The following is a 144,179-nucleotide window of genomic DNA, read 5'->3' on the forward strand; positions in this document are numbered from 1 at the left end:
CTGCTCTCTGGACTTTGTGCTGGCTTCCCGGTGCCTAGAACATTCTGCCTCTAGATACCCACATGGCTTACTCCCTCACCACTCTCATTTTTGCTCAACCATCACCCTCTCAAAGAGACCCACACTGTCTACCCTCCATAAAATTGCAAGCCACTCCCACCTTCCCATATCCCCTAACTCTGCCTTTGTAACTCTTACCCTGCACTGCTATTCTCTTAGCACATACTTTAATATGTTCATGGTTTTTGTTTGCCTCCCATCCCCATGCCCTTGCTAGACAATAAGCATCAGAAAGTCAAAGATGTTTATTCTTGGGACTTCCCTGGAGGTTCAGTGGTTAAGACTCTTCCATTGCAGGGGGCATGGGTTTGATCCCTGGGGGTGGGGTGGGGGGGGCGGCGCGGGAATCTCAACATGCTGTGTGGCACAGCCAAAACATTTTTTTAAAATTGTTTGTTTATTCCAAACATATAGACTTACATCCACCACAAATAAACCACAATCGACAGACTTTATTTTCTTGGGCTTCAAAATCACTGCAGACAGTGACTGCAGCCATGAAATTAAGACGCTTGCTCCTTGGAAGAAAAGCTATGACAAACCTAGAGAACGTATTAAAAAGCAGAGACATTACATTGCCAACAAAGGTCTCTATAGTCAAAGCTATGTTTTTTCCAGGAGTCATGTATGGATGTGAGAGTTGGACCATAAAGAAGGCTGAATGCTGAAGAATTGATGCTTTCCAACTGTGGTGATGGAAAAGACTCTTGAGAGTTCCTTGGACAGCAAGGAAGTCAATTCTAAAGGAAATCAACCCTGAATATTCATTAGAAGGGCTGATGCTGAAGCTGAAGCTCTAATACTTTGGCCACATGATGCAGAGAGCCAACTCATTGGAAAAGACCCTGATGTTGGGAAAGACTGAGAGCAGGAGAAGGGGATGACAGAGGATGAGATGGTTGGATGCCATCACCGACTCAACGGACATGAGTTTGAGCAAGCTCCAGGAGATGGTGAAGGACAGGGAAGCCTGGAGTGCTGCAGTCCATGGGGTTGCAAAGAGTTGGGCACGACTGAGAGACTGAACAACGCCACAGTATTGTACTATGTCCACTGGGATACATGACAGTTTTATAGTTTTGATCTAAGATCAGATGCTACCCATTTACTTTCTTACTCCAGAAAGAAATAGGATGGAAGTCAGCCAATGGGACTGGTTTTCATTCATGTATCCACTCACTGATTCAATGTATATTTATTGAGCACCAACATTCTGAGACTATACTGAGTGAGGACTGTTTATTTGGATGCAGCCAGTAAGCCAAATTTCCTACTTGAACCCTAAGGAAAAAAAAAATGCCCCCATCACTTTTGGAACTAAGCTCACAGAATAAAAGATGATCTTTTCCTTAATAGCACCAGAACTAAAGCGCCCCCCCACCCCCCCTCAGCATAGGAAAAGACTCCTCCTGTCTTAGCCCCTGACCTGGGGCCTCTATTCCAAGGGAAGTGAAAAGGCTAGTCTGCGGGGCCCAGGCTGAGTTATATGGCTGATGCCTTGCTTGTTCTGAATAGCCTGGGCTGGAATCTGGAAGAAATGTGTGTAGTGCTCAATATGAAGCTGAGTTTGGCTTCAGGGACCATTTTAATTAATTTAATTATCTCTAGAAGAAACACTCGAGCTGTTTAAGCCTCAACAATAGCTACTTGTTCTCGTTACTAATAGGCGCTGAATTGCATAGAGTTCTCTTAGTGAGCTGAGAACAATACACTACCAGATATCTAAGGCTGGCCCTGCCCTCTTGCTTCTTCTCCCCGTTCTCTTTTGCTCTCTCCTCACAATGTGCAGAGGCTTTCAGAGAAGAGGGATGCAGACCCTGCAACGAGTACAGGTCCGGAATCTACATAAATGCATTCCAGTGCTTCACCGCCTTCCCTGGCTCATCTTTGTCTTGCTTGTCAGTTGTGGATGAGTCATACTGCCTACTCCATAGGGTCCGTATTTCCAGGAAAACCAGTGCCATTCTTAGTGGCCCTTGTTGCTCCCCTAAAAGGAATAGGCGTCACCATTTTTCTATTACATTCTCCCCTGCCGCATTTTCTCGGACTGGTTCCTTGTTTGCAGGAACTCAAGGCCAATTTTTTTTTTTAATAATGTATACCCTGACTAATTGAAAAAAAAGTTTATCTGGCTCATTTGTTCTATTCCATTCTTTTAAAACTTGCAGTGCAAGGAAGTAAAGTAAATCAATAACCCCTCTACTTCATTCTCTAACAGCCAGCCATGCCCTACAAGCTTGTCACTAGAAAAGGATGTGGCAAGTTGGTGGGGGAGGTCCCTGTATCTTCCACATTCACTCTTCAGAGCTGTGTATTATCTTTCAACGTGCATCACTTCTTTGTAGAAAAGCCTTGATACTGTGACCTTTTTTTCTTATTCCAATCAGAAGTGAGAATGTTTAAGGCCTTTCTGTGCTGTACTAATAAGCCCTCCTTCCTGAGCTTTGAGAGCTGATTCACCCTCAGCAGAGCCCTATACGGCCTCTGCTTTAGTGTCCCCCAGAACCCAGTGAACACTGGACACAGCACATTGCAGGAGCCTTAAAGGCAGTCACTACTGTAGACTGACTGACAACTGCAGTAGTAAGTGCCACAGGGGCTGGATTTGCTAGAATAAAAGCAAAATTATGACCAGAGTACGCCAAATTAGTATCACATAATAGTAGGCAACCAGTGTTGGAAGAGATGGCTAAAACCCAGGCCACAGCCTAAACAGGTCCCATTCAGCTTTCTCCATCTTCAGCAAGTAGGACTTGGTCAGCAGTATTAACTTCACTATTCTTGAACTAAAGTGATAAGTAATATATTACTCAAGATTATTTTTAAAAAAATTTTGTATACTCTAATTCATGGGGAAATATCAGGAGCTGGATAAAAGTCTTATCTTCCACTGATACTTCAAGGAATAAAAATTTTTTTATTGTAATTAAAATTTCACAACTAATTGTTAGAATGTTTTTGTCTTTTTCCTTTTGAGATGACCCGTTCCCAACCTATTTGGCAAAAACTACCGCACTGTTTTGAATACATGGTAAAATTTAAAATCCTTTCAAAATCATTTGTTTGCAGACAACAGTCAAGTAGGTAGATCAAAAGCAAATGACCAATTTTTAAGGTGTCCCTAAAGTACCCTGGTACCATTTGTTTTGTACCCTAACAATACTGACTGGGAATGAAAACTGCCCTTTTCCAGTCCTGTGGCCACTGCTGAGTTTTCCAAATTTGCTGACATATTGAGTGTAGTTTTCATTCCAATCCCAAAGAAGGGCAGTACCAAAAGAATGTTCAACGTTCCCGACAACTGCACTCATTTCACACGCTAGCAATGTATTGCTCAAAATCCTTCAGGCCAGGCTTCAGCAATACCTGAATCAAGAACTTCCAGATGTACAAGCTGGGTTTAGAAAAGGCAGAGGAAACAGATCAAATTGCCAACATCCATTGAATCATAGAGAAAGCAAGGGAATTCCAGAAAAACATTTACTTCTGCTTCAGTAGATGTACGCTGAAGTCTTTGATGGTGTAGATCACAACAAACTGTGGAAAATTCTGAAAGAGATGGGAATACCAGACCACCTGACCTGCCTCCTGAGAAATCTGCATGCAGGTCAAGAAGCAACAGTTAGAACCGGACATGGAACAATGGATTGGTTCCAGATAGGGAAAGGAGTACATCAAGACTGTATATTGTCACCCTGCTTATTTAAATTCTCTGCAGAGTACATCATATGAAATGCCAGCCTGGATGAAGCACAACTGGAAATCAAGACTGCGAGAGAAATACCAACAATATAGATATCCAGATGATACCATCCTAATGGCAGAAAGCGAATAGGAACTAAACAGCCTTTTGAGGGTGAAAGATGAAAGTGAAAAAGCTGGCTTAAAACTCATTCAAAAAACTAAGATCATGGCAACTGGTCCCATCACTTCATGGCAAATAAGAGGGGAAAAAATGGAAGCAGTGACAGATTTTATTTTCTTGGGCTTCAAAACCACTCCAGACAGTAACTGCAGCCATGAAATTAAAACATGCTTGCTCCTCAGAAGGAAAGCTATGACATAGACAGCATTTTAAAAAGCAAAGACATCACTTTGCAGACCAAGGTCTGTATAGTCAAAGCTATGGTTTTTCCAGCAGTCATGTATGGATATGAGAGTTGGACCATAAAGAAGGCTGAGTGCTGAAGAACTAATGCTTTCCAACTGTGGTGATGGAAAAGACTCTTGCGAGTTCCTTGGACAGCAAGATCAAATCAGTCAATTCTAAAGGAAATCAACCCTGACTATTCATTAGAGTAGTCATTCATTGGAAGGGCTGATGCTGAAGCTGAAGCTCTAATACTTTGGCCACCTGATTCGAAGAGCTGACTCAGTGGAAAAGACCCTGATGGTGGGAAAGACTGAGGGCAGGAGGAGATGGGGATGACAGAGGACTAGACGGTTAGATGGAATCACCAACTCAATGGACATGAGTTTGAGCAAACTCTGGGTAATGGTCAAAGACAGGAAAGCCTGGAGTGCTGCAGTCCATGGGGCTGCAGAGTCAGACACAACTGAGTGACTGAACAATATGGATAATTTACTGATGATCTTCTTCACTGATTTTTATTCAAAGATACTATGGTCCTTCTTTTCAGTGGTTGGTGTAGGTGAAAAAGAGTGACAAAGCTTCTCAAATTAAGAAATGAGGTAACGAAGCCATGAATACACAGAGCCATGGGAGAAACGAGGCATATTTTCCTAGGGTCAATGTTGTGAGGCTGAAATTGGCTTTATATTAAAACAAACATGGTTATATATTTATTTATTCAACAAATATATTGAGTACTTTTGTGTCAGGCAATGCTCTTAACACTGGGAATATAGTGGTAAGAACCCAATTTATAGGGCTGATACCCTAATAAAAGGAATACCAAATGACAAAAATATGAATAAGATCAATGCAGACAGTGAAAAGCAGTCAAAATGATACATACAGTAGGATACTGACTGGGTGGAGATGGTAATTCAGATTGGGTGGCTGGGAAAGATTTCAACTGATGAAAGGATATTTGTGCTGAAACCTGAATGACAGTAGTTCATCATTCCAGGCAGAGGCAACAATGAACCAGAGCCCAAAGGAGAACTACATTTTGTCTTTTCGAATAAGACCACTCAGCTGGATTGCAGTGGGTGAGACTGGCTGCTGAGTGGTAGCAAATGTCAAAAGGTAAGGCAGGAGCCAGATTAGGAAGGAAACTAAATAGTTAAGAGTCCTCATAATTCAGATAAGAACTGACATAAGATAATGAAAGCTGAGACACAAGTGAAAGCAAGGGATACAGAGAGAAATGTACTGAGGATGTATTTTTAAGGTAGAGTATGGGAAGTTGGGGAGATGAAGGAGAAAGGACAACTCCTGGGTTCTTGTCTTGAATATCTCTGTGAAAGGAGGTACCATATACTAAGGTTAAGAAGAATGAACAGTTTTCACAAGGGAGAAAACCCAGAAGTATGAAATGCCCACTTGCTATTCAAAGAGAGAAATGTTAAGTTGGCATCTAGATATCTAAATTTATAGCTCAGTGGAAAGGCCAGAGCTGGTATTATAAATTTGCATGCATTAATAGATGGATTACATGAGATCGGGTAGAAAAAGAGAAGAGCTGAAATCAAGTCCTAGACTTGAGCCCTGGAGCACTCCAACATTTAACGATGAAGAGCAGGAGCTGGAACCAATGGATGGAACAAGGAGCAAGAAACTGAGAAAACATGCTCTCAGGGAAGCCAAGAGGTTTGTGAAGAGGATGCAGTGATCAACGGAGTAAATGTTTCAGAGTACTGATCTGCAAAGTAGAGGTGTTTGGTAATCTTGACAAAAGCAACTTTACGGGAGTGGATAATCAAAACCTAGTTAGCATCAGTATAGGTAAGCTGAAATGTGAGGAAGCTTTTGAGAAGCCTTCTGTGAGGTCTGAGAAACATGGCAGGAGATACGAGGTCCAGGGAGGGTTTTATTTATTAAAGTCATGTCTGACTCTTTGTGACCCTATGGACTGTAACCTACTAGGCTCCTCTGTCCATGGGATTCTCCAGGCAAGAATACTGGAGTGGGTTGCCATTTCTTCCTCCAGGGGACCTTCCTGACCCAGGGATCGAACCTGGGTCTCCTGCATTACAGGGAGATTCTCCACTGCTGAGCCACTAAGGAAGCTTTATTTATTAAAAAGAGAAGACAAAGAGAATGTTAATATGCTAATGAAAAGATCCAGTAGTAAGTGAAGGTTGGTGTTGAACATTTGAAGTAGGAAGTGGCTGTTTGACATTTGTGGTAATAAACTGAAAATGAAATTAGCACTGGTTATAGGTTTTTCTCCAGCCCCATTCAGTTCCTATATGCAAGCACAGAGTAGCAAGATAGCTGTGTTTAAAACAAGTTGAGACTCCCAGCTGACTATTACAGAGGGACAGTAGCTGAAGGAGTTGATGTAATTACAAAGCAGCAATTGCTAATGATAGGCTTTGATAAATTCAATCCCCAGTGCAATACAAGATAAGTGTTTATTAAATGTTTGATGCATGACACAGGTCTGGAATCAAGATTTATCATTTCCTAGAACAAGTTACTTATCTTTAGCTTAAGTCAAAGTTTCCTTTGCAGAACAAAAATTAACCTTTATGTCCAGAATTTCCTTATAACTTTTATAATGCGCCTAACAGTACCTGGCACTGAGTAACCGCTCAGTGTATTTTAGTTTCAGTTCTGCTTCCCAAAGAGAAGTTTTCTCTTCCTCCTTTAGTTATTTAACAACCATTTCTTCAACACTTACTGTGTGCCAGGCACTGCACTTAGTGCTAGCGATAAAACAAGACTAATAGGTATCATGGTATGTAACAGAACACAAATATTATACAAATAACTATACTTAGTAAATATTTAAGTTCAGTCTGAGAAACAGTATAAAGGTTGACCAGTGCCAACTTATATAAAATGGAGACATTGGAATGGTTATATTTAAAAAATTTCAAACCTTTACGAAAATGTTCAAAGAATCTGTTGTTTGAGGTTTAACATTCTATCCTTTCTGCATATCAAAAATACTAGCTCAAAGTAAAAATCTCAAACATAAGAAAAATCTACTCACATAGAAAAGGAATAAGATGCAGGCCAATAGAATAGGCCAAAAATGGACCAAACTATTTGAGAGGTGGCTTCAATATTATAATTATTTAGGGAATATTTTTTAAGCTTTAAATTTATAATAGGCATTATGCTAAGTGATGATTAGGGAAAAGCAGCCTCTGGCATCTGGGAACTGACTTGTTACTATTATCTACGTCTTAGTGTTCTCTAGTTGAACATAAAATCTAGTCTCATAGAATATCAACATCAGACAAGGTCACTCTGACCATGATGAAGACAGACAAGGCTTTTTCATAATTTTGTATACGCATAATTTTGTATATGCAAGTCACAGTGCAAAGCAAAAATACTAAGCATCCCCTTGCCCACTTAATACTAGGTGTCTGTGGCTTCTTTACCAATTACAGTTTTAACTTCCCTTCCTTCTTCCCCCCTTCTAAACAAGATCCATTAAGATACCCAGTCATAAAATTATCCCACTTCCTGAGAGAATGCAATCCAGAGCAAACCCTTGCTTCCTTGGCCTCTTTCAAATCACTTAATATGAGCCTATATATTAAAAGGCCTTTTCAGCACCCTCTGATTGAAACAGCTCCATGGAACCCCACCGTGTGTGCTCTACTTTCAACAGACAATAAACTCAATTCTGTTCAACTCCTCGTGTGTTCCTGGTAATCTTTGATTGGGTGGCATTGCCAACAGAATATATGTATTACATTATTTAATCCTCACAGCTATTTCTTAAAACAGGTGCTATTATAAACCTATTTTACAAATGAGAAAACAGGAACAAAACTGTTGATTAACATTTCCAAGGTCACACAGCCCAAAAGTGGCAGAGCTGTAATTAGAGACCAGGTTTGACTCCAGAGATGCCTTTGTAATGTCCCAGATAATATTATATAATTATATATAGATAATAATTATCCAGAATTATTAGAAGGCTAGTCTTTCTGTTAAACAAATATCAAAACTGTTTTTCTACATCTCTGTTCTTCCCTCTTACCTATCATTTGGTCTTACTGCTAAAACAGTGAGTTCTTAAAAACCCTCCAATAGCTTCAGGTTAAAATTTCAGCATGAAACACATGAACTTTCACCCTTTGCTGACCGTCTCTCTTGATGTTTCCCCATAATTCATTAATTTAAAAGATGATTACTATATACCAGATAATCTTTCTCTATTTTCCAGTCATGCAGAACCCATCTTTGAATGCAACATATTTATAACCCTCTTTGCCTTTGCACCTGTCCATTTTCAACCGATCCTTCAAAATCACCCTAACTGTCTCCTCTGAGGACTTCATTGACCTTCTCACCCAACACAAAATTTACTGCTTCTTTGTAGCCCCACCATACCAACTAATTCCCTTGATTACTGGCACTTATACCACATTATGTTTATTCCTCCAGCCTCAACTCTTCAGTAGAGTGATGTGATTTCCCTTGATATCCTTTGCACTTGGCACAATGCCTGGGAATAGGCCAAGCTTAACACACATTCTCTAAATCCTTTCCTCACCAAACCAATTTAGAATATGGCTCTATTAAGAACAAGTCAAATGTCTCCAGTTTTGTTAGTAAAGTATTTTTAGCTCTTTTACCTGGTACTCAAAATTCACATTACTGATTTAGTAATCTGTGCATTGAGCTTTTCTGGTGGCTCAGATGGTAAAGAATCTGCCTGAAATGCAGGAGTCCTGGGTTCGATCCCCAGGTTGGAAAGATCCCCTGGAGAAGAGAATGGCAACCCACTACAGTATTCTTGCCTGGAAAATTCCATGGACAGAGGAGCCTGGAGGGCAACAGTCCATGGGATCACAGAGTTGGACATGACTGAGGATCTAACACTTACTTGCACTTTCATCTGTGCATTAGCCATGATGGTAGACAACTGGTGTTCAGACTATTTTCCTAAGATCTATTATGGAAAATATTAATGGGGCTATTTTTCTCACCCAGGAACAGCAGTGTTCTCTCTTGGAAATAAACTTACTAATATACTTTTAAAGGAAGTTTTCATCTGCTGTTCCAGGCCACAGACTGTTAACACGATTTGAGGACATAGTTTGGTAACAAATCTCTTTCAAAACAATGGAAAATAAATACTAATAACAAAAATAAAACTAAATTCACAATAGAATGACTAATTTGTGAAAACAAACTAAAGAGAATAGAAACTAGCCACTACTCGCTTTTTTACCTTCTTTTTTATCTTCCGAATTTTGAATTGATGCAAAGAAAACTGATAAAACTATTCTTTAAAGCTAAAGTTGTAACTATTAGAGGTAATGAAATAAAGTCATATAGACAGTGTAAAACAATTAAGAGGCAACTTATTTATCCACTCAAATGTGATGGATAATCCCATTAAGAAAAGTGTGTTAACAGTGTAGCTTTTAAAAGCAGATTTTAAAAGTTGAGCTGGATTCCTTTTTGTTTCAGGAAAAAAATATTACCATCATCAATTTTAAAATTATTAACAACAAAATGGGTCAAAAACATGCTTAAGTTAAGTAAAAGTCACTCAGTCGTGTCTGACTCTTTGCAACCCCATGGACCATACAGTCCATGAAATTCTCCAGGGAAGAACATTGGAGTGGGTAGCCTTTCCCTTCTCCAGGGAATCTCCCAACCCAGGGATCAAATCCAGGTCTCTCGCATTGCAGGCAGATTCTTTACCAGCTGAACCACCACACCAAGGAAGCCCAAACATGCTTTAAGTGGCACCAAAATGACAATAAATTTAAAAAATTTAAATTTTTCCCTTTTGTTTTTTGAGATATCTTTGAAAAGCAATTCTGTAAGTAAATAGATTTGCTCTAAGTTTGTTTGAAATATATTTGACATTCTCTTTATTTCTACAGGATTTGTTTTAAAAAAATTACATCTAGCAGTTTCAAAAAGTTCAATCTTAAACACTCTCTTGTTGAAGGAAGCAAAGTACCCTTTTTGTAAGAATAAATAAATAAAAATAAAAGTCTAATTTTGAAAGCTAAGCATTATTCCAAAGTAGGATCACCACTGACTTTCTATCTCTGGCCAATACTTAGAATTATTTAAAAACAAAAATCATTTTTCTTGTATTCTTTTTGTTTTAAGCTATGCAAACTTATCCCAAAAACATACTTTAACAAATTTTAACACACTATTTAAGAATCTAGGCTTCAACATTGCCAATTCCAGTACTTCATCTTCTTAATTAAAAACATTTTCCAGTTGATTTTGAATGGTTTAATAAATTTCATTTGTGATCTTGATATAAATTATTCCAAGAATGCAATTTTGATGAGTAAATCAGGGTAGTTCAATACGGGAAAAAAGGAGATAACCAAGAAATTGTTCATGTTTACCCTTTCATGGATGTATGGCATTTAGGAATCACAGCACATTTGAAGCATAGTTATAAGGATTCCATACTGCTAGAAGACAGTGTAAAAAAGACAAATGTCAGAGTTCACTAAGCCTGCAATACCAATATTCTTGACTAATGGCTGCTTCCTTGAGAACTCCAAAACTAGGTATATTTCTGAGTGCTCCAAATATTTAAAAAGTGAAACAACACATTCATGAAAATATTAAACATTTTGTGATTTTAAAAGTACATTTTATAAAAAATATATCTAAAGCTGATTTTTCTTTAAGCTGCTAAGATTTTAAACTGCACATGAATAAGTTCTTAAATGAATGATTCTGGTTGAAGGGCTTTCAGTTACTAAAATTTTTTAGACATTGAAACTTTCTGCAGTTGAACAGTTAATACACTTTCAATTCAAGATACACTACGCTCAGAAAATATCTTCTTCAATCATGGCCTAGAGCCATAATGTCATTATTGATGCCAATAACTAAAAATAGGACCTTTCCTGCGGTTTCTTCAGGCACCTGCTTGTCAATTACCCTCAACTGGCAGCCTGCTGGACAGCCAGCTCCCTTGAGCAGAGTTCTTAGTTCCAACATTTCAACTCATTACAGAGTTAGTCACCATTTCCTCTATAACCCTTTCGAATACTTTGTAATTTCACAAAATTTCCCAAAGTATAACATATTTGAAAGAATAACAAACTCAATTGAATTCTATCCTAGTCTAGTGAATTTCATCATCAAATATTGTATTTTCCTATTGTCATTCACTATCAAGACAGTTTATTGATTTCTCTCCATGTGGATGCAGAACTAGAATGGCAAGTCTGTGGAGAACTGGTGTACTACATAGCGGAGCAGTGATGCTCAGAGTACCCTTCATTATCCCTAAGCATTTATTACATAAGGGAACATTACATAGAGCTTATATGGATAGATCCATAAAGTACGATTCACTGAAATGAGTGTTACTAGTTACTACACATTACAATTAGCTTAAACTTTAAAATAAAAAGGGAAATTAATGGTAAGGGAACAGAATATAGTTAGCATTACATTATTCACCATTTGCTTAGAAAATGCAATGAGAACACACAAGCACACAAATGAGTATTTGTAGACCTGCCTTTGTAATTTAAAATGTTAATGAAATGTAAATTTTTTCTGTACAAAATTCATGAATGTTCATCTCTAAGCTGCATTGTGTCCAACCTTGTTGGAGTCCTTTTCATATTTTATTAGTACCCAAAGTCCCTCATTGTCCATTTCTCCTCCATCTCACCACCACCAAAGAAAATACTTTTGACAATCACAAATAGAATGGTGGCAGGAAAACATAAAATAATTTTAATTTCGAAAACAACACACCCCTTGCGTTTTCTTGTAACAAAATCAAGTTCTTAGGTTCCAACCTATTCATCATGAAGAGAATGTGTTTAATCTGATGTGAAGTTGGCTACCCAGCAAATCTAGTCAGGCTGTAGAATGTTTAACTCGGGGCCTGGTAGGCTGCCAGCCATTCTAAATGTTTTCACATGGACTAGCAATAAATAATTAAATGTTTAAGTCACAGTTTTCAGGCTGGACAGTAGATAGAGCTAGAATTTCACCACTTAGGGAGATAACAATTTGGGGTTGTTTTTCTTCAACAAATTGCCTTTAGGTGCTCTAGGTGACAGTCTTTCAGTTAGTCACAAAGAATAAATTTTGATAACATTTCATGATTTCAAATGATAAATAGCTTTTAGGATTTTTTTTCAAACTGCCAAATTTGCAGAAAGGAAGATTCTATTTATATTATAGCATTTACTGCAGGAAATCCCCCCCACCCCCACATAAGTCTTGTCACAAACAATCTGTGAGCATAGATAAATGACAAACTCCTTATGTCATTATAAGGCTAAAATGGGGAGGGACGATGTCATCATAACTGAGAAAAAATCTTTCAAAATAAACATGTTCTCCTTCCCTCTCCTCCCAATTCTAATGGGTGGGAGTGACAGGACAGCCAACTGAACTTGAAAAAACAAAAACAAAAAACTCCCCAGTTGATTCCAAGGTACATCGCCACTGGGGTTTCTTCCAGCTCTGAGATTCTTTTTTAAAATGGATGTGGGCTATATGGCTAAAGAGCAATACCAGTGCTGACAGAACTGGAAAAGAAGATAGTGCCCTCCTACACACACACTTTCTGCAAGGTTCTCCTGGTGCAGCCTAATTATTGACGGCTTTGATAGTATTTAAACACATACTATGTGTTCATAGAGCATCTAATTCATCTTTGCTCTAAGCAGTAGACAGAAGAAACATTGGTCAGGCAAGCTGGGCGGAATGATTGACTTGCTACCCTTGCATTCTTTTACAGAAATACCTTTCAGCAGGAATAGTATATTATAAACAGAAGACTATGAATAACTGGTTTTTCAAAGTTCATAAACCTTAGAATATGTCTGATAAATTTTAGTCACATTTGGAAAATAACTTCATTAGTTTTTGTTACATGTTTGAGGTACAGAGTAAAACTATATTGCTTATGCTTTATGTACACAAATATAACACATCTGCCTATCTCTTCAGGTCAGTCTTTCTAAGCATAAGTTTAAAGTAATTTAACTCCATTTCCATAGATTAATTCCAATTTGGAGGAAAAAAGTTCTCAATACATAGTACAAAAGTATTGTGTTGTTTCACTACCTTTTACCTATAGTAAATTCTTTAAGATTATACCATGGAAGAATGGTATCACTAATACAGAAATCATTGAGAAATACAGCCAAAAATACCAGGCAGAATATATAAATTCATCCCTGTGTTTTTCAAGTTTAGTCTTTAAACTATAGTTAATTACTTTTAAAAGACTTTTAAAAAATTACAGGAAAAAGATGCCCCAGAAGAACAAGTAGACAAAGATCCTGGGACATAAGACAAAAATTCTTACTACATTTAGTGTGCAAACTGGAATTTTAACCATGAAACACAGTAGTTGACAAACATCTTTTGGGGGAAAGAAACTACTGAGGAGACACCATTAATATAGGAAATAAGATTTCCTTTTCAGATGTTTACAGGAATTTTATATTTCCCACTTGTAGCAGAATGCCTCTTCAATTTATGCTTTCTGCCCAGATCATACATACAACATTAAAGGACTGGTAATTTAGACTTTTATTCTGCTGAAGTAATCAGTAAATTATTTTGACAGAAACCGTCATATTTCATCTCTAAATAACTCAAGCTTGTTCTTTTAATACTTAAGTTGCTTTCTTGGTGATCAGTTTATTTTCTCAGACTTATATAGCAATTTTTTTCATAGTTCCTAATATTATTATTCTTTGCATTTCTAATTTAAAATGTCTGAAAATTCTTCATGTTTTATCAGTGCAGAATTTGTGATTTGATTAAAAAACAAACACAACAAAACCATATGGGTTAACAACAGATTGTCTGAACAATATAAACCACTAAAAGGGTGTGACTGTGCCACAGAGGTATTCTTTGGAACCTTCAGACACCACGCTGTGAGTAAATCACTGATTCAAGACGTATCAAGTTGGATTCCCCTTCCATTCACAGCAGAACATTTGAGATTTTTTACTAAGAAGACCATCTCTGGAGTCCAGAATATGATACAAAGGAAGGAGCATATAACTAAACCCTTAATCTAGTTACCATCCTTCTCACCCGGAGACATACCAGCAGTACTTGAACATGCTAGTCCTCACAATCATCCACAAGGCACCCGTTAAAAGACAACTTAAACTCATAAGGCAGAGGAAGTCTAGCCTCAGTCATACTCTAGGAAGGACTCAAAAAGAGATCCGAGGGTGAGAGAGAATCATCTCTTTGCCACTTCAGAAGAAGAGTCTCTCACTTTTTAAATGGCCCTGTATCAGTCGACAAGGTAATCTGCGGTATGCTAGCCTGGGCTCCAAAAAGTGGGTGGTCTTTGCAGAGGGAGGTGCTCACTCAGTCTACCTATGGCCTGAGCCAGTTCCTGCAGCTGGACCAAAGGCAGCCCACAGACTACACCCGGCACATTTCTTCATTTCTCACTTGAGTGCCCTTCTTTAGTTCCCTTTCAACTGCCCACTTTATATCGGCTTCATTACACCACCGCTACATTTGTAATGTAAATTGGGAAACTCGGGGAAGTTTTTCTTTTGGCCTTGTCTATGGAAGAATACGGAGAGGTATTCAAAACGTATTAACACAAATCAATGGCACCAATAAAAGCAAAATCTCCTTAGCAACATAATCTTGATTGCAAAAGGAGAACTGAGAGCATTTAGCAGAACAGTGGCCCACATGGAATACGCATTTGTCTGGAAGAATCCAGCACAAAGCCTAAAAGAGAGATTTTGAAAAAATCCAAAATTAACTCACAGGGAACAGTTACTCTTTTTTTCAAAAGTATACAATTGGCTACATTAAATCTATCGTGTGCTTTTGCCTCAGCAACATTGTATCACACCACTTTGCAAACTGAAATTACAACACCCTGCATGCTTCACATGAGTTACAGGGTGTTTTTTGTTTGTTTTGTTTTTTGGACTTTTTTTCCTTTTGTTGATTTCTTTAGCAAAGCAAACAAAAAAGTCTAAAGAAATATTCATCTCACACATGATGTAAAGAAAACTGAATGGCTATCTAACAATATCTAAGACTATAGGTACAAAAGGTTAGGCTATCTTTTGGGCTTTCTGTGATGGATTCTAAGATAGTAACTAATGCCAGCAGTAATGGCATTTTTGCTTAGGTCTCCATCTGTGAAAAGGGAAACTTCATTTACTTTTGAGAACATTTGCATTTTTCTTGTTAGCATGGAGGAAAAAATAAAAAACTAAAAATTCAGAAAATAAGAAATCAATTCTTTCAAAACTACAATACTGAGATGATTCAAGGAAACAAAAATAATCCACAAGCACAAAATTTCTCTTAGTTTTTAAATGCTTTAAATAGAATCAATTGTCACTTTGCATTTTAACTATAACAATCCAGGTGATAGAGTGTAAAAGCATCCCTACTGCTGAATGGAGAGATGTCCTAGTGAACTGAGATATAATTACTTATAAATATCCTACTTTAGAATTGTGCATGTAAATACACACCGATATACACTTTTTTCCATATATATGGAACTTTTTAAAGGTTTGCACTGGAACCTGGGTCAATCGGGTAAAATGAAAAAAATAGCTTATATGACAAAAAGTCACTTGATACAATATAACAAACTTTACCTAAGTGCTAAATATGTATATTTAGAGGAGAAGTGATTAGAATTATATGTTTCCCCAAAAAACTTAAATATCAGTGCTAAACTTTAATAGCTATATTGGCTTTTAAAACTTAAGGACAACTTAAATAAGATCTTTGGAGGGAAAAAAAGGTAATATACAAGTTGTACTTTTGTTTTCCAACTATAAAGCAAGTTCAAGAACACAATAATATACAATTTTCTTTAATAAGTTTATTGCTCACAGTTCCTAAACTCATATTCATAATGCCTACTATTTTATTCCCAAAAATATGTGTGTGTGTATTCATTCACACAGTCATTTCAACAGACATGACTACCTTTGGTCAATTTCTTTTAAAGTGATTTGCTCTCTAAATTCCAGACTCCCTTTTCCAACTTCACCTAAATTGACTTAAATTTTTATTTAACACGTTATATAGTCTTTAGGGACCAAATGCTGTAAATTAGTCCATATTTCAGTTTTGAGCATAGAATCATGTTTTGAAGTCTTGTATACAACAGATTCACTTAAGAATAATAAAAATTCAACTAGGCAAAGTAAGCAAGTTAAAAAAAAAAATGCCTAGCTCAAATCAGGTCTCCATTTGTTTACTAGAAAAAAATCATGTCAATGAAGATTTAATTTTACACAGCTAAATATTCTGCAGCCAAGACTGGAACAAAGACCAAGCCATCTTAAATACAGATATTTTTCACAATTATAAAAACCAACAAATTTTTATCTAACCAAAAGAAAAATCTCATCAACAAAAACAGATGATACTCATTTGATAATGGCTTTCTCAATAAAGAAAAATATATATCTTTAAAATTCAACTGCATATTTACCAAGTTACCAATTATTTTCATTACTAGACTTAGCTAGGTGTAATTAGAATAACCTGAAGGTATAATTCATAGGGACCTTGATCATGGGTCTGCATAATTGCTCACTCATGAAAAATTTCTAATGAATTAGTTTATTTGAAAACTATTCCATGCTCATCAAGGACATAGGAACAAATTCCTAAAATCCTTTATTTAGTACTTTTCAAACTGTTTGTCACACTTAAATTATAAAAGATAAACAGACGAATACTGTATTCAAGGTAGCCTCCAATCTTCTCAAAAAATGTTATATAGCAAAACTTTAGAACAATATTTTTCTTAAAAAAAAAACAAAAACAAAAACAAACCTTCCCAGTGCCCTGTAATACATAAAGAATATATAAAAGGAAGTATAAAGCTGTGTGCAATTCCTGGCCATTATATAACGTTCCCCTCTGTAAACCAAACTGTAGGATAACAATGCAGTTATTTCTCTCCAACAGTAGAATTCAGCACACACTTTTCCAATCATGTCTACCTTGTTTTCCAGCTCTAGTCTACAATGCTTAACTCTTCTGAAAGGTCAAAATGTCATTAGCTCTAATTAACGTAAAAAAGAAATAGACACTTTAAAAGGGCTTTGATAACTTCAGTTACAACAAACTTCTGTTTTTGAAGACTTTATGGCAATGCAATAAGATTGGAGTAATTACCTAATTAAATAAGCTGCTATTAAAAGGGAAGAAAGAGGAGGTGGTCTTTTATTTAGTACAAAAGGTTTCTTGCCAAACTAGAATATACTTTTCTTCTAAAACGTTTAAAATCTAACCACTCTTACTAAATTAAGAACCAGTAGGAAAAAAAATAGTAAAGAAATATCTGTAGTTTAAGGGTACATTATGGTCCAGTACAGGAGAGTGGCCAAAACAGTGACCTGTTCCTCATCTTCTCTTAAAGGCTGGTTGACATTATGGTTCTTTCCTTTCCTTTTTTTTTTTTAAGGAATAGATACCCTATCTGCCAAAGTTGAGCATTAATTAGTATAGTTAATTCAATGACATATTTATGAGATACAGAGCGAAGAAAGCAATATACAATGTATCTTTCATGAAGAGAAAAAAGTTGTCAGTTCTTAAATTCAGACCACCATGCTTATGAAGTAGAATGTTAAAACACACCAAAACAAAGGCATACTTTTACTTAAATATCAGATATAACTATATTTTAAAAGGTCTTTAAGAAAGAAATTTTTCTCAGATATTATATTTAATGTTTACCTCATTTTTAAATAAGCAAATATTATAAGTATATATAGGGAGTACTCACTATAACTCTTCAATTTTAAAAGAAAAATTTGATAATAACTCAAGTTTCTGCTGATATCGTTAAGTTTAAAAAGCTACTCAATCATTACTATTAAACATCTAGCTACTTATTTTCATATAGGACATAATAAACAGCAAAATAAATGATTAAAAAATATGAGGTAGTCATAGTATCCATCCATGAAAATGAAAAGCGAAGAGGCCAAGTAAACTTGATCTTGCAGAACATGAGAAATCAATTCAAAATCAGGTTTAGTAATCTGAACTTGTTTTCATTACTGTCTATTAAAGCTACAATCAATCTCTGTTGTTTTAATTTACCAAGGTGAGGTGGTGAGGGTGGGGGGAGGGGGTTATCGCTCCCTATGGCAGAATCAAGTACACAGATTTATAACTAATAATGTAAACACTAGCTAAGCTTCTGCTGCTGCTGCTGCTGCTGCTAAGTCGCTTCAGTCGTGTCCGACTCTGTGCGACCCCAGAGACGGCAGCCTACCAGGCTCCTCCATCCCTGGGATTCTCCAGGCAAGAGTACTGGAGTAGGTTGCCAATTCCTTCTCCAATGCATGAAAATGAAAAGTGAAAGTGAAGTTGCTCAGTCATGTCCGACTCTTAGCAACCCCATGGACTGCAGCCTACCAGGGCCCTCCGTCCATGGGATTTTCCAGGCAAGAGTAGTGGAGTGGGGTGCCGCTAAACTATCAAAAATCTATAAAAGTACAGAACAAGGTAACTCAAGATATCCTTCATATCTCAAAGAAAAATCTCCTTCAAACCTCAACTTCTACAAAAGGTCTGATCCTAAAAACAACATACAGTTCACAATTATATCTATGGAAAATTAAGAATCTATTTATTTAAAAAGATAGTTTCAGTTTACTTAACACTAACTTTTTCAGAATTTTCCACAGTTTATTGTGATCCACACAAAGGCTTTGGCATAGTCAATAAAGCAGAAATTGATGTTTTTCTGGAACTTTCTTGCTTTTTCTATGATCCAACGGATGTTGGCAATTTCATCTCTGGTTCCTCTGCCTTTTCTAAAACTAGCTTGAACATCAGGAAGTTCACGGTTCACATACTGTTGAAGCCTGGCTTGCAGAATTTTGAGCATTACTTTACTACCGTATGAGATAAGTCCAATTGTGTGGTAGTTTGAGCATTCTTTTGCATTGCCTTTCTTTGGGATTGGAATGAAAACTGACCTTTTCCAGTCCTGTGGCCACTGCTGAGTTTTCCAAATTTGCTGGCATATTGAGTGTAGCACTTTCACAGCATCATCTTCCAGGATTTGAAACAGCTCAACTGGAATTCCATCACCTCCACTAGCTTTGTTCGTAATGATGCTTCCTAAGGGCCCCTTGAATTTGCATTCCAGGATGTCTGGCTCTAGGTGAGTGATCACACCATCGTGATTATCTGGGTTGTGAAGATCTTTTTTGTACAGTTCTTCTGTGTATTCTTGCCACCTCTTCTTAATATCTTCTCTTCTGGTAGGTCCATACCATTTCTGTCCTTTATTGTGCCCATTTTTGCACAAAATGTTCCCTTGGTATCTCTAATTTTCTTGATGAGATCTCTAGTCTTTCCCATTCTGTTGTTTTATTTCTTTGCATTAATCACTGAGGAAGGCTTTCTTATCTCTCCTTGCTATTCTTTGGAACTCTCCATTCAAATGGGTATATCTTTCCTTTTCTCCTTTGCCTTTAGCTTCTCTTCTTTCCTCAGCTATTGGTAAGGCCTCCTCAGGCAGCCATTTTGCTTTTTTGCATTTCTTTTTCTCGGGGATGGTCTTGATTCCTGTCTCCTGTACAGTGTCACGAACCTCCATCCATAGTTCATCAGGCACTCTGTCTATCACATCTAGTCCCTTAAATCTATTTCTCACTTCCACTATATAGTCATAAGGGATTTGATTTAGGTCATACCTGAATGGTCTAGTGGTTTTTTCCACTTTCTTCAACTTCAGTCTGAATTTGGCAATAAGGAATTCATGATCCGAGCCACAGTCAGCTCCTGGTCTTGTTTTTGCTGACTGTATAGAGCTTCTCCATCTTTGGCTGCAAAGATTACAATCAATCTGATTTTGGTGTCAACCACCTGGTGATGTTCATGTTTAGTTTTCTCTTTTATTGTTGGAAGACTGTGGAAAATTCTGAAAGAGATGGGAATACCAGACCACCTGACCTGCCTCTTGAGAAACCTGTATGCAGGTCAGGAAGCAACAATTAGAACTGGACATGGAACAACAGACTGCTTCCAAATAGGAAAAGTATGTCAAGACCGTATATTGTCATCCTACTTATTTAACTTATATGAAGAGTATATCATGAGAAACGCTGGGTGGGAGCAAGCACAAGCTGGAATCAAGATTGCCGGGAGAAATATCAATAACCTCAGATATGCAGATGACACCACCCTTATGGCAGAAAGTGAAGAAGAACTAAAGAGCCTCTTGATGAAAGTGAAAGAGGAGAGTGAAAAAGTTGGCTTAAAGCTCAACATTCAGAAAACGAAGATCATGGCATCTGATCCCATCACTTCATGGCAACAGATGGGGAAACAGTGGCTGACTTTATTTTTCTGGGCTCCAAAATCACTGCAGATATTGATTGCAGCCATGAAATTAAAAGATGCTTACTCCTTGGAAGGAAAGTTATGACCAACCTAGACAGCATATTAAAAAGCAGAGACATTACCTTGCCAACAAAGGTCCATCTAGTCAAGGCTATGGTTTTTCCAGTTGTTGGACTATAAAGAAAGCTGAGCGCTGAAGAATTGATGCTTTTGAACTGTGGTGTTAGAGAAGACTCTTGAGAGTCCCTTGGACTGCAAGGAGATCCAACCAGTCCATCCTAAAGGAAATCCTGAATATTCATTGGAAGGACTGATGTTGAAGCTGAAACTCCAATACTTTGGCCACCTGATGCAAAGAGCTGACTCATCTGAAAAGACCCTGATGCTGGGAAAGACTGAGGGTAGGAGGAGAATGGGATGACAGAGGATGAGATGGTTGGATGGCATCACCAACTCGATGGACATGGGTTTGGGTGAACTCCGGGAGTTGGTCATGGACAGGGAGGCCTGGCGTGCTGCGATTCATGAGGTCGCGAAGAGTCGGACACAACTGAGCGACTGAACTGAACACCAATTATTACGGGATAACAAATAGTTTGGTTTGGGATTGGTCTGGAGCCTTTTCTCTCTACCCTATTACTAGACATAAATCAGCTTTCTTCAGAAACAATGGTTTGAGAAGCCTCACATGCAACCATTCTACTACTTCCTTCCTGGGAAAGTCCAGACTGATAGGGTGTTTTGAAAAGGAAAACCAATTGAAAATTGGTTAAGAAATTCCCTTTTAAAATTGCAAGTACCACTTTAGAAGAATTCAGAGTGTCAGCCATTTTCACTTAATGTCACTGACTCACTTTAATTGGCTTTCTAAACACCTAGCTAACAGCACGAAAAAATTAACATTCTTACTGGGAGCTTTGAGTAAGGAAGATAGACAGAAAGGCAATTCTGAATTATCCACACCTGGGTGAAGATTCCGGCCATCAGGAGGGCAGCAAAAGGACCCACAATACTTCAATGGGATAGGAGAAGCTTGAAAGAGAGTCCAGGACTAAATGCTAGAATTCAAAGACAGTTTTAAATACATTGTACTTAAGATTAAGTACTAGTGACCAAGAGTTGAGCCAAAGCAAATATTTACAGTGAAACATTAGGCAAGCAGCTAATGGTTATAATAGTAAAGCACTTACCATAAAAGTTGAAACAGTCTATATAAATAATACTAAATACAAGTATGGGGTCACAAAGAGTTGGACATGGCGGAATGACTAAACAACAACAATAACAAAAGTAGTGTAGTTTGAAATCATGCAGCTAGGGATGCAGTTATGGATTCAATTGTACGTTACTACTTAATATCATTATTTTATAACCAAAGATTGATATGGAATGCTGTCAATATTTTATATAGTTGGTCTGTGTCTATGACCATTAAGAGGCAATCGGAAGCTCTCTGTGTGTAACACTGAAAATACAACTATGGAGAAACTTGTGGTTCTTCCTGATTTTAAATTATTCGATTAAAAAACTAGCTTCTCTAGTAAGGATAGGAAATCACTGTTTACTAGTTTCCAAGGTTGAACACTTCTTGATTTCAGGCCAAAATTACATGTTTATATTTTAAATGGATGAAACCTAGTCATTAAAGAGTCATAATAGAGCATCTGAGGACCATTTTATATGTCAGGCTGTGAGAGAAGGGCATAGTTACCTTAAGAGCTAAATGTTACTTCAGTTTTACTACAGTCATTAGATTTTGGATGACCATATATTTTAATTCAGGTATACAAAAGTCATGTGCTAAAATATAATAGGGTTTGCAAAGTACAATGTTTGATAAAGGAATGTTTCTACAAAGGGATGCTGGACTAATTGTAAAATACCAGTAATATATTGCCAGAATGAAGATCATAAGATATTCACTTAACCTATGTAAAATCTATACATTAGATTTTCTGCTGCTAATACCTTTTCTTGGCCATTTTTATAATTACGTACTATGGTTCATGTCTCACAAACTAGAAAACAGAAACTAAAGATCATCATTTAAAACATTTCCTTTGGAAATAAAATTTCCTTTGGACTAATGTTCATATAATGCAGGCATCTCCAACATTCCTAACTTCCAGTAACATGGACACTGAAAATTCATGATTCAAGAAAGGGTAAATAAAAGGGCTTACACTGGGGGCTACTAATGAAAACCCAAACATGGAAATCTAACTGCTCAAAGTATAACTGGCTTATGGTAATCTCACATATTAAGCATTCACAGCTCTTTTCCATATATTCATTAGAAATATGACTGCCCATTTCCAGGGACTCTTTAGGCAACATATTTGTCAATAAAATTAGGAAAATATTTTAAAATCCTATACTTAACATTATCAAGTATGAAAACTATCCTGTTAAAAATATTAATATTCTTATGGGAATATGTTAAAATTACAATTTATAGAAGATTAATAGAAGAAAAGAATTATGCCTAAATGGGTACAGTTCTTCCTATAAAGCTGATTAACATGATGCTCCACAAATTTACAAAATTTCAGATTTGGAAAACTGTGCTGCATAGTCTACACAGTTATATTTTGCTGTTCTTTTGGAATCCTCCTGAGGCAAAATCAGTGTTCTCCATAAGATAATTTGTCACAGGGAAACCACAGAGGAATACTAGAGTTTCTGAATAGCATTATCTTTTAATTTGCACTACTTTAAGGTGATAGGACATATCCAAGACACAAGGTAAATAAAATGAGAAGTGTATGAATTCTCTGTACTTTGAGCTCTTCATAGGAAAAGTGTTTTATAAATTCAAGTTGATGTTTTGGGAAGCAAAGGAAACAAATAAATCTCAGGACGCACCCCTCTCCAAAAATCCTAATTTTTAAGATAGTTCCTAATATATGATAGGATATGTCATTAAATTATTCAAATTCACATAGAATTACAGTACTTTGGAGAAGTACAAAGAAATCGTTTTTAAAAATACAGGTATATAAATTAATGAAACTGGTATTTAAAAGATTTAATACAAGGAAAAGTATTATATAGTGGTACCAATTCTTAATACAAATTAAGCATAGTTTATATAATTTCAAAAGTTATTCACATTATTGCTCGATACCACAGTTGTATGGAACATGTTGTATACACACACAAAATTTGTATAATTTCAAGGTTTATAAAAACAAAAATTTACACATAGGCCATTCAGAAATTTAGAAAGTTTTAAAATGCATGGAGATATGTACAACCAAAAGGAGCAGAAAAAAAAAATGTATGCCTGTACATATTTTAAAGAAACAAAATGATCTGACTCAAACTTGTGTATCATACTCTTAATCAGAAAAGTATACATAACTGGACTGAAAGCAAACTAGTGGATTAAAACAGTACTAGATATGCCCTCCATTTCTTAGGAATAATCTGTTTTAAATATCAATGGGATATTAAACACCAGTTTAATTCTATAATGTTTTCTTTCGAAAACTTTTCAGAAACATACGCATTCTACAATTGCTGTTAGATTGAGAGATAGTTCCCTTAGAAATTTTTTAAAGGAGTATTTCTAGTATTCCTACACTTTTGTACATAAGATTTGATAAAACAATAAAAAATAACCCAAATAAGGCCATTAAATTAATACCTTGATCAAAAATATACAGATTGCAATGCTACTATGTTTTGTGATCCTGAGCTCTAGTAAACATTAGATGCATGCATACCATTCACTGATTTGTCTATTCTAATGAAAATAATTTAATCCTGCCTTACGACTTTTGTAGACGGAAATACTTTCAAAATATTTGACAGGTCTTTATAATGTTACAGATATTTCTGCTGTAAACATAGCATTAGGAATTGTATGAGAAGGAATATGTTATGGTTCAAAAAGCTATGAAAGAAAACACTATTTTAAAATAATGACAATAAATTTAAAAAGCAAGAGAAATACTACAGAGTGTGCTTGCTAGAATAATAGATAAGTAGGGCCTTACAAAGGTCTTTTTCTATATTAAGGAATTAATAAATAAAGGACTGTGTATACCTTGGTGGTAAAATAAAAAAGCTGGCCACTTTTTATGCTAAGTTCAAATGTATTTTTCTTTTGATAATACAAAAAAGTAATCCTTGAAAATCAGAATACATAACAGAAAAGAGCACAATAACTTAAGTATTAAACATCTGTATGAAATAACTGTTGCAAAGTTTGACAAAAATGCACACTTAGAACATGCGGTTATTTAAAAAAAAAAAAAAAAAACAGAAAAAAACACCACACGATTCTGTAGAACCAATGTTATGTCACCACCAGGAGAGCACCAAGCAAGGCACCATTGGAAAGACAACATACTTGGAAAGTCTCTATAAATAAAGTAAATGCTAATCTGGTCGAAAAATCGGTGTCTTTGGTAAAAATTCTATGAGGATGACCTGTAGAAGGAGAAAACAAGTTTTAAAAGGATTTCTTTAAAATTTTATCTTAAAAAACTTCATTTATATTCCCATCACTTAAAACAATTTTTATAGTGCCTCTGACAAAGAGCAGAATACATGCATTTACTGAGAGCTAACTACATACCAAATATTTCATACTATCTATTTAATCCTGACAATGAGGCAAGTATTATCATTACTCACTTTACAGATGAGAAACCTGATGATTTGAGAAGTACAACACCACAGATTATGGAGTTAGTATATGAACAAAAGACTGTCTTAACTCCAAAGCCTTGCCCTTTCTACTCCCTTATGGTGGCTGCAGCTGACCCTAATATTCAGCTCCACAGGCTTCTTCCCTTTTATTTACAGCCCAGTTCCATGGGTCTTTAGGTTCTAGAGCTGTTCTCATTTTACTGTACTGGGACATGTGATCTCTAGACAAACTGTTGGTTCTCTCTCTTAATTTTTTAAAAACATTCTTTTCTTTTTAAGTTAGCAGAATTAAAGGTTAGGCTAGCAAAATTAAAGGTTAAAATCTGTTCCAAAGGACTTTTTACTAGGAAACTAAATGGAAATCAATCAAAAAACAAAACACAGTTAACACAGAAAGACACAGGTTGACCAGAGCTAATTTTTATTCCAAACTTGGAACTGTCTTAAAATTATAATCAATTTTCCCCCTTGTTTCAACTCTGTACGGAATGGATGCTAAACAAAAAATTATTCAATTTAAACACTTTCCAGTTTGAGGAACTCCTCAGTCTTTTTAGAAACTGTCTTGATATGACCTCTATGTTTGGGTACTTTTCTACATTTAGTCATCTGAGCCACAAATCTTCATTTTCACTCTTTAGTTCTCCTGATTTTTGACCTGCCTCAATGAAGAAGGTATTTCTATACGTGGCTCCAATATACTCCTCCCCTAGCTGACTCATCATTTGGTGCCCCTGTGTTACTCTCCTGACCTATTATTTGCCTACAAAATGTTCACTAGCTTCCTACCCAGCTTCTTTATTTGAGCTAGAATCCTCTGTTTTTCAGTGTCCTCACCTATAAAATGAAAGGATTGGAGAGATGGCAAGATTTCTTTCTAGCTCTAAAATTTGATGACTAAATTATATTTTCCAGTCTATATTGCACAATGAATAGTAAAAGATATCTTTGACTATCTGAATTATTACTAGTTTTAAAAAGAATATATCCTACAAACTTTTTCCCTTCAGAAGCCATACACAGAAGTTAACCATTTGTCTCATTTCTTCTGCCATATCTGAATAAAAGAAAATTTGGTCTATTTCATAAATTTACTCCAATATTCAAAACATAGTCAAGGAGAAATATTTCCCTTTAGCTAACAAATGAAATTTCTGTAAATTAAAGAAAATTTGAAGTCATACAGATATACAGATTATTTCTATTTTAACTTTGCAAAACTATTTGTAGGGAGTTTTTAAAATTATGTTTTTCCTCCACTCAACTGTCATAAATACACATACACACACGCATACACACTCCAAGAAAACTGAAGAAAAATACATTTTAAAGTAATTTCTAAGTTTTTAAAAAACTACTCTTCTAGATATTTTCTATGATGGTAAGAAAATATAATGGCTTTAGTACAAAAGTTGTTTATCTAAAAATTAATGACAATTTAACAGAGCAATAAGAGCACATATTTTACAGAGCATATAAGTTCAGAATGTTTTGGAAGGTTATATTATTTTAATTAATACTGCTGCTGCTGCTGCTAAGTCGATTCAGTCATGTCCGACTCTGTGTGACCCCACAGACAGCAGCCCACCAGGCTCCCCCATCCCTGGGATTCTCTAGGCAAGAATACTGGAGTGGGTTGCCAATTAATTAATACTACAACATCATAAATATAAACATTAAAGAGAATGAGCATATTTTATGAATGATCTTACAGTTCTATCTGGAAATAATAGTATTGGGAATACTTTTATGCTTTGCTTTCCAAAGTAAATTTAGAAGTGTGCTAAATAAATAAATAAAAGCTTCTATTTTATTAATAAGCTGAGTGTTTGGGTTTATAAATATAGCAAATATTTTTTCACAAAATCCTTTAAATCACTTATATATCCATTTCTTCTCACAAAATACATAAACTCTCTCACCAGTGAGTTTTCATCTATGATGAAAATACAAGCCTAGTATTTTCATAGGTCAATCTCAAAACAAGTTATTCGAATGTGCTTTTATTATTATACAAAAGTATCAAGTGCCTTTTTACCATCATAAATTAACATGTTTGATATAATAGATAATGATAAAGTCTACATTATTTAGTTCACTGAATAGAGCTATTCTATGAAAAAAGAGACATTTTAAAGACATCTTTTATGTTCACGGCTAGAAATGGGATTTGATTGTGTGATAATGAAAGAAGGAGAAAATGCTACAGAGAAAAATGATTTTATGATAATTTCCAACTATTTCCAGTATCCAGGCACTGTTTTCATTAATCTTTTATACATACATACACACACACACACATGCTACCTATGATGGCTATTCTGTGTCAAAGAATAGACAAAATTTGTCAGAAATGATGTGCTAGATACTCAACCCCGTGCTCAGTTCTTCTTCTTTTCATATATTAATCTTTTCATACTTAACACAAAACATCCAGGCTCAAGGGAGAATAAAAATTCACACTTTTTCTATAGTATTCTGAACTTTTCAAACTGAGAAAAAATTTTCAAGTAAAGCAAGTAGCTGGTAAATTAAATCCCATTCTAAGCTCTAAAACTGACTGTATACACATACCCATTAGATATCTTTTAAAGAATAAATACTGGGTGAGCAACATCTTATCTCCTGTTTACTTTTAAGATACTTTTTACAGAATAATATCCCAACAACACTTTGAAAGATTCTTTAAAGGCCACTGAGGTATGGGCAGTTAAAATCTATAAAGGCTAAAGGTTTCTTAAGCTCCAGTGGCTTGGCTGAAAGGTTTTCTTCCATACTTGGAAACCTGATTAGCATTATATAAAAAAGCCATATCTGACTTGCTGCGTAACCAAAGTTGTGGTTATTCTTTATACAGCATCTAAAATTTCACACTCCATCAACACATGTTCAGCCTATTTTATCTTGGCAATTAATTTATTATTTTTCAGAACACAGTGAAGCCTTGTTTTCAAGTCATTCATAACTTTATAAATCAGTCTTGCACATGAAACCATGCATCTGTGAACCGTAAAAAATCCTTGCACTCAGGAGATTAAGCTTCTGACACCTTTGCTGATTAATAATCATGGAAAGAATAAGATCAGAAGCAAAATAAATGATCATTTAATAGAGAAACTCACAAAACAGCCCTTTAACTTACATATTCCATCATGTTATTCGTTTCACATTTCCTTTTGCTCAGTCTCCAGTGCAAGCACAGCTAGACAAGTAGGAGAGTAAAAGAAGAAAAATGAGCTCTATTTTATTGCAGCACACAGACTAACCCATTTGTCCATCTTTCATATTTTTAGTTCAACAAAAGCATCTGTTTCCATACTGTGCAGTTCAGACCTCAACAGTACGAAGCTGCTCCCCGTGGTACTCACCTTGTGGTATAACCTATTGTTTTCCCATTCTAATAACTTCTCAATCGATCTTCGTGTCTAGAAGACAAATGAGAAAAAAGTTTACTCCTGACTGGTTTTAGAAAAACGTGGTTTTGCAGCTGTTTTTTGTGTGAAAAGGAAAGAGATATAAGACAGTGAATGAGTATAGAGTGGTCTATAACACTAGCAACATTCTAGCACTAAATAGTAGCCTGAACAGAAATAGGACTCTGTTTTGATAAAGATATGGTTTGGGGCATTGTATTTTTTAACTGTTTCATACTTACTAGTCTCTGATTTATTTAAGTCTAAAAAGCTAATGTTATCCACTAAAAAATACAAATTTAAATCCCCATTTCTTTCAAAAATATTTCCGTAATATTTAGTAGTAATAAGAATACCTTAATACATATTTTAAAACAAAGCTATTTATACATTAACAAAATGAAAAGGGTCTTTAGTCTAAATTTAAAAAGGAAATGATTAAAAGTTAATAAAAAATATCAATCTATATCAAATCAAACTAATTTTTATATCATACTTAAAAATAATGTCCAAATTTTAAAACTAAGCTTATTTATTATTTCACAAAGATTTTCACAGGCAAAACTGCATTTAATCCAATCATTTTTGTTGGTTTTCAAATAAAATTGGTTTCATTTGAAAATCAAACTTTATTCAATACTACTGTTAAAGGTATCAACTAAGAAATTTATACAGAAGGTCACTTGATTTTTGCAGTGTACACTATGCAGCATGAAATGTTTCTTGCTTGGGGAGGAATAAACAGGAGGATAATTCATGGTGCCAGGTGTTAGGATGAGACTGACACAGCTGCAGGTGCAAACAGGACAGTGTTGCCACAAGAAGCAAATGCAACTTGCTGCAGCTGCAGCTTCCTTGCAAGGAAAGGAAAAAAGCATCCAGCTCCATTAATGTGGCACAACTAAGTAAGTACTAATCATCAAATATGAAAATGTGACTATCAAGCAAGGATGAGTGAGGTGAAAAATTGTTATGACCAAGCTGATTTTGAATACTCTAATGTTACATAATAAAATGTTTAATATCTATTTAAGGTATCTACTGTAATCTAGTTACCATATTACCTTCTAGCATGTGGAACATGCTAAATACACACCACAGACACAGAGGTGCCAATTATAATTCGTAACTACCACTTACTGCCTTACATTTTCCAAGCTTATGTCAAAAAAATCAGAAACTCAACTAACTCCCTGGGTAATAATATGCCAATGACTAATTTATTACATTACTTTTTTGAACAGTTTTTTTGGCAAGAATTTTAAAGGAAAAAAGTGCCCTTGTTAACAATGATCAGCAGACCTCACTTGTTTCTTTGTAAAGATAGCCTTTTAGAGGCAGCTCTCCTTTTAAATGAAAATAGGGCAGCAGTTATGGTCACACTTTTTGTTAATTTAGTTGCCAGTCAGCCCCAAATCAAAAGAAAATAAGGCTGCAGAGTGTAATTAACATTCAGTTCAGTCGTTTTGTCCCTTGTCTAGCCCCCAAGCTTTGTTAAAATTGCCATCTGAATGCTGAAGGCTGTAGGGAAATCGATTTGATTCTAATCGCACCATGAAAAGAACATGATCTAACTGCTTTCAGCCCTCCGTAAATCTGTACTAGGTCTTTAGCACAATGCAACTTCCAATTTAAAAAGCACTGAATGTCTCGTCAATGACTTTGTGAAGAAAAAAGAACAAGGAGCAGACATAAAAATTCCAATAGTTGTTTAAGCATTAAAGTTCATTTGCATCACAGCAAACCTGAAAAGGGCTGACCTCTCAAACCGCCTCTCAGGTCTATGAAGTTGTAGCCTTGACAAGCTCACATTGACAGAGCTCATTGACTCTGAAAGGCTACTCTATCAATGGTGAAAAATGGCAATAGGTTCTACTCTGAGCAGGCATCTGCCTGCCCACCCGCTGCTAAACCAATGGCAAAACCGATTCAAAACCTGAATCTACCTTGTAATCTTCCTTTCTAGGACCTTTTAATAATAGATTAAGATTACTATACAATTTGAGGTTTTACTTTTGCTGATGTTTAAAAAGGGGGCAGGAGGTATGAAAGAAGTAGGGTGAGGAGAACAAGCTTTCAAGTCTGTTGTTTCATATTAATATATAAAAATTAAAAGTTTAACATTACATTCTGCAAATACGCATTACACACAGAAAAAAAGTGTAGTTTCCGCAATCATTCATCACAAATTTAAACCCATACTATAACAAGAACAAACATTATGAATGGATCTCATGGTGTATATGATACATACACACAAACACACGTCAATTTAGAAACTTAAAATAAGTTACTTTAAATAACTCAAATCAACTACCCATATATGAATAAAAGACAAGTACAAAGCATGAACCTTAAATTCCAAAATATTTATGTAGAAATGCCAAATTTATCCTTTGCTTCTAATTGGAAGTTTAATGACAGGATTTGATATAATAATTGTATCTTACAATATTTAAGAATTCTAAATCAAACAGTGGTATGCCATATTCCAACTAAGCATCTAAACATAAAATATTTTTATACACTTGACAGTCTGGAGTAATAGCTGTGAATTTGCAGCATTTAATCTTGCTATTGATATAAGACTTCTTTCCTGCTTGACAGGTGGAAAAAAAAAAGCACATGCACGTGCAGCTTAATTAATCACTGCACTTGACATCTCAGTGATTTACAGTGAGGAGCAGGTGAGAATATACAAAACCAGAAAGGAACTCTTGATCTGAGTGGAACATTTCTAGAACACTAAGGTGACAAGTATATAGACTGTAACAGTCATTAAAAAAAAAAAAGAAACTGTGCCACAAATTATTTGCTAGTAACAACAAAAGCTCAAATTAAATGGGGGGGAAAATGCTTTAACTACTGAGAATGTTTAATACTTTGCAATTATTTTCAGTTAACAAAATCAAAATATATTTTCACGATTAAATACAACAACAATTTGGCAGATATTTTAAAAAATGACACCAGCATTTATAAAAATCTATTTAAAAGCCTTTAAACATGAAAAGAAAGTACCTTATTACTGCAGTACTCTAGAAATAAAAGTTAAGAGTTTATGTCCACAGGGTTGTCAGATAGCTATTTATAACAAAACATAAGATTAAACACGGCCAAACTCTATAATTATTACTGGACAAACAAACTTAACCATATAAAAACCTGTCCTTGATTTTTTAAAGTATTTCTATCGATCACCAAATCTACATAAATTAAAGGAAACTAATAGGCCTCAGAAAAAAACAGTATGTATAGGGTCTATCAACAGGAAATACTTAAAAAAAAGTCATCTTTCAGTGTTCTAGGCCAGTGGATCTAAAAATAATCAATTTTCTTAAAAGAATTTGGTGCTTGTGAAAAGCACCAGACTGATAGTCATGGGAACTAAAAATCTTCTATTTAACTGAAAGAACAGGGGAAAGGGCAGTGCAGGCTTCAGTGCAAGCTTCCCTACAGTGGGCCTTAATCCTTTTCAGTGCTCACACCCTGGAGGCTAGAGGACAGGTTAGCAGTTCTTAACCAATGAATCCTCAGTTCTTCTGCAAAAGATGATCAACAAGAAATCTAATTTTATCGTGGGTTTTTACCCTTAGTTAAAAGGACCAAGACCACCAATCCACACCATGTAATCAAAACAAGGTTTTTATGAAAATAACATCATGTCAACTAACTTGGTTGGAAAAAGGACCGCTCTAAGCATTTGGACTCTGAACCCCCTCTCTCTTAACAGAGCTCACTTTACTTTTTTGTCACACATTTCCTCATTTCAACACTTTGCTAGCTGTATTTTTCTCACTGGTGAACTAATTCTAATATAACCATTCTGCAAAGTTAATGTAAAAAATAACAGAAACTAAAAAAACATCATTTCAATTATAAATGGACTTATTAAATAGACTTAACTTGAATAACAAGTAATAATAATAGAAGGATAGAAAATTTGGCTTCTATTTGGTTCCTTTCAAATTTTTGGTAGAATTGTGGAAGTAAGTCAACCAGGAAAATGCAAAAGAGGTAAACAGCCTGGATAGTTTACAAAAATGCTAATTAAATAACAACCGAACAACAATTAATATTAGGTTGATAAATCCCTATCAATTTCCAAAGAAGCATCTAAAGTAAGCTTACAACAGAAAAATACATATGAAACACCCAGATACAGTAAGCTACTGCAACTGAAAATTAGGATTTTCTGAAAATTCAAATTTGATTTACTATGAGAAGAGACATTTTTTGTAATTTTTCTAAATATCATACTAATGAATATGTTATTATTCCTCATAAATGAATTATGCACTATTAGATATAAATAAGTCTTGCAGGACAGCAAATCATTTAGAAAGTTTTCCCTGTATTACTTCTCTACTTTGTTACCACTGTTACCATTCTTATTTAACAGTATATTCATTACCAATGATTCACTGACTCAGTCCTTTGAAAAAATTTTTTTTCAAAGAAGTGGTTTTCTAGAACTTGCTGATAAAATCAACAGAAACCTCATGGATTTTTAAGTACTTAAAACCAAAGGAAAAATGTTAAATGTGGAAGCTGTAACAAAATTTCTCTGAATTTTCCCCAAAGAAAGAGCATTCTTATCAGTCTTCAGAATATAAGATGCTAAAATATTTAACAAAATGTATGAGTAGCTCACTAATAACTATTTATAAAAGTTCAACTATTTAAACTTAAAATTAAAGCTTTTTGAATAGGATTTATTCATATCACAGAGCTCAGAGTGCAATTTCAAATGTTCAATTTCTTATTTAAAACAAATTTTAAACTCCTAAGTTTATAATGCATTAATTAAGCTTTAACTAGAATAATGCTTTGAATGTATTCATAATTTTTTAAAATTTTAAGTATTTTTCAAACAAGAACTATACTTATCTTTTGACATCTGTGCAAATTCAAATCATTAAAATAAATGAAACAAAAATGTTATTAGTTATAAGTCATTAGAAAGCAAACATGCAAAATTTTAAATGAATTATTTTAACTTAAGAGAAAATTACTTGATTTATCTGTCTTGGATTAATATAAATTTTATATTGCAATAATACACAGAAAATTAAATGGCATATCTCAGTATTATAATACATGAAAAATCTAGATCACCAAAAGACAAACTAGAATGTGATTAAATTCCTCAAAAAATTCCCTTCCTGTACTTAAATGCCCCTTTAAAAAATTTTATGTGAGGAGGTACTCCCTGGTGGTCCAGTAAGACTTCACCTTCCAATCCAAGTGTTGTGGGTTCAATCCCTGGCCAAGGAGCTAGTACCCCACATGCCTCTCAGCTAGAAAACCAAAACATAAACAATATTGTAAAAAAATTCAATAAAGACTTGAAATATAGTTCAAAAAAATGTATGTGAATATTCAGACTTAAAGAAAGAACTATGGCTGGGGGAGGGGGAGTAAGGATGGAGGAAGGAATAGTTAGGGAGTTTAGGGTTGACATATACACACTGCTATATTAAAAATGGACAACCAACAAGGATCTACTGTATAGCACATGGAATTCTGTTTAATGTTATGTGGTAGCCTATACGGGAGGGGAGGGAGTTTTGGGGAGAACAGATACATGGTTTTATATATATATACATAAATAAATAAATAAATAAATATATATATATATATATATATGGCTGAGTCCTTTTGCTGTTCACCTGAAACTATCATAACATTGTTAACGGGCTATACCCCAATACAAAATTAAAAGTTTTAAAAACCATAATAAATAAAAAGCATGGTATGTAAAGAGGAAAAAACTTTATGTGAATATTAACTTTTATGTAATCTAGATAAGCTAAATATCCACCAAAGTATATTCAAAAAAATAGTTTCATACTGTTTGTTAAAAATACTATTTTCAGATGAAGATAAGCTAAACAACTGTAAATATTTTGTATATCAAAAATTCCCTTTAACTTAGTACTGAGCAGTGACCTACAAATACTAATTTTAAGCACAATTTAATCAAGAGTTTATGACTAGGCTAGTGGTTCTTGACTTCTTAAGGTTACCCTGACTGCTTTGGGATTTGATGAAAAAGGCATTTATGCACCAATATATAAAAATTTTGCACACAATTTTAAGGGGTTATCCACAAGTCTGATAACTTTTCTGAAAATACTGATAACATCTCAGAAAACTGAGTTTCAAATGACAGAAGAAAATTAGAAAAATTGTTCATAAGACAAATGAATTTCACTAAGCTAATATATATATAGCTTGCATATATAATATATATATATATAATATGACTATATAATAGTCAAACATATTACTATCGGAGATTTTAAAAACCTGTATGACTTCACAAGGAAGAATTACTTCACAACAGGCGGGGGGGAAAATACTGCTGATTGATTATAATGACAATTGGAGAAACAAAGGAATAAGGAATCATATCTGTTGATCCTCACTTTGGATCTGACCCCATGTTAACTGTTTTCCCTGTTATCTCAATCAATCTTCACAATAAACCTAGAAGGCAGCTTGTATAACTTTTATTTTACATATGAAAACTGTCTTAGTGGGGTTAAGAAACTTAAAGCCACACTAGGAAATGGTGGAATGGGGATTTGAAACAGGATTTCAATAATATGCTCTCTCCATTATTCAATGAAGCTACAAATTTGTAAAGAATTTGTAATTTGTTGGATAACACCTCAATGACATGTAAAGTATTTTAAACCACTAACTCAGCTATTGGCCTTGAACAGCCAACTTAATCTAAAACTAAAATTTTCTCCAGCTGAGGTCTAGGAAATACTCATTCTACTCTATTCTTAAGCCTCAATGAGATTTATCCAAAATGTATTTTGTTTTTGTTTATAACTTGCTTTGTGCAACTAAACATGAACTGAGGTATGTCATTATTTTATAGATTAAGTACAAAGATTTACAAAAGTTAATGGTTTGCCCAAGGTCACATACCAATAAGGGTAATGATAGGATTCAAACTCAGATTTCCAAACCGACCATGCTTTCTACCTGGGATCAGCAAGCATTAACTACTTTCACTTGCATCTAAATTAAGCGAAATCAATTTTAAATCCTTCCATTCAAGGCACTAACATAAAATGAAAACAGTGTCCTTAAAATATGATTTAATTCCAAATATGAAGAAATTTCAAACAACATGTTAAAAAGCAAGATAATAATAATAATCACACTGTTCTTTCCCTCCCAATATGCAAAGAACAGCACAATTCTTCATGTAAAGTCAAGGTAACTAGAGACTTCTATTTCTGGGTAGGATGTGAACACTCAAGCCAACACTTCCACCACAAACTGAAATGGATACATTGAAGTAATAACAAAAACTAAAAAACCACACATTATTTTTAAAACATCAGAACATTCTGGGAAGCAACAAGGCCTGGATAAAATAAAACCCAGAGAAGAAAAGCACCCTGTCTAAATCATTTGATGATTATGTACCAACCATTTTCTTTCTTTGTTGATTAGAGAAATCAGCAGAAGACTAGGTTTGGCACAACCAGCGGCACTCTTACTAAGGAAAGAGGAAATCAAGAGAGCTTTGACAGATTGCACACGCTGGCTCAGTGGACTAGAAATTAGATGTACCCTAAAATGCAAAGCCAGTTTTCCCAAGAGACATTACTGACTTCTGGGGTAGCATAGAAGGGTGGGGGACCAAGACAAACAGGCAGAAAAAGATTACTCATAGTCTCTCAGTACTTAGGAGACAAAATTCTGCTAGATGGAGGAGGATCTGCCATAAACTCGAAATTGGTATGCTCCTCAAAATACTTGAACATGCATAAAATCTAAACTCAAAATATCCAAAGGATACATACAACTTTCTGAGGAAAGGAGGCAAAGACCTGCTAGGCCTCAATCAAAAGTCTAGAAGGGCCATAACCAAGAAACAGAAAACTAGGTATTGATGATAAATCACTTACCAGTCCAACCTAGCTCAGTCTCTGATTAGATCAAAGTGATGAATCATTTTTCCTCATCCTATCTGTCTGAATTGATGCTTTTGAACTGTGGTGTTGGAGAAGACTTTTGAGAGACCCTTGGAATGCAAGATCAAATCAGTCATTCCTAAAGGAAATCAGTCCTGAATATTCATTGGAAGGACTGATGCTGAAGCTGAAACTACAATACCTTGGCCACCTGATGTGAAGGACTGACTCATCAGAAAAGACCCTGATGCTAGGAAAGATTGAAGGTAGGAGGAGAAGGTGACGACAGAGGATGAGATAGTTGGATGGCATCAGTGACTCAATACAGATGAGTTTGAGCAAGTTCTGGGGGTTAGTGATGGACAGGGAAGCCTGGTGTGCTGCAGTACATGGGGTCGCAAAGAGTCAGCACGACTGAGTGACTGAACTGAATTGATCTGCTTGAAAGAGGATAGATGGGACCCTTGGTTTTGAAGATTTCTTCTGGAAGTTCTACTTCACTCTATTTATGATATCTAACATAAAATTAAAAACTTTAAGAGCCAGGAAAATATGACCAATAATCCAAAGAAAAAACCCACAGAAACAAATCCAGAGATAATCAAAGTACTGGTGTTAGTTGACAGGAATTTAAATTAACTGTGATTAGTATGTTCAATTATAGTGGGAAATGGACAAAATGGGTGAAAAAATGAAGAATTTCAAAAGAGGACTACACTATAAAAACATCAAATGTACCCTGTAGAACTGAAAAATCGTGTCTGAAATTAAGAACCCATTGCGTAGGGTAAGAACAGACTGGACGCTGAGGAAGATGAACAAAGCTTTCTACAAATCACATCAATACTATGTCCTAAATATTCAGAAAGAACTGAATGTCGGTCAGCTCTCAGCAAAACACATTTTAAAGAAGTCTAACACTACTGATCGACTTCCCTTTCACTTTTCACTTTCATGCATCGGAGAAGGAAATGGCAACCCACTCCAGTGTTCTTTCTTCCCTGGAGAATCCCAGGGACGGGGGAGCCTGGTGGGCTGCCGTCTATGGGGTCACACAGAGTCGGACACGACTGAAGTGATTTAGCAGCAGCAGCAGCACATCTTTAAAGTCCCAGTACCATCTCTGTACATTTAAGATTCAAAGTTTGCTTTTCTGGCATTACCCTCCTTTATAATGAGAAATTACTAACAGGTTTTTACTGTTTAGTCGCTGAATTGTGTCCGGCCCTTTTGCAACCCCATGAACTGTAGCCCATCTGGCTCTTCTTCCATGGGATTTCCCAGGCAAGAATACTGGAGTGGGTTGCCATTTCCTTCTTCTCCAGGGCATCTTCCCAACCTAGGGATTGAACGCACATCTCCTGCACTGGCAGGCAGATTCTTTACCACTGAGCCATCAGGGAAGCCTTAACAAGTTTTTTTAGTTGTTGTTCAGTTGTGTCCAACTCTTTGTGACCCCATGGACTGCAGCATGCCAGGCTTCTCTGTCCTCTACTATCTCCCAGAGTTTGCTCCAATTCATGTCCCCTGAGTTGGTAATGCTATCTAACCATCTCATCTCTGTTGCCCCCTTCTCCTTTTACCTTCAATCTTTCCCAGCATCAGGGTCTCCCTCCAACTAAAAACAAATAATCAGTGCCATTCACACTAATGGTAGTAATTTAGTTTATGTAAGAATGTTTAGTTTATGTGAGAAGTTTCAAGCCTAAAATATTTTTTAAAATGAAACAGCAATAAATATATTCTTCTGGTCATAAAATTTTTACATGAGATCCCTTTCCCACAGCAACTGAAGTAAGATTTGAAAGAGGTTAAACCTATTTATTTATCATGATAATAAGGGAGGAATTAAAGCAAAAAACTGCGAACGGAAAATCTAGCATTAGAATCAGAAAACCCAACTCTACTACCTTCAGTGAGAGTTCCTGTCCCTCCTACAATGCATTAACTCACTACATGACATTCTCAATCTAAGAGCGAATATACAAGTTTTAAGAAAGGGTATAATACTAGAAACAATAAAAACTTCATCAGAAATAGTATGTACTTATTTATTAGGGAGCGAGAACCTGATAATTTTTCAAATATAGGGATACCGATTTTTTGTTTTTATAGAAGTAAAACAGAAGCAAAAGCAATGTATCAACTCTCATTTGTCCAACTGGAACTTAGTATAAAATCTGATTAAAATATACTGTTTTCTTGCATCTTTCTTTTATGGCCTCCTTCCGTTACTGTGAGTTTGTATTTTCAAGAAATACAAATTTGTTTAACTATTAGGGAAAAAAATAACGGGAAAGTTAAATCTGCCAAAAAACTGAAGTATTGCAAAAGCTGATATTAAATGCTTGAACATTACTACCATTTATAAATAAACTGGATAAACTTAGGTAAATTATTATACAACACTCTATGGACCTGAATTTCCCATCATGTGAAATAATGATCTTTTAAGTTCCTTTAAAACCTCTAAAATAGCCCTGGCTTCTCCATTAAAACTGAACTATAATAAAGCATAAAAAATAACTGATTTTGTATCCTTATCAAAGAGTGAAAAAAAAAGTATGAGACCTGGAGCTTTAAGCCTAGGGTTCTAACTATGGCCTAACTTTGTAGACAGTGGGATCTCAGTTTGATCTGAGCTTCAGTTTGCTCATCCTTATAATAATATGAATGTCTACTCTTGGAATTTGGGGAAGACTGAATGACACAGTACAAGTAACTGATTAACTCAATCTCTGGTGTACAGTGAACATTCAATAATTAGTTATTAGATGTTACCACGATATTTACCATATAGGATTATTGTAAAGATTAAAAGAGAACATACGGGTTTTGAATATATATGTGTATCAGAATATTGTATCAATGCTGTATACCTTAAACTTACATAGTGTTATGTGTCAATTGTGTGTGCATGTGTATGTGTGCTAAGCCGTTTCAACTGTGTCGACTCCTTGCAACCCTATGAATTGTAGCCCACCAGGCTCCTCTGTCTATGGGATTCTCCAGGCAAGAACACTAGAGTGAGTGGGTTGCCACACCCTCCTTCAGGGGATCTTCCCAACCCAGGATCGAACCCACATCTCCTATGCCTCGTGTGTTGCAGGTGGATTCTTTACAGCTGAGCCACTGGGGAGATAAAGCTGGGAGGGGGGGGAATGCATGGGGTAGATCTTATGTTAAATGTTCTCACCACACCTATACATACAAAGAAAGGGGGAGGAAAGGAGTGAATTACTAGAGGATGGTTAGGTTTACAGCATCGTTTATAATGATGGTATCACAGGTGCATACTTATTTTGAACATATGAATACCCTAATAATTATGTTGTATTTATAGAAATAAATTGGATGGCATTCTTTTTTTTTAAAAGTTAGCACTGATTTTCCTAAACCTTCAGTCTATAATAATGTCATAAGAATACATTTAGTTTACCATCTCTTATTTACCAGAAACTTCTCAAGATCCCCTCCTTCTCTAAAATTTTGTTATGATGCTTTTTAAGTTTGTTTTGCTTTTGTTATCTGCAACATGTTAGAATCATCTTCTTCATCTAAATGTTCACTGCAATTATCATCTTATGATTCAGAGTAAGTGAATACAATTGCTCAAATCCCAAACACAGAATAAATTAGAGTTCTAAAAGTTCTAGGTAACTTTTAATATTGGTGTTATAACTGAGTAAGTAAACTCCAAGTTCCTCACACACACAAATATTTGCAGCTTTCTGGTTATGATTCTCCCAGGCTCACTTTCTCTTGAATTTATTTAAATCCGACAAGGCTGCATTCTCACTTAAAACCCTCGACTCCTGACCTCTCCCATTTGGATTTTCTACTCCTACTATACCCCAACCAAAGTAACTCACTATTATTGAATAACTAAATTTGAAGTTGAGAGAAAAGACATTTAGAAGTAAATCTAAGCACATTACAACTCAAAGTAAAAGAAATAAAGTTTGATTAAAAAAAAAAAGAGTTGTATCTCATCTAAGTTTCAAAACTAAATAGCAATTATCTAAAAAGAAAAAAAAAACAAAAAACCACCTCAGAGAAGCCAAAAAAGTAAAAGAAAACCTAGGACCAAAAAACTAAAGACAGAAAACAACGAAATTCTGTAAAGCAATTATCCTTCAATTAAAAAAATAAATGTTTTTAAAAATTTAAAAGTAAAGAAAATACTAAAATGTCAATCTTTAGATTGCAAATAAAAATCAATATTGAGAACTTCTTTACTTAAGAGCTTGAAAATAAGGATGTTTTTATTGACTTACACAGCTCAGTTTTCAAAGGATTATAAATTTTCAGGACTGGAGAGTACCTAGAGAGATCAGTCAGCCTTTCCTCTTCTGAGATTAAAAGAAAAATAAAGCAGGGGGTAAGGTGGTGAAACTTCAGGCTCAGAGAGGTTTTACGTGACTCAAAGTCGCTCAGCTTCAAACAGCGATTTACTATCTTTTGTACTTTATCACATTGCCCCTGCAGGAAAAAATGTCTGTTATTTACTCTAGAAGACAAAACGCTTTCATTTTCTTAGGAATCTTGTTTTAAATAGTGAGGACTATGTCTTCCGAAATGTTATGATCTTACTACTCGAGAATTTCAAAAGCCAAAAGGTACATTCATTCAGTAAACATTTATTGAACACAAAATAGATGAGAGGCACTGTGAGAGGCACTGGAGATATAGTGGTTAGAAAGACAGACCCTGGGAAGATTAATAATAAAGTGACTTTAATAGCAACAGTCATTAACTAAGCAACTTGCTCTTATTTTTAAAACAATACTACAAGGAAGAGATTAACCTCATCTTAGAGAGGTAAAAACTGAGGTTTAGAGAGTGTGAACCGATCAATGTTCAGAGTAAGTGCCACTTTCCAAACTAGTTCTTTCCAGCATCAAACTGCAGGTCCCAGCTACCACATGGTGCAGCCTACTTCCCTATTCCTAAAGAAATGATTCCCTGATATACGTCTAAATACAGAAGAGTATAAAGAGAATGGAAATACACACTATGTACAACAAATTCACACTGAGAACACTTTTAGAAAGCCACGCAATTTTATTCCTTATAGGTAAGAGGTTAAAGCACTAAAAAAAAAAAAAGGTACAACTCACAAGATTAAGAAGTCGGTATATAAACATTCTAAAACTTAAGAGTTCTTCAATTAGAAAGGACAATGGCTGAGTATACATATTAAAAAGTCCACAAAATCACTAAAGTTGGGATATTATATATGTTCATCATATATATATATATATGCAAAATCTCAAAAGACTGAAACTAATAGTTACTTTAGGATGGAAACCAAAAAACACTGTAACAACGTACAGTAAAATTATGAAACTTTTTCCTCAATAAATGAGCCAGGCTAAAAGCAAAACAGTCAAAAAGAGTTCACGTACTTAGACATCAATTTTCAAAACTATAATACTACAATTAAGGCACAATCAAGAAGCAAATTATAAACAAAAGTATTAACAAAAATAAGCTTTGCAAAGTAAATGTCATAAAATCTATTTAATGAAGCTGAAACATTGTACCTGCTTGTAAGCTCCTCAGACTCACACTAAGAACTACCAAAAGGCTGAGGTTTCCTTTTTATTGTCTTCCAAGCATTTATCAGTATTTGTAATTACCTCATTGCCTTTTTGTCTATTTTTTAAGTCCACAAGAGTAAACACATAACCTCTTAACATCATCTAAAGCAATACCAAGCCCACAGTGTGGCTTTAGAAATAATTAACTGAAATTAATGAAAAAGTAACTTCCAGAGAATATCGTATTAACAGCTTAAAGTGCTTAGTCCCTCAGTTGTGTCTGACTCTTTGAGGACCCATGGACTGTAGTCCCCCAGGCTCCTCCATCCATGGGATTCTCCAGGCAAGAATACTGGAGAGGGTTGCCATTTCCTTCTCCAACAGCTTAAACTAATGTTGGCAGCTAAAATCAGCAATTTCATAAGACAGATATGTTCATACTCTAAGAGTACCAATGTTATTCAGTAAGTCGTTTTAAACGTTTTCTATTAAAATAAATATTACATAATAAAATGTAAAATTCAAATGAGTGTCTGAAATATAACACAAGACTTCAAAAATATTTTGTTATTGCAGGTGGCTACTTCATATTTCTAAGACATACATTTATTGTCTTTTGTTATTAGAGCTACTTCATGAAAAACATACCAAGTACTTATAAACTTGAACTATTTCTGTGCTCACCTAGCCAGTTCTCCAAACAGACTACATGCTCTTTCAATACAGCATTGATGTAAATCTTTCAATCCCAAGCACAGTACTTATTTGTCAAAAATGCTTTTAGGACATTTGGACTTTCATTTTCAGCAAAGATGCAGCAATAGCCACCAGATTTACCCTCTGGCCTGAGACTACCAAAACAAACAAACCAACAAAAACCCAAAAAGCAAGACTATTGATGTCAGAGAGCTTCTAGGCCACAGTAAATGGAAGGACAGCCTAGACAAAGCCTGGCAACTCTGAGTTAAGGAGACAGAGTTGAGAATTTGAGAAACCAAGGCAACTTGAAGCCACAGAACAGAGTACCAAAGAGGAAAGTATTTCAAAGAACTCCAAAGATTTGCATGCAGACAGTCCACACTGAATATTAAGGTGACTGCTGAGCAGTACATTCTGGTAAGGGAATAACCAAGGTAGAGCAAAGAACTACTAGAAAGGATAAGAGGTAAGAATGTCCAAAGATCCAGCACAAAGCCTCTTTCCATTAGCCAGACTAGAGAACATCACAATTCACAAGCTACTGAGTAGAATAACCAGAAAGATCTTGCCTAACCAGTGTTTAGCCCTAGATCAAATACTGCTATGGATACTCAGGAAGTTAAGCACCCTCCTAGGTATATACCCAAAAGAACTGGAAAAAAAGTATCGAACAAATACATGTACAACCATGTCCATAATAGTAGCATTATTGGGCAGAAAAATCTGAATGTCCATCAATGGATGAATGGATAAACAACTTATGATGGTGTATACATGGGCTTCCTTCCCTGGTAACTCAGCTGGTAAAGAATCTGCCTGCAATGCAGAGACTTGGGTTTGATCCCTGGGTTGAGAAAATACCCTGGAGGAGGGCATGGCAACCCACTCCAGCACTCTTGCCTGGACTGTAAAGTCCCATGGACAGAGGAGCCTGGAAGGCTGCAGTCCATGGGGTCGCTGAAAGTCGGACACGACTGAGTGACTTCACTTTCACTTTTCACTTTCATGCACTGGAGAAGGAAATGGCAACCCACTCCAATGTTCTTGTCTGGAGAATCCCAGGGACAGGGGAGCCTGGTGGGCTGCCGTCTGTGGGGTCGCAGAGTCGGACACAACTGAAGCGACTTAGCAGCAGCAGCAGCATACATGGGCTTCCTTCCCTGGTAGCTCAGCTGGTAAAGAATCTGCCTGCAATGCAGGAGACTTGGGTTCTAACCCTGGGTTGGGAAAATACCCTGGAGGAGGGCATGGCAACCCACTCCAGTATTCTTGCCTGGAGAATCCCCATGGACAGAGGAGCCTGGCAGGCTACAGTCCATGGGGTTGCAAAGAGTCAGACACAACTAAGTGACCAAGCACAGCATGGTGTACATGGTGTATATAAAGGAATATTATTCAATCATAAAAAAGAATGAAGACTTGAGACCTATTACAACACAGAGGAACCTTAAAAACATTACACCAAGTGGAAGAAGCCAGATACAAAGGGTCATATACTGTATAATTTCACTTATATGAAATAACCAGAATAAATAAATCCATAGAGACAGAACATATACTGTCTGTGGACAGTGAGGGTAGCCATACTACAAGGCATGTGAGATCTTAGTTCCCTGATCAGGAACTGAACCCATTTCCCTCCAGTGGAAGCACGAAGCCCTAACCACTGGATACCAGGGAATTACTGTGTTAGCTGGAGGGAAAAGATAATGGGGAGAAAATGCTCAATGGGTAAAGGATTTTACTTTGGAGTGGTGAAAATATTTTGAAACTAGACAGAGGTAACAGTTGCACAACACTGTGAATGTATAAAACGCCACTGAATTATTCACTTTCTTCCTTTTTGGGGTGGGGAGAGGGGAGCCACACTACAAGGCATGTGGGATCTTAGTTCCCTGATCAGGAATTGAACCCATTTCCCTGCAGTGGAAGCATGAAGCCCTAACCACTGGACACCAGGAAATTACTGGAAGTGCAAAGTCTCAACCATTAGACCGTTAGAACAGTCTCTTAAACTGTTTACTTTATAATGGTTAATTTTTGTTATGTGAATTTCACTTTGATAAACTATTATTTTAAACATTTAAGGCTGAAAATAGAAACCAAGAATTGACTAGGAGAAAAGAAAACAAATAGTAAAATGAAAGACTTAAATTTAGCCAAATTGATAATTACAATAAATGCATACGGTGCAAAATTTCTAATTAAAAGACAGAGAGTGTCAGACTGAATAAAAACTGGAAAAAAAAAAAAGCAAGACTTAACAGTGCCTATAAGAAACAAATTTTAAATAATGGCGCAATTAAGTTAAAAGTAAAAGAAGGAAAAAGATATGCCATGCTAACATTAATCAAAAAAAAGATGGAATGACAATACTAAAACTAGAAAAAGGTATATTTCAGAGAAAAAATAAAGAAGGTCAATGTCATAATGATAAAGAGGTCAATTCATGGAGTAGACACAGAAATCTGAAACTTATGTACCTAATTACAATGTCAAAATAAATTTTAAAAATGGTAAGAATAAATAGACAAATCTACAGTTACATAATTACAGTCACAGGGTTTAATAGCCTTGTCTTGATAACTAATAGTATTAGGCAGAAATTCAGTAAGACTATAGAAGATCTGACATTATTAACCAACTTAATCTAATTGAATTAAAACACACCACACCACCCAAAGGAAGATGAAAACACATTATTTTCAAGTGCACAAGGATCATTTACCTAGAAAGTTCATATTCTGGGTAATAAAATAAATCTTAAAAAATTTAAAAGGATTCAAAATATACAAAGTATCTAACCACAATGAAATTAAAAATTGGCAACAGAAAGATCTCTATAAAAGTCCCCCAAGTATCTGGAAGCCAAATAAAATACTTCTAAATAACACACTGGTTGTACAAAAAAACCAAAAGAGAAATATGAAAGTAAAAGAAATTGAATGAAAATTCAAACACAACATACCAAATTTGGGCAATACAGCTAAAGCAGTACTCAGGAAGAAAATTTTTAACATTAAATATCAAAAGGTCTCAAATCAATGACCTCTGATTCCAACTTTAAAAAAAAACTAGCAAAACAGAGTAAGAAGAAGAAAAAATATTAGAGTGGGACCTATGAGATATTAAACATTAACTTGATATAAACAATAAAATCAAAAGTTGATCTCTGAAATTAACAAAACTAATAAACCACTAGCCAGACTGGTCAGGAAAAAGAGAGAACAAGGAATAAATTAACAATTTTAGGAATTAAGCGGTTGTATTATTAGAGATTTTATAAGTAGTAAAAGAATAATGAATATTATGAACTGTAGACAAATCCCTTGAAAAATAGAAAGTATGAGGCTCAATGAAGATAAAGTAGGTAACCTGAAAAGTTCCATATATATTAAATAAACTGAATTTGTAGTTTAAATAATTCCAACAAAGAAAATTACAGGTCCAGAGGGCTTCACTGGTGAATTTTCCTAAAACTTAAGAAAGAAAGAATGCATATTCTGCACAAACTCTTTCAGAATACTGAAAAGGAGAGAACACTTTACAACCCATTTTGTGAACTATCACTACCCTAATGCCAAAATCAGATATTATGAGAAAAGAAGACCACAGAAAAATATCCCTCATGAACAGAGGACTTCTAAACAAACTTGAAGTCTAAAACTTAAATCAATTCCATTCAATCAATTTAGTTTATTTCTAAACTAAAAATAAAAAACTATATAACCACTCTAAAGAAGCAGAAAAGGTATCAGACAAAATCCAACATCTATTCCTGTTGTAAACTCTCCACAAAACAGTAGAATAAAACTTCCTCATATGACAAAGAACATCTACAAAACTCCATAATATGATATGGAATGATAAAAACGTGATAAAAATACATTCCCCCTAATATCAGGAGTAAGACAAGGACATCCATTCTCATTACTTTTTTCTTTTTTAATTTTTTGGCTTTGCTGGATCTTTGTTGCTTCACGGGGACTTTGCCTAGGTGCGCCAAGTGGGGGCTACTCTTTGTTGTGGTGAGAGGGCTTCTCACTGCAGAGGATTCTCTTATTGAAAAGCACAGGCTCTAGGCATGGGGGCTTCAGTAGTTGCAGCATGTGAGCTCAGTAGCTGCAGCATGTAGGCTCTAGGGCATAGGCTCAGTAGTTGTGGCACACGAGCTTAGCTGCTCCATGGCATGTAGAATCTTCCCGGACCAGGGATCGAACCTGTGCCCCTGCACTGGCAGGCAGATTCCTATCCACTGTGCCAGCAGGGAAGTCGCTGTTCTCATTACTTCTGGAGATTCTAGTCAGTGCATTTAGAAATAAAGAAATTAAATCCAAACCAAGGAGAAGTAGTAGTGAAAATAAGAGCAAAAAAAAAGAAATTAAAAACAGAAAAATAGAAAAAAATCAGGCCTTAAAGGAGTCCATTTACATCACTCCTATTCAACATTTTACTGGAAATTCTACCCAATGAAAAAAAGAGAAAAAGAAATAAAAGGCATACAGATTAGAAAACAAGAAATAAAACAACATGGTTTTCTATGTAGAAAATCCCATCAGTTCAGTTCCAGTTCAGTTGCTCAGTCGTGTCCGACTCTTTGCGACCCCATGAATCGCAGCACGCCAGGCCTCCCTGTCCATCACCAACTTCCGGAGATCACTCACACTCGCATCCATAGAGTCAGTGATGCCATCCAGCCATCTCATCCTCTATCGTCCCCTTCTCCTCCTGCCTCCAATCCCTCCCAGCATCAGAGTCTTCTCCAATGAGTCAACTCTTCGCATGAGGTGGCCAAAGTACTGGAGTTTCAGCTTTAGTATCATTCCTTCCAAAGAAATCCCTGGGTTGATCTCCTTTAGAATGGACTGGTTGGATCTCCTTGCAGTCCAAGGGACTCTCAAGAGTCTTCTCCAACACCACAGTTCAAAAGCATCAATTCTTCGGTGCTCAGCCTTCTTCACAGTCCATCTCTCACATTCATACATGACTACTGGAAAAACCATAGCCTTGACTAGACGGACCTTAGTCGGCAAAGTAATGTCTCTGCTTTTGAATATGCTATCTAGGTTGGTCATAACTTTTCTTCCAAGGAGTAAGCGTCTTTTAATTTCATGGCTGCAATCACCATCTGCAGTGATTTTGGAGCCCCCCAAAATAAAGTCTGACACTGTTTCCACTGTTTCCCCATCTATTTCCCATGGAGTGATGGGATCAGATGCCATGATCTTTGTTTTCTGAATGTTGAGCTTTAAGCCAACTTTTTCACTCTCCTCTTTTACTTTCATCAAGAATCCCATAGAATCTATAAAAAATATTCCTGAAATACAGTAAGGTCATAGGACACAATGCCAATATACAAAAATCAACTGCATTTTTAATGTACTGACAATGAACAGCTGGAAATCAAAATTTTTAAAATACCATTAATAGCATCAAAACAAAGAAACATATACACATAAAGCTAATAAAATATGTGCATGATCTGCATTCTACACAAAAAATTAGAAAATACTGATAAAAAAGAAATCAAAGATCTAAATAAATGAAGACTAACAAGTCTTCAAAATCATAACACATTCATGGTTTTGAAGACTTGTTAAAGATGTCAAATTTCTCCAAATTGATTTATAATTTCAAACCAATCAAACTGTAACTTTTAAAAGATAAGACTAGCTGATTCTAAAATCTGTGTGGAAAATGAAAATAGAATAGCCAAAACAATCTTGAAACAGAAGAATGAAGTGTAGAAGACTTGTCCTACCTGATTTCAACATTTATTGTAAAGCTATAAGGCACTAAACTACAAACACACACACACACGTTGTTTATAATACTTTATAGTTTCATGGTAGTAGTACAGTACTATAGCGGGGCTTCCCTGGTAGCTCCACGGGAAAGGATCTGCCTGAGAGTACAGGAAACTCGGGTTCAATCCCTGGGTTGGGAAGATAGAGGGAAATAGAAATCCACTCCAGTATTGTTGCCTGGGAAATCCCATGGACAAAGGAGCCTGACGTGCTACAGTCCATGGGAGTGCAAGAGTCAGACATGACTTAGCAACTAAACAACAACTAGCACTATAGCAAATACATATACTCTAAAGCTATAAATTATTACAAATGAGACCACATGGTATTAAAATCAAGATAGACACATAAAAATCAATAGAGTCCAGAAATAGATCCACATAAATATGGTTGACTGGCTTTTGACAATATACAATGGCAATTTACAGGAAAAGGATACTTTTTTCAACAAAACATCCTGGAAAACTTGAAGTCATATGTAAAAAATGAATTTTGACCTGTTATCTCACACCCATACAAATATGGATTCAAAATGGGTCATAAAATACAGAAAAGATCATAGGAGAAAAATGTGACTCTAATTTAGGCAAAGAATTCTTAGATATGATGACAAACACATAATTTTTAAAAAATTAATATACTGGACTTAAAATAAAAAATTTTTGCTCTGCCAAAGACATAAGAGAATGAAAAAACAATTACAGACTGGAAAAATATATTTGCAAGTTAAATATCTCACAAAGGATGTCCTTCAATTGGCAAATGGATAAACAAATTATATCCATACAAGAGAATGCTTCTCAGATTTCTACGTATCGGTTCTGTTCTATTGATTTCTATGGGTCCATCTTGAGTTTAATATCATGTGGTCTTATTTACATTTTATAGCTTACTTTGTCTTATTTTGTAAGATGAAAAGGGCAAATAAAATGATAAATAAAAGGTTAAAAATCCCAGCTTTAAATCTCACCCCCATCTGACAAAGCATCCCTTTTTTCAGGGCCTCTAACACCCTTCATATATGCAAGAAAGGTCACTGTCTCCAATTATGTAACAGCTTATACCCATGACAGGGAAACAGCTTTTTAACCAGTAATCATCATTTGTTTATGCCTACTGGACAGCAGAGTCCACATAAAATTAAATCATAAACATATATACAAGAAAGACTTCAGAGGTAATAATACAAAGTTGAATGAAATATACTTTCTGAAACTACAGACTGAAATAACCTAAAAAAGTCAATCTACCTTATGTCTCAAATAAGAAAGAATTCAATGAAAGCATCCAAAATATGATCTTGTTACTAAGAATGCACGGAAAAGGGTAGGAAGTTTCTTTTGTTTTCTAAATCCTACACTGTGCACACATTACAATATCTTGTTTATTCATTAAAAAAATAAAAAAAAACTGTTTCAAAGGTTTCTATAGTAATAATACTCTTTAATTCCTTGGGTTAAATAACAGCAACCAACCAAGCAAGGAAGTTACAGCCGTCACATAAGCATTGGAAATGCCCAAAGAGTAGGAGGGAATGAGGGGATCTAACTACAAGAGCTACAAATTCAACTGTGGATACAGGAAAAATCAGATTTTTTTCTTTTAATCTACGGTAGGAAGATGATCTGGTGAGTACTATATGGAGGGAAAAAAGAAATACTCTTGGAATATAAAAAATTAAATATTACAATAGCAATTCTATTACAAGGCAGTATCGGCTTCCTATCAATAAAATGCACTAGTTAAAAACCTTTTCCAGTAGAATATACATCTTATTTTTTAAGACAAAAAAGAACAAATAAAATTTGCTTTTCTATATTTCTTATGATTATTTGATAACAAAATGAAATGTAGCCACACAAAACTATTCGTTCACTTCCAATGTATTTCATCTTTATACATATAATTACCATAATTTTTTAAAGCTTTATAACAAAAAAATGTAACATTCAATCTGTACTGATTTGCCATACCTCTACCCACATCTTGGAAATTTTTTATTATAAGCAGTCAAAATTATTAGTCTTTAGATCATTTGTTCGCCTTCCCTGGTGGCTCAGTCAGTAAAGAATCCATCTGCACTTCAGGAGACCTGGGTTTGATTCCTAGGTCAGGAAGATTCCCTGGAGAAAGAATGGCTACCTGCTCCAGTATTCTTGCCTGGAAAATCCCACAGACAGAGGAGCCTGGAGGGTTACAGCCCATGGAGTCGCAAGAGTCAGACACAACTTAGCAACTAAACCACTACCACCATCATTTTTTTCAGATTATAAGACTACTATTTCATCACAGGAAACTTGTAAAATAAGAGCAACAAAAACTCTTTAAATAAAAAGAGAAAATCAAATTTTCCACACTTTTAATAAATAAAAACAAGCATTGCACCATTTTTCTCTGAGGTACTATCTTATAGATCAGTAACAATGCTATCAATATTTATTAGACTTACTTTGAACTATCAGCTAAAACCTTTACAAACACTATTTCATCCTTACAACAGTCCTATTCAGTAGGGAGATAAATATTGCCATTTTACAGATATGTCAACTAGAGTTCCAAGAGGTTAGGAAACACATTCTAGGTGGTCACAGAGATAAGTGGCAGACCCTAATACAAATTTTCAATTACCATCATCAATGGATATATAGATAAGGCTGTACTCTATTCTAACGTAATGTCTTATATCATAAAAATTACATGTTATTTTTAGATAGCTATTGAATATAACAGTATATGATCAATCACTTCTCTACTGGATCAAATTATTTTTGTTTATTATTCAGAATAGTGACTCATTCAATACAAAAAATAAAAACTAGATAGTGCAAGATCTCGCTTGTCTACTTCTAAATTTAAATTAAAATATATAGTTCAACTTACTCTTTTACTGAGGCAAATAACTGGCCACATACTGCAACCTAAAGTGCAGCAGCAACAAAGGCAGCCACAAAGTAGCCAACGTACATTAACAGGAAGATTCTTCTTAAGACAACTGTTAACTCTGTTGATGCTGGCTTTAAATTCTTCAGGAGCTACCTAAAGAAAAATTTTAAGAAATAACAAACAATACTGAAATATTAATGTCAATAAACATGTCTCTCTAACATAAATTTTTTTCTAATTTGTTAGGAAAAGACTATTTTTGAGGTATATAAATAATGTCTAAATAATTGACACTCACTTTTCCAGTTAATGAAGAGGGGAATTCTGATTCAAATTTGTTGCTCAGTCCAAATCTATATTTAAAAAAAAAAAAAGAAAAATGTTATTATATGTCACTGTTACAAAAAATAAACCACTTAACTTAATAAAAGGTCAAGTAAATAAGAGCACAACTTTATAACTTTATACACAGAATAACAATAGAAGCTTAAGACATTATAATTAGCAATTTATGAAATACAAAAAACAATTCTGCAGCTGAATCAAAACTTTTATACAACAGGTTAAGAATATATATAGACATTACTTTTCTTGGAGTTATCTTTGTGAGCCAAATATTAATGAAACGGAAAACAACACAACTGTCCAATTTTGTCAAAATTACCAAGATTCTTGCAATTAAGTAACAGAAAGCTAAAATTTCTGCTATTAATTACTCTTTAGGTCAAGAGCATTTTGTTAATACTCAACAAAAAAGTTACTTGTCTCAGAATGCAAATAACATTTCCTAAGACCAGCATATCTACTGCTATTATACCTACAGAATGTTAAAAATATTTGGAACAACATGGCTACTTTAACTTTCAAATACTAAGACATTTGCTATACATATTCCCAAAGAAATGAAACCAAGGTAGTACATTTTAACATCTTTAAGCTTTTAAATGTTTGCACAGATCATGAAGATTGACTGGGCACTTGACTACTTCTTTGCATAAGTTAGCAGGAAAGAAAAAAAAACACTCATAGACACATTGGTAACAGCAGATTGCACCGTGGAAATAAAATTGAGGTGTTTATATATGGTAATTTTTTACTGGATTCTGGAGCCAAATCTTTTTTCCAGTTTTATTGAGATTTACTTGGCACATAAAACTGTATTAGTTTAAGATATACAACCAAATGATTTGATACATGCATACACTGTGAAATGATTACCACAGTTATGCTCACTAGTTCATATCCATCACCTCACGTATTTTTTTTCTCGTGAAGAAAATGCTTAAAATACACTTAGCAGCCAGTCTTGAATACACAAGACTGCATCTTAAATAGTTGGCACTGATAAGAGGGATCCCCTGGGATATTCTGTATGAAAGAGCTGGCTAAGGTTTCTGACTCAACCATCAGTGAAGCCACAGAGAGAAATTAAGTAGGTAGTCTGTCTTAAGGCTGTAAGGGGTGGTGGAGACTGGCCAGGTATTGTGTGAATGTATGAGTCAGATCCAGCTGACTACTGTCACACTAGAATGCAGGCCTAACGCTGACAGTCTGCATGACTTTCTTCTTCTAGGAGGAGCTAGAAAACCAGACCTCTATGCAAAATTTCCCACCTTTAAAATCGTGTGCAAGTCAATCACAGCACTTCTGTGGGTCAGGCTATCATTTGCATCATGACCTAGACTTCTCCACAACATCTAGATGGTGGCATCAGAGACCATCCTGTCATCATCTTAAAGTACTTTCAAAAATTATTTAATAGTAGCATTGAAATAACATCAATATGTCTTTTATAAACAATGGATACTATTTATGGGAAAAACTACAATACAATTACCTAGGTCCAAGACAAAGTTCTCTTCACACTAAACGTAAACCATTACTATTTAATGTAACTCTGGTATTGGTGATATTCTCTTTCCAAGTCTCTGAGTTAAACCTATTTTTCAATATAGGGGCCTCAGAACAATGTGGTTCTACCTGAGATTGCCCCTATAGATAATTCACCTCCAATTGCAAAGGTCCCAGCACGAGGAAAAGGTATACAGTGCTTGCCCATAGTTCTGAGGTCTCTAGATAATGGACTTCCTTTTCATCTATTTCTCTTAGAGAAGATATAATTCAACAAATATTTACTGAGTATTGGCTTCTAAATTATACATTTCCATCTCTTGTGTCATCTCCTTTTGTGTGATGACTTTCTCCTTCAATCAATAGGTTTCATTTCAATCACATTTATTATTGCAATTAACCATCTCCTTTCAACTGGTTTTGAAATTTTTTTAGAAAAGCAACAACCAGATACCTCCAAGTCTCCTAAAGATAAGTGTCTTCCCCTACCATCTTCAGCCATTAATATTTAATATATTTAAATATTTAAAACAGAATTTTATCAAATACCAATAGTTTGCTAGGTAATATGCTATGTTGGAGGGAGCAGTCCAGCATGAGTATAAACATCAATTTCCTTTCTTTCCCAAGACTGGATATCCCCTACAATAGGGCTGAGTGGCTGGGTGTTGATGCTTTATCCAGGGAGCACTACCAACTAATTGCCCTGCTGTTCCTGTAAGTCAAGGTTCCTTTTAAGTCAAGCTAGTAGTTATTCTTCTGAGTAAGAACTAGCAGTTACAAGGACTTTCCTTAGGCACTCCCCTCTTCAGTCATACTTTTGATGTGTCTTAAGGACAGATAATAACCCTTCTTTCTTCATCTAGCCCCTAAAAGAATGACATGTTCACAATAGATGGGACTGCTTAGCTCTGCCACCAGCCTTTAACTTGGTGCCAATGATTTTTCCTCACTTGTGGTTTCCCACCTTCTGAACAAGAATACCTATAGAGTGTCAAAAAGATACTGCTGTTGAAGAGCTTGGAGCCTCCCCAGGCCACAGAAGTGAATCCCAACAGCAATTTGCTTTCCTTTTAAAAGTCTTTAAAAGACATTTAGATTTGAATCAAGTACTTCGTGATTACAGGCAGATCGAGCCATGATGTCCAGGCACCCTTTCCATTTGTACTCTGCTATATTTAAACATCTGGTGTCAGGATGTCTTTGCTCTCTTAAACCCTTGAGGACTTCACTGAACTTAAGTTTATGCAATTTATATTTATCACTATTTTGGATTATACATTAGAACTGAAACCCCTAAAACATTCAAAATATTTTTTCATAAATGAGTCCACTGTATGCTAACGAAAATGTTTTTATGACATATATTTTTCAAAGCCAAAAACGTTAATTTAGTGATATCTTCACACATCTCTTTAATGTCCAACGATGGGAGACAGATGAATTTTTACCTCTCTTTCTGCATTCAGTCAGTAGTGACACGCTCTTTTGTGTGTGTGAGTGCTCAGTCGTGTCTGACTCTGCAACGCCATGGACAGCAGCCCGCCAGGCTCTTCTGTCCACAGAAATTTTCCAGGCAAGAATACTGAAGGGGGTTGCTATTTCCTACTGCAAGGGATCTTCCCAACTGAGAGATGGAACTCATGTCTCCTGCATTGGCAGATGGATTCTTTACCACTTGAGCCAGCAGGTAATCCCCCATGCTCTTTTGGTTAATGTTTATTAAGAAAATTGAATTTCACCAGATATGTAGTTGAAAAATTGTGTATACTCTTTGCTATTATAACAACACTTGATAAGTGGTAGCTTATTAAGAATTTTTTGCAAGGTGGAAAAAATTTTATCAATGAACTTTTAATACTTTGTTAAATTAAAATCCACTGTATATCTTTTTTTTAATTAGCTTTTTTTTTTCTTTACCCACACCTGATTCTTTAAGTTCATATATCTCTACCTTGGAAAACACTGGTAGATTGAGTGATACGGATTTCCAAATGTTGATACATGTCATTGTGTGATATCAGAATCATCACACTATTAACTACCAATCTCATCAAAAGTTTTGGGATGTTGTCAAGCTCACAGTGGCAGATATAAGTTTTCTAAAAATTCTAGTTTTCATCTGAAAGCTGGAATTATTCACAACAAATGCTATCAGCTGTTCTACCTGAAGTGAGTCTTGCTTTACTTTAGAAAAGAGGCTGAATAACCAGCAGTATATAAATAAAAGAAAACAAAATGGTTGCTATAAGCTACCATTAACACCTTAAAAACTAACTTCAAAACATATTACTTTAATAGATGACTTTTTCCCTAGCTTTGAATGTTGCTGTTGGAGACAAGCAGTAGCTGTGGATTTTAACAAGTGTCCTTTGTAGCCATAAGCAATAAAAGAAGAAGGAAAAATGCAGGGAAAAGTACAAGGAAAGAGAGAAGAAACAAAGAAGAAAGTGAAGACTGACAGTGTTACCAAAAACTGTCTTAATTACTATTCAAAACTTACTACCTATCAGTCCACTAGATGTTCGAAAGAAAATGTAGACATGTGCTCCATCTAGGTGGTAAGGAATTCCAGTTGAGCTATTTCAAATCCTTAAAAATGATATTGTTAAAGTGCTGCACTCAATATTCCAGCAAAATTGGAAAACTAAGCAGTAGCCACAGGACTGGAAAAGGTCAGTTTTCATTCCAATCCCAAAGAATGGCAATGCCAAAGAATGTTCAAACTACTGCACAATTGTACTCATCTCACATGCAAGCAACATAATGCTCAAAATCCTCCAAGCCAGGCTTCAACAACAGTACGTGAACCATGAACTTCCAGATGTTCAAGCTGGATTTAGAAAAGACAGAGGAATCAGAAATCAAATTACCAATATCCACTGGATCATTGAAAAAGTAAGAGAGTTCCAGAAAAACATCTATTTCTGCTGTATTAACTATGCCAAAGCCTTTGACTGTGTGGATCACAACAAATGGTGGAAAATTCTTCAAGAGATGGGACTACCCAGACCACCTGACCTGCGTCCTGAGAAATATGTATGCAGGTCAGGAAGCAACAGTTAGAAATGGACATGGAACAATAGACTGGTTCAAAATTGGGAAAGGAGTACGTCAAGGCTGTATATCGTCACCCTGCTTATTTAACTTATATGCAGAGTACATCATGCGAAATGCTGGGCTGGATGAAGCACAAGCTGGAATCAAGATTGCCAGGAGAAATATCAATAACCTCAGATATTCAGATGACACCACCCTTATGGCAGAAAGTGAAGAAGAACTAAAGAGCCTCTTGATGAAAGTGAAAGAGGAGAGTGAAAAAGTTGCCTTAAAATTCAACATTCAGAAAACTAAGATCATGGCATCCAGTTCTATCACTTCATGGCAAACAGATGGGGAAACAATGGAAACAGTGACAGACTTGATTTTGGGGGGCTCCAAAATCACTGCAGATGGTAACTGCAGCCGTGAAATTAAGACACTTGCTCCTGGAAGAAAAGCTGTGACCAACCTAGACAGCATATTAAAAAGCAGAGACATTACTTTGCCAACAAAGGTCCATCTAGTCAAAGCTATGGTTTTTCCAGTAGTCATGTATGGATGTGAGAGTTGGAGTTTAAAGAAAGCTGAGCATTGAAGAATTGATGCTTTTGAACTGTGGTGTTAGAGAAGACTCTTGAGAGTCCCTTGGACTGCAAGGAGATCCAACCAGTCTATCCTAAAGGAGATCAGTCCTGAATATTCATTGGAAGGACTGATTCTGAAGCTGAAACTCCAATACTTTGGCTACCTGATATGAAGAACTGACTCACTGGAAAAGATCCTGTTGCTGGGAAAGATTGAAGGCAGGAGGAGAAGGGGACAACAGGGGATGAGATGGCTGGACAGCATCACTGACTCAATGGACATGAGTTTGAGTAAACTCTGGGAGTTGGTGATGGACAGGAAAACCTGGTGTTGCAGTCCATAAGGTCGCAAAGAGTCGGACATGACTAAGCGACTGAACTGAGTTGAGCTACATCTACGTCTATTCCTATTACCTGAAACATTTTGTCCTGAATCACTGTTAAAATAAGCACTGCTTTAGAAGTGATAAAAGATTTAAACTGTTTTCAAAGAATGGCAAAAAGATAAAACACATCAAACTTAGCTTGTATTACTCTTATATATTACAAGTTTACAATCTACTAGAACTTGGAGAAAAAGAATTCATTCAAATCAAACTATTCAGCACCTTCTCTGTAACATTTCATGATCACAAAGTCCTACAAAGGAAGGCTTGCATAGCTTTTTAGAAATTTTTTAAGGAAGAAAGCATTTATGAGGCCGATTTTTAGCTTTTGCATGTGTGTGGGGGTGGGGGATGCAGTGGATTTTAGTTCTCTGACCAGTATTGAACCTGGGCCCGTGCCAGTGAAACTGCAGAGTTCTAACCACTGGACTGTCAGGAAATCCCTCCAATTCTTACTTTTATATCAATTGAGGTAATTTTGAAAGTTCTTAGAAGTTCTTATAATATATCTGGTGAAGTTCTGCAAAGGGACTGAAACTTTACACCTAAGTCTAAATGGAATCTTGAAATAGGATTCTTTTACTCATACCCGACCTACTTTCATATCACTGTCGCCTCATTCCTAATCTACAGCCAAAACTCAGAGTAAGCGACTCTAATCTGCTACCCTGCACTCTCATCTTCATCCAATTCAGAACCTCTTTACATGATAGATCCTACCCTTTTCAAACTTCTTTTAATATTTAACTTTGGAACCTCTAATTATTGATCTGCTACTTGGATACCTTAAATACGTATATTTTCTCCTATGAAATGACAATCTCTCCTTAGAAATTCTTAACTACAGCTCATTCTCTGGAGTCCATCTTCCAGACTCCATCTTCCATGTTCTCATAATACTTGACTATATTCTCTCCTGCATAGCCAATTATCATGTCTCATTATAATAATTTCATAAGCCTAATTCCCTACCTTGATAATCAGTGAGATGGTTATAGGTAGGCATGATATCTTAACTGCCTTTATATTCTAAATGTCTGGCCCAGTGCCTGATAAATATTCAAAATATTTGCTAAATAAATAAATTTCCAAGCCAGAAAAGTGTTTTACATTTCACTAACTCCTCACTGCAAACTTCCACTCCACTGTTCTCTCTTCTGATGCACATGACTCTCACATTGTTCCAAGCCTCATCATTTTCAGTATTCCAGGTCACTCCCTCTGTGTTGAGGATCCCCAAGATCATCCTCCGGTTTGATGATTCACTAGGAAGACTCAAGGGACTCAACCTATTGTTGTACTCAGAGCTAGATTTACTACAGCAGAAGGGTACAAAGCAAAATCAGCAAAGGGAAGAAGGATATGGGGTGAAGTCTAGAGGAAACCAGAAACAACCCTGCAAGAATCTCTTCTCAATGAATAATACAGGATGTGCTTAGTTCCTCCAGGAACTAGTTTTCACAACGTATATACAATGTTGTCTACCAGGAAAGCTCATTAGAGAGTCAGTACCAAAGCTTTTACCAGGGACTAGTCACAGAGGCCCCCTGGACTTAGTATGTACCAAAATTCCAGACACCCAGAAGGAAAGCAGACGTTCAGTATAAACCACGTTATTTGGACAAACAGTTTAGGCACAGTGAGCCATTCTTATCAATTCTGGGCATACTGGGAACACTTCCAAAGTACAAGTTCTCAGACACCAACCAAAACCAACACAGCAAACAAGGCTTTTTAAGGATAGCAGTCTCAAATCTGCTATGTTCTTTTCTGCACAACTTCACCTTCTCTAAGGATACAGACATTTATGTCACAGTTTTTTCTTTCTACAACTCCTGTCTTTATCCCAAATAATTCAATATTCAGCACCAAAATCTAACTATTAACTGACCTTATCTATTCTGAGGAAATTCACTTCTATTTAAATCAGCAACCAACATCAACACTTAGAATTATATCCTGAAATTCAGAACTGTAAATTTCTCCTCTTATCACTAAACCATCACTCATTTCATTTATTCCACTTTTATTAAATTTGTTTCCTGGTGTCTGGTTGTAACCCACTCTTCCTTACTACTCCTCCTAGCTTTTCCATTCTAAATCTGCTCCCTATGATTCTACTTTCTCTTTACGTGCCAGAACACAGTCAATCATTTAACCATACTCAAAAAGAACCCTTTATTTTCTGCACCTCTAGAGGGTCTTTTGTCAATCCAATCGAAATGTTTACATTCTTCCCTTCAATTTCCACTGCCTGGAGCTACATTAGGGAAAAAAAACAACAACCATAAATTACATCTAACTTCAGTTAGATTAATGCAGTAACAATCTTAAACCATTCATAATCAGCTTCCTTTTCCATACTTCACAACTGCTCCTCTGTATGCTCAGCCTTATCCTCACAACCCACTTTTTTTCTTTTTGCAGATAACCATAGTTCCTTAACTCCAACCAAAGAGAAAAAGACCAGTGAAATAAAAAGCTGCTTTGCCTTCTCTCCCTTTCATGTTTAGATTTACCTATTCCCTGGGTAAAGTCTCTGCCTACAATGCGGGAGACCCGGGTTCAATCCCTGGGTTGGGAAGCTCTCCTGGAGAAGGAAATGGCAACCCACTCCAATATTCTTGCCTGGAAAATCCAATGGATGGTGGAACCTGGTAGGCTACAGTCCATGGGGTCGCAAAGAGTCACACATGACTAAGCAACGTCACTTCACTTCAGTAATTTTATCATCTTTCTCAATGGAGGCAAGCTAATCATTTGCTACGGTGCATCTCGTTCAGTCTCCTCTGCAATCTACTCATTTCTCCCTCTTCTGGGGCTCCTTACACGAAGCTTACAAAATTGCCTAAGTCTACTCAGCCTGAGAATCTAAACTCCTATTTTCCTCTCCCTCAACGTATGATGGCATCCATCTCTTTACCTTCATCACCCAGTGTCTTGAAAAAGTCTTCCACATTCATCTCTTTATCTCACCTCCTATTCATTACTCAAACCACTACAATCCAGGATGTAATCCAAATTTCTCTACTGATAAGATTGCTCTTTACAGAATAGTTGAAAACACTCTTTTCCTTGAGTCCTACTTACAGAGCATGTTTTCTCCTAGCAAACAACTTGATTACCAGAGTAGGGAATGTCTTATTGGTATCAGTTCAGTTCAGTCGCTCAGTTCTGTCCGACTCTTTGCAACCCCATGAACTGCAGCACGCCAGGCCTCCCTGTCCATCACCAACTCCTGGAGTTCACTCAGACTCGTGTCCATCGAGTCAGTGATGCCAGCCAGCCATCTCATCCTCGGTCGTCCCCTTTTCCTCCTGCCCCCAATCCCTCCCAGCACCAGAGTCTTTTCCAATGAGTCAACTCTTCGCATAAGGTGGCCAAAGTACTGGAGTTGCAGCTTTAGCATCATTCTTTCCACAGAACACACAGGACCGATCCCCTTTAGAATGGACGGCTGGATCTCCTTGCAGTCCAAGGGACTCTCAAGAGTCTTCTCCAACACCACAGTTCAAAAGCATCGATTCTTCGGTGCTCAGCTTTCTTCACAGTTCAACTTTCACATCCATACATGACCACTGGAAAAACCATAGCCTTGACTAGATGGACCTTTGTTGGCAAAGTAATGTCTCTGCTTTTGAATATTCTATCTAGGTTGGCCATAACTGTTCTTCCAAGGAGTAAGCATCTTTTAATTTCATGGCTGCAATCACCATCTGCAGTGATTTTGGAGCCCCCTCCAAATAAAGTCTGACACTGTTTCCACTGTTTCCCCATCTATTTCCCATGAAGTGATGGGACTGGATGACATGATCTTCGTTTTCTGAATGTTGAGCTTTAAGCCAACTTTTTCACTCTCCTCTTTCACTTTCAAGAGGCTTTTTAGTTCCTCTTCACTTTCTGCCATAAGAGTGGTGTCATCTGCATATCTGAGGTTATTGATATTTCTCCCAGCAATCTTGATTCCAGCTTGTGCTTCTTCCAGTCCAGCGTTTCTCATGATGTACTCTGCATATAAGTTAAATAAGCAGGGTGACAACATACAGCCTTGACATACTCCTTTTCCTATTTGGAACCAGTCTGTTGTTCCATGTCCAGTTCTAACTGTTGCTTTCTGACCTGAATATAGGTTTCTCAAGAGGCAGGTCAGGTAGTCTGGTATTCCCATCTCTTTCAGAATTTTCCACAGTTTATTGTGATCCACACCGTCAAAGGCTCTGGCATAGTCAAGAAGGCAGAAAGAGATGATTTTCTGGAACTCTCTTCCTTTTCCATGATCCAGCAGATGTTGGCAATTTGATCTGTGGTTCCTCTGCCTTTTCTAAAACCAGCTTGAACATCTGGAAGTTCATGGCTCATGTATTGCTGAAGCCTGGCTTGGAGAATTTGGAGCATTACTTTACTAGCGTGTGAGATGAGTCCAATTGTGCGGTAGTTTGAGCATTCTTTGGCATTGCTTTTCTTTGGGATTAGAATGAAAACTGACCTTCTCTAGTCCTGTGGCCACTGCTGAGTTTTCCAAATTTGCTGGCATATTGAGTGCAGCACTTTCACAGCATCATCTTTCAGGATTTGAAACAGCTCACCTGGAATTCCATTACCTCCACTAGCTTTGTTCGTAGTGATGCTTTCTAAGGGCCACTTTACTTACAGCAAATACTTTCTTTGCTATGTCTTTTATTTCTGCCAAAGCTTTGCTTTTTAAATCTATTCTACACCAACCAAAGCAATATTGTCAGATAAAGTTTTAATGAAACCATCCTTTTTTATTAAATGGACAAGAAAAGCCACATACTTCATGTTTGCTAACTACAGAATACCATCTTTAATGATTTTGATGTGACATAAGTTACTTAGTTTTGATACTACCTTAGCTCTAGTTCAGCAGGAGGGTTGGGGGAGAGGGGCTGGTTTTTTCACTTTAAGTTTGGCAGGAGGTAAGGTTTGTTAGCAATGAAAGTGACATGTTTCAATTTAAATTGACAGCATTAGAAATTACTCCTTTTATCCATTATGTTCCTTCAAATTTGAGGTTTTTAAATATAATAATCTACTTTATTCTAAGTCAAAGTATAATTGGCCATGGACAGTAATAAAAAGGTCAAATTTCTTAAAATAATAATTCAATATGCTTGAAAGAAGAATAATGGATAGGAAGCTGAATTCAACCTAATAACCTAACATTTTATTAATCCAAAAAACTGGAAGTAGCACTTAATAATTTTAAGATATAATTCAAGATGGGTGGCATCTTAATTTAGTTAGCTACAGAAACTAACAGATGAGATAAAACTAAAAAACATTTTATGTTGGCAAGAAGGTCTTAAGATGGAAAATATCCATGTACTGCCAGTGAACTATAAATTATTACAGTCATTCCAGAAATTAATTTGGCATTAAAAATATTTATATTTTTGGTACAGTAAGTTTTCCTTTCAGGGATCTTGCCTAAAAAATAATCTGAAATGTGAATAAAATTATATGCACAATTAAGTTTCCTGAAACTTTATTCACAGTAGAGAAAAATAAACAAAATAAAATATTGAGAATACTAAGTAAACTACTACAGTATTTCAACATAAGAGAATACTAGACAACTATTAAAAATGAAGTTGCAAACTAATAATATGGAAAGCACATATAATATACTGCTAAGCAAAAAATACAAAAACATACACATAGCATATGATCTAGAATGTAAAAGAGAAAACCTTACAAAATCATAAACCCTTCAAGCACACAATTTGATAGCACATGGAGAGAGGAGCCTGGACTACCATTTACGGGGTCACAAACAGTCAGACACAACTGAGTGCACATACACACAAAGCATCTTAAAAAAATTCATTACAGTGGCACAGATACGTTAATGAATAACCAAGTATTATGCAGTGTTTTCCTGTTTTTCTGTTTTGTTTTAAGTTGCCTTGGGTCTTAGTTGTGGCATGTGGGATCTAGTTTCCTGAGGAGGGACCAATGGACCACCAGGGAAGTGTTATTTTGGTGAGGGAGATCTAAACACATTTTGTTTCATTTGTTGTTTCTTAAAATAGGATCTATTTTTCAGTAGATATATAAGCAAATATACTAAAAGTATTTTATAACATATAACAACATCAACATAATTTCTTATATTTGAATCTTTTATTTGGTATTAACTAGGTATGTTATCACAAGTAAAAAAGAAGTTTGGGGTTCACTAATCAGCTTTCCTGGATGCATTTCAACCTTTTCTGTAGTTCTAGTCCATATAATCTCATCCTTTTTAACTGTGATTTTTAATTCTTCTGTGTTCCTGTATCTCCTCATATTAATGTCTCTTAGATGCACTGTTATTTTGAATTAAAATATGTTTTGAACTCAGTGAATTCTGCCTTTTAAATAAATGAAGTATAACAATCTGAGTTCAATTTTGTTTTGTGCTGTTTATTTTCCTTGTTTCTGAGTGCAGTGCTACTTTTAACAGTGAAAGTTTTAAACCAGTAGAAAGACTACAATTGTATGAAATTAATTATGATACACTAATCTGAAAGATACTACACAGCTCAAAACCATTTACACTTGAGAGTAACCTGTTACTCTGCATGCCTTATTAGGATCCCCCTGAACTCTGGTGAATTAGATCACAAATGGGCATTTGCTTTAAGAATAACTAGCTCCTGGGCTGTGGGATGGCCAGGGCTACCCAACCTGGACAACATTAACTAATTCAATTTGATCCTCTTTCTTGATGTATCTGAGAAAGAAACAACAGATGGTAACAAGAAGCTGAAACGAAAGCCAAGATATAGTAAAGTTATGAGTAAGTACAGGTTAAAACAAATTTTAAAAAAAGAATAGGCTGAAGCCAACAGTAAGCAGAAACTGTTAAGATAAAAGGAAAAAAAGGTCTGCCAGTTTGTGGCAATAGCAGAAGCTAGAACTGAAAGGTAAGTCGCTGTGACAGACCACTAGACCAACGGACACAAGCTGCTGAGAAAAATGACACAATAACTTCATCACCAGAGCTGCACTCAATTATCCAAAACAACAATATTCCAGTCTTCTTGAAGTCTGGCTATGCAATCACAGTTTCCTGTCTTCTTTAGTCTCCATGCAGTCTTACAAAAAATCTGCACTACGAAAGGACCCCTGAGTGTTTCTGTTCTTGGAAATCTAATAGAGCCTAATACTTCAGACTATGTAAGATCCTGTAATAACACTGGCAAATGTTCCCAGTATAGTAAATGAAGAATGCGGAATACAAAGTACTTTATAAGTATGGTCTCAATTTTTTAACAAAAATATCTACATAAACATAAAAACAGAAAAAGTTTATCAAAATAGTGATTAATCTTAGGCAATAATATTATGGGTGGTATTTCACTTTCACAATTTCATGTTCTCCAAAACTTCAATAATTACTCATTTGTACTTTAAACCAAATATTTTATTAGGGACAAATACATCAAAATATTAAATGACCTTTTCCTCTTGGTGATAACAGATGACTTACTTTCTGCTTCACTGGGAAATACTACTTTTCAATTTCTAATAATCTTTACGCTTTTATTAGAATTAGAAGAAGTATTAAACCTGAAAAAAAGTAGATAAAGGAGTTTTTTATTTTTAACCTTGCCTAAGGAAATATACACACAATTGACATGTTTAGATTTCAAGATAATTCTACTAGTTTAAAGTGTATTTCAGAGCATACTTCAAGGATTTTTAAAGTATAAATATATGTTATATAAATTGTAAAGAATTTGGAAATTAAATAGAAAAAAAAAATCCTAATTCCACAACAATAGAATCTCTAAATCTGAGAGCTAAAAGGGACTACACCATCATTTGGTCCAAATATTTAATTTTACAAATGAACAAACTGATGCACAGAATGCAAATAATTTGGGTATCATAACTAATTAACATGTAAGATCTAGCCTACAGCCTTATTCTCTTGAACCCAAGCCTGGGTAATTTCTACTACTGGACAATGCCTCTAATAACTTTCTCTGTAAGCAAAGAAAACATTTATCTCTTTGAACTAGAAACTCTAAATTGAGAAAACATTTGAGAACTGGAGGGAAAAAAACTTTTTCCATCAAACAGAAATTATAAAATTAAAAACAACACGTGGGACTTCCCTGGTGGTCCAGTGGCTAAGACTCTATGCTCCCAATGTAGGGGGCCTGAGGTTCAATATCTGGTCAGGGAACTAGATCCCACATGTAGCAACTAAGCGTTTGCATGCTGCAACTATAAGATTCCACATGCTGCAACTATAAGATTCCACATGCTGCAACTATAAGATTCCACACGCTGCAATTAAACATCCCACAAGCTGCAACACCCAGCGTAGCCAAATAAATTTTAAAATGCTGATAAACTACAAGAACGTACTAAAAAATAACATACAATGTTAACATTCTCATATGGATCTAGGGGGAAAAATATGGTTTTGAGCTTTTCACATTTGTATCTAAAATCCCCACATATGTAGGATTTTCCTGTAAGTATTTCTGTTGATGAATTATATAGAGAACACTTGAGTTTGCTGCTCTGGTTCAATAAAAGCAATTAAGCAAACAAGACTCTGGAGCCAGATTGCCTGGACTGAAATCTTGACACTGCCTTTTCTAGATGTGTCACTCCGAGCAAGTTAGTTACTTTTTCTGAGCCTCAGTTTCCCTATTTATATACCAAGGATAATAATAACCTCTAAGTCATTAAATGAATTCACATACATAAACCACCAACAATGCATTGCATAAACTCCATATGTTTAACTGCTTTTATTTTTATAAAACAATGCAAATGTATGCTATGTTTTTATTACGGTTATCACTCTTCTAATAAAGTTGACAATATTATCATTAATGTCCACTATAGATAATGATGGAGGGCTTCCCTGGTGGCTCAGAAAGTAAAGCGTCTGCCTGCAATGTGGGAGATCTGGGTTTGATCCCTGGGTCGGGAAGTTCCCCTGGAGTAGGAAATAGCAACCCGCTCCAGTATTCTCCCCTGAAAAATTCCATTGATGGAGGAGCCTGGTAGGCTACAGTCCATGGGGTTGCAAAGAGTCAGACACGACTGAGAGACTTCACTTTCACTTTTTATAGATAATGATAAACTAGAGAAAGTCCAGATCACAATGACTTCACAAACACCCTCTTCAAACAGCTTAGCAAATAAAACAGCCAATGATAAAACTAATGTTAACTGTCAAAGCTATTCCAACTTCCTGCCAGCCTCTTCAAGGTCGGGGTAATGTGGAGGAAACAGGGTACACAGAGAGGTGCTGGGTTCAGGAAGCCCACCAGGCTTCTCTGTCCAAGGAATTCTCCAGGCACAAATACTGGAATGGGTAGCCATTCTCTTCTCTAGGCATCTTCCCAACCCAGGGATTGAACCCTGGTCTGCCACACTGCAGGCAGATTCCTTACCTTCTGAGCCACCACAGAAGCCCCTCAGGAAAGCTAGGAAAAATTAAACAGTTGGAGCTAATATGGGCAAGCATGAGGCCAGGAATCCATGCAGGTAACACAAAGGTTGAAAGGCACAAAGAAGTTACTGTGGTGAAAATATAAGAGCAACACAATGGAGAAACAGAATGCCTGAATTCTAACCCTGGTTCAGATGTCAACTAGATATGCTATCTCAAGAAAGCAAATTTTCTGGGTTTATTTGCCTCACGTAAAACAACCTGTTCTCAGGGTCGCTTATGCCCAAAGGTCAAATGCAATTACAAAGTTTTTAAGGAAAAAAAATAGCAAAGTTTTCTGGATTCACATTTTATAGGTAGAACAACTACTACAAAAAAAATGGAAGAAAGTTTTAAAACTTTATTTCTGTCAACAAAGTTTGAGAGTTTTCCTCTTTGCTAAAGTTTGTACTCTTTACCAAGTGTGGCTTATCTCACATTCTGACAGAGGAAGCACTATGAAAAAAGAGAAGTACAGAGTAAGGGGAGGTAGATGAGTTTAAAGTTTAAGTAGAAAGGAGAATAGGACTCATTAAGCTAATTGTGAAAGATTTGAAGAAGGTGAAGGAGCTAGCCATTTGGGTATCTGGGGCAGAGGGATATTTCAGAAAGTGGAACCAAACAGTGCAAAGCCAGAAGTGTGCCTAGAATAATTCAGTGAATAGAAAGGAGGCGTATGACTAGGCTAGGGTAAACAAGTGAAGAACGGCAGAAGTCAGAGAAATAATAATGGGCCACATCAGGTAGGGTCTTACAGGCCATTAAAAGGAACTTTAATTCTGAAGATGGGGAGTTCTGACAGAAAAGAGACATGATCTGATTTGTGTTTTAAAAGAATCACTGTGGCAGATGTACCAAAAAGACTGTAAAGGTTGAGAAGCAAAGGTGGGAGCAGGGTGAAGAAAAGTATGAAATATAAGGCAGAAGAGAGACAAGGACAACTCACGCCAGCAGTACAGAGATGGCAAAAAGTGGTCAGATTTTGGATATTTCTTTAAGACAGAGTCAACAGATTTACTTCTTGACAGATTAGATGCAGTAAAAGAAAAATAGGGACATCAAGGATGTGTCAAAAGACTTTTCTTACTCTAAGCAAACAGGATACCAGGTCTGCCATCAACTGAGAAGGGGAAGGCTACACTTGAGAGCTGATTTCGGGGGAAGAATACAAACTCAGTTTTGGATATTCTGGACTCTGAGACACTCAACCCATACAAATCTATAGACTCAAAAGAATTTTATTTTCCTGTCAATATGACAACACATATGAACATTAGTTCTGTTCAGTTCAGTGGCTCAGTCGTACCTGATTCTTTGAGATCCCCATGGACTGCAGCACGCCAGACTTCCCTGTCCATTACCAGCCCCCAGAGCTTACTCAAACTCATGTTGGGATTGAGTCAGTGATGCCATCCAACCATCTCATCCTCTGTTGTCCCCTTCTTCTCCCAACTTCAATCTTCCCCAGCATCAGGGTCTTTCCCAATGAGTCAGTTCTTTGCATCAGGTGGCCAAAGCATCGGAGTTTCAGCTTCAGCATCAGTCCTTTCAATGAATATTCAGGACTGATCTCCTTTAGGATGGACTGGTTGGATCTCCTTGCAGTCCAAGGGACTCTGAAGAGTCTTCTCTAACACCACAGTTCAAAAGCATCAATTCTTCAGCACTCAGCTTTCTTTAAACTCCAACTCTCACATCCATACATGACTACTGGAAAACCCATAGCTTTGACTAGATGGACCTTTGTTGGCAAAGTAATGTCTCTGCTTTTTAGTATGCTGTCTAGGTTGGTTACAGCTTTTCTTCCAAGGAGCAAGCATCTTTTAATTTTATGGCTGCAGTTACCATCTGCAGTGATTTTGGAGCCCCGAAAGATAAAGTCTGTCACTGTTTCCATTGTTTCCTCATCTATTTGCCATGAAGTGATGGGACCGGATGCCATGGTCTTAATTTTCTGTATGTTGAGCTCTACGCCAACTTTTTCACTCTCCTCTTTCACTTTCATCAAGAGGCCCTTTAGTTCTTCTTTGCTTTCTGCCATAAGGGTGGTGTCATCTGAATATCTGAGGTTATTGGTATTTCTCCTGGCAATCTCGATTCCAGCTTGTGCTTCATCCAGTCCAGCATTTCTCATGATGTATTCTGCATATAAGTTAAATAAGCAGGGTAACAATATACAGCCTTGACATACTCCTTTCCCAATTTTGAACCAGTCTGTTGTTCCATGTCCAGTTCTAACTGTTGCTTCTTGACCTGCATACAGATTTCTCAGGAGGCAGGTCAGGTGGTCTGGTATTCCCATCTCTTTCAGAATTTTCCACTGTTTGTTGTGATCCACACAGTCAAAGGCTTTGGCATAGTCAATAAAGCAAAAGTAGATGTTTTTCTGGAACTCTCTCACTTTTTTAATGATCCAACAAATGTTGGCAGTTTGATCTCTGGTTCCTCTGCCTTTTCTAAATCCAGCTGGAATATGTGGAAGTTCATGGTTCATGTACTGTTGAAGCCTGGCTTGGAGAATTTTGAGCATTACTTTTCTAGCGTGTGAGATATAAACCAGAAATTTCCAATTCAATCTGAACACACAGGTTATACAAATGGCAAGAGAAGAAAGCTCTTATTTTCTAATGCTGAACTCTGAGCTCAATGGAGTCAACTTTTTAGCTATTTTGGGAGATGAAGTCATAATCAAAGAAGAAATTAATAGATTTTAATACATAAAAATCATGCTTTAAATTCATCTGACTGCCTTAATACACATCCAAATATCAATGTGGCTCATGGAAGGATAGAACTGAAAGTGTACCCAGAAGATACAGAACCCCTAGAGTTGGAGACATAAATATATGAGTCTCAGAATATAACTCTAAAAATTTTAACTGTGTGACAAAATTCTATACATTTGAGTTCAACCAGCTCTGTGAAAGTATAATCTCATTTATAAACTAGTAAAATCAAAAATTTACTTAAATCATGTACTACAATCACTCATCACTATAGTTTCATAATATTCTAGTATTAGATTTTACTAATTTTCAACTATTAAGATTATATTTTCAGCAATTACATATGTTGTTAAGCAGCAAAAGTTTTATAAATATATAGTAATTAAACTTCATGGTTATTACTTCTGATAATTAGGGATTCAACTAATCTAACTCAACTACTTTACATTATCTGTATCAGACTAAGGAAAGAAGATTTTATATATCTAATCTGTATACAGTCTAGAATATGCTTCATATGTATACAACATTACGAGCAACACAGTGATGATAAACTATGTCCATTTAAGAAGCAATATACAGTTGAACTGGTTTAGAGTAGAGACTACCAAAATATCAACTTCAAGTAACATTTACAATTTTTTAAACAAATTTTAATTTATTAATTGGAATATAATTGCTTTACAATGTTGTATTAGTTTCTGCTATATAATAATGTGAATCAGCTATATGCATACATATATTCCCTCCCTCATGAGCTTCCCTCCCACCTCCAACATTTATAATTGGATAGTTTAGAAAGGACAGAGAAAGAAGGCTGGATACATAGGAACTCCTTCACTGGACTAATCAAGGACTCCACTGTAATTACAATGCATGATGAAAGAAAATAAAACCAGTTACTCTTGCAGGAAGCAGACAGACAGACAGATGAGGCAGACAGAGCTACAGACACACGGATTCGCTTCTTATCAATCAAAAAACAAAAGTAAGTTAAAATAGTCCAACCAACTCAACGCTAAGTAAACTTCACTTACTAGATGTAGAATGGAAGAGAGCGTCAAGAAGAAAATCATTTCTCCAGATCTTTGAGGAAATTTCAGTCCTTATGTAGACAATTCCGCTTTAAGAGTAAAAATGTAAAAAAGCAGTCTTTTCCTCAAATCTAATGAACAGATCACTGTCAAACACCACACATCTTGTAGTTAAAGGGTACAAAGGTCCTCACTTCAGAATCTACGATCTTGTGGGAAACCCAGGATCTTGTGGAGTAGCCACTGTTCTCTTGTCATACTTAGCTGCCCTGTGGCAGCAGAACAGGAAATGCAAGTATGTCATCATGACAGTCTCAAGTCAATAGTAAGGGCAGCCACCGATCTCTGACCTCACCGTTCACGAAGCCAAAACAAAGACCAAAAGAAAACAAAAAATAACACAACTGGGAAATGAGATGGCAAAAGTGACCGAGGCAATGTTCTGCCATACTTCATAGAAAAGTTGCTAAATTTGATGGCTTACAGCCAGAATTGTAATACCTCCTTTATCTAAAGTCTATCACCCTACACCAGGCCACTATCATCTCATCTTTACTGTTTCAACAGCTCCTAACTACTCTCCCCAGTTTCACTCTAATCTCTCTATAATCCTTTTTGGTCCCTACTGAGCTTGCCAATCTCATTTCAAGGAACTATCTCCTCTGTTTCCTGTGTTCTAGCCACAATACAGTAATAGCATCCTTTCAGTTCCTCAGGCAAGCCAAACTTATTTTGCTGTTCTCCAGACCTGCGGGGCTCTTCACAGGACTCTCTCACCCTTCCTAAATGTTACCTTCTCAGAAGGGTTCTCTATATCACATTATTTTCTGCCACAGATGCTAATGTCTCCTTCGCAGTAACTTTCTCAGACATAATTTATCTGTTAGCTGTTAAGCTCCAGAAGGGCAGAGGAACTATGTATGTTTCATTCATAACTGTAAACTCAGAGCCTCAAATAATACTGAGCATAAAATTTAATAAATACTTGTTAAATTACTTATCAGGAAACCTGAACAAGACAGTTGATAATGAAGGATTAACTGAAAAATACTCTGAGGAGATAAGAATCTCAAAACCCAAGTATTAAAAATCAAGCATCTAAATCCAGCACTCAGAACCAACTTCTCTTACTTTATACATTGGTCTTATAAGATTGGTTGTATCATTTCTAACCTAAAACTGATCAATTAGAAAGAAAAAAAGAACATAAACAGAAAGCAAAAGCTCTCATATGCAAAATTCAAAAGAAAGTGCCATTTAAAAAAGATCCTCAAACTTTAAAATACCTCAGTGGCCTCTAAGAACATCACTATGTACCAATCTGTCAAGATTTTCTTTTGATTAAGTTTCCTCTACTCAATCAGATAATTCTGACAGGATCTTAAAGCAGGAGAGCATATTTCCGACTGATTCTCAAGACAATGATAAAGATTAACCAAAAAATACACATGAAGGGATAAATATAAAAATATATGGCAATAATTTGCCAAATGTCTATTATGGTAATGTCTATGTGTCTATATGCCAAATGTCTATATGGTAATCAGATAAATTATTTCTGACTGTCACACCTAATCCCTGAGATAGATATCCCTTTTGCAGATGAGAAAACTAAAGTTAAGAAAGGTTAATGGCTACAGTTTGGAAGTCTCTGAGAACTGAAATCAATCTGCTTGACATCAGAGACCACTCTTTCCACAGAACCATCTCTTGCTTTCCAAATGTGTCTAAGAATCACCCAAGCTCCTATCAAAAATAAAAATTCCTAGACTCTTCCCTTAAAGATTCTGACTGAGGATGTCTGAAATGTATATTTTTTAAAATGTCCTTAGTGATTCTGATAATCGGGCAAGTAATTCTAATAATCAGCCAAGTTTAAGAAATACTGTACTGAGATTAAGCAAGACTGCATGAACATGGAAACATTGGCATAACATCTGATTTTACAAATGGGTTCTGAAACAAATTATGAAAAGTCACCAACAAATCTTACACAGAAGACATCAGAGTAAGGATACTTAAAAGCATCTGTTGCTGTTATATTTTAAAGCTTAATTTCATTGAGAATAGTATCTTAAGTAGCTTTATAGTAGATTAAAAAGGTAAGCCATAGATACTAAAAAGACTTAAAAGATTCCATTCTGAACCTTCCTGGTGGTGCAACAGATAAGAAACCACCTGCCAATGCAGGGGTCATCGGTTCAATCCCTAACCTGGGAAGATTCCATATGCCATGGAGCAACTAAGTCCGTGTACCACAACTACTGAGCTCTAGAGACCATGCTCTGCAACAAAGTATAGCCCCTGCTCAGCACAACTAGAGAAAGCCAGCCCAGAACAAGAAAGACCAGCACAAAAAATTTAAAAAATAAAAATTATTAAAAAAAGAAAAAAAGATTCCCTTCTGAGTACACAGTTGATCTAATATCTTAGGCGTTTAACCTGTTAGGAATATAAACTCAAGCTGGGATTCAAGAGCAGCTCTCAAAAATATTATTCTTTAGAATAATAACAGCTTTTGATTACTATCATAAATAATCTCTTATCATTTACTTTCCACCATTTAGTTGCTATATTCCACTTAGCTAAACACATAACATTTTAAGTACTAAATAATTTCACATCTGTTGGCAGGCAGAAATCCCACACTGAACTGTTTGGACTGGAATATCATGTGAATTTCAAATTACAGCAAAATTTTGATCAAGACCACCCCCAAGAAAAAGAAATGCAAAAAGGCAAAATGGTTGTCTGAGGAGGCCTTACAAATAGCTGAGAAAAGAAGCAAAGCTATAAGCAAAGGGGAAAAAGAAAGATATACCCATTTGAATGCACAGTTTCAAATAGCAAGGAGAGATAAGAAAGCCTTCCTCAGAGATCAATGCAAAGAAAGAGGAAAACAACAGAATGGGAAAGACTAGAGATCTCTTTAAGAAAATCAGAGATACCAAGGAAACATTTCATGCAAAGATGGGCACAATAAAGGACAGAAATGGTATGGACTTAACAGAAGCAGAAGATTTTAAGAAGAGGTCACAAGAATACACAGAAGATCTATACAAAAAAGACCATTTCATGACCCAGATAACCATGATGGTGTGATCACTCACCTAGAGCCAGGCATCCTAGAATGCAAAGTCAAATGGGCCTTAGGAAGCATCACTACAAACAAAGTTAGTGGAGGTAATGGAATTCCAGTTGATCTAATTCAAATCCTGAAAGATGATGCTGTGAAATTGCTGCTCTCAATATGCCAGCAAAATTGGAAAACTCAGCAGTGGCCACAGAAAAGGAAAAGGTTAGTTTTCATTCCAATCCCAAAGAAAGGCAATGTCAAAGAATGTTCAAACTACCACACAGTTGCACTCATCTCACACACTAGCAAAATAATGTTCAAAATTCTCCAAGCCAGGCTTCAACAGCACGTGAACCGTGAACTTCCAGATATTCAAGCTGGTTTTAGAAAAGGCAGAGAAACCAAAGATTAAATTGCCAACATTCATTGGATCATTGAAAAAGCGAGAGTTCCAAAAAACACCTACTTCTGCTTTATTGACTATGCCAAAGCCTTTGACTGTGTGGATCACAACAAACGGTGGAAAATTCTGAAAGAGATGGGACTACCAGACCACCTGACCTGCCTCCTGAGAAATCTGTATGCAGGTCAAGAAGCAACAGTTAGAACTAGACATGGAACAACAGACTGGTTCCAAGTTGGGAAAGGCATACATCAAGGCTGTATACTGTCACCCTGCTTATTTAACGTATATGCAGAGTTCAGTTCAGTCGCTCAGTCGTGTCCGACTCTTTGCGACCCCATGAATTGCAGCATGCCAGGCCTCCCTGTCCATCACCAACTCCTGGAGTTCACTCAAACTCACCTCCATCGAGTTGGTGATGCCATCCAGCCATCTCATCCTCTGTCGTCCCCTTCTCCTCCTGCCCCCAATCCCTCTCAGCATCAGAGTCTTTTCCAATGAGTCAACTCATGAGGTGGCCAAAGTATTGGAGTTTCAGCTTCAACATCAGTCCTTCCAATGAACACCCAGGACTGATCTCCTTCAGAATGGACTGGCTGGATCTCCTTGCAGTCCAAGGGACTCTCAAGAGTCTTCTCCAACACCACAGTTCAAAAGCATCAATTCTTCAGCACTCAGCTTTCTTCACAGTCCAACTCTCACATCCATACATGACTACTGGAAAAACCATAGCCTGCAGAGTACATTATGAGAAATGATGGACTGGATGCAGCACAAGCTGGAATCAAGATTGCCAGGAGAAATACCAATAACCTCAGATATTCAGATGACACCACCCTTATGGCAGAAAGCAAAGAAGAACTAAAGAGCCTCTTGATGAAAGTGAAAGAGGAGAGTGAAAAAGTTGGCTTAAAGCTCAACATTCAGAAAATTAAGACCAAGGCATCCGGTCCCATCACTTCATGGCAAATAGATGGGGAAACAATGGAAACAGTGACTGACTTTATCTTTCAGGGCTTCAAAATCACTGCAGATGGTGACTGCAGCGATGAAATTAAAAGACGCTTGCTTCCTTGGAAGAAAAGCTGTGACCAGCCTAGACAGCATACTAAAAAGCAGAGACATTACTTTGCCAACAAAGGTCTATCTAGTCAAAGCTATTCGTTTTCCAATAGTCATGTATGGATATGAGAGTTGGACTATAAAGAAAGCTGAGCATCGAAGAATTGATGCTTTTGAACTGTGGTGTTAGAGAAGACTCTTGAGAATCCCCTGGACTACAAGGAGATCCAACCAGTCCATCCTAAAGGAAATCAGTCCTGAATATTCATTGAAAGGACTGATGCTGAAGCTGAAACTCCAATACTTTGGCCACCTGATGCAAACAACTGACTCATTGGAAAAGACCCTGATGCCAGGAAAAACTGAAGGCAGGAGGAGAAGGGGACAACAGAGGATGAGATGGTTGGATGGCATCACAGACTCGATAGAAATGAGTTTGAGTAAGCTCTGGCAGTTAGTGATGGACAGGGAAGCCTGGTATGCTGCAGTCCACAGGGTCGCAAAGAGCTGGACACGAATGAGTGACTGAACTGATCAGGTGAATTTCAAATTACAATAAAATTTTGAAATAAGCTTACTACCATATTTCTCATTTCTTCAAGAAAGTTTACTCACTGAGAAGTTTTAGCACTTGGTCCAGTTAAGATATTGATCACTCTTTTCTTTATAGTGTCAGAAATATGCTCAATGCTATGTTCTAAATCAAAGTAATTTCCTCTCAAATTATAAGGAGCAAGAAAAATCTCTGAGAAAATAATATCTACTTTAAACAGATAATTTTTTCACAATCACCAAACTTGCTCTTTAGAAAAAGACAAACCAGGGAATTTCCTGGAGGTCCAGTGGTTAAGACTGTGCTTTCACTGCCAGGGTTCAATTTTTGGCCAGGGAACTAAGATCCTGAAAGTGTGGCCAAAAATAAAAAAAATAAAGTAAAAAATGATGATCCATTTATCTTATGAATATGATTATAAGAGTTCTATTGTTAAATAGTTTGCCTTCATTCAGAGGTACCAAAAAAAAAGAAGAAAACACTTATTCTTTTGACAAGTTTGACAAGATACAAAGATGTATGCAATTACCTCATTTATTTAGAGAACATTTCAGAACTCATCATATTCCAGACAGGGCTTCCCTGATAGCTCAGGTGGTAAAGAATCTACCTGCAATGCAGGAGACCCCAGGTCAATTTCTGGGTAAAGAAGATCCACTGGAGAAGGGATAGGCTACCCACTCCAGTATTCTTGGGCTTCCCCTGTGGCTCAGCTGGTAAAGAATCTGTCTGTAATGCGGGAGATCTGGGTTTGATCCCTGGGTTGGGAAGATCCCCTGGAGAAGGAAAAGGCTACCCACTCCAGTATTCTGGCCTGGAGAAGTCCATGGACTGTACTGGGTGGCAAAGAGTCAGACACGACTGGGTGACTGTCACTTCACTTCACTATTCCAGACACCATATTAAACAGTGGAGAAATAAAAACCAATAAGCATAATTCCTGCCTTCAAAAAACTATCCAGCTTTGTGGAGAAATATCAAGAAGAACCTTAAAAGTCTCCAAACAAAATATTTAATCTTAAAAAAATGGAATAATTACGCTGAGTGGAGATAAGGAGGTGAGAGTTACAAAAGTTTACGAAATTATTTAACTGAAATCAATCTGTTATTTAAGCAAATCTCCTGTTGCTTACCACAGCATGCAGTAGCAATCTTGGTCCAGGACATTTCAAGACAGAATTTTTTTTAACTCTACTATCTGAAAGGTCAATATATACTGAGGTGTTCTGTGATGTCTCCTATGCAAAGGTCCTACTGTATTCCAAAGTGTTTCCATATTTTTTCAACTCACATTTCTCAATCTTTCAATTTTCCCCAGCTTACGTGAGATGAATGATAAAGAGAGTGATGTCTCACAGCCATTGATAAAAACTGGTAAAAGATGAGGAATTTTTATGGACATTGTAGAAAGATTATACCTCAGAGGAAAGTACCCGAAGACACAGTAATTTAGTGAATAGAAGAGAATAACATTAGAAACAAATCTAAAAATAAGCTAGTTCTATGACAAGGCTTATGTTAGAAGTCAAAAATTATACATTTCCTAGGGAGGCTCCAAGTTTGAGTTTTATATGGGAGGGCATGAAACGAGATAGAAACTAATAATGTCAGTTATGATGACAGATTAGACAGGAAATACTGGCCTAAAACCTAGTTTTAAATTCTAATTTTTATATTAAGCACTGCTATCATCACTGTGAAAAATCTAACTCTTCAACAAATGATAGTTACAAAAATTTATTCTAAGGGGAAGAGAATGTTATAATTTTAAAAAATATTAACCAATTTTGCCAATTAACACCTAATACATTAATAACCTTTCCTTCATCTTCATTACATAATAAACTGAGAAGTACAAACACACACAGAAAAATCTTTTAACTGAAGTGTGAGCAAGTCTTTTAAATTATATGTACATAAAAATTATGCAATAACAGGAACTTATCATTTCCCTCTCTTCCTTCAAACATCACTTTTCCTCAAAATACTATTTTGTATAAGATTTCTTCCTACTGGAGCTGCCACCTTGTTCCATATTTCTACATGCAAATCTAAAAATAAAGGAAATTATTACATTCATCTAGAAAAATATCAAGAAAGAATACTGATCTTATGGAAGTACACAGTTTAAGCCTGACTTGTGGTCAATATGAAAATACTAGAAACTACATTAAAGCAAACTTCACTTAAGCAAATTATACATTTTAAATACTTGTATGCCCAAAATCTGATTATGCCACAAAACTAACCAAGCCCTGCCTGTGTAGTAGAACATGAAAGATGGCTTACTTTCTCACATCACTATAATGACATGCTGCACTGTCATATGAGAATACAGGGACTTCTAAAATAACAGCAATATTATAATATGATGTATTATAGAGGGGAAAAGAGTGGAAATAATCAATCATAAAGGTCTACTCAAAAGTGAAATCTGTGAAAAACACACATGAATGGATCTATATAGTTTCGGATTGATGTGGATTACAGATGAGTCTATACATTACACTATATTGACTTCCAAACTGGTAAGGGAAAACAGTTCTGAGTAGCTCCTTAGTTTAAACAAAGGAGGAGCAGATAGGGCAGCTGTAGTGATAAGCTTAACCAGTAGTCTTTTAACTGTTTTAATAGCTCTTCCCATTTATACTTGCAGGCAAGAAACACTGAACGTGCTCAACAGTTATAGCAATCCACAAACACCAATTTCAAAAACCATTATAGGTATTAACTGGCTCCTACTGGCATAGTATGCCTGTGAATGATACAAAAAGTTTTGTACTACTATTAACCGTACTTATCTATGTCAACACAAAACAGGATTAGGCCTTCAATGCAGAAGATTCTTATTAATTCTCCTTGAAATATTTCACACCATTTACCCTCATACAAATCGCCCAGAAATGGAAAAATAAGACTAAAGTGAATCACTATTAAGTTTGAGAATGGCAGTTTGGATTTCTTAGTACTGTGCTTTATACCTATGTTTCTCAAAGAGGAACACTATATGTGTGGATGGTAATTAATAAAGGTTATATTTATTGAGCACAGTACCACACAATGTAATGAACTCTTTGCATGCACTGTCTCAATTAATCCTTAATTTTAACAATTAGGGACTACAACTAGCCCCATCTTAAACGAAGAGTCACAGATAAATAATTTACCCAAGAAGTGGCAAAGGGTAGATGTGAACCCAGAGCCTAGAACCAGAGTAACAGGAAAGAAAGTGAAGTTGTTGAGAGAGAGCACAGAAAAATTAACTTCTATGTAGAAAGCCATACTGTTTATTGGGGGCATTTAGTTTCTCTTAATACTCTGGAATAGCGGTTTTTAATCCTGGGTACCTACGTGAGTCACTTGTGGAACTTTTTAAACAAACTAGGTCCTCACTCAGATACTTGGCTTCCACTGAGGCAAGGACAAAAACTCCCCAAGTGATTCTAATGGGCAATTAAGATTGGGAACCACTAATAATTCTCTCCCACTCTGTTAACCTCTGTAAGTAGCCAACTAAAACCAAATTTACTAATCACCTATTCGGTTCTGAGCTCTCTGACTTTTCCATCATGCCCAACAATGTACTTAGCTTTTCTTTTACTCAAACAGAAGAAACATTATAACTATAGCTGCACCTTTTAAAATAAAATTTTGCCAGCTTTTCTTTGATATGAGGAATTTAAGGGGAAGGGTGGGCAGATACCATGATAAAGTTTGAAAACCAATCTTTAAGCACTCCTTAAGTTTAAAAGAATGTATTAGGTTCAAATAGTGAAACAAAAAATGGCAGGCTCTGACATGTAAACATTTCTGTGATATATGTTAAAAAGATTTAATATCCCATAGTATTTAGCTATATGTCTTAATTATGCCAGTGATGACACTTAAAATACTAAGTAACTCTTAGTACGGTGATATTTTATTGTCTTCTCATGGCACTGTGACAGATAATGCAGTGTTTTTATACTAAGTCACCAGAATATAAACTAACAGGTGCTAAAGAAATCAAAGCATTACATAAGCACACCCAAACAACAATATGGCTGGTCATACCATGTTTTGAGAAGTGCAAGGATTTTACTGACAGTCTTATATGAGAAGTCCTACTATTTCACTAAAAGTTATTCACTGCACATCCCACTCACCCTAAGCCAAAAATAAAATATGAAGTGTGTTCCAGGCAATTTCAAACTTACTGGCCCTTTGTATTTTACTAAAAAGGTAAAGTGGAGAGATGTCTAACAAGCATGAAGTTTGACCTAGGATTTGAACAGAGATCTAAAATGAAAAGTCATAAATTCCTCAACTTGTACGAAACTCTGAACTTCTCAGACAAACATTACAAAACTTCCTGCTTCCGGACAGCTCATTATTTGGTTCTAGTCTTCACATTCCTTTATTAGTCATGACCTTTCAGAAAGTGCTCCTTCCTTATTGTTTGAATAATATCAGACTTTTAAAATGTTGCCAACTGAACTTACAGGAACCCTTATCAAATGAAGAAGCCATCCCAGAGTTCGTGCCCCAAGGAAGGACTTAAAATTACAGAGAACCCTGAGTAACCTGAGCAGTTTGTGCCCATCACGTAGCTTTTTCTTTAATTATGTGTAAACATACATCATTCTGCATCTTAAATACATATGTTCATCCATACATTTTTTTATCATATACAATTACAGGAACTTGCATTAGTTCCGCACAAACTGACTCTGCAGGAAACTGGGAAGACTTGTGGGTATGAGTGAAACAGACACGACGACAGGGAACCACTCATTACCGATCGTCGCTAGGGTTTCACCCGGCCCAGATCCGGCCTCTGAGCCATATGTCACTAGGCTCAAAGGCACAAACGAGGAAAGAGAACCACAAGGTAAATGGACGAGAAAACTGGGGGAGGCACCTGAGAAATACATGTATTTCCACCTCGAAGCTGAAGGGGTGGCCAGAAGGGCAGACCCCAAAGAATAACCTTCCTCCTGGGATCCGTCAGAGCGCCCAGGCCCGCGGGGCCTGCTAACAGGAGTGGGGAGGAGCGGGGGCGGGGGGCGTAGGGCAGCGTTTGTCCCCACTCCGGAGACAGAAACAAATGAAAATAAAGCAAGTTCTCACTTCCTGGTCGCCTACTCTTCCCGAAGGCCTCAGACACCCGACGGACACCGGGGAGAGAAGGCCCCCGCGGAGCAAGGGGCCCACCCCAGCCCTGCACCTCCCGTCCTCGCCCTAGCCCTCCACCGGGCCTTACACGGTGACGTGACCGGAGCCGCGGACCACCACCGGGTCCGGCGAGTACTTGAGCAGCTGCTCTTCCAGGGCCCGCTCCTCGTCCTCCTCCTCCTCATAGATCTCGTCGAAATCCGCCATCCTGAGACTCTGAGACCCCCGGACCGAAGGGGCCTGTCCAGAGGCTGAGGCCGAGATACGGGCTGGCGAGGCGGCGAAGGCTGAGGGGAGTCGCTGCCGCGGGCTCCGAGGCCGCGGAGTTCGTTCTGTGCTCTCTCGGCTTCGGCTACAGAGGAGATGGGGTCCTTGCCGTCGGCGCCGCCGCCGCCATTACCGTCAGCAATAACAACAACACAATGTCAACATCCGCCCAAGGGCCGACACCTCCACCAGCACTGCCGCGACCGCCGCAGCAGCAACTCAGGCAACCACAGCAACAGCCAGAGCCTCCCGCAGCGGGAGCACCCGGCTACGACATCGCGAGACTTCCCGGGAGTGCCGGCGGGCGGGTGAGTGGGCGCGTGGGCGCGAGAGCGCGCGGGCAGGCGGGCGGGAGCGCGCACGTGAGGCCTCGCGCGCTTCCCCAGGTCGCCTTCCTCGTCCTCCACCCGTCGTCTACTCCTGGAGCGCGCTCCCGCTGGCGCGGCCCCGCCCTCCAGGAGAAGAGTAGCTGACCCTTAAGGAGAATGTCTCTGGAAACTGGTGGTTTTGACCCCGACCAAAGAACAGAGCTCTGAGTGTCCAGTGGGGCACTTGGTTCCCCAGAGTAATCTCTAACCAAAACAACTAACAATAAAAGCCCTAGTTTGGAATAGAGAATTTATTGTGCATGTGGTTGCCGGTTTATCCGATAATCGAATCTCACTTTTCGTCAGTTTTTTTAGTCTGTGATGAGAACCAGAGTCTGTAGTTTTCCAGTTTGAGGAACCCAACAGACACAGCTCAAATATGTTTGCCCACTGTAATACAGGATTTTTCAAAATATGTCCAAGTTCAAACATCGTGTCCCATCGTCCCCTTAAATACAGATGAGGCCAGTGGTGCTGATATTTTTTTTTTCTTATGAGAAAACTCATTGTAGTCAGGCCATGACACAAAATTAACAAACTCTTGATTCCAGATTAGAAGATGCAGTTGCCTCCCTAACTTCTTCACAAGCCATAAACTCATTTCTCCTTTAAGAATTTAGGGAATCCCTTTCCCTTCCTTCCAGCTCTTCCCAGGAAAGGAACGTTGAAGGGAGGAGAGCGGAGGCAGAATTCAGTGGATTCCTCTCACCTGCCTAGATCATTGCTAAAGGCCCAAGGTTCACTCTGGGTATTTGGTTGTAGTCATAGTCAAGAACCTGCCCAGGCAAACAAATAGTTCAGGGGCAGGAGTGGGCTCCTGAAAGAGTCCAGGATAAGGCATATATACTGATAGCAGGACCTGGTGCTGGTCAGAATATTCTCCCAAGTACAGTGTTCACTTCCTACCAGTTTAGATGATTCGTTGTTGAGTTGAGAGTGCAAAGGCGGGCAATCAGGGCAAGTGAGAAATGCCAAAGAACGTCCTACTAGTAATGGCTGGAAAAACCGAACATAGTTAGCCAAGAAAAGATTAAAGAAAAACATAGTAGATCGATTCAAACTTGCTATGTGTCTCTCCTGAGGACATTTATTCGTTCAAGAGATAGGTACTGAGCACCAACCATGTGGCAGGCACCATGGGGGGTGTGTGTGTGTGTATGATGAGGTATAGTTTCTGCCTTCTAGTAGCTTATTCATCACTAAGGCAAGCAATCATAACCCTGCTGAGTGCTCCCAGAGGAGTATAGAGAGGGTGGTAATAGAGCACACAGGAGAGAGCTTGGTTTGGTGATTGACTTCCCTGATGGTTCAGACGTTAAAAGCATCTGCCTATAATGCAGGGGACCCAGGTTCGATCCCTGGGTCGGGAAGATCCCCTGGAGAAGTAAATGGCATCCCACTCCAGTACTCTTGCCTGGAAAATCCCATGGACGGAGGAGCCTGGTAGGCTTCAGTCTATAGAGTCACAAAGAGTCGGACATGACTGAGCGACTTCACTGACTGCATGACTTTGAATTCAGCTCTATCACTTACAATGTGACTCTGGACCAGTCATTTAACTTCTTTGCTCCTCGTGTGTAAAATGAGGATAATAATAGTACTACCCCACTGGGCTGCTCTGCAGATTAAACAAGTCACTACATGTGAAATGCTTAGAAGAAAACCTCGCACATAGTAAATATTGGGTGGCAAGAGGGTATCTCTATGGTCCCATCCAACTAGTTAACTGCCTGAGGATCAGCTCAGTTTTTTTGCATTATGTAATGCGTTACTGTTTATGAAGCACATACATCATTTAACATTCCCCCAAAACTGTGTGAGGTAACCAAGGTTATAACTTACTCCTTAGCTTCAGAGATGCTACATGACTGCCTTATAGGCAAATAACTATTTAAGAGTCAAACTCAGGGCTACAATTCAGTGCACTGGGTAGGCCAAGCTCCTGAATTTCCTTCTTGGCAGGAACTAGAAGGCCAAGTGGCTCCACTCAGTTAAAGGAATGATGGCAAATGGGAGAGTGAGCAAAGGGAACCTGAGGAAGAAGGGTCAGTATGTTCCACACATGGCCCACACCCTGTGTACTGTGACTGAGAATTCACCTTTCTGTAAAAATAGTGGGCAAGATAAGGGGCTGATGCTCCAAAATATCTAAATCATTACATAGCTGACAACTTCCCAAGGGCTGCTGCTGCTGTTGCTAAGTCACTTCAGTTGTGTCTGACTGTGCGATCCCAGAGATGGCAGCCCACCAGGCAAAATTCTCCAGGCAAGAACACTGGAGTGGGTTGCCATTTCCTTCTCCAATGCATGAAAGTGAAAAGTGAAAGTGAAGCCGCTCAGTTGTGTCCAACTCTTAGCGACCCCGTGGACAGCAGCCTACCAGGCACCTCTGTCCATGGGATTTTCCAGGCAAGAGTACTAGAGTGGGTTGCCATTGCCTTCTCCATTCCCAAGGGTAGGGGAAGTCATATACAGCACTTTTGCAGAGCTCCAGCTTCAAAGAGGGGCTCAATAAATGTTATCTGAATTGAAATACATGTTACTGGTGCTATTTCCAGAACATCATGAGTTCATTAGGCTTCCTAGGACTGTGAGAACCTCATCCTTATCTTAACAGTGGTTCTGTGTGGGAGAAATGTTCTTTATTCTAAGATCTATGCAGCAGAGAGACCTTTGTAACTCCCACTACCTCAGTGTAAGGTGGGCCTACCTTATTTTTGCTCTTCCTATTTTGCGCTTCTTTGTCCTATTCTGAAAAACCTGTCAGAGACAGCAAAAGGATATAGGGCCTGGGAACAATGCCAAGAGGATGAGGGAAGATGAGTCAAACATTTCCCTGATGATGTTGACATCATAATCCCAAATTCCACCTCCAGCCCTCCAGGGTCCAACTTCCTATCACGTGCCTTCCCCAGTCTCTTCCTGGGGACAAATCTCCCTTCTCAGTGTATTTTCCCTCACTGTTTATGTGCTCTCCTCTCTCTGAAGTATGGACTCCTTTCCATTTGAGTTCCTCTTTCCATCCCTGCTTCACACACTTTCACACTTACCTTCACACCAAATGGTTCAAAGCCAAACAGGATAATGCCTCGGAGGCCTCATGAGGCAACAAATCTGCAGTTGCTTTTAAGGCAAATATTCCTAGATTTGAAAACTTCCAAATTTTCGCATTACCTAATTGAGTAGTCTTGGGTAGTTTCACATTTCTTTCTTTTTATAAAAATTTATTTAGTTTTGGTTGTGCCGGTCTTCATTGCTGCACGCGGGTTTTCTCTAGTTACGGAGAGCGGGGGCTACTCTTCATTGTGGTGCATGGGCTTCTCACTGAAGTGTCTTTTCTTGTTGTGGAGCACAGGCCCTAGATGCATGGGCTTCAGTAGTTGCAACATGCCGACTCAGTACTTGCACCTCTTAGACTCTGGAGTGTGGGCTTAGTTGCTCTACAACATGTGGAGTCTTCCCAGACCAGGGATTGAACCTGTGTCCCCTGCATTGGCAGGCAGATTCTTATCCATTGCACCAACAGGGAAATCCTCACAATATCCGGACTTTTCATAGAACTGTTGGGAAGAGGAGGACCTCTTTTTCTATGATCTACTAGGAACCATGTTGTTCTTATGGTAGAAATAGTCTAAGAATGATGCCAGCGCTCAGGAAAGCAGAACCGAGGGATGACGCAAACATGACTTTTCCTAATGACAATGTCCTGAGTCCCCTGAGTTCAGCTACACTTAAAATTTCCCAGGTTTGTAGGAGAGGATAATGGATTTAGTTTGTGAAATAAGAGACACCCAGTGGAGATGTCCAGTAGAACATAGATGGATAGACAGAGATATTAGATAGATGGATAGATGTATATGTAGATAAATGAAGAGACAGATAAAACAGAGAGAGGAAAGGGGAAAGAATGAGTTGAGGGAGAGGCTCAAAAGATAAATCTTGGTAGAAAATAAATACATGGGATCCATCAACTCATAGATGGTAAAGTTAGCCATAGTAGTAACCTTGATGGCTCGGAAGCCAAGAGGTGAGGCGGCTGGGAGAGAGTGAAGATAAGAGGATGTAGGAAGAAGGAATTTCAGTGAGCAGAAATGGGGAGAGGAGGCAGAACTGACAAAGGAAATTGAGAGAGCCTAACCAAAGTGGTAAAAGGCAATTCGGAGAGACTGTGGTGTTTCAAGTAAAGAAAGAGAAAAGTCAAAGAAGAAAGTAGCAACTTTTGTGTGAGACATTGCAGAAATAATGTAAGCTAGCAACCAGTGTCAACTGTATCAAAGAGAACAGAAAATCCTGAGAAAGAACTCCATTTCTGTAAGTAGCATTTTGACAGACAGAGCCAACACAAAACCCCTTGGTTACATATAACTGTTTTAAAAAAACAAAACAGTAATAAAGGGAAGCATAACTCTCCACTCCTTAAGTGTGGACCGTACACAGTAACTTCCTTCCAAAGGAAAAGGGGGGAAGACTAACTCTACGGCGGTGACACTGACAGTTCAGTTCAGTTCAGTTCAGTCGCTCAGTCGTGTCCAACTCTGTGACCCCATGAATCGCAGCACGCCAGGCCTCCCTGTCCATCACCAACTCCCGGAGTTCACTCAGACTCACGTCCATCGAGTCAGTGAGGCCATCCAGCCATCTCATCCTCAGTCGTCCCCTTCTCCTCCTGCCCCCAATCCCTCCCAGCATCAAAGTCTTCTCCAATGAGTCAACTCTTCTCATGAGGTGGCCAAAGTACTGGAGTTTCAGTTTTAGCATCATTCCTTCCAAAGAACACCCAGGACTGATCTCCTTTAGAATGGACTGGTTGGATCTCCTTGCAGTCCAAGGGACTCTCAAGAGCCTTCTCCAACACCACAGTGCAAAAGCATCAATTCTTTGGCACTCAGCCTTCTTCACAGTCCAACTCTCACATCCATACATGACTACTGGAAAAACCATAGCCTTTACTAGACGGACCTTAGTCTGCAAAGTAATGTCTCTGCTTTTGAATATGCTATCTAGGTTGCTCATAACTTTTCTTCCAAGGAGCAAGTGTCTTTTAATTTCATGGCTGCACTCACCATCTGCAATGACACTGACAAACACTGTTTAAACCAGCTACTCAAGGTCAACATCATGTTGACCATAAATCACTTTGATAGTATGTGCCTTTTTATGATATGATGAAAATAGCACTGAACCTTTCCGATCTTTCTCCCCCAAATCCATAACCCCATTCTAATCAAAGAAAAACACTAGACAAATTCCAATAGCGAGGCATCCTACAAAACACCCGAACAGTACTCCTGAGAGTGCCAAGGTCATCAAAAACAAGGAAAGTTTGAGAAACTGTCACAGCCAAGGGGAGTCTATGGAGACATGACAAATAAATGTAATATGGCATCCTGGATGGGGTTCTGGGACAGGAAAAGGAAATTAGGTAAAAACTAGGAAGATCTGAATAAACTATAAACTTTAGTTAATTATAATGTGTCAATGTTGCTTCATAATTTTTAGCAAACATACTGTAAGATGTTAATACTAAAGAAAAACTGCATGCAGGAGTATAGGGAACATTTTCTATTATATTCTCAATTTCCCTTATAGTCTAAAAGAGCTCTTAAAAAATAAAGCCTAATTTTTAAAAGTTAGTAGTACAGCAAATACTGAAATCAAAGGATCGGAGAAACTTTTTAGTGCCAGAAGCAAAGATGAAGCTTAAAGCTTGAGTAATAGACGCATAGAATACACTATGGGGCTAGGAGGGGAAGGGATGGGGGAATTACTGGGCCAGAAATATGTCCCAGCTGCTAAAGGTAGGAGTTTTAACATGCTATGGATAGACTTGACCCTGTGAAGATCAAAGCAGGATGACGACATCCAACCAAGAAAGGCTGCAGGAGAGAGAGACCAGAAAAACTCTGTCCATGGGACAAGGAAGCAATGCAGATTTTTCTACTGGAATTCTGGGTTGGGGAAATAAAGATCTTTGGTGAAAAATCAAAGCCTCAGGCTGCACTGCGCTTTATTGCTATATCTAAATTTACACCACACCTGTATTATAGGAATGGCCAACCTAAGAAATTAGCTAAAGGAGGAATCATACCTAGCATATGAACTCCGAAAAAGGCAAATGGAGTGGGATCTAGAATATAGTGTCTGCTGCTGCTGCTAAGTCACTTCAGTCGTGTCTGACTCGGTGCAACCCCAGAGACGGCAGCTCACTAGGCTTCCCTGTCCCTGGGATTCTCCAAGCAAAAACACTGGAGTGGGTTGCCATTTCCTTCTCCAATGCAGGAAAGTGAAAAGCGAAAGCGAAGTCTCTCAGTCGTGTCCAACTCCTAGCGACACCATGGACTGCAGCCTACCAGGCTCCTCTGTCCATGGGATTTGCCAGGCAAGAGTACTGGAGTGGGTTGCCATTGCCTTCTCCGAGAATATAGTGCCCAGATCCTGATAATTACACAGAAGATGTTAGCTATTTTTCTTCTTATTACTCTGTCTCTATTACTATATAACAAGAGCGATAGGAAAAATAATATCAATCATAACGTTTGATTTTGTATGTTCTTGAGCCTAATTTGTTTAGATATTTGGATAGGATAGATGTTGTATTAGGGAACATGGCCTTAAGACAAAAAATATTTGGTGTCAGCCATGAGTACTCAGGTAAGAAGAATTTTAGGGACTTCCCTGGTGGTCCAGTGGCTAAGACTCGGATCTCTCAAAGCTGGGGCCCAGGCTTCAATCTCTGCTCAGGGAAAACTAGATCTTGCATGTCTAAACTAAACATGCTGCAACTAAAGATCCCACAGGTCAAGACAAAGATTAAAGATCCCGCAACTAAGATCCTGCACAGTCAAATACATAAATATTTTAAAACAAAAACTTTTTTAAAAAAGAATTTTTCATTGCATCAGGAGAGTTTTAGATTATCTGGAGAAATTCAAATGTCTTGGTTCTCCAGGAAACCAAACAAAATGTCTTCACTCAAAGACATAATTCCAAAAAAGAAATTAATTCTTTCAACCCCATTTTTTTTAACATAAAATTGGCACATTGTGTCCCAATTCCTCAAGTTTGTGGTGCTCAGAGTATAACTAATGAAAAATAGCGCTGCACTCCAGCACCTAGGGAAAGATCATGTGTAATACAAGCATGCGAAAGGCCTTTGGGGAGGAACAGTTATCTTTTTTTGCTTCTACAGTCATCTGAATAACTGTGGTGACTGAGGAAGGGGAAAAGAAGGTGATATAAACTAGACTAGGAGCTTCCTAAGGGTAGAATCTACTCTATTTGGGAAAAGAAACAGATGCTTATATAGCATACATAGTATCCCAGACACTGTTCTAAGCACTTTGCATATATCAACCCATTTAGCCTCACAAACATCCCATTAACACAGGTACCATTTTCATTCCTATTTTACACATATATATGCAGACTAAAGCAAAAGGAAATTAAAGTATCTTGGCCCAAAGTCACACAGCTAGGAAATGGTAGAACCAGGATTTGAGCCTAAACAGCATGTTTTCTCACCCCATGATCTTACCAGTAAGCTCTCCCATCTCTTAAACACCAGCAGAGAAATATTCAGATCACTTTCATTTTCCCAATACCTACAACAGTGTATAGTACCCAGTGAGTGCTTTATAAATATTAGGGACTACATGAGGAACTCGTTCTCATTTTTTCTTTGATCATTTCACACTGTATATACATATTTAGTTCAATGTCTGGTCTCCAAAAATTTTTATAACAAATCTATAAAATCCATATGGATTCTCCTAGATTCGGTTCAGTCGCTCAGTCATGTCTGACTCTTTGTGATTCCATGGACTGCAGCACGCCAGGCCTCCCTGTCCATAGCCAATTCCTGGAGATTACTCAAACTCATGTTCATTGAGTCAGTGATGCCATCCAACCATCTCATCCTCTGTTGTCCCCTTTTCCTCCTGCCCTCACTCTTTCCCAGCATCAGGGTCTTTTCAAATGAGTCAGCTCTTCGAAGCAGGTGGCCAAAGTATTGGAGTTTCAGCTTCAACATCAGTTCTTCCAATGAATATTCAGGACTAATCTCCTTTAGGATGGACTGGTTGGATCTCCTTGCAGTCCAAGGGACTCTCAAGAGTCTTCTCCAACACCACAGTTCAAAAGCATCAATTCTTTGGTGCTCAGCTTTCCTTATAGTCCAACTCTCACATCAATACATGACTACTGGAAAAACCATAGCCTTAACTAGATGGACCTTTTTTGGCAAAGTAATGTCTCTGCTTTTTAATATGCTGTCTAGGTTGGTCATAGCTTTTCTTCCAAGGAGTAAGCGTCTTTTTAATTTCATGGCTGCAGTCACCATCTGCAGTGATTTTGGAGCCCCCAAAAATAAAGTCTGACACTGTTTCCACTGTTTCTCCATCTATTTGCCATGAAGTAATGGGACTGGATGCAGTGATCTTTGTTTTGAATGTTGAGCTTTAAGCCAACTTTAAGCCAATCTCCTAGATTACACTAGAATAATTATCTATAGCTGCTCACCTGATTTAAACCAATGCTATAAATATGACATGTAAGTTGTACCGGGTTTTCCTTATTGCCATCTTTTAAATCCACAAAGGTCTAGAGTCTATTCCTAAAATCATAGGCTCATAAAACCAGAATGAAGTCCAGAAGTCATCTTGCGCACACTAACCTCCAAAACCATGCTTCAGCCTCAATCATGTGGTGTGTCCTGCTCTACTGAACATCTTTGATAGTTATATTAAATATCTGTAATGTACTACACATATGCAAAAATGCTTTATTATATTTTCCACAGTTCTTAAAGACTGGATTCTTTATGGTCTGGGACTATGTCTTGGCTTTATTTTTTTATTCCAAGCCCTTTGTTATTGCCTGGAATTCAAGAGTCATTCACTGTATCTTCCTCTATTAATTCTCTTTGCAATCTCTGGAGAGATAGAAATCAAGTTAGTTTTTCTTCTATGTAATAGTCCTTCAAGTAAGTGAAAAATATCTTTTTTCTGTAAGCTAAACATGCCCATTTACTTAATTTTTCCTCCAAGAAGGTAGTTTCAAGTTTTCTGACTTTTTTCAAAGGCTATATCTGACTCTTATCAGCTTTGTTCAGTAAACAGCTATTTTGTTATTTGGGGTTCAGACCAGACATAGTGTGATTTGACCAGTGTGGTAGTCAATGTCCAAGATAATCCCAAATGAGCCTCATCCTCTGGTATTCACACCTTTCTGTAGACCCCTCCCTCACTAGGTTATAGAAGACATGGCAATATACAATTCATTGTCTTAAATCACTCATTCTGGGGGAAGCCAGTTGCCTTGTTAGGAGGACACTCAAACAACCCTATAGGGAGGCTCACGAAGAGAGGAACTGAGGCCTCCTGCCACTCCTGTGAGTGAGCCATCCTGAAAACAACCCTTCTCAAGCCCTCAGATGACTGCAGCCCCAGCTAACATGCTGACTGCAACATTATGAGAGATCCTATGCCAGACCACCAATCCCTAGTCCATGGAAACTGTCAAAATAACAAACGTCTACTATTGTCTTAAGCGTCTGCCTCCAATGCGGGAGACCCGGCTTCGATCCCTGGGTCGGGAAGATCCCCTGGAGAAGGAAATGGCAATCCACTCCAGTACCCCTGCCTGGAGAATCCCATGGACGGAGAAGTCCATGGGGTTGCAAAGAGTCAGACACGACTGAGCAACTTCACCTTAACCTTAACTATTGTCTTAAGCCACTGAGTTTTGGGGTAATCTGTTATGCTGAGATACATGATTGTTACAGCCAAGTCAGAAGATAAGGGGACTAACGTTTCCTTCTTGACCTTCATAGCAACAGTAAAAAGACAAAGAAAAACAGATTCAATGGACTGACGAAACTATTAATTTGTAGTTTTGGGGAAATTTGTGTATGTGTGTCCATGTGTAAACATTTGCTTGGTATCTTTTGTAGTTAGGTTGTTTTGTTTTTCGCTTCTGTACATTGCCATAGTGCCATACTTACGTGTGTGCTAAGTTGTTTCAGTTGTGTCTGACTCTTTGCTACCCTATGGACAGTAGCCCGCCAGGTTCCTCTGTCCTTGGGATTCTCCAGGCAAGAATACTGGAGTGAGCTGCCATGCCCCACTCCAGAGGATCTTCCTGACCAAGGATTGAACCCACGTCTCCTTCATCTCCTGCATTGGCAAGCAGGTTCTTTACCATGAGTGCCACCTGGGAAACCCCCCTAGATAGACACTCAATACATAACTTTTGCAATATTGGGTTTCACCTTCAAGGTTGAGGGACATAACCAATCTTTGCTCTTGAATTGGGTGTGGTGAAATCTATTTTCTACCTTTTGGGAACGCTCACTGGGAAGCAATGGCCTTCCTACTCACTAATGTCGAGATGTTTCTCCGCTTCTTTGAACATGATACAGGGAAGAGTTGGGACTTAATGGTTCTAATCATACTGGACTTCTCACATGATTGAGTTTAGAGAACACTCAACTTCACATGGGAACTTAGGAGAGAACTTGCTTCTGGCCTCTCTCTCGCCACTGCTCACTGAACCCCCAACACATACAAGATAGTCTTGCAATGCTGTGCTTTTAATCGCATCTGCTGTTTTCTTATTATATTTTCCTCATTATTTTCTTTTTGAATACCTGCTTTTTATATTCATACTTTTGAAATTTCTTTCTTTTCTATTTTCATTGCCTACTATGATTCAGCCTCTTGGTAAAACCTGAGTTACTTTTATGTAGGACTAAAGTTGTAAAGAACAAATTCTCTTAAGTAAATGAACTTCAGGGCTTCAATACCCAACATATTATGTTGCTCTTAGTGATGCTAAGCACCTAAGAAGATGCATGAATAATTTTAGGTTTGGGGAAATCATCTAGTAACTCTGCACTTGATGTACTTAAAGACCACCAAAGTGTCCTTTGAAGATGTAACTCGCTGTGAGATAATCTGGAGGCTCTGAAAATTAAAGGTACCCATTACCATCGGGAAAACTTAGATCTGGAAGAACATGATAGTTCTAAGTGAACTTTTCCAGGAATCTTTCTATTATCTTTTGTGTTACAGTTAATTGCACTGTTCAGAAGACATTTGGATATGAACATATAGAAGAATGCAATGTTCTTCTTCAGAAAAATAAGGGAAAATGAGGCAAAGAAAAAAGACAATTTATAAGTAGAATAAATATTTATACCAATGTTTACATAGTGCTTATCATGTCATAAACATTTTCACTTAGAATGTCTCATCTGACCATCACAACATTCCAGTGAAGTAAAAACAGAGGGATGTTATTTCCATTCTATACATTTCAGAGGAAGCTGAAGTTAAATGAGAGACTCAAGTTCAGCTGGCTCCTAAAAGGCTGAGATACAATGAAGACCTAAGACTCTTTTTGATTCTGAGGGTAAGTTTCCACCACAAGGAAGGAAAAAAATAGAAACTTAGAGAGAAAACGAGGCTATTTTTATGCAACATAATGAGGAACCACTGAGTGGTTATTAAAAAAAAAAATTCTTTACCTCCCCAAACACTTAGCAATCCCAGGATGATACTTAAGAAACAGGAAACTGAGGTTGACTCAATACTTATTACCCTTATCTATGTAGCAGAGCTAATTATAATGCTTATTGCACAGAGCTGTTGGGAGGGTTAAATGAGATAATACCGGTAAAGAATGATAAGTACTCAATAAGTGCTAGTTGTTATGACTAATGATGATGATGCCATTTTAATCAGTGTGGAGAGAATACTAGAATAAAGAGTAATAGACATGTATCTGCATGCTGCATTGTAATCAACCTACTCTAAATTATCTTCCTTCAATACTTTTATCTAGAGAATGAAGACAATACTCCTTCCTAGCTGCTCCTGCAGAAATAATTCACCATGTTGGATCATGTTCTGAGCATCTGCAAAGCCCTACAGAAATATAAGAAGATACCACAACCATTTTTCTCATCCTGTCTTTCTCCCTCCTCGACATTCTGAGCAAAGCCACACTGTGGGACTGTGAAGGGGTTTTGAGTAGTCATCCCTTCAGACCTACACAGTTGCCTGAGAACTTAAAATTCAATGGCTGAACTGGAAAGAACAGTCAGCTTGACTTAATTGTTTTCTGAGATTTAACCCAACAGCTTACATTATCTATAAGAGGCTCACTGAGGTGGTAATGTATGCTGTGGATTAGCATAGTGATTAGCGTGTGAGCAGTTTGTTTAAGGAGATGGTTCCTCCCAAAGTCCTTGCTGGGCTGTTGTAGCTCCCACTCACCTTAGAAGTGATTTCACGTTGGCTCAGAGTCCCGCTCCGCCCTCCCCCTGTCAGATTACTGTAACTTCATTCCCAGAGCAGCCCTCCTGCCACCCACCACCAACTATGAGGATCTGTTTAAGGGCACGTCACACAAGCAGGTGATCATTCTTGTTAGTATCATAGAGCAGCTGATCATTCATGATGAAAGCATGACTGTTGACCAAATCAGGTCCATTCAGACCCAGCTACACTCCATAGCACCAGCATGCAGTTCTATCCTGTCATGCCTGATTTGAGATGTTTTACGAATGATGCAACTTGGCAAATGAGTCCAAAATCAAAAGCGCTTTAAATGATAATCTCAGATCAACTATGAGTGATACCAATCAAACCCTGAATATAATGTCTCCAACATGTTAATTGTATAATTCAGTTCAGTTCAGTCGCTCAGTCGTGTCCGACTCCTTGTGACCCCATGAACTGCAGCACGCCAGGCCTCCCTGTCCATCACCAACTCCCGGAGTTCACTCAGACTAACGTCCATTGAGTTGGTGATGTCATCCAGCCATCTCATCCTCTGTCGTCCCCTTCTCCTCCTGCCCCCAATCCCTCCCAGCATCACAGTCTTTTCCAATGAGTCAACTCTTCCCCACGAGGTGGCCAAAGTACTGGAGTTTCAGCTGTAGCATCATTCCTTCCAAAGAACACCCAGAACCGATCTCCTTTAGAATGGACTGGTTGGATCTCCTTGCAGTCCAAGGGACTCTCAAGAGTCTTCTCCAACACCACAGTTCAAAAGCATCAATTCTTCGGCACTCAGCCTTCTTCACAGTCCAACTCTCACATCCATACATGACTACTGGAAAAACCATAGCCTTGACTACACGGATCTTTGTTGACAAATTAATGTCTCTGCTTTTGAATATGCTATCTAGGTTGGTCATAATTTTCCTTCCAAGGAGTAAGCATCTTTTAATTTCATGGCTGCAATCACCATCTGCAGTGATTTTGGAGCCCAGAAAAATAAAGTCTAACACTGTTTCCACTGTTTCCCCATCTATTTCCCATGAAGTGATGGGACCAGATGTCATGATCTTTGTTTTCTGAATGTTGAGCTTTAAGCCAACTTTTTCACTCTCCTCTTTCACTTTCATCAAGAGGTTTTTTAGTTCCTCTTCACTTTCTGCCATAAGGGTGGTGTCATCTGCATATCTGAGGTTACTGGTATTTCTCCTGGCAATCTTGATTCCAGCTTGTGTTTCTTCCAGCCCAGCGTTTATCATGATGTATTCTACATGTAAGTATGTAACTATGTAACTAGTGCCCACTAATAGAGACTTTTTTCAGGTTACTGAAATGAGTTTGCAAACTTTGGGTAGCTCAGGATCTACCATCACATATGCATCAAATGTCATTTTGATAAATGCCACTGCCAGAGTCAGATATTGCTTTCTGTTTTGATTCCTAAAATTATCAAAAGCAACATTTTGATGGTTATGTTGAGAAGAGCTGTTCAATTTAATTTAATTGAGTCAGATTAGGTTTATAATATTAAGGAACAGTCCTATGATCCTTAATCCCCTTTTTGTTTCTGTATCGTAATTAAAGTAACATGGAAACAACTTTACTAATATAATTTGAATTATATTTATCTATATTGAGCCTTCTTTTCATTTTTCTGTCTACTCAAGAGATCTTATGATTTATTAACTATTATCTTTATATTTTTCCTACATGACATTAAAATTTTACAACCTTGGAAATTTTACTGCATACTTTCTCTTTTAGGTTAGGGTTAAAACTTCCCTTTGCAGAAAATTGATTTTTATCTTTATCTTTATTTTCTTCCAACTTTTCTATATTTTCTTTCCCCTGAGATATATTATTTCTTTCATCATAATTATAGTATCCTCTTTTTTTTTTTCCCCCTTAGCTAATATTTCAAAGGTGGTGCAGTGGTAAAAGAAAAAATCTGCCTGCCAATGCAGGAGACACAGGAGACATGGGCTTGATCTCTGGGTTGGGAAGATCCCTTGGAGTAGGAAATGGCAACCCACTCCAGTATTCTTGCTTGGAAAATCCCATGGACAGAGGTGCCTGACAGGCTGCAGTCCACAGGGCCTCAAAGAGTCAGACATGGTTGAGTGACTGAGCATGCATTCATGCAATATTTCAAAGATGTTTTAATCACTCACTGAAAAATTGTGTTAAAAATTTAAACTACATGCCATTTTTTTAAGACTAGCTTTTAAGAACACCTCTTTGCACTTACATTACAGAACAGTGGATATAAAGATATTTCTTAAAACTTGGAAAGATCTTGATCAAAGGGACGCATATTTTCTCCTATCTAGGACATTTGGTAATAGCCACCAATTGTCAAAATCAGCATTTCCCAATGTGAATTCACTTGGAGAATATCTAGTCCTGTGAAACGCTTCTAGAAAAAACAAAAAGGGAAGGTAAGTGTTTTTTCTTTTTCTTTTTCTTCCTTTCTTCCTGTCATTGTTGTTTGGTGTCAATTGTTATACTTTAAGCTGTAATTAACGAAACTGAATTCAAACTGTCTCAGTAAGTAGACATTTGTTGACTTCACTGATGATTAAAGTCTAGAGGTGGGACAGACATGGTACAATTTGATCAGACCTCCATCCAGCTCCATTTCTGAACTCTGTTTATATCTGTGTATTAGGTTTTTCCTCTTCTCTGCAAAATGACTGCAGCAGATCCAGCCTTCATACTTACAAATCACACTCTCCAGAGCATGTGAGAGACTAAGTGTTCTTAAACTCCCCCTACCCACAGAAGTTCTGAGATTTGCTCTTATTGGACCCTCTCAGGTTATAAGCTATTTACCAAGCCAGTCATTATGGAAGGGATAATATATACTGATCAGCTTAATCCAGATGACAACTTCTTCTTTGGAGCCATAGATAGTGTCAGCTTCCCTGGAATTCCAAGGCTGAAATCAAACACTATAAATGCTGTAGAAATAATTAATCAATGTTCACTATAAATAAATTTGGGAAATACTGACATATACCTACTTCTTAATTCAAGTACAATCTTAAAAATGGAGAAGACTCAAAACTGTAGAATAAGCATTAAGAAAAGATGAGCCCCATGAGATTTATCAGCATATCCCTAAAACTTAATATAAGGAACTATTAGAAAATAAGCCCAATTAGGAGAAACTTTATCTCTTTTCTTTGCCCTAGTGCCATGAAAACTTCTTGACATATAATAAGCACTCAATAAATATTTGTGGAATTAATGAAGAAACTAATTTCTAAAAAGGGTTCTTCAATCCAAACATTAGCAAGCTTTGTTCTCAAAGGGAAAGAGTATCCATAGGTCTCTAAGTAAGCCTCTTTGAAAGAAATGGGTATACGATGAAACAATTTTTCCAGTTCTCCATTGGTCTAGCTTCACATTTGCTGGGATATACCCTCGGCAAATCCTTACTTCTCTGTTTATCTTTACCAAAAACACTCAATCCACACAGGAAAATTGAGCATCTGTGTGTTCCTGTAACTAAAAATAGCCCATTTAATTACAGCATTCAGCACACAGCCTTATACTAGGAGGAATGGAAAGAGATCAAGAAAATACAGAAACTGTTTCTGTTCTTTAAAAAATGAACACTAAAAATATAGTGTTTTGGTAAGATTATGAATGGCAGAGTCTCAAAGACATGGGTTTGAATCCAGGTTCTGATCTTTACTAATCATGTGATCGCAGGCAAATTAACGTCTCTAAGCTTCCATTTTCTCTATGTAGAATGAGGAAGGTATCTTCTCACTCAATCAAATGTAATAACACAGCAAAATGCTTAGTCTGGCATGTGTGTGTGGCACAGATGCGTGTGTGCTAAGTCGCTTCAGTTGTGTTTGACTCTTTGTGACCCTATGGATTATAGCCTGACATGCTCCTCTGTCCATGGGATTCTCCAGGCAAGAATACTGGAGTGGGTTGGCATGCCTGTCTCCATTAGTCTGGCATAGTAGACCCTTAATTAATGATAGTTACTATTGTTATTATACTCATCATTTAAGAAACTTCAAATTGACTTTAGTTGAATAGTCCATTTAACTCAACCATCTCTCTAGGTGATGCTAGGGCTAGTCTATAAGATACTGCTCTTGAAAGATTAGCATCTGTGTAAATAGAACCTGAGAAATTACACCCCAGTATATACTATGTAGAGATAAAACTTATAGCTACTCTTTATGTAAACATTGAGGAATTTTAGATGACCTGAGTTTTCACTATTAGGAAGGAAAAGGTAGAAGAAAAGGATAGAGGCACTTTAAGTGGGGGAAAGATGTCAGCAGGAAGCCCTAAACACAGAGCTCTATGTGCTGTGGACCACAGACAGGCCTGACCGCTGAAAACAGAGCAGTTGGTCCAGAATGTACTAGAATGGGGGCAGTTAGATAGGTAATGAGGTGATGCATGGAAAATAAATAAAAAGTTAGAGCTGATAATAAATGTATATGCAAAGGTGTATGATTTTGTGCATTGATTTACCATTTCTCCCTGCTGTTTTCATCTACCTGGGAACTCAAAGATGAGCAACCTTCTTTCTGGAGGTGGCTATGACAGACCATTTTGCAAGCACTTGAAGTCCTTAAGGAAATACAAACATCTTGTGACCTGGAACAGTCATGAGGGATTCTGACTCACACTGGGAATCTGGGTGATACTGCTGCTCAGGACCAGATCATAAACATCTGACTGCCCTACTTGATGGGTCCTTGGCAGGCTAAGCTGTCAACAGGCCTTGTAGAGAAAAAGTCGTATCAATCAGAAAACGTCTAAGGTCTACATGGGAAAGGAAGTCTTTTGGAAAGAAAACAAGGCAAGGTATCTGAATACTATCTTAGGATTTCTTTACTTTGCTCTGTTTCTATTAGATGGGTTAGGATGAGAAGAGTGCTCGGGCCAACCTTCTAAGGCACCTGGTTGGCTAAAGGAGACTCTTTTGAAAACTAATCCCATATTTCTACCAAGCTGCCTTACAACTTTGATTTGATTTTCAAATCTATTGTATTCCAGTTCCATTGTCAAGACAGAGTGACCAAGAGATTATATAGTGCCTGAGGACAAAGAAATGAGACTCTGGAACAGAATCAGCTCTCAACAAATATGTTAAATACTATGTACCATTTATTCTGATGGGCACTATACCAAAATAACAACCTTGAGGCCTTTCCCAACCACCATACTAACTATCACCTCAGTAATTTCATCTTATCTTAATGCTGCAACTATTATACAAATACAGTTTGAATACTGTAGATTAATGCCATTTTTATTCCAACCCCAATTTCTCTTAACTTCAGACCCATATTTACAACACTGCCATATGTAAAAAATTTCTTCTTGGTGGTTCAGACAACACTTACAACTCAAAATCTTTAAACCAAATAGTTTTTATTCTTCCTCTTCCACCCACTCTATCTGCAAGCCCATCTGAAGCAAACAAAAAAACCAGCTTATCTTCCAGCTATAACCACTGCGTTAATATTTAACATCATCACCATCAATGCAGACACCTGAGTTAGAAATATAAATTTCCCACTGCCTCTTCTCTTTCTGCACCTACATTCCAACCAATTGGTAATCAAGGACTGTTTGTGGTCCCTTCCACATGGCTCTTGAATTTAACCTTTCTTTTCCTTTCCTACCACCATGGATTAATGTGACCTTCATCATCTCAGGACTGGACTTTAAGACTTTAATTGCCTCTGGTTTCTCTCTCTTCCAATCCATCCTTTTCAATGATTATAATATAATCATTGCAATTTTCTGCTCAGCACCTTCAGTGACTGTCCATTTAATACAGAGGTATCTCCTAGTACTTCACTTGCCACGTAGACCCTTTGCTTTCTGCCTCTCAGCAGCCCTTGCTGTTTCACCCTGCTGGGTGCAGTCATTCCACTGCCACATGATGGAACATCCATCTTCTAGGCCTGTGCCCACCAGCAGACCTTTGACCTAGAAGTCTCTTCTCTCACAGCTGTGGTGGTGGTGGCATTGTTTTGAAGCTGAGCATATCCTACAAACAGTTCAAGTCCCAATCCCAGAGTCTCTGATGCCAGCTAGAAGAAAGAATGGCTCTGTTCTCCATGGTGCCATAGACTGTGGCATCCCATTAGAATTCATCGAAGGCTGTGGTTAGATTCTGGCCATCTTTGTAACCCTACTACCTAGCACATATAGGCACTCAGGAAATAATGGTGAATTAAACTGATTTGAATTTCAATAGCAACTGCAGCTCTATTTCCAGAAGTTCCTCTAGCAATATGGCCTAGACCTTATATTTAAAATTGGCCGTTATTCTGATATGCTTTCTTTAGGGTTTACAACTAAATATCCAAGAATCCTATCTGGGTAAGAATCATTCTCTGGCCAATATAAATGGCATTGTGATTATTATTAGGTACGCTGTTGGAAATTCCATTAATTTGCCTGATCTCAGAAAAAAGAACAGGTAAAAAAACCCCTTTAGAGCAGCAATGATACAGTTAATTTTGGCTGCCATTGTTTCTTTCTGAACTATGCCTTCTGCATTCATAATTATCTCTGTTGCTTTAGAGCACCTGGAACTGAAAAATAGTGTATAACTGAGACAAGTATTAAATTCTAAATGGAGATGGCATGGAGATAATCTGTGAATAACCAAACATTGAATTAATATTTCAATAAACAATTAAATTGTTCTTTTCTTTTTCTTGTCTCGAAATGTTTAAATTTTTCCCATTCACATAAAAAAGTAACAATTTATGCCAGTCGGGGAATAACAAAGAAGCAACTGTCATTTATTTTACTAAATGTGAACATCTTTGAGGAAAAAGTATTATCTCTAAAAATTTGTTCAGAATTGTTAATTTTATATTTACATCTATTTTCTGAATCGTATTACTTTTTTTTAACTCCTTTTGTAGTTCAATATGATAATTTGTTGCTTTAAAAACAATTATTGATTAATGGCTATTGAGATATCAATGCTCTCGAAAGGAGATGTCAATTTTCACTAGTATCTATGGAAGACAATAGCGCTGTGTATGCCCAGAGAATGAGGGATATTATCTTGCTAAATCAGTTTGTAGTCAATGAGCTCATCAGCTAAATCTGATGGACTGACAGAGAGCCCAAACATGAGGAAAGAACTGTAATACACTGACTAAGACAGCATGTTGGTTTGCCCAGAGCAGTTAGACAAGGGAGGGCATCCCGCCAAGTCCAGAGATTCGGGGCAGACTCCAAATAAGCTTGAGCTAGCAGGACAATATCTCTTGTTTTCAACTGTGCAAATTATAAACACAAGAGGATGTGGCCATTGTGTTGTGTTCCCCCAAGCACCACTCATTTGGCTGAAAGGCAGACAGTGGAGGGAGGACCCCAGCCTTCATCCTGCGGCAGCATTTAGAAGGATCTACTGTGAATCTAGTAACATTAGTTTTCCTCATTGAGCCAAGTGTCTCTCACCCAAAAAGACACTCTGATTTAGATTTTAGTCCTGGATCTGATTTGGGCAAGTCTTTTAACCTCTGAATACCTCACTGTGGAAATAACAACTGGGGGGAAATAGTCCTATCTAGCTTATATTAATTGTGCAGCTCCAGTGACATAACATATTTAAGATACGTTTAAAACATATTCTTTGTAAACTCCAAAATGTTATGTAGATGTAAGATATGAGTTGTGTTTAGGCATCTACCTAGAACACTGGCATTCTTTCAATCCTGTATCTAGTATTTTTGAGCACCGCCTACTGTGCCAGGCTCTGTTCTCAGTGACCCCAACAGATCCTAACAGATAAACATTCTCCAGGAGCTTTCATTTTTGCAGGGAGATTCTGCCATAAGCATACAAACACAGTACATTATACAGCATGTTGGAAAATGATAAGTGCTATGGGAGAACAAAATAGTGCATAATAAGGGGGTTGGGAATACAGAGGGCATAGTAGAGGCTTTGGTATTTTTAAAATAGTGAAAAAATAACCAGAAAGACCAGAGAATGACCAGAGATGAGAAAAGACCAGAAGATGAAGAAGTGAGCTTGTGGGGAAGAATTCTCAGTAGAGGAGAAGGCCAGTGCAACAGAGGGCCAGCCAAGCAAGGAAGGCAGAGCAGGCAGGTAGGCCAATAGAAGAAGAGGCGGTCAGAGAGAGACACACAGCCAGATCATGGAGGGCCTTTTTGGCCACTGTAATATCTTCAGTATATCTTTTGCTCTGACCTGATTTGACTCCTATTTTTAGAGGCTCCTCTGGGTGCTGGGTTGAGAACAGACTGTAGAGACAAGCATAGGAGGAAAAAGCCTAGTCAGGAGATTAGAATGTAAGGTAGACCAGTGTGGCAGTGGTGGGAATGTTGAGAGGGGTCAGGTTCTGGATATTTTTAAACATAGAGCCATCAGGACTTCCCAGTGGATTAAGTGTACAAAAAGAGAGAAGTCAGGAAGACTACAAAATTTGGGTCTGACTGACCAGAAGGCAGAGCTGCCAGCAATAGAGATGTGTCCATATGGAAGGGAGCTGAAACTCCTCCCTGTCTTTTTCCTCCTAGTTGCAGGAATTCTTCCTGCTAATGTAAAATTCTGCCTAGAGGAACAAGATTGAAATGATCTATTTGGTGATTGATGGAAGGACTGACAATTCACACTAGTTCATTTCCCTGGACCTCAGTTTCTCTAGTTGTAATATGAAATGAGCCAGCAGGATAATGGCAAAATTCCATTTCAGCTGCTAAATTCAAGAACGTAGATGGTGCCACCAATTCTCACACTTTTCAAGATTTATTTTTGATATATTTTTTTTCTCAAAAAAAAAAAAAAAGTCTCAGTAAGGAAATTCAATCTTTGAACATGCCCTTTATGGTTTAAAAGAAAATTATTTGGGGATCCTAGTTAGAACGTCAAAAAATGAATGTTAATAAGACAGATTTCTTAAAAAAAAAATAAAAGTATGTCCTGCATTTGTTTATACAGTATCTTGTTCCAGGGAGTTACCTAGCTAATCAGGAAACATTTCCTATGTCATATTTCATCAGAAATCTTGTTCACAAGTTAAATTTTGTGTCACTGTTAAAATACTCCCTTTCACTTTAATGGTACATGAGCGAACTTGAAAAGCTTCTAAGGTTGCCTGAAAGAACATTTGGCTCCTGTAGATTCTTGCTTTCTTCCCCCATTGCTTTATCATTTCTTCTCGACAAGAGCACTATTGGTGTCATTAGTTCTGGAGCATAAGAAGTCACTAGAGAGACTTCCATGGTGGTTCAGTGGCTAAGACTCCACACTCCCTATGCAGGGGGCCTGGGTTTGATCCCTGGTCAAAGAACTGGATCCCACATGCCATAACTAAGAGTTTCCATGCTGCAACTATTGATAAGATCCCACATGCTGCAATGAAGACCCAGTGCAGCCAAATAAATAAATAAAGAAGTCACTAGAGAAGACGGAAGACCAGGTATCTGATACAGCCTGATTCTGGAGAGGAATCCAGGATAATCATACATAGAATAATTTAAATCCTTGGATAATCTCTTAAACTTGTAGCCCACAAACATAGCATCTCCCCTTCTCCCACACTGCATGTGACCTGGGAAACATCATCATCACCATCATTACAGCTGGTATATTGAGCGCTTACCGTGTGCCAGGCATTTTCCCACAGTTATCATGACTTAACTCATTTAACACCCACAGCCACCCTATGAGAAGAGTCATGATTATTTTCGTTGTCAAAGGAGGGGAACTTCACACCCAGGGCCTCCTAACCCTAAGCCCAAGCTCAGTAGAGCAGTGAAAGGGTTGAGGCTGGAATGGAGCCCGGATGCACAGGCACTTAGTTCAGTGAATTGTCTTATTGATATCATTGTCTGTCTTAAAAGCCTTCCATGCCCTTCTGCTTGAGGGCAGAGGCCAAAATTTTAGTTTGTATCGAATCATCAGTGTTTGGCAAATGAACAGAAAGCCCTGTGAAAACTCTATAGTGAGTGAGGTCTAAGCTATCTAGTTCTCCTGGCTTCCCCAGCACCTAAGGCAGAGTCTGGCTTTGGCTAAATGTCCTAAGGCAGAGGACATATAAATGTTCCCTGAGTGAGAAAATGGATGGAAAGATGATCCAGACAGGAGTGAGGGAAACTGGAGGCAGGCTCTGAAGAAAAGAAGGGGCTCCCGGAGGCACTGCTCCAAAGCCCCTCCCACTTAGCGGGTCCTGGCTTCACCGTGAGGTTCTCTCCAGGCTCTGCTTACCCCCCGCCCCGACTCTGACCCGGCAGGTTCCAAGGCCCCTGGCAGGAGGAGGAGCTTGCGCTAAGGAGGATGCCCACTGGGTGGGCTGGAGGGAGCAGCTATGAGGCCCGCGGAAGCACCCGAAACCCATGCACGCGCCCCACGAAGGCAGGTGGTCTCACACGCCAACTTCACACACACACGCACATACACACACAAACACACACTCTCTCTTCCACATTCACACTCATGCTCAAACGCTCATACTCTCCATACTCTTCAGTGCACACTTGCGGGCCCGCACACACGTGCTTCCACAAACGCACCTACTCTCGCACATACGCATGGGACCCCATACTTCTCAAACTCACAGTCACACTTCCATTCATACCCCCTCAACACATACATCCTCACACAGTCTCTTTAATTCTCACATTCATACATCCACACACCCCAATATTCACAGGCACCCTTATGCTTACAACCCCCATTCAAGCTCCTGTATACCTACACTCTTCACTTTTACACTTAACACGCTACTCATATTCACACTCCTCACCTCTTCATACACTTGCTGCTACACACAGGCACATCACACATACCCTCCAGCATGCACTCATTCGCATACTCACTCACCCTCACCTCCACACTCTCTCACACACGCTTCCCCCGCCCTTGCGCACGCGCAGAGTCACACGGTTCTGCAGCCCAGCACTCAGGCTTGGGCATGCGCACCTGCTGCGGTGAGGACGCTGTGCCCAGCGTGGATGCCCATGTGCTTGGAGTCTGGGGACTGTTGCTGATGGAAGCGTTTGCAGGTTGTGCGTTCAAGGCGATCTCTTAGAGTCGCTTCGTTTTCCAGTGAGAAATTAGCCAGGGAAAGGAGCAGATCAAGACCCAGAGAGGGAGACGGACCCGGGAAGGAGTGGGTTGCAGGTTTCCCGCGGTGGCAGCTGGAGCGCTGGGTAGGGGCCGACCCGCGGGGAGTGCCTATTCACCGCGTCTAGGGAGCAGCCTCGCCAGCCTCCGACAGCTTCTGTATCTCTCAGCCTGGGGTGGGGAGTGACTGGGAGCGGACTTGGGACAGCCCCTGGCCGTGCAGCGCCAGTCCCGGTGACCCAGAGGACACAGCACAGAAAGCTGTGAGCCAGAGTGAAAAGCGGAACGGGGTCAGCGTCAGAAAATCCTCAGTTTGAATCTTCCCTCTCCCAGTTCTAAGCTGCGTGGCTTTGGCAAATTGCATAGCCTCTCTGAGCCTCATTTATCCAATCTGCAAAACGAGGGATTAGTCATTCAACAAGTATTTATTCCACTCCTAATATATGCCACCTCTGGGCTAGACGTTCTATAGACACCTGCGAATAAACAAAACAGATGCAGTTTCTGCCCAGTGCAGCTTGCAGTCAACTGGGGGAGGTACTCAACTAGCACTGAAATAAACCTGAAGACATACGTACGGATTATGATGACAGCTTTTGAAATAAGAGTAACATGTTGCTTTCACCTGGCCGACTCTCTTCAGCACTTACTATGTTCTGGGAGCAAGCGAATAAAAACAGTCATATTCCCTATCTCATCCCACTCCAGTCTATGCTTTTTCTGTAATATGGGCTACATTAGACTGGCCTTTGTAATCTTTAATTCGCAGGAAAGCCACGTTAATCAGGGAGTGGACAATAAACAAATTCAAAATCATAAAAGTATCTTCCTCACAGGGTCACTATGAGAAATAAATGATACATTAAAGGCTTAACTTATAGCTGAGGACATAGTAGGTGCTCCACTACTATACCTAACATACATAACTAATGAGGATCTGCTGTATAGCACAGGGAACTCAATGCTCTGTAATGACCTATATGGGAAAAGAATTTTAAAAAGAGTGGATACATGTTTAACTGATTCCGTTTGCTGTATACCTGAAACCAGCACACAACACTGTAAGTCAACTATCCTCCAATAATACTTCCCAGATGGCTCAGTGGTAACGAATCTGCCTGCCAATACAGCAGATGCAGGTTCAATCCCTGGGTCAGGAAGATCCCCTAGAGAAGGGAATGGCAACCTGCTCCAGTAGTCTTGCCTGGGAAATCCCATGGACAGAGCAGCCTGGCTGGCTACAGTCCATAAGGTCTCAGAGTTGGACACGACTGAGCACACATGCATACTCCAATAAAAATCATTTTTAAAAAATATAGTAGGTGCACAGTACATATTGGATATATTATTAGGAGATAGTATTACCTAGTGCTTAAAACTTCCGACTTTTACATTCTACAGACAGGATCTGAATCCTGGCTGCCTCATCTTTAGCTCTGTGACCTTGGGTAAGCCTTTGAACTTTAATAAGATTCAGGATTCTCACTGGAGAAATAACAGAAAAATAGCGCTTTATCTGGTAGGGCAGCTAGGCAAATTAAATGAGGTTTTGTGGGCAAGGCTCCTGATTAAGGGCAAGGCACACAGTGAGAGCTCAGGAAAAAGAAATGCTCATACCCTCCTGTTTCCTCCTCTATAAAACCGTCCTCAAAGCTGTAAGGTTTCTCCAGGCCAAAAGAGCCTTGAAATTTAGAGCGCAGTCCTAAATAGGGACTGCCAAGATAGAGCTCCAGGCCTTTGATGAGCGTGGGGAATAGGAGGTGGCGAGGTTTTCCCGGCGGGCCCAGGTTGAGGAGGCTACAGAACTATTCGCCCAGAAACAGAGGGCTGGAGAAACCAACGGACTGGGCGCCTTTAGGGAGAAGACGCCAGCCTGCGGAGGAGCCTTAGCTGGCAAATCCCTCCGGGAAAAGGAGTGTGGGGGCAGAGTGGTGATTGGGCAGAGACCCCGGCTTCCTGGTTACTCACTACGAACCCCTGGGCTCTGGTACCTGCTTCCCAAACCTCAGGATCCCTGGAGCTGCAGATCGCAGATAATTACAGAAAACAAGAGACGCCACGAACTCTCACTAAGCACCAGGCCGGGTGCTAGGCATCCCCTAATTCCTCAAGAAGACTCGAAAGCGGCGGGCAGTCTTTTCCCTGGTTCACAGAGGCAGACCCTACCAGTCTAAGGGAGACCTCCTTTCAATTTTTTCAGTTAGCCAAAAGAGACTCCTCTCAGCATTTGGGCGCGCCCTTGGGTGGCCTGACACATTCCCTCCAATCCCGTCCCAGGCCGAAGATAGCCGGTGGTCCCGCAGGTCACTTCACACTTGAGCTTTCTCCGCTCCCAGAGCCGCTAGGGCTTTGCTTTCATATTCATGCAACCTTTTGTAATTCACCAGCTCTGAGTTGGTTTACCGCTTCCTTCGACAACGTGGATATTTCCAGGGGACGGGCCTTGTGCAGCGGATCCCCCAGTCCCGAACCTGTTATATAGTAAGCTCTCGGTACACACTTTCAACCACTATCAGTTGTTCAATGGGCCTCAAAGCGGTTATTATTTTGGATAAGTGAAAGTAGGATTTATCCATTATTTTTCAGCCCTCACCAGCATCAGGACCACGTAGAAAGTGCGCCGTGGTTTTGTTTGTTGTTTTAAATTTCAGTGTTCTGGCCACACACCATTAAATCGAAATCTCTAGGGCATCCATACTCCCCAGATGATTTTTGTAGATGGCCAAGGTTGAACACCAGAAATGCCAGCTTGCTATAAATTATAATGATTCATTCTCTTTTTGGAAACCTTTTTTAAAAATAAAAAACCGTCCTGAATCGCATTACTAAGGAGCCATTTGGGCCCAGTGCTTTCAGGAAACTTAGGCCAAGGAAAGTAGAGAATTGGTGTTAATTCAGCCCTCCCCTTATATTCCCAGCTCCCCCCTTCCAACCAAAACCACTAACTTTGAAAAACCCAGTTAAAAAAAAAAAAAAGGGCAAGCGCCAAGAGAACTGGAGAGGGAGGGAGATGAGCATTTGCTTCAATTATCTGGATAATTGTTCCCCACCTCAGACCATTGTTACTAAAATGAAACAATATTCTATAGGATACTGTCTGGGCCTTTTCAGGCTTGCTCCCTGCGGAGTCCAGCACACGCTGGGCACTGAGAAGGCGCTCAATAAATTTTATTCTGGTGACAGAGGAGAGCTTTAAATGGGGGAAGGATGCCTTGTTAGGCTTAAGGATTTGGGGCAGGGTGAATATTAATTAAGGTGAAGTGGGGAGCAGAAGGGCTGTGTGGTGGAGACTGGGTGCCATCAAAACTCTGTTCTGAAGGCAGTTCCTGAAATTCTCGGCCAAACTCCTCACTTCTTTCCCAGAACCTCCCCCTTTCTCCTTGTCTTCCTCTCTGAGGGCCGAATTGAACTCTTGCGCCTGTGGTGAGCACAAAGGCGAATTCAGGTTTCTCAAAGGCCCATCGGTTCTGAATAAACAGTGGGGATAGGCAAGATCATTTTTGGTGGTGGGTGAGCACAAGGTCCGCAGCCTGTGCTCTCCATGGACTGGCCTCTCCCGGCCATGCATTAAAAGTACCAGTATTGGGGCAGCTGAAGGGGCAGCCAGGGCCTGAGTCCTCACCACTCAGCCAGCGCTGGAATGTGGGGACTGACTCCCAACTGCCCGTCTTTCTCCCCACTAGGGGCTTTTCAAGAGGGGCTTGGGTTCTCTAAGAGTGTGTATTTGCTAATTGCAGCCTGGGCCTTAATGAGATTCTTTCAACTCCCCCAAGCCCGTTTGCAGGTTACAGCCTCATCTGGGGACCCTCATTTTCCACCCTGGCTACACATCCCGTGAACAATTTCCTCTCTGGCTCCTGAAAAGCGAGTGAGCGCCCCAATTCTGCTGAATGCACGTCTCGGTTCATCCAAAGCCGGCGGGCTTTTGATGGCCACAATACAAGTTACGCCCAAAGAGTGTCCCTTTGGTCATATCGACAATGCTTGGCTTCACGTTTGCAAGTTAAACGGGCAGAAACCCTGCCGAAACTCCCACGCCAGACGCCGGGGCATTTCCCTCCACCCTGCTCACAACACAACTGGGCAGTGGGTCCAAGGGAGGAGGGGGAGGAGGGGGAGATTTTAGAAGGGGGAGAGGGAAAAGTCCTGATTCTCAGTCACCATCTACAAGAAGTGGTGGGGGAGGACCATTTTCTCCCGTATTTCTCTCTTATTTATACATATATTTCCATTTTGCTTTGTTGGCAGCTTTACCCAAACAACAACAACAAAAATCAAATGAGAGCGTTTTTTCCTTGTCTTCACCTAGGTAGCTGCTTTCCTGCGGCCCCTGAAATGTGACTCCTTCATAAAATCAAAATTTATGATTATTCAAATGTTGGGGACTGTGAAAAGAGAGGAAGAAAGAGAGAAAATTAATATTGCAGCTGTTCTTCTGATTAATGAGAGATAATTGCTCATGAAAAGTCACCCCTGTGGCATTTTGTTGTCTCCTGGATCTTTGTTCTTTTCCACTATTATTGAGGACTTTCTTGAAGACTAAGCAGTTCTTTTCAATTTTGGGGTATTCAGAAAGGGTTGCCTGGTTACAGAGAATGGGGAAATCTCGGGCTATATCGGGTAAGATGTGCCACAGACAGCAATATCACAATGCCACTCGGAGAAAAGGATGGATACAAGTTAACGATGCGCTTTCAATAAAACATTCATAGACTTGTTCACGCTTTGATAATGACCTCATTAAAGGGAGCTGGGGGCAAGTAAGTCCTGTCTCCTGTTTGTGTTCGTCTAACAAAACCCAGCTTTGAGATCATTCATCGCTTTGGAAACTAATATGAAATCAATGTAAGAGGAGCAAATAAATCCGAGGCGGCCCGGCCAACTCCCGGCTGTCGGGCCCTGCTCGCGGCCTCCTCCGTATCGGGCAGAAGATCCGGCAGAAGAACTGTGTGGGCAAACGCTGAAACTGAGAGGAAAAAAAGGACTTGGAGTTGGGGGAGGCCGGGAGCAGAGGGAGGGGCAAAGTAGGAGTTACAGCCGCCGGGGGGAAAAAAAAAGCAGTAAACACGTCAGTGGGTCAGAACTCTACGTTTGTTGAATAAGTAATGCTAAGTCCACGCCATGCCTTATTTCCCTGTTTTTGCCGGTGACAGGAAACAGGAACAGGAAAACGTGGGGTTCAGGTCTGGTGTGATCCCAGATGGGGGAAAGTACTGGAAGACTTTCTGAAAGCTATATCCAAGAATTCACATCTCAAGGTTGAGCTGCGAGGAAACCACTCAGCCAGACTCGAGTTGGACAGTTTAGAGGCAAGAAGGTGGCTCTAATGAACTGCTTTGAATTTTTTCCCCTCAGTTGAGGGTGAGGATGGGGTATCCCGACTGCTCAGGGGTGGGGAATGGTGGGGGACAATTTTTGTTACCTTTGCATTTGTGACATCATCAAAGACAAAGCAAAGCCATCCTCTATCATCCCTAGCAAGAGGGAGGAAAAAAAAAATCAAAAGATTCACCACCCCCCGCCCCCACAAAGAACTAATTTTCTCCTTGAATTATGAAAGCAATGGCTTAGGTAACAGCCTGTACTCTGTACCCGACTGCTTAATGCCGAATAAATCCTTCCACGTGGCTCCCCGAGTCGTGGCAATTAGAGCTCATTATAGGCTCATAAGAGCTCTCACTTCGGGGATTACTTAATGGACGATGAAATTTTATCGGACAGGATCACTGAGAAATAAAATTGGGTGGCAGCGGGGGCCCCATAGGGGCACACCAATGGCCTGCCCAGGGTCCCTTTCTGCTTCAGATGGGTTGGAGAAGCTGCTATTCTGAGGAAGGGCAGGGCTAGCAGGGTCAGTCACAGAGCTGTCCAGGGCCGTGGGGGGAAAAGGAGGCAACGCCCATGGAAGGGGAGCTTCTGAAGATGCGGCTGGAGTGGGGGAAAGAGGAGAAACAGAGAGAGATTCAAAGAGAACTAAAGAGAGACTCCAGTGTGGAACATGACCCCAAAATACTTGCTTGCAGTGGGCTCTAGCCATTAACCCAGTACCCTAATAGACACATTTCTCAGTTGCATCTGCTTTCAGCCTCAATCCGGCCCTAAGTTGCTGCTCCCCTTGCAGTCCTTAGCAACCTCAGGGGCCTGTCACTTTTTTCAAAATTCCCCAGCACACCAACCGGATGTTTCTGTAGTCAGACATTAATTGAGTTAGATGCTCAAGCATCATAATTATAATTCTCTAAAATAAAATGGTCCTCACATAGGCACAACTCCCAGCATATTAACATAGAAGTTTTCCCCATGCACAGAACTAGAACCACTGCAGATCACAGTGAATAAATAAACGCATATATTATATACAATTTAAGTGAAAAAATATGTATATACTTAAAAGTGAACAGGGAAATCATGTCACCTATTTGGACAATTTAGGCCTCTAAAAGCATCCTGGCACTAGGCACCTCCCAGTGGTAGAGCTCCCAGTCTTCTTTCTGAGGCTGTAATGACTTGGGGACTGCCTGGATTCTCCCGTTTGAAGATGGGCTGAGCCAAGCAGGCTGGGTTGAAGCTGAGAGCTTGCGATGGCTGCAGCGGCAAACCTTGTGGTACAAAAGTAGTTACAGCTGAGCTGCCCCGAGTTAAGCCCTGAGACTCCTTAATTGTTGTCACAAGATGTTGGATTAGCACATTTCTGGAATAGCTGTCTGTTTACACTCTGGAGACCCACTGTCCACTAACCGCTTTCTAATTGAATTCTAATCACATTCAAATAGCTCAATAACCAGCCTCAGCTGCAATTCATAAAACTTTAATTGCCATCCATAAATCCTGGGCTCCCCAGAGCGGGGCGTCCCTACAACCCAATTATACTTCTCTAGCAGGCAAGAGAGATGGTCACAGAGATGGAAAGGGAAAAGGAGAGACAGAAAAATAGAGAGAGACAGCCATGTCACCAGCTGAGAAGCTGGCCTCCCCTAGGATTTTGACCCCTGCCTCTCACTGGCGGAGGGGTATGGTCCCCAAGTTTCTTCGCATCATTGTGATCTCAGGCCTGAAGTTTGCAGTCTGAGGAAAAGGATTGGACTTGGAGCTGTTGCTCACCCTCCCTGCTCCAGCCAGATTTTCTACAGGGTCAAAGAAGAGAAAGCTGTCATTTCTGTAGCCTTGCCTTCCCCAAAGATCAGTAGCCCCTAGGTGGGCAGCTAGTCTCTCACACAGTCATTGGTGCAGCAGTCTTCCACTGCCATTCAGGGAGGTTTCCTTTGCCAAACCACTTCTCCTTACTGAGGCATCAAGTGGCTCAATTCCTTTTAATTTTTATGGGCTTTAAAGGGGGAGCATAGAAGAGAGTGCTTCCTAGTTAGTCTTCTAGCTGCCTAAGATCTGTAAAATGCCAAGGGCAGGACCCAGAGCAAAGGCTTCCCTCAGCCCCTGCCCAGTTTCCAGAAGGGCCAGGGTTTGGGCCTCTCCCCAAAGTCCTTAGGATGGAGTTTGTAGGGTTGGCCTGGAAATATAGCAATGGAACCCCTAGGAGAAAGAAAAGAGTGACCCTTTCAGTGTCTCTCTCTGCCAAAGGGGAAGTTTCGGGCTAGAAAAAGGCACAAGGAAAGGTGATTGATCTGAGTGGTCCCAGGAAGGCCCCAAGTGCAAAGGAACTTTAGAACTTCTCAAGCATCAAAATGAAAAGTTCCTCTTCTTAGCTGAGAAGCCTCTCTGTTATGCCTCCCAGATCCCTCACAACTAACCACCTGAATGACATTGGCCAAGTCCAGAAGCTGGGGGACTCTGTGTGCCTGTGTGTGCCTGTCCCACGTTTCGCTCCAGGACTGGGCCGCTGCCAGTCCACAGCGGCACAATCCTGTTCTAAACCTCAGGCTTCACACTATTCCGTGCCGTATTCACGGCTGGCACAGAGGAGCAGGGAGCACGGGGCATTCCGATTAGAAAGGTCTCCAAGTCCCCACCTGGTGCGCTGTGCGGCCGGAAGCTTGGAGGAGTTGGTCTGGGGCCCAGGCTAGGGAGAGAGGTGGGATGGAGGATGCAGCTCTGTGATTTCTCGGGAAAGCGTGGAGAAAGTGGGGGAGGAGGCCGGCCTCCCCGGAAAATTAACAAAACCTACACTTTGCAAAGTCTCCCCCATCCCCCTCCTCCGAATTCTTCCCTGCAGCGCGCCCGCCCCTCCTCGCCGCTTCTGTTGTGACTCGGGCAGCCTATCCCGAGGGTGGGGAGCTACGGAGGAGCAAGAGCCGAGCGGTACTCCGCAGCATCACGTGTCGGGGTGGGGGCTATAAAATCCCGGAGCCGGGGCGTCGGGCGGGGGACGTGAGGACCAGCCCTCTCCAGGGACCCCTTTGTTCGCAGTCCAGGCGCCGACACCTCGGAGTCCCCAAGGACTTGACCGCCTGCATCCGCGCCGCGCCCGGGGCCAGAGCTCTGGACAGGAGAGGGGAGGGGGCCCCCACGACCGGCCGAGCCCTCCAGCCACCCACCCCTCCCGACATGTCGCGCTCCTTCTATGTCGACTCGCTCATCATCAAGGACTCCTCACGGCCCGCGCCCTCGCTTCCCGAGCCGCACCCCGGGCCAGATTTTTTCATCCCGCTGGGCATGCCGTCCCCGTTGGTGATGTCCATGTCTGGGCCGGGCTGCGCGTCCCGCAAGAGCGGCGCGTTCTGCGTTTGCCCGCTCTGCGTCACTTCGCACCTGCACTCCTCTCGTGGGCCCGCGAGCTCCGGCGGCGGGAACGCAGGGGCTGGGAGTGCAGGGGCCGCGGGTGGCGGAGCGGCAGGAGCCGCCGGGGCCCTGCCCCTGCTCAAGAGTCAGTTTTCTTCGGGTCCTGGGGACGCACAGTTTTGCCCGCGCGTGAGCCACGCGCACCATCACCACCACCCGCCGCAGCACCACCATCACCACCACCAGCCCCAGCAGCCCGGCTCGGCTGCAGCAGCAGCAGCGGCCGCAGCGGCAGCGGCGGCGGCCGCGGCGGCCTTGGGGCACCCACAGCACCACGCACCTGTCTGCACCGCCACCACCTACAACGTGGCGGACCCGCGGAGATTTCACTGCCTCACCATGGGTAGGGCAGGTCCTGGGCACCTGCGCGCTACGCCTTGCCGGCTCCCCGGAGTAAAACGTCTCGCCTTCAGTGGAGGAAGTGGGAGCCTGTGGGGTGGGCAGAGGGGGCGAAGGAGGGGCTTTTAGAATAACTGTGGAGTCTTCCCCGTAAGCTCCGAGGTGAAAGTTAGCCTTGCCAGCCTCTCCAAGCAGCTTGGTGCGCTCGACTCGAGTACCTGGTGCTCGAGTCTGGGATAATAGCGGGTCCTTTGAGACTTTGAACTTGAGGGCTGAGAAACCAGAGGTTAACTGAGGTCCGGGTTTGGTGTGTTTGAACTGAAGTGTGGCAATCGGGCGTCGAGGCTGGCTAAAAGCGTTTCGATGCTTTTGGTTAAGCCTGCCTGCCTTTCCGCTAGGCTGGACAGGAGACCACAGGACTCTGCCAACCCCTCACCCGCCCCCACTTTAATCCTCTGACTTTACATCCCCGAGATCAAAGGCCTTCGCTTGCTTTGGGCGTCTCTGTCCTTCCCGGCTAAGTAAAGATTTGTCTCCAAATGAGTGAGGGATGGATACAGGTGTTTGGTTGAGCTTCGCGGGTGGGTCTTTGAGAGGCAGCGTTTCCAAGGGAGGGCCCTGAGGTGGGAGCGCCTCGCCGGAGAATTACCTTTCTGCCCTCTCTTGGCCCATATGCAGGGGGCTCGGACGCCAGCCAGGTACCCAATGGCAAGAGGATGAGGACGGCGTTCACCAGCACGCAGCTCCTAGAGCTGGAGCGGGAATTCTCTTCCAATATGTACCTGTCTCGACTCCGGAGGATCGAAATCGCCACGTACCTGAATCTGTCAGAGAAGCAGGTGAAAATCTGGTTTCAGAACCGCAGGGTGAAGCATAAGAAGGAAGGGAAGGGCACGCAAAGGAACAGTCACGCGGGCTGCAAGTGCGTCGGCAGCCAGGCGCACTTCGCGCGCTCCGAGGATGAGGACTCCTTGTCGCCGGCCTCTGCCAACGATGACAAGGAGATTTCCCCCTTATGAGGGAGGGCCGCCCCCCACACACACCACGCGCTCCCGGCATCTCCCCTAACTCCCGATGTGGCTGGCACCCAGGGGCCAAAATCCTCACCCTTTCGGTGGTCCTACCTGGAGAAGCTGGAGAGGAGCATTCCCCGGGGCGTACATACCGGGTCTGACCCTTCTCCTGTCTCCTTGATCTGTCTGTTTGGGGCTCCTCTCGCAGTTATAGGTCGTCGTTGTTGTTTTTTATGTAAATAATCTAGATTCAACTCAGTTTTGTCATATAACAAAGGAAAAACAGGATTGGTTTAAGTTTAAAACTGTATGTGGGTTTTTTTTTTAAGCGCATGTCATTTCCCTTTCTCTGTCTTTCAGAACCAGATAAGAACATGGGGTTTCTTGATAATTTTTTAAATGAAGGTATTAAGTTGCAAATAACTTAGAAAAGTAAACCCTGTAGGTCTTGCTTTCTGAAAATTTGCCTGAGGAGAGTCTCAAATCCAAGTCATTGGAAGTCTCTTTGTGAATAGTTTTATATAAAATTTATATTTATATTTATTTAAATAAATGAGACAAACATCAAAGTTTTAAATTCATCGTGTTGGCTCTCACCAACTTCCCCTGTCTCTCTCTTCCCCATATGGATAGAGAATAAAAGTGTCTGAGAATCTACAGCAAAGTAATGACTGTAACTTGATAATGCAAGTCTCTTGGTTGAGGGAGTTTGTGACTGTAGGATTTGTGTCACCAAAACTTCTGCCAGGACACTTTCAGTCATGATGCTGCCTACCAGGTAGTACTCCCCATTCTTAAAATAGCTCTCTTCCTCACAATTGATAGGATAAATCCATTTAGAGTGACACTGACAATTGACGACAGGCAAACCTTTCAATTTATTTAGCAGGGGAAGTTGAAAATCCCCTACTCCTATTTATTTTCTGTAGCAGTCCCTCCTCCCTTTTTTCCTTCTTCATTTCTCTCAAATACTAAAACCCAAATTATGTGAAGGAATCTGAATAGTAGGAATTGTTTTAGAAAGGGCAACAAACAGGTTGGAAGCAAACGCATGGAAGCTTACGAATGATGCTACAAGTGACTAGAAACACCATTTTTGAGTGTTTGTCTAGCTAAGAAATTAGCTGGTTTCTACCACTGCTGCGGAAAAATTTTTTTTCAGGAATAGGGAGTTAGTCTGTCCAAAGATATACATTCTTAATTTTCCAAAATAGCTCAGAGGTGCCCTTGGACTTTGGGGTTTTTTTTCCCTTGTCTCCTTTTCACCTAAGTTAGTTCCCTTCTAGTCCTACTGTTCCCATCACCTTGCAGAGTTCACTCCTGCAAGCCTGGCCCTGGAGAAGACTTTGGCTCTGCCCTGGCTCTGCCAAGCAAGACAACCTGACTCTTCAGCACAGCTAGGTTATGTCCTTTAATGGAGAGAGTGAAGCTGAAACATGGAAGCTAGGAGATCTCATTCCCTGAAGGCTGAGTCCCACTAATAACCACTGGTGTTATTTCTGATTATTTTCTGTAAAGATGCCACCCCAAAGGGCCAAGCCATAGGAACTGTTAACAACACATACTCACACTTAAGGTCTGATTTACTTTAGGTCTATAGGGACTGAAATCTCAACAGGTGAGGCTGCAGATTTAGTATGGGAAGGAGGAAAAAGGGGGGAAGATGTGACCATGGTTTCCCTGGCCAGAGATTCTCTCTCTCTCTCTCTCTCTCTCTCTCTCACATACACACACACACACACACACACACACTTCAAAGAACTCAGGGAGAAGGAAAGTCTCCTTTCAGACTCCCGAGGCCTGCTGTCAGCTCTTATTCTGGTGCTAGTCAGGGCAGGCGAGGTGCGGGGGTGGGGGTGGGGGTTGAGGGGGTGAAGCTGGACGGCTCGCCCTGAATAGGGAGCTGCTGGTGCTTTGTGCAGGGACATGGGACTGGGCCTGCGCAGTGGTCACAGGCAACCGGCTAGCTCCTGCCCCGGGCAGAGGCTCAGGCTCTGGATCGCTCTCTTGCTCACTCTCTAGCTCGCACACAAGCAGAACTTCGGGCCCCTCTCCTTGCTGCCACTAAGGGGAAGGGGCGCTGGCCCGCTGCCTTTTCCGAAGATCCCTTACTCCTCCTTCCTAATAAACAGGCATCTCTGGGCACCAGTACAGGGGTGGAAAGGAGGGAGTTTCGTAGCGCAAAGAACCGGCATCTAAGGAAGAAGCCCTTCGCAGGAAGTAACCGAAGGCCAAAGAGCCCCGGCTGCACCTCTGAGCGCTCCTGCCCAAAAGGAAACCTCAGCTGGTTCCTGGACCGACGACTCCGTCCCCCTCCCATCCGCACCCGCCCGGTTCCTCTGTTGTCCCAGGCTTGTTCCTCCCCAAGTCCCCGGGCTTGTTCCTCCCCAAGTCTCTGCCATCGCAGATCTGAGCATCTGCACCTCGCCTGATTACCCCCATCCCCGCCCAGATCCAGCGCCCAGAGCCACCCATTTGCCACACCGGATGCCGCTCCTTGGCCAACTCCACCTCCCTGAGAAGGAGACGCAGTGCCACTCCTCCTCGGATGGTCTCCGTACCTCTCCCTCCCCTCTTGGGGAAATTCCTCAGGGAAGAGAGAATAAACAGGGGATCCTGCACCAGAGGCATAAAGGTTCAGGCAAAGACGTTGGACATTCTCCAAAGAAAGTTTCTCCGGGGTTCCTGGGGGCCGGGCGGGGGGCGGGGGGGGGGCGGCCCTCCTTGTCCTAGAACATTTGGAGCAGAGTGAATATTCTTGTCACTGTCAGAATGGACCGTGAGGTTTCCTTGTCTACTGTTTTACACTTCCCCAACCCCTTTCCTCCCAGAAAAATTTCAGCTGAGCTTTTAGGAAGTTTGGGAATAAGGCTGTGGGGATCTGTCTGATTTTAAAGGCCTATAGTTTTTTCTTAGGTTAAGAACACCTAAGCCAACACTTAGGTGTACAAGTACTCTGCTCAACAATCTTGACATCAGCCACTCTAAGAGAATTGTCCCCAGACTTGTTAAAAGAAGAATGTTTAAAATGTATGGAGTCACCCTTACTTTTCTACCTGGGAAGCACTAGATGCTAGTTTTTCAGTATATTCCCTTTGAGACACAGAACTCTGTTCCCACAAAGTTTGGCCTCTTGGGGGCCTATAACCACATCATGGAAAGAGAAATAGAATAAAAATGATAATTGGAAATCAGGACCTTGCTCCACTAACAGAAAAGAAGTGAGCAGCAGGAGCCATTAGAGGGGATAAATCCACCTCTTCAAACAGGAAAAGAGCTGGGGATTGGGGAGGAGGGACAGCAGGAAGAATGACCTCCTGCCTTTGTGTCCTGACCCAGTCCAGACATTCCCAGCAAAGAGGAAGAGAAGAGACCTTTCGCCTTCACCCTCCCACTCAGTGACCAACACACGCCCAAGGCCAAGGGCCTAACAATAATAGTGGCACTCAGCAAGGCTTCTAGATTAGAAACCACGACAAGGGCAGAAGGGACTCGGCAGCCATCCTTGGTGATAGAGGCACTATCACCATGGATCCATGGACCCAGGTGATGGAGACGCTGTGATTGTAGATCCTACTCCTCTCCTTATTCTGAAGTGGCCGTCATAGTTTACTCCCTACTGCCAACCCTGCACATATCCCCCCAAGGATCTCCAAAGACAGTTTAGGAGAAACAAAAATTCTGAAGTGACATCTTTGATCTTCTGACTTCCTCCTTCCTCCCCTTGCCCCCACTCCTCAGCAGTGCTGCCCACTTCTATCTAATCAGGATTAGGAGTGCAGTTTGCTAGGTCCATCCTGACTGTGGTCAAAATACTACCAGAAAGGTGGTTGTTCTAAATGGAAGGTGGTCACAGAGGGGAACTGGGTCTGTGTGTGTCTGTGTATGTTCCCATACATGTGTGTGTGTGTGTGGGGGGGGAACTCCTGATGGTGGTTGTGTAAGTGGAAAGGAAAGGGTTGTTTCTACTAGATTTTTTTCTTTTCTTCCCACCTCTTTTCTTCAGTTTCCACTCATTTTTCATGGCACTGCTTGGGAGATTTCTTTGAGGGAGGCAAGAAGACACTGAGAGTTGGGCTAGAAGGAGGAGAAAAGATTCCCTTGTACTTCAGTCAGTAAAGAATCTGCCTGCAATGCAGGAGACCAGGGTTCAATTCCTGGGTCAGGAAGATCCCTTGGAGAAGGAAATGGCAACCCACTCCAGTATTCTTGCCTGGGAAGTCCTTTGGACAGAGGAGCCTGGCAGGCTACAGTCCATGGGGAAGCAAAGAGTCAGACGTGACTTAGCGCAGCTAAACCACCATGACAGCTCGGGGTAAGATCTCAGGTCCAGCCTTAAGGGTGTAAGAGAGAGGGGGAAAGTGACACTTCCAATAGAATCCATTTGCTGGAGGAAATTGAGTTTAAAGGAGCAATCACTGCTTTAAAAAGAACTCCTCCCATCCTCTCCAAATACAGCCTAAAGCTGTCCTAGACGTGAATGCAGCTCAGTGCATCAAAGCAATTGTTCCTATTTTCATTATTCACAGGGAATCTTTGAATGTACCTGTTAAGGTGACAGACCTCTTAAAAGGGAACATTTTTCTCCATGCAATTAAATGGTGCATTTACTAGACTTCTATTAACATAATTTAATATAAATCTATTTTATAAATCTTTAGGCTCACATTACTGAAGATCGAGCTTCTCTGGGGAAAAAAAAAAAAAAACAAAACCATGTCTCTCCCCTAAATTAGATGGAATAGAATCCAAAAACTTGCTATTCTAAGCCAGCTGGAAATATTAAAAGTAGAGGAATTTGTATTGCCTTTTGTTAATGGTGGAGGTATAGAGAAAAGAGTCAGCTTGTCTCCCAGAAGATGAGAAATTCCACAGGAATGAAGGGCTCTTCACCCAAGGCTCTGGCACTTGGAATGGGTAACCCAGGCTACAATTGCAACTGGAACTTAAAGAGATCTCTTAGGAACAGAATTGAACCAGAGCTCAGATGAAGAAATAACAGCCAGCCCTGGCTCCCATTTGGAAGCAAGTTTATTCTGTTTGGGGACAGAAAATCTAAAGCTTGTGAGCCTCTCACATCCCTTCTATAAACTACTCTATATGGAGATAGATATCCTTATCAGTTCACATAGCTGGACTTCTTGTTCTCAAGTGCACCTTCCAAAAGCATGGCTATCCCACTGTCTCTGAAAACGGTGTTTTGTGTGCCCTTATATTGGGGTCAGTGCCTGCCCTTCTGCACCAGGCATTGCACTTGTGCAAGCAGAGCCCTATGTGTTTCTGAATTCTGTCCTACCTTTGTTGAATCTTCCAAATCCCAAACCCAGGAAAGCCCCAGGGGCCCCTCTGAGTGAATCTGGACAGATCGGAAGTGTGTGCTGTGTGCTTAGGAAAGTAACTAGTTTCAGATTAATGAAGCAGTGACAATTTCAATCTGCTTAAAGGCGGAGGTTGGCACTGCCCAGGCCTGAGCGTGGGGAGCTCGCCAGGCTGGGCTTTATATTGTCCGCTTTTCTGAAGAGCAGACAAAGATGGATAGAGAGACATTGAAAAGCAGGGGGCGTATTTCAAACAGCCTCATAAAGAGGGCTGTCACTTTAAGACAAGAACCATAGTGCTTTGATGACTTTGTATTAGCGGCCCCATTTCAAATAAGGAACTCAAGTCTCTAGTGAGAGGGAGGAAAAAGGAGACTGAGAGAGAGGGAGAGAGGGAGACTGTAGTGATATTTAGCCTGTGTGAGCACTGCAGCGGACTAATTCAACTTTAAGCAACTGTATGGTTTCTGAAGTTCAAGGAGAAACAACCCGCAGCAGGTGCAGAGAAAAAAGGCAGGTGGGAGCTAGCCCTCATGGGAAAGAGCTCCCTGTCCACGGGCGGCAGCCGGCTCCGAGGAGGAGTAGAGGCCAGTTTGGCCTCAGTTTGCTAGGAAGGGCTCGAGAGAGGGAGGCTCAGCTCTGCTGGCCCCAGACCGCTGAGGATTATAATGGAAATTTTTGAGAGCGTGAAAGAGAAATAATAGGAAGGAGGGGGAGGGCAGGCTTTTGGAGTCTACCTTCACAAAGCCCAATTTAAATTGTTTGGGGTCAAGCAGCAGCAAGCCACCTCCTCCCTTTCCTCCGTAATTAATTAATGACCACGATTAATTATTAGGGCCTTGCATCTCAAGACTTCAAAACACCTTCCCCCAGGGGCTGATGAGTTACTTGAGCCAGGCACGTGGTTCTAAGTTGGGAGAAGAAAGTTGAAAGTTGGCAGTGTTGTCTGTATGTCTCTATCTGCTTCCCTCCCGGTGTCTGCCTCAGCTTTTTTCCCTCTCTCATACTCCTTCTGCCTTGGTATGTCTCTGTTTCTCCGAATCCTTATCCTCTTTGTTCTCCGGGCCGATCTCCCCATCCTCCTCCAATCTCACTTGGCCCTGGCTCAACCCTCCCAACGGCAGGACCCCAGCTGTCCCTGGAGACGAGAGGATGCCGGAGCGGCCCCTGTCAGGACACCACAGCTCTGAATCTTACCTCGTCCCCAGTGACAGGAAGTGAGTGGGCAGCAGTGTTCACCCGCTGGATCACCAGTTACTGACAGCTTAAAAATATATTTTTTTTTTTCTGACAAAGAAAAAAGATCATTTTTAAGAGACCTGAGAACCAGAATCACTCCGGCTTTGAAGGCCAGCGAAAAGGCTCCCCCGGCGGTGGCACTGGAGAGAGAAGCGTTTAGTCACTGTTTCATTAGGCACTATTTGAACCTTGCAACATGTGGTAATTTCTGGGGCAAGCTGAAAAGGGGGGATTATGTAGGAGGGACACAAGGAAATTAGCCAACGGTTAATTTAACTCGTTTTCTGCTAGACTTTTCGATACATTCCTAATTGACTGAGGGGCAGGTGAAGCTCCCGCCCCATGCAGGCTCATTCACGGTGGGAATAAATGGTTCTTTTTCAACTCACACTGCTTACAATATATCATCAGGGAAAAGACATGCAATGAATATGTTGATTTTTTTTTATTAATGGAATTACACCCTGCCACGCAGGTGTGAGGGTAAAAACTTTCTATACGGCAATGAAATAAGATTAACAATGAAATTAGAATTTTATTAGCTTTATATGTCACATAGACCTGGATTTGAACTGTCAAAACAAGCAACAAGAAAAGATATTGGGAAGGCAGTCCTGCCAATCACCCAGGAGAAATGGAACAGCGTCTATCCAAATCAAACTCAGCGGCTGTGCCTTCTGTAACTCCTTTGGGCCTTATGCCAGAGGCCAGAGGACATAGGGCCTCCCTTAGGTAACAGCCTGGGTTTTGGACACACAGGTAGGGGCTGAAAACACCGCTTGAGCTCAGAGGCCAGGCCTAGAGCAGGCCCCAGTCCAGGGAAGAGGGCTTGGATAGCCCGAGGCCCCAAGAGGTCAGCTGGAAGCGCAGGCCGCGGATCGGTGGCCCGGGCTGGCCGCGGTCCGAGAAAGCGGAAAGAAGAGTGGGAACTCGGGATTGGAGGCGGGGTGGGGCGCCCCTTGGACACCGCCCTGAGTTTTGTTACCCGGGGGCCCCTGGGAGCTTGGGCACAACTACCTGGGTCTGGCAGGCGCAGAGGTGCCCTATGCAAATGGTTCACTATTAGGCGAGAAAGAAATACTTCAAATGGCCCTTTGTAACCTTCTATAGAAAATCGAGGTACTCTGCATGACAAAGCACAATTAAGCTTTCTATTCAGGAGTTCTGCAGCTGGTAGCCCATTGGGAAAGTGGGAGGAAACGCGAATATATTAATAGTGTGGCAAAAGTTTTTTGTGTGCGTGTCTTTTTCTGGGTCGGGGATGGGGAGGGGCGGTGGGTGGACCCGGAGGGGAAGAAGGCTCCGCCTTGGATCCTTGCCACCTGACAGCCTTGCCTCTGCCCACGTGGAGAGCCCTGCTTCTCTGGCAGCGGGCATTCTGAATGGTCTCAGCGAATCCAGCGTGCAGAACAGGGCTGGGCGGACCCTGCGGGCACCAGCGCCTGGGCGGGGCGGAACGCCTGCCCCAGCCTCGCTTCCTCGTCTCGGGAAAGCTGGGCTAACCCGCGCCGGGATGGTCTTGGTACCCGGCGCCGGAAGGAGGCTGCGCTTGACCGATGCTTCACCCAGACGCCCTGGCAGGTGGTGCACCCTGGAGCGCAGCAGGGGGATGCTGCGCTGGGAAAGAGGCTTGGGAAGAGCAGAGTCGGATTTTCTGTTGAGCTCTAATTTTCTCCCATTCTTCAGGTTTTCTAATTAACTTATTTTTAATTGGAGGATAATTGCTTTACAATATTGTGTTGGTTTCTGCCATATAGGTATATGTATGTCCTCTCCCTTTTGAACCTCCCTCCCACCTCCCACCTCCCACCTCCCACCCCATTCACCCCTCTAGATTATCACAGAGCACTGGATTTGACCTCCCTGCCTCATACAGTAAATTTCCACTGGCTGTCTAACATCGTTGATATTCACTTTCCTAATTGTTCACTTTTGCAAATCTCAGGGAGAACTTTTTGCTTCTTAGTAAAGAAGGGCTCTTAGCCAACTGTGCTGTTTGGTCTCCTTTTGCTGGTCTAGATCCATCTCCATTCTCCTCCGCCCTGTGAGGGACGCAGACACTGGCCCCTATGGATTGTATTACATGGTCTATTGACTATTTCACCTGTAGCCTCTGGGCTTCCCTTGTGGCTCAGTTGGTAAAGAATCCACCTGCAATGTGGGAGACCTGAGTTCGATCCCTGGATTGGAAAGGTCCCCTGGAGAAGGGAAGGGCTGTCCAATCCAGTATTCTGGCCTGGAGAATTCCATGGACTCTGTAGTCCTTGGGGTTGCAAAGAGTCAGACACAACTGAGCAACTTTCACTTTCCTGTAGCCTCTTGACTCTGGCTTTCATTTGGGTTTGCTGAATGAGTGGTACAGCAAATAACAGAATAAGCTGATGAGAGAGAAGCGGAAGTATATTGATTGTTTCTGGGGGTACTACATTGTCCCAGTTCTGGCAAATTCTGCTATATCCCAGAAATTCCCTTTCTCTCTGAGAATTTCTTTTCCAAGGCCCCAACTTTAAATCAGGTTCTTCCTGCACCTTCATGGAAAAGGGTGGAAATATCTTCCGGCTTCTGCTAGTACCTAAGAACAATACTTTGACCACCTGATTTGAAGAGCCGACTCATTGGAAAAGACCCTGATGCTGGGAGAGATTGAGGGCAGGAGGAAAAGGGGATGACAGAGGATGAGATGGCTGGGTGGCATCAGTGATTCAACGGACATGAGTTTGAGCAAACTCTGGGAGATGGTGAAGGACAGGGAAGCCTGGCATGCTGCAGTCTGTGGGGTTGCAAAGAGTCAGACAACACTGAGCGACTGAACAACAACAGGAACTTCAAAATTCTTGTTAGTTTCCCTCAGTCCTGCACACATCTCTGCAAGTAGTCATTTTGTTGAAATTGTTCTTTGAAAATCCCAGCTCAAAGTGACTGCCTAGTGGCTGATCAGCCATGTTATTCCTGAGTCAGTCTCTTCTATAATAGATCACCCAATTTCATTTTCAGACAGCTTTGACCATTAGGAAAACTTACTTGTTGTATCAGAATCTTCCTGTATAATTTCTATCCATGGGTCCTTATCTAGTTCTTTCCTCTGGTGCCTGCCTCCTTCCCTTTTCCCAACTGTTAATGACAGCAACTGCATTTTTCATCTCTACATCCTTAGCATTCATTACAATGCCTAGCGGTTAGTAATACCCAATAAATAGCAGCTGAGTCAATGCATCATTCAACTTCTAAGTCTCTACCAGTTGCCTCAGACATGGAGGTTAAAACAGATGTATTTAATTGTAGCTATATAAACATATATGATATATACATATAAACAGACTAACTATCCTATAGATAGAATAAATATAGGTAGGATTTAGAGAAGCTTCTGGAATCTGTCTGCAAGCTCAACCATTTACTAAGAGTGCGATTTTGAGCAGTTCACTTAACCTCTCTAACTTCTATTATCCTTGTTTGTAAAATGGGGATAATTAATAGTACCTTGCTCATAGGGTGATGAGGATTAAATAAGGAAAAACACAGGAAAATATATAGATGTTTAGTAAAATTAGATAACATCTAACTGAAAAAGTTATTTAACTTATATGCAGAGTACATCACAAGAAATGCTGGGCTGGATGAAGCACAAGCTGGAATTAAGACTGCCAGGAGAAATACCAATAACCTCAGATAGGCTAAAGACACCACCTTTATGGCAGAGAGCAAAAAAGAACTAAACAGCCTCTTGATGAAAGTGAAAGAGGAGAGTGACACAGTTGCCTTAAAACTCAACATTCAGAAAACTAAGTTCATGGCATCTGGTCTCATCACTTCATGGCAAATAGATGGGGAACAATGGAAAGAGTGGCAGGCTTTATTTTGGGGGACTCCAAAATCACTGCAGATGGTGACTACAGCCATGAAATTAAAAGATGCTTGCTCTTTGAAAGAAAAGCTATGACCAACTTAGACAGCATATTAAAAAGCAGACATTACTTTGCCAGAAAAGGTCCGTCTAGTCAAAGCTATGGTTTTTCCAGTAGTCATGTATGGATGTGAGAGTTGGACTATAAAGAAAGCTGAGCGCTAAGAAATTGATGCTTTTGAACTGTGGTGTTGGAGAATACTCTTGAGGGTCCCTAGGATAGCAAGGAGATCAAACCAGTCCATCCTAAAGGAAATCAGTCCTGAATATTCACTGGAAGAACTGATTCTGAGGCTGAAACTCCAATACTTTGGCCACCTGATTCGAAGAACTGAGTTGTTGGGAAAGACCCTGATGCTGGGAAAGATTGAAGGCAGGAGGAGAAGGGGACAACAGAGGATGAGATGGCTGGATGGCGTCACTGACTCAATGGACATGAGTTTGAGCAAGCTCCGGGAAGTGGTGATGGACAGGGAAGCCCGGCGTGCTGCAATCCATGGGGCTGCAGAGTCAGACATGACTGAGCAACTGAACTGAACTGAACTGAGACACCTTAACAATACAAAGTCTTCCAATTCAGGAACATGGGATGTTGCTCCATTTATCTGTATTGCTTATTGCTTTCAGCAGCATTTTGTAGTTTTCAGTATACAGGCTTTTGGCCATGTTAAACCGCTAAATAGCCAGCAAGTACAAAATTTGAATGGTGGCACTAATAGACCACAAATAGGACTATTTGAGAGGTCCTATTTGTAAGAGGTGAAGCAAACAAGGCAGAGCATTGCCTTGTTTCGCCTCAGATGGGACCCTGTGCCTCAGGTGACTCAAGATTTTCCTCCCTTGCATATGTCCACAAATGACTGAGAAAGTTTGATGAATGTGCGATGAATATTGATTTGGGTTACAAATAAATTTTACTAAGTGGATGAATTCACAAATACGGAATCTGAAAATAATGAGGATCAACTATATTTAGAAAGAAAGTGTATGCAGCAATAGCTTAGAAGCTGAGAGGGAAAAATGGAAGAATGCTGTCGTATGGATCTCATGCAATAAGCAAAGTTCTTATACCGTGTGTAGTATAATATTACTTGGAAACTATGATATTAAGGCTGCATACTGTACATATCAAAACAACAATAAAACCAAAACAAACCAAAAAGATATAATTAATAAGCTATTAAAGACTATAAAATGAAATAATAAAAAGTAATGTTAGTGTGACATCAAGAAATAAAAATAAGAAAGCTCATTAGTGAAAGCATAATGATTGAGGAAAGAAATAGAGCAAATTTGAAGTGCTGGTTTATATTCTGAGCATAATATGAGAAGGGCAAACTGGAATTTCATCTGAGAAGGACAGCCAGGACTTGCAGTCTTCCTGCTTGATTTCCTCCTCCCGAGGATGGCAGTGAGTCTGTCCTCTCCTTCTGTAATCTTAATGACCAAGAGCTTATATTGTTGAGGAATGTTGCCCTGGGATACGTTAGTTTCTAGTCTAGGAATTTTATATTTTTAGATCTTACATTTTGGTCTTTAATCCATTTAGAGTTAGTCTTTAACACATGATTAGTTGGTAATAATTAGCTGGTGTTGAGAATTCCCTGGGAGTTCAGTGGTTAGGACTGCACTTTCACTGCCGAGGGCTCCAGGTTCAATCCCTGGTCAGGGAGATAAGACCCCAAAAGTCACACATGCCCCCTGCCCACCCCCCAAAAGCTGGTGTTATCATGCTAGAATGACTTTTGCTATTTTAAATAAACTATGCAGGGCTACTTACTAATACCAACATATTTCTACAGAGTAAACAGAAAGCAAACTTCAAAAAACTGCTCCTGGATTTATGCCCAGAGCCAATGTGTACAATTTTTCTAAATAGATGAGGATTATATTAGTAAATGTGAAATGCAGATAGAAGAGTTCAAAAACATATCTTTAAATAAATCATATTTTTTAAATGCCTGGAAATACTGAGATAATGTTTACTGAGATGGAGTTTCAGAAATGTGAACTATTATGTGTAAAATTGCTTTCTGTAACAGAGAAGAACTTTAAAAACAATCACAAAGAATAAGAATAATCACAAAATAATTTTGGCTCTTATGACCTGTTTGGATTAATTAGTCTGCTGCTGCTAAGTCACTTCAGTCGTGTCCAACTCTGTGCAACCCCATAGATGGCAGCCCACCAGGGTCCCCTGTCCCTGGGATTCTCCAGGCAAGAACACTGGAGTAGGTTGTCATTTCCTTCTCCAATGCATGAAAGGGAAAAGTGAAAGTGAAGTCGCTCAGTTGTATCTGACTCTTAGCGACCCCGTAGACTGCAGCCTACCAGGCTCCTCTGTCCATAGGATTTTCCAGGCAAGAGTACTGGAGTAAGGTGCCATTGCCTTCTCCGATTAATTAGTCTAGAAGACATCAGAATAAAAATTGTTCTTTTTTTAAACTGAAGTATTGTTGATTTACAATGTTGTGTTAATTCTGCTGTACAGCAAACTGATTCAGTTACACATACATATGCATTATTATTTTGTACTCTTTTCCATTATGGTTTATCACAGAATATTGAATATAGTTCCCTGTGCTGTAAGACCTTGTTTATCCATTCCAAATGCAATGGTTTTCATCTGCTAATCCCAGTTCATCCCTCTCCCTCCCCACTCCCTTGACAACCACAAGTCTGTTCTCTATGTCTGTGAGTCTGTTTCTATTTTGTTCTTTTTATGGCTGAGTAGTGTTCCATTGTATATATGTAACACATTTGCTTTATCCATTCCTCTGTCTGTGGACATCAAGATTGTTTTCATGTCTTGGCTATTGTGAATAGCGCTGCTATGAACATAGGGGTGCCTGTCTCTTTTTGAATTATAGTTTTTTCCAGATATATGCCCAGGAATGGGACTGCTGGATCATATGGCAACTATATTTTAAGTTTTTTGTAAAACCTCAATATTGTTTCACTGTGGCTGCACCAACTTACACTCCCACAAATAACATAGGAGGGTTCCTTTTCTCCACACCCTCGCCAGCATTTGCTAATCACTTTTTAATGATGGCCATTATGACCAGTGTGAGGTGGTACCTCATTATAGTTTTAACTTTCATTTCTCTAATAATTAGTGACGTTGAGCACCTTGTCATGTGCCTGTTGGCCATCCATATGTCTTCTTTGGAGAAATAGCTATTTAGGTCTTCTGTCCATTTTTCACTTGGGCTTTTTTAAATTGTTGAGTTGTATGGGCTGTTTGTATATTTTGGAAACTGAGCCCTCGTCAGTTGTATCATTTGCAAACAGGAAAATTGTTCTTTTTTTCTTTTTTTAAATTAATTTGTTTAATTGGAGGCTAATTACTTTACAATATTTTGGTGGTTTTTGCCATACATTGACATGAATCAGTCATGGGTGTACATGTGTCCCCCTATTCCAAACTCCCCTTCTCACCTCCCTCCTTGTTCCATCCGTCTGGGTTGTCCCAGTTCACTGGCTTTGAGTGCCCTGTTTCATGCACTGAACCTGGACTGGCCATCTATTTCACATATGGTAATATAAATGTTTCAATGCTTTTCTCTCAAATCATCCCACCCTTGCCTTCTCTCACAGAGTCCAAAAGTCTGTTCTATCTGTGTCTCTTTTGCTGTCTTGCATATAGGGTCGTCTTTACCATCTTTCTAAATTCCATATATATGCGTTAAGAAAAATTGTTCTTTAATTATGTTTCAAGTAGCATAAGAACTAGTTCTCATTCAGAATGTGTCAGGATTATTTTTATAATTATTTTGAATTTAAGCTTCCTTCTTCAGTGCATATAGAGACATTCAAGACATGGATGAGCTTCCCTTGTGGCTCAGCCTGTAAAGAATCTGCCTGCAATGTGGGAGACCTGGGTTTGATCCCTGGGTTGGGAAGACCCCCCTGGAAAAGGGAAAGACTACCCTTTCCAGTATTCTGGCCTGGAGAATTCCATGGACTGTATAGTCCATGGGGTCACAGAGTTGGACACAGCTGAATGACTTTCCCTTCACTCACTTCAAGACATGGATACATACAAAATGTTTGTTGTTTTAAAAAACACTTTCCTCTAGGTTGAGAGCTTTATAGCACTAAACAATTTCTTTTTAACTGTTTTGATTTAGACTTTCCTTATGATGCTGAAGTTGCTAAATCTCTTTCTCAATAGCCCAAAGCACAGTAGATCAGGTCTGGTCTTAGAGGTAACCATGTCTTAGCCAAAACTCCATTCTCAACTTCTATTCCTAATAAAAAAAATTTTATATGCTAGAAACAGAAAGAAATTGTTTTGAATTAATAAAGGATGTTTGTTAGAAACTAATGGCAAGAATCTTACTAATCTGTGAAACAGTCATACTATCCTCATTAAAGTAGGGAACAAGAAGAGCTGCCCATTCTAATCATTATACTTGATTTTTTTTTTGATATGTTCTAGCAAGCCATAAGGAAAGAAAGTGAATCAACAGCCATCAATATTAAAAGGGAAGAGATTAAACTGTATATTATAATTTATATTAGAATATAAAACATAGCATAATACAGTATGATTATATTATTGATTTATATTCTATTAATATATGATACTTATTATAATAATGGTGTTATATTTATTATAAAAATGCATGTATATATACTCCGCACATAACACACAAAGATCTGTTACTCAGAAACATAGGGGGAGTTTCCAAACTTCTGAACTTATGGAGTCCAGCAGCCCAATAACATTTCTCAAAACACCTATTCGGTGCACAGAGTATTTCCGTTCAGTCTATTGAGAAATTCACAAACCTGCAAGAAACTGTGGAAATGAAACAGAAATCACAGGAAGTATAATACACAGTCACAATGCATAATGTGCTAAGAGATTATACGTTTTATTTTGATTGTTTGTTGGAAAAAGTTCACTCTCAGTAATATATGAATTTTCTTTTTAATCTGTCAACTTCTGAGGAAGGGAACGTAAGAAGATATTATTTTTAAAGTGTATCTTCTAATCCCTAGAACGTTTTGATCAGAGGATTTGAACACAGAACATTTTTATAGAAATGAAATTCAGAATATCGTATTAAAAAGAAAAAAGTGATTTATGTGGCTGTAAGTGGATTTTGAGTTTATAGGCTATCTTGTTCTCCAATAGATGTTGAATTTAAAATGAAGAAAAGGGATAATATGTTTTTTCTCTTTACAGCTTTTGTATCAATCAGCTGAAATTGTATCTTTCTCAGACTACTCATAAAGCTAGACATTTTATAAGCAATATTGAAAAATAAGCCTCACTTTCAATTTTATCCAGAATTTCAAAACTCTTCTTCTTTGAGGTGGATTTGGTGCATGAAGAGAGCGCTGAACTAGACGATAAGGGCCTATGTGGGTTTTAGCTCTTTCTTCTATGAGCTGTGTGTCCTTGAGCAATTTAACCTCTCTGATCTGCAGTTTTCTTTATCTGTAAAGTTGAGAGTGGTGGGGATTAAATGAGATAACATATGTAAATTGCTTTTCAAGCTATGCTGCGCTTAGTCACTTAGTCCTGTCTGACTCTTTGCGACCCCGTGGATTGTACCCCACCAGGATCCTCTGCCCATGGGGATTCTCCAGGCAAGAATCCTGGTAGCCTATCCCTTCTCCAGGGGAATTTCCCAACCCATGAATTGAACCGATCTCCTGCATTGCAGGCAGATTCTTTACCAGCTGAGCTACCTGGGAAGCTATAAAACAATTATATATAAATGTATATATATAGATAACAATTAATGCAAGCTATAAAACACTACAAATATTGAATTACAAGGCAACAAATTGCAACAGCTATGAGAAGAATGAAAATAGAAGACAAAATTTTTACATTATCTGTTTTTTTAAAATCCGTTTTATTTTACATTATCTGTTTATGAACAAGATGGCCAGGACGGAGGAAAATGTCGAGGCTTTAGTCATCAGAAGTATGACTGAAGGATGCAAAGCCTGATGTGCTACAGTCCATGGGCTTGCAGAATTGGACACAATTTAGCAACTGAACAACGTAACAACAAGACTGTTAATCTGAAGAGCCAAACTCTCAGAGGAGGGGGGAGAAAGCATTAGTATTTACAGCTTGCTTCATGGGAGCCCTACGGGTTTGCCTTTCAATAATAGCAACAGATTTTTAAAATATTTGCTTCATCCTGACATGAGTTATCACCTCCCACACCCATTTCCCTCTCATCATCAGTTCAGTTCAGTTCAGTCGCTCAGGCGTCTGTGATTCTTGATGACCCCATGAATTGCAGCATGCCAGGCCTCCCTGTCCATCACCAACTCCCGGAGTTCACTCAAACTCACCTCCATCGAGTCAGTGATGCCATCCAGCCATCTCATCTTCTGTCATCCCCTTCTCCTCCTGTCCCCAATCCCTCCCAGCATCAGAGTCTTTTCCAATGAGTCAACTCTTCGCATGAGGTGGCCAAAGTACTGGAGTTTCAGCTTTAGCATCATTCCTTCCAAAGAAATCCCAGGGTTGATCTCCTTCTGAACGGATTGGTTGGATCTCCTTGCAGTGCAAGGGACTCTCAAGAGTCTTCTCCAACACCACAGTTCAAAAGCATCAATTCTTCGGCGCTCAGCCTTCTTCACAGTCCAACTCTCACATCCATACATGACTACTGGAAAAACCATAGCCTTGACTAGACAGACCTTAGTCGGCAAAGTAATGTCTCTGCTTTTGAATATGCTATCTAGGTTGGTCATAACTTTTCTTCCAAGGAGTAAGCGTCTTTCAATTTCATGGCTGCAGTCACCATCTGCAGTGATTTTGGAGCCCCACAAAATAAAGTCTGACACTGTTTCCCCATCTATTTCCCATGGAGTGATGGGACAGGATGCCATGATCTTCGTTTTCTGAATGTTGAGCTGTAAGCCAACTTTTTCACTCTCCACTTTCACTTTCATCAAGAGGCTTTTTAGTTCCTCTTCACTTTCTGCCATAAGGGTGGTGTCATCTGCATGTCTGGGGTGATTGATATTTCTCCTGGCAATCTTGATTCCAGCTTGTGTTTCTTCCAGTCCAGCGTTTTTCATGATGTACTCTGCATATAAGCTAAAATAAGCAGGGTCACAATACACAGCCTTGACGTACTCCTTTTCCTATCTGGAACCAGTCTGTTGTTCCATGTCCAGTTCTAACTGTTGCTTCCTGACCTGCATACAGATTTCTCAAGAGGCAGGTTAGGTGGTCTGGTATTCCCATCTCTTTCGAATTTTCCACAGTTTATTGTGATCCACACAGTCAAAGGCTTTGGCATAGTCAATAAAGCAGAAACAGATGTTTTTCTGGAACTCTCTTGCTTCTCTGGTGATCCAACGGATATTGGCAATTTGATCTCTGGTTCCTCTGCCTTTTCTAAAACCAGCTTGAACATCAGGAAGTTCACAGTTCACGTATTGCTGAAGCCTGACTTGGAGAATTTTGAGCATTACTTTACTACCGTGTGAGATGAGTCCAATTGTGTGGTAGTTTGAGCATTCTTTTGCATTGCCTTTCTTTGGGATTGGAATGAAAACTGACCTTTTCCAGTCCTGTGGCCACTGCTGAGTTTTCCAAATTTGCTGGCATATTGAGTGCAGCACTTTCACAGCATCATCTTTCAGGATTTGAAATAGCTCAACTGGAATTCCATCACCTCCACTAGCTTTGTTCGTAGTGATGCTTTCTAAGGCCCACTTGACTTCACATTCCAGGACGTCTGGCTCTATGTGAGTGATCACACCATCATGATTATCTGGGTCGTGAAGATATTTTTTGTACAGTTCTTCCATGTATTCTTGCCACCTCTTCTTAATATCTTCTGCTTCTGTTAGGTCCGTACCATTTCTGTCCTTTATCGAGCCCATCTTTGCATGAAATGTTCCCTTGGTATCTCTCATTATCTTGACGAGATCTCTAGTCTTTCCCGTTCTGTTGTTTTCCTCTATTTCTTTGCATTGATCTCTGAGGAAGGCTTTCTTATCTCTCCTTGCTGTTCTTTGGAACTCTGCATTCAGATGCTTATATCTTTCCTTTTCTCCTTTGCTTTTCGCTTCCCTTCTTTTCACAGCTATTTGTAAGGCCTCCTCAGACAGCCATTTTGCTTTATTGCATTTCTTTTCCATGGGGATGGTCTTGATCCCTGTCTCCTGTACAATGTCACGAACCTCATTCCATAGTTCATCAGGCACTCTATCTATCAGATCTAGACCCTTAAATCTACTTCTCACTTCCACTGTATAATCATAAGGGATTTGATTTAGGTCATACCTGAGTGGTCTAGTGGTTTTCCCTACTTTCTTCAATTTAAGTCTGAATTTGGTAATAAGGAGTTCATGATCTGAGCCACAGTCAGTTCCCGGTCTTGTTTCTGTTGACTGTATAGAGCTTCTCCATCTTTGGCTGCAAAGAATATAATCAATCTGATTTCAGTGTTGACCATCTGGTGATGTCCACAAGTAGAGTCTTCTCTTGTGTTGTTGGAAGAGGGTGTTTGCTATGACCAGTGCATTTTCTTTGCAAAACTCTATTAGTCTTTGCCCTGCTTCATTCCATATTCCAAGGCCAAATTTGCCTTTTACTCCAGGTGTTTCTTGACTTCCTACTTTCGCATTCCAGTCCCCTATAATGAAAAGGACATCTTTTTTGGGTGTTAGTTCTAAAAGGTCTTGTAGGTCTTCACAGAACCGTTCAACTTCAGCTTCTTCAGCGTTACAGTTTGGGGCATAGACTTGGATTACTGTGATATTGGATGGTTTGCCTTGGAGATGAACAGAGATCATTCTGTGGTTTTTGAGAATGCATCCAAGTACTGCATTTCAAACTCTTTTCTTGACTGTGATGGCTACTCCATTACTTCTGAGGGATTCCTGCCTGCAGTAGTAGATATAATGGTCATCTGAGTTAAATTCACCCATTCCAGTCCATTTTAGTTCGCTGATTGCTAGAATGTTGATGTTCACTCTTTCTGTCTCCTGTTTGATTACTTCCAATTTGCCTTGATTCATGGACCTGACGTTCCAGGTTCCTATGCAATATTGCTCTTACAGCATCGGACCTTGCTTCTATCACCAGCCACATCCACAGCTGGGTATTATTTTTGCTTTGGCTCCATCCCTTCATTCTTTCTGGAGTTATTTCTCCAATGATCTCTAGTAGCATGTTGGGCACCTACTGACCTGGGGAGTTCCTCCTTCAGTATCCTATCATTTTGCCTTTTCATACTGTTCATGGAATTCTCAAGGCAAGAATACTGATATGGTTTGCCATTCCCTTCTCCAGTGGACCACATTCTGTCAGACCTCTCCACCATGACCCACCCATCTTGGGTTGCCCCGTGGGCATGGCTTAGTTTCATTGAGTTAGACAAGGCTGTGGTCCTAGTTTGATTAGATTGACTAGTGTTCTGTGAGTGTGGTTTCAGTGTGTCTGCCCTCTATGCTCTCTCATCATAACATTCCATTAATCTAAAACTCAGAAAGAGCAAAGGCATGTGTCTTCAGGTGAGCTCTTGGCTGACGTTCCTGTGATTATAGTATCCTTTCAATCCAGAAGTGGGGTAGATGTCATTTGGACCTAGTCTCAAAACAGAAGTTAACACACATATCATGGAGGGAAGTATCTGAAGAAACTGGAAATGGAATGAACTTGTGAGGCACACAAGGACTAGAAGGCACTGATTGGCAGGTCTGCATGCCCAGAAGACAATGGCTCACCACAGAGGTAAGGGAAGTTGATGGCTAGTGAGAAAATTGCTCAGGAATGCACAAATTAAGATTGATGTTTGCAGCCCCAATTTCCATACTTTCTATTGTTTCTCTTTTCTCATAATAACCAGTCTATCTTTCTACCTTTTAGTCAATCAAGTAAGACATAGAGAGTTTAATGAGTTTTTATTTTTTCCAGTCAGGAAGACCTGTCAATATTTCATAGATAAGCAGAGACAGTAAAAGAACCCTATTAAAATATTTTAGTCACTTCTGAAAATCCAAAGACAGTTTCTATTTTGCAAAGCTTTATTCTCTTTTTATGAATTCCTCTCTCTACTGATTTGTCTTTTGTGAACAATCAAAGATCAAGCAGCTCATTCAATGTGTGTGAGTCAGATTTATGGAGCCAGCAGGGTAGCCCATTGGCTTGTCTTCATAGCTGGCAAGCTGCAATTAAACTGTCAAAATTTTTCAGCTGGCTACCTATTTACAATATAAACAAGTGGTTGCTGGGATCAGACTATTTATGAATAAAGGATTTTTGCACATTTCTTTGGCTAACACAGCATCACTAAAAAGGGAAACCTACAAAATAGTTGAGGCTTTATCAGAGAGGTGAAGATTTAATTGGCAACCCACTCTGGTACTCTTGCCTGGAAAATCCCATGGACTGAGGAGTCTGGTAGGCTGGAGTCCATGGGGTCACTAAGAGTTGGACATGACTGAGCGACTTCACTTTCACTTTTCACTTTCATGCATTGGAGAAGGAAATGGCAACCCACTCCAGTGTTCTTGCCTGGAGAATCCCAGGGATGGGGGAGCCTGGTGGGCTGCTGTCTATGGGGTTGCACAGAGTCGGACATGACTGAAGTGACTTAGCACCAGCAGCAGCAGTGATTTTTTTTGGCATAATAAAAGAGTGGAACAAAGTTTTTGAGAGATTTGAGGTATTTCATTGTGTTAATCAACAGATATGTGTATTATTATAAAACATCATCATCTCCATGGATGTGACTTACATGAAATAGGAAATACTATATTTACTTCATATAATTAGGAGTTTGTTGTTCTGCGTGCTTTTTAAAAAGAAATTATATTTTTCAGCTTTACTAAAGTATAATTGACAGAATTTGTGTATTTAAAGTCTACAACCTGATGGTTTGTCCCTCTTTCATCTTTTTATACTCATCTTTTTGCTCTGAATGCAGTGATATACATGTGAACAACTGGGTGTATGAATTGTTACCTTATCTACATATTCTAAATCCAACAACTATATTTCCTAGTCCTCACAGGCAAGTGTTCAGAAAGTCACTCTCTGCTGTGCTGGGGAATTTCTCTCTCTTGTTTGGATCTTCTAAAAATCCAAGTTGGAGTGGTAGTTGTTTTCCTGTCTAGCAATGGGGAGAGACCAAGCCTTTAGTTGGAAGTGTTGGGCTTCATCCCTGAAGGAAGGCATGGCAACCCACTTCAGTATTCTTGCCTGGAGAATCCCATGGACAGAGAAGCCTGGCGGTCTACAGTCCTTAGTGTCACAAAGAGTCAAACATGACTGAAGCGACTTAGCATGCACACACACAAATTGGGCTTCATGGCTACAGCTGTTTCTGCTCCATGACTCTGCTCCCCAGACCAGTTCTTCCTACCTGTTGGACACCAGCGCTTTGGGCAGGCTCAGAGGCATTGTTCTTGTGGGTCTCTCCACTAACTGCTGCCTCAGCCACAGTGACCCCCACTGCTGTCCCCAAGGCTGGGGTGGTCAGGCAACACCTTACTAAGCTGTCACTGGCATATGGCCTAAAGGAAGTCTGATGGAAAAGCATTCCAGGAAGGCAGGGGATAAAGCCAGTATAAGGCCATGAGGCAGAAACTTGCCTGGAGGGTTTGAGGAGCAGCAAGGAGGCCAGGTGCACACAGCAGAGAAGTGCTGGGGTACAGGGAGTAGTAAAGATGAGGTCAGAGCAGTGGAGGGCTCTGGAGGCCACAGTGAGGACTTCAGTGTCTAGTCGGAGTAAGATGGGGAACCACTGAAGTGTTCTGAGGATTAATCCAGCAAACCGTTAGTCAATCCTAAGGGAAATCAACCCTGAATATTATTGGAAGGACTGATGCTGAAGCTGAGGCTCCAATATTTTGGCCACTTGATGTGAGGAGCCACCTCATTGGAAAAGACCCTGATGCTGGAAAAGATTGAAGGTAAGAGAAGGCAATGACAGAGGATGAGATGGTTGGATGGGATCACCAACTCAGTGGACAGAAGTTTGAGCAAACTCCAGGAGATAGTGAAGGACAGAGAAGCCTGGCGTGCTGCAGTCCATGAGGTCACAAAGAGTCAAATACGACTTAGTGACTGAAAAACAACCAGCTGTATGGAGGACAGCTTGTCCAACTTCCTAAAGTCCACTTCCAATCTTGCCTCCACACTCCTGTTTGGGGATTGAGCCATTTGCATTGTGCACAGAGGACTGTTTCAGTTGGATTTTGCTTCAGTTATATTCCTTCTAACAATGCCTCAAATTGGGCTTCCCTGATGGCTCAGTGGAAAATTCTGAAAGAGAAACCAGACCACCTGACCCACATCTTGAGAAACCTGTATGCAGATCAAGAAGCAACAATTAGAACTGGACATGGAACAACAGACTGGTTCCAAATAGGAAAAGGAGTACGTCAAGGCTGTGTATTGTCAGCCTGCTTATTTAACTTATATGCAGAGTACATCATGAAAAACGCTGGACTGGAAGAAGCACAAGGTGGAATCAAGATTGCCAGGAGAAATATCAATAACCTCAGATATGCAGATGACACCACCCTTATGGCAGAAAGTGAAGAGGAGCTAAAAAGCCTCTTGATGAAAGTGAAAGCGGAGAGTGAAAAAGTTGGCTTAAAGCTCAACATTCAGAAAAAGAAGATCATGGCATCTGGTCCCATCACTTCATGGCAAATAGATGGGGAAACAGTGTCAGACTTTATTTTGTGGAGCTCCAAAATCACTGCAGATGGTGACTGAAGCCATGAAATTAAAACACGCTTGCTCCTTGGAAGGAAAGTTATGATCAACCTAGACAGCATATTAAAAAGCAGAGATATTACTTTGCCAACAAAGGTCTGTTTAGTCAAGGCTATGGTTTTTCCAGTAGTCATGTATGGATGTGAGAGTTGGACTGTGAAGAAAGCTGAGTGCCGAAGAATCGATGCTTTTGAACTGTGGTGTTGGAGAAGATTCTTGAGAGTCCCTTGGACTGCAAGGAGATCCAACCAATCAATCCTAAAGGAGATCAGTCCTGGGTGTTCATTGGAAGGACTGATGTTGAAGCTGAAACTCCAATACTTTGGCCACCTCATGCGAAGAGTTGACTCATTGGAAAAGACCCTGATGCTAGGAGGGATTGTGGGCAGGAGGAGAAGGGGACAACAGAGGATGAGATGGCTGGATGGCATTACCGACTTGATGGACATGAGTTTGGGTAAACTCCAGGAGCTGGTGATGGACAGGGAGGCCTGGTGTGCTGCGATTCACGGGGTCACAAAGAGTCGGACACGACTGAGTGACTGAACTGAACTGATGGCTCAGTGGATAAAGAATCTGCCTGCCAATGCAGGAGATGCAAGAGGTGTTGTTTCAATCCCTGGGTTGGGAAGATCCCCTGGAGGAGAGTATGGCAACCCACTCCAGTATTCTTGTCTAGAAAATTCCATGGACAGAGGAGCTTGGTGTGCTATAGTCCATGGAGTCGCAAAGAGTCAGACATGACTTTGTGATTAAACAACAATAACATGCCTTAAATGAATCACCACTTGGAAACTGAATGTAGATGATACTACTTATTCACCTATTGATCAGTCAAGTAAACATATAGTTACAAACTTTGAAGTGCTATCAATAAAAAGTACATGACTGAGAACCTAGGATTACCAGCAACCATCAAGCTACCAGGTTACCAGGAGCTGAGAGGGGCAACAAAGTATTCTTCTCTCAAGACTTTGGAGGGAGAGAGTATCTACCAACATCTTACTTTTGGGCTTCTGGGCTCCAGAAGTGTGATTCTTTCTGTCTCTCCTCTGTCTCTCTCTCTCACACAAAGTATGTCATGCTTGACAGTATATGATGGGAAAGAGTCCTTGGGCTAATACTGTGAGGAGGTATCTTTGAATAAGATCTGAAGGGTGCAAGGAGTTAAATAGAATGAATGGGTGCAGGAGAGTAGATTTTGCAGATAGAACAGTGTATACAAGGGCTCTAGAAAGAGGGAAGCAAGGTGTATTCCATCAAATGAAGGAAGGTCAGGATTGGGGGGTAACAGATTGAATATGAAAACCTACACCACCTAAACAATTTTGGTTTTAAGATTTGGCCTTAACGCTTTCAGCACTATCTTGGTCCGCTCAGGCTTCTATAACAAAATATCACAGACTAGCTTATGAACATCAGAAATTTATTCCTCACAGTTCTGGAAGCTGGAAGTCTGAGATCAGGGTACCGGCATGGTCATGTGAGGGTCCTCTCCTGGGCTGCAGACTTCTTGTATCCTCACAGTGTGGAAGTAGCCAGGGAGCTCTCTGGGGCCTCTTTTATAAGAGCATTAATTCCATTTATGAGAGCTTTGCTGTCATGACCTAATCACTTCCCGAAGGCCCTACCTCCTGCTACTATCACCTTGGCAGCTAGGATATAAACATATGAATTTTGGAGTTGGGGGGCACAAACATTCAGGCAATAACAGTCACTAAATCTGTGAGCATGTTTTCTGTTTAACTGACATAAACAAGCAAAGAGACTATCAATCAAACAACGTTAGGGGATAACCCAACGGTTGGATTCTCAGCCAATAGATTGTGGGGTTTTTCTTATCTTGACGGCACCTAGACTTTCCTTTGAGGAACCCATTCTTCCCCATTGGGGTAGTCACTGCTTGGGTAGTATGTGTAGTACTTGGGTAGTACTTCTAGCGCTAAGGCTAAGCTTCTTTTGTCCTAAGTTAATCAGTAGTTTCCTTAGAGATTTCAAGAAGGTTCCTGGTAAGTGTCATCTCTTCTCTGCCATCATTTTGAACAACTTGGAAAAAAAAGCAAAGAGTAAATATGAAGATTCCAAATTGCACTTTTATTGTCTTAGAGGCATACGGTTCGTGTCTGCTCACCAAGTGGACTTACTAATACTCAACCCCAAATTATGCAACTCAGGGCATGATGGACTGTGAGGGGTCCAGCAGCACAGAATAACAAAAAAGAACTTCTGATTTTTGAAAGGAAATCTATTCCAAAAGGAAGGGCAGAGCTAAGTAGAATGTTCTGTCTTTACAAAATTGCTATATCCAATGAGTATATCCATCTTCCCAGGAGCACAGAGAGGCTAAAATTATATTAATAGAAGCAATATCAGGAGTAGGAAGAAGGATTCTTCATAATAAACACCATCTCACCCCTCTTCCCACTGTGACTGTTTTAGGGAAGAACAGCCACCCAGGCCTAAGCCAATTAACCCAAAGAAGTTCCATATCTTCCAATGACAGTTTTTGTAGAAATCAGACAATGTTAAAATTTGTATGGAACTACAAAAGACCTTGAATAGCCAAAGCATTATTGAGAAAGAACAAAGCTGGAAGTGCCACTGATTTCAAGCTATATTACAAAACTATAGCAATCAAAACAGCATGATATTGGCATTTAAAACAGATGCAGAAAAAGAAACTGTCTGGGAGCCAAGAGTCCGAGCCGGTGCCGGAGCGCAGGCCTAGGCGAGGGGAGGTGGCGGCGCCGAGACTCGAATAGGAGTCGCTGCCGAGGTCGGGGCCGGTCTCTGACAGTGGACGAGAGCGGACAGGCGGTTCATCATGGGTGGCTTTTTCTCAAGCATTTTTTCCAGTCTGTTTGGAACTCGGGAAATGAGGATTTTAATTTTGGGATTAGATGGAGCAGGAAAAACTACAATTTTGTACAGATTACAGGTTGGAGAAGTCGTGACTACTATTCCTACCATTGGATTTAATGTTGAGACAGTAACATACAAGAACCTTAAATTCCAAGTCTGGGATTTGGGAGGACAGACAAGCATCAGGCCATACTGGAGATGTTATTATTCAAACACAGATGCAGTCATTTATGTAGTTGACAGTTGTGACCGAGACCGAATTGGCATTTCCAAATCAGAATTAGTTGCCATGTTGGAGGAAGAAGAGCTGAGAAAAGCCATTTTAGTGGTGTTTGCAAATAAGCAGGACATGGAACAGGCAATGACTCCCTCAGAAATGGCAAATTCACTTGGGTTACCTGCCTTGAAGGACCGAAAATGGCAAATATTCAAAACTTCAGCAACCAAAGGCACTGGCCTTGATGAGGCAATGGAATGGTTAGTTGAAACATTAAAGAGCAGACAGTAATTCAGTCACTTTTGCTCCTCTGAAACGAAGACCACATCACATATCCCTTTGGAAACAGTTAAGTGTGCTCCACACTACTAAATGTTAAAGCTGTCTGATTGTCAGCATATACCGAACTGACTGGAACATTTGTAATACATATTAAAACTAAGTATTTGGTTGGAAGGGTAACTCATCGTGATTGAACCAACTGAATGTCTGCCCTATATAATGTAAAATATTCCTTCCTTGTTATCTTGTGTTAAGGTATATATTCTATTTGTATGCAGTCCTATTATTCAGATACAGTCCTATTAAAGAATGTACTCTTAATGAGGAAAAAAACCCTCCGATTTTTAAATTAGTGGTTGCATCTTGTTTGTATTAACACTAATGAATATCTTAACTCAGATTTTTCCCTCTAAAATGAATTAGGTTTTTCCAAAGATTAGGCTCAATAGAGAAGGCCAAGAACTTAGCATGGGTAATTATAGTCTTCATTTGTTTAATGACCACTTTATCTAAGCTGTTTCATTTAAAAGCTTTTGGTTATAGGCATGAAATAATTATTTTGGTGGCTAACTTCACTGACTTATCTGTAATTATTATTTTATACTATTTATAGTTGTTTAGGAACTTTTTTCAGATTTGGACCTACTCAGTCAATTTGTACAGGAATCCTGCCATGTAGCTAGAACATCATTTTTACATCTTCATTTTTATGGACATGGGCCCAAAATGCTGATAGACTGGCTTGACTAAAGTCACCTGCAAGGGGATCTTACAGTGAGATTTCAGGGTCAGAAGCTTGTCGCATGAACTATACTATAAATTCCTGGAAGTGCCAGCATTGACAACACAACTTAATTCCTTATGTAAAATTAAGCTAATAGAAGTAGACATAGTGCATTCAAAATAATGTCTATAAATTTTTCCATACTAGTAGAGGTAGTAGAAATAGTCCTCAATGGTTATATTTGATCAAATTCACAACACATTAAACAGAATTTCATATTAAAGGAAATTTTTTGAAAACAAGACTTATTTTAAGAAGCATTATAAAGGATGTTTTTTACTGTCTTTGGTTCCTTCTATCTGCCTGTAATTGAACATGTGACTTTGAATGGTGAAAAGTCAAAATCTTATTGATTCTAGAGGGAGAGAAACTAAGTATTCCTGATTTAAAAAATTAGACTTACTGCTGCTAGACTATCAAAAACAATTATTTTCTAATGGGCTTTTTAAAGGAACTTTACAAACAACCCAGTCTACAGTGAGACAGAAGTAAATAGAGACCTTAGTAATTACTAAAATTGGGAGCAGTTTTTTTCAGGCCTTCTTCCAGGAGCATGTGTTCCCAGTGTACCCCAAAGTACTAACAGTATATAACTGACATCGTGTCCTAGTTTGCAAGGCACTCCTGATGAGCAAACTGTCTTTTTCATATTCATATCCCTAATGTCCAGTATGGTACCTGGCACATTAAGGCACCTCAGAATATGTTCATGGTTAAAAATGGTAGGCTGTATGTCTGTCAGCTAGGAAACTAGTACATCAGCACTTTATACTTGGGTCCCTTTCTGGTCAGTGGCACATATCTAGTGTTAGACTTGTACCTAAATGGATAAGCACTCCCCGGTGGTTCAGGAACACTGTGAAAATAGAAGTATGGGGAGGTACAACCTTGGCAGGCAAATGCTGCCTGACAAATAGCCTTGGTAGCAAAGGCCTGCACTTGGATGATCCTGATCCCTCTGGTTTGCCACAAAGAATAGGATGGGATAAATAGAGCATACACTGACATTAACCTGGTATAAATGAGAAGGTCCTTGTCTAGCAGGAAACAGCTGTACGTTACAGGAGGTTGAATGTTTATATTTATAAAAATCTACTGAGTCTTGTTTCATGAGAAGCCTGAAAAGGACCAAACTTGAAATCAGAGCATATGAGTTCTAGGCACAAAGGGCCACTCCATCAGTTTCTGTTTGGTTTTTCTTTTTGTACAAATAATATCAAAGGTTTCTTTTAGCGCTAACATTCTGTTTTATAATTCTGTTTAGTAGTTGTGCTGTGTCATGTGATCAAATTTAGAAAGAGAAATTGAGAGTGGAATTCTATTATCAGAATACCTGAGATGCACTTTAAATTGTGGAACTGTAAGCTCCTTGAGGGCAGGGACCATACCGTATTTACTGTTAGAATCCCTTGCATCTAGCGTGGTGCACCTGGCACATACTTGGTACTGGGCTCTCAATAAATATTTACTGGAATAAATATTGATTAAATACTGATTAGAATGATTAAATATTGATTAAAACAAAGCTGTGCTCAAAAAAAAAAAAAATAAAATAAAACAGATGCAGAGATCAATGGAATTCCGTTGACGGAACAATGGAACAATGAGCCTAGAAATCAACTCACATATATATGGTTAATTAGGACTTCCCAGGTGGCTCAGTGGTAAAGAATCCTCTGGAGATGCAAGTTCGATCCCTGGGTCAGGAAGATCCCCTGGAGAAGGAAATGGCAACCAACTGTAGTATTCTTGCCTGGGCAATCCCATGGACAGGCGAGCCTGGTAGGCTCCATTAGGTCGCAAAAAGTGGGACACGACTAAATGACTATCAGTTTCACTTTCTTTTCACAGCCCTAAAAAAATATGTTAGGTTAATTCAGCCCATTGACCACCAGTTTTCAGTCATCAATGTGGTACAAATTTATCATATTGAATAAAAACTAAAGTCC

The 144,179-nt window shown here is 39.5% G+C and overlaps 3 protein-coding genes and 1 long non-coding RNA gene across 5 annotated transcripts; 3 read left to right on the top strand and 1 right to left on the bottom strand.

The window, feature by feature from the left end:
• Positions 1 to 22,264: 22,264 nt before the first annotated feature.
• Positions 22,265 to 81,518, bottom strand: CHIC2 (cysteine rich hydrophobic domain 2). Of its 2 annotated transcripts, none has more exons than XM_069594146.1 (6): positions 80,885 to 81,518; positions 51,761 to 51,815; positions 51,460 to 51,615; positions 28,543 to 28,599; positions 28,317 to 28,376; positions 22,265 to 24,952 (listed from the first exon to the last, which is right to left on the bottom strand). In XM_069594146.1, exons 1-6 carry the CDS (start codon positions 81,001 to 81,003, stop codon positions 24,902 to 24,904), a joined length of 498 nt encoding a protein of 165 aa, XP_069450247.1. In that variant the 5' UTR covers positions 81,004 to 81,518; the 3' UTR covers positions 22,265 to 24,901. The 2 variants fall into 2 exon arrangements, with proteins under 2 accessions (XP_069450247.1, XP_069450248.1); XM_069594147.1 differs by having other exon boundaries at positions 24,689 to 24,952; positions 51,544 to 51,615; positions 80,885 to 81,409.
• LOC138442545 (uncharacterized) lies at positions 80,356 to 81,681 on the top strand. The gene is made up of 2 exons (XR_011257766.1): positions 80,356 to 80,512; positions 80,778 to 81,681. It is a non-coding gene; the product is annotated as an uncharacterized lncRNA (long non-coding RNA).
• A 31,633-nt stretch (positions 81,682 to 113,314) lies between these two features.
• GSX2 (GS homeobox 2) lies at positions 113,315 to 115,198 on the top strand. Its single transcript, XM_069594144.1, has 2 exons — positions 113,315 to 113,891; positions 114,566 to 115,198. Exons 1-2 carry the CDS (start codon positions 113,315 to 113,317, stop codon positions 114,904 to 114,906), a joined length of 918 nt encoding a protein of 305 aa, XP_069450245.1. The 3' UTR covers positions 114,907 to 115,198.
• A 25,567-nt stretch (positions 115,199 to 140,765) lies between these two features.
• On the top strand, positions 140,766 to 143,788 carry LOC138442144 (ADP-ribosylation factor-like protein 1). The gene has a single exon (XM_069593095.1). It carries the CDS (start codon positions 140,910 to 140,912, stop codon positions 141,453 to 141,455), a length of 546 nt encoding a protein of 181 aa, XP_069449196.1. The 5' UTR covers positions 140,766 to 140,909; the 3' UTR covers positions 141,456 to 143,788.
• The last annotated feature ends 391 nt before the right edge of the window (positions 143,789 to 144,179 follow it).

The sequence above is a fragment of the Ovis canadensis genome, chromosome 6 (genome assembly GCF_042477335.2).
Source record: "Ovis canadensis isolate MfBH-ARS-UI-01 breed Bighorn chromosome 6, ARS-UI_OviCan_v2, whole genome shotgun sequence".
NCBI classification, from domain to species: domain Eukaryota; kingdom Metazoa; phylum Chordata; class Mammalia; order Artiodactyla; family Bovidae; genus Ovis; species Ovis canadensis.

Excerpts from the sequence above, each read along its gene's own strand:
- CHIC2 (XM_069594146.1), bottom strand. The coding sequence starts at position 81,003 with ATGGCGGATTTCGACGAGATCTATGAGGAGGAGGAGGACGAGGAGCGG. Across the intron at positions 51,816-80,884 it reads GGCTCCGGTCACGTCACCGT|ATTTGGACTGAGCAACAAAT; the intron begins GTAAGGCCCGGT and ends TTTTAAATATAG. Across the intron at positions 51,616-51,760 it reads CCTCTTCATTAACTGGAAAA|GTAGCTCCTGAAGAATTTAA; the intron begins GTGAGTGTCAAT and ends ATTTTTCTTTAG.
- GSX2 (XM_069594144.1), top strand. The coding sequence starts at position 113,315 with ATGTCGCGCTCCTTCTATGTCGACTCGCTCATCATCAAGGACTCCTCA. Across the intron at positions 113,892-114,565 it reads ATTTCACTGCCTCACCATGG|GGGGCTCGGACGCCAGCCAG; the intron begins GTAGGGCAGGTC and ends GCCCATATGCAG.
- LOC138442144 (XM_069593095.1), top strand. The coding sequence starts at position 140,910 with ATGGGTGGCTTTTTCTCAAGCATTTTTTCCAGTCTGTTTGGAACTCGG.